The 144179-nt window shown below is 47.4% G+C and overlaps 1 protein-coding gene and 1 long non-coding RNA gene across 3 annotated transcripts; both read right to left on the bottom strand.

Moving 5' to 3' along the window:
* Positions 1–4192: 4192 nt before the first annotated feature.
* Positions 4193–36256, bottom strand: LOC114202895 (uncharacterized). Of its 2 annotated transcripts, XR_015768920.1 has the most exons (6): positions 35854–36256; positions 27647–27912; positions 11883–11931; positions 11245–11371; positions 6836–7063; positions 4193–4741 (listed from the first exon to the last, which is right to left on the bottom strand). It is a non-coding gene; the product is annotated as an uncharacterized LOC114202895 (long non-coding RNA). The 2 variants fall into 2 exon arrangements; XR_003607878.2 differs by lacking the exon at positions 27647–27912.
* Positions 36257–44116: 7860 nt separating this feature from the next.
* On the bottom strand, positions 44117–101703 carry XDH (xanthine dehydrogenase). Its single transcript, XM_028117149.2, has 36 exons — positions 101429–101703; positions 95227–95284; positions 92437–92533; positions 90937–91045; positions 87578–87704; positions 86576–86637; positions 82947–83015; positions 82544–82630; positions 81346–81487; positions 78896–78988; positions 78003–78154; positions 76878–76971; positions 75428–75537; positions 73309–73493; positions 72150–72324; positions 70548–70631; positions 68926–69095; positions 66646–66769; positions 64848–64967; positions 64313–64409; positions 63363–63487; positions 62923–63056; positions 62408–62495; positions 61140–61226; positions 57224–57415; positions 56871–57016; positions 56006–56087; positions 55348–55443; positions 54226–54354; positions 53486–53560; positions 52010–52062; positions 50190–50304; positions 49385–49450; positions 47788–47976; positions 46203–46379; positions 44117–44721 (listed from the first exon to the last, which is right to left on the bottom strand). Exons 1-36 carry the CDS (start codon positions 101468–101470, stop codon positions 44671–44673), a joined length of 4002 nt encoding a protein of 1333 aa, XP_027972950.1. The 5' UTR covers positions 101471–101703; the 3' UTR covers positions 44117–44670.
* Positions 101704–144179: the final 42476 nt, after the last annotated feature.

Below are 144179 nucleotides of genomic sequence, written 5' to 3' on the forward strand. Positions count from 1 at the left end.
CTGACAGAGGGGAAAGTTCACCAAGAACATAAACACTACACATGTGAATTCTGTTGGGGTAGCTAGAAGAGGCTCAGCTCTGGGAAGAGCTAAGAATCCCATCTACAGGAAAGAAAGCCCTGGAAAGGCACAGAAGAAAGAGTGTGGAAGATCCAGGAAGAGCAAGCGTGCCTGAATGCCCCAGCCCAGGGGGTATTCTCTGTGGGCACCTGCAGGCCCCGGCCCACTGTGGCCCCTACACAGCCCTGAGTCCCCGCCTGGCCTCCCAGCCACCATGAGCTGGTGCTGACAGCGGGCTTAGAACCCACAAGAAGCACCCACTGGGGTGGGTTTGGGGGGAGGGTGGCAACACGACAGCCTGGTCCAGTGCAGACCACCTCAGACTTTCATAGGTAATAGCAGATCCTCCAATGTCATGAACGCCTGACCCAAATGGCAAATGTTTATCTTCATCCACAAAGTCAGACTCATACTGTTGTGTAAAGTGAAGGCTCCTTTTCTCCCAGCCGGGGTCTTGTCTGTCACAGCATCTCTCAATCCCTGTGTGAGTAGCAAAAGCCAGCTCAGTGTAGAGAGATGACCCTCGCCGCACCCCAATCCCATCTTGGTGTAGGACTGAGATTTGGTTCACCTCTGAGCGAATCGCAGACATGCTGGCACAGTGATGACCCTGGGGAAATCAGGCCTCCTTTCTCCGAGGCCATTGTCTCTTTCATCCCTGTTCCTCCTGCTCTCCTTCCCACCCCTATCCCCAGAGGCCAGAGGCCAGAGGATCTCCCTTCCCCTGACTCCACTGGCCAGCGATGCACGCACGCACACATGCACACAAGCATACAAGAACACACACACACACACACACACACAAACACACACACCATTCCCGTCAGACGTCTCCCATCCCACGGAGCTGGGTCTCGCTATGCTGATCTGAGGAACCAAGAGTCTGCTTGTGTGACCATGGGATCCAATGCTGTTGCCACGACTCTGGTCACAGGTAAGTCACAGCAAGGAATGAAGCAGAAGCCCTGTGGGAGAGGGTCCTGGTAGCCCGGCAGAGAAGCAGGTGAGCGGTTCACGGTCAGGCAGGTGTCGGGTCAGGCCACCAGGCAGGCATCTGCTCCCATGTGGGCGGCCCGACCCTCTGGATCTTATCTGCTTCCTCAATGCCTGCACAGCTTTCTCGGCAGGACAAAGTAACTCCCCTCATTCCAGAAAATCCTACTCCTCAGGAACGTGGCAGGGAATGAAATGCTAGAATTCGCTGCGGGGAAGTCAGCGGGTGCCCCCTGCCCCGAGCAGAATAGCTGTCCAGGCCCCAGACCAGATGCAGCTTGTCCTCTTGCTACCCTGGCGTGGCCAGTGGCCACAGGAAGTGAGGCTGGAGATAACTGGAGCCCTGAACTCTTCGGCCACATTTCCTGGAACTTCTTGAGATAAAGCGAGAACAAGCAAACTGCCTCTGAGCTGTGGCACTTGACCAGATGGCCCTCGTCAGCCCCAGGGACTGACCGAGGCCCAGGGGGCTGTGTCAGGGAAGCCCCCCTTGGTGCACCACGCATTTCAACCGGGCTACCTGGACTGCATAGCAACAAAACTGCTCAAGGCAGTGTTCTCCAAGACTCAATTCAAATACTGTCCCCAAGCAAATGTGACACCTCTACCTCCCCCATCGACCCCTCCATCCACAGCTCCCTAGGGCCCTGGGATCTCCATCTGCCTACTGCCACCTTAGAGCTCCGGTCACTCGCATTCTTATTTAATTCCACCATCCAGACATTACGCTCCTTAAGGGCATAGAGCGGGCTTAGCATGGTCCTGTGGGCGCCTTGCTGAGCCACCAAAATTGTCCTTGAGTGGTTACTGGCCCACAGCTGCCAGCCCTCAGCCTCAAGCTGACTCTAGAAATTGCCCTTGGCTGCAGAAATCTGCTTCCGCCAGCGCCGCACCCTCTTCCTGAGGCAGCTGCAGCCTTGAGCGGTCCGTGAGGAAACAGAAGGCCGGCTCCCCTCGTCCCAAGCTGAAACAGTTCTGATGGGCCGCCCCACGGCGGGGGAGCTGAGCCCCCAGGACCACACGGCAGCCTGACCACTCCCTCCACCCACTTGCCTCCCTCCCTTCCCCTTCCCCAGTGCTGAGCCCAAGAGCACTAACACCCTTCCCACATGCCAACCTCCAGCTTAGAGCCAGCTTCCTGGGCAGCCCACCTCCAGCAAGGGTCCTGGCAAGTAGGAGCCGCTCAGGAAATCCCGGCTGGCATCCCATCAAGCAGCCAACGCCTCCGTGATAAAGCCAATCAGAGGACGGCCTCATGGGGACTGGACCGTTGACCACGCAAGCAGGAGTCGTGGCCTTACCAGGAAAAAGTGCCACGTGGCACCACACCCTAGGTGGCAGGCCACTGTGAATTACTGGGAGAAGCTGGAGCCGTGGAACACGGGGGAAAAGGCAGAAATGGTCCCAGAGGCACACCTCAGGCAGCTCCAGCCAGAAGGCTGTTTCATAGTGAAGGATAAGAAGGACCACAAAACCCTTATTCTGTGCAGAATGAGGCCATTGTACTAATCACTCTCAATCTGTCATTTCTGCTATTCTTACCAAAAGAAAGTCCCTGGCATTCTGGGACGTGCCACAGCTCGGAGAGAGACAGAGAGTGATAGCTGAGGGAGAGAGCATTCTTTCCTGGGCTGTGGCTCCAGCCTGGGCTTCTCAGGACGTAAGCATTGGAGGGGCGCCTGGGTGGCGCAGTCGGTTTAGCGTCTGACTCTTGATTTCTGCGCAGGTCATGATCTCAGGGTCGTGAGATCGAGCCCCGTGTCAGGCCCTGTGCTGGGCCTGTCGTCTGCGTGGGAGCCTCTCTCCCCCTTCTTTTCCCCTCCCCACTCCTCTCTAAAAAAAAAAAGAAGAAGAAGAAGAAGAAGTAAGCATTAGCGGGAAGGAGGCTTCCTGAGGAATGAAGCTGAGGAAGACGCTGTCCTTTAGCAGCAACCCAGACAACTGCATACAGAGACTGAAATGTTTCTACATTTGGTATAAAAGCCCTGGTGATGAGTTGGGTTTTTGTTTGTTTTTTTTTTTTTTAATTCCAGACTCGTAGGCTATGAAAGATCAGTGGATGACAAAGAACTGGTATAACAAAAGATCTGATGGGGATCAGAAGCCCCTCAGCTGCTTTCCACGTCCAGTGGCCACGGATTGGTAGCAGCTGTGAGGACACGGATGGGAGGACCTGAGTCCCAGTGTGGCTGCCCGGATCACTCAGCAATGCCTTCACTGCCCCTGACATGCAGAACTGGGGCACATTCGTCCTAGGCTAACATGCCCCCAGGTCCTCAGTGAAGAGGAGTCAAATTTAATCCCAGAGCCAGACTGTACATTATATCTGGCTTATTATATACATAATTATATTTTATATACGTAATTATATATGCATAGTTAAGTTTAATAAGCCATACAAGTCTTATTCCATGTCCTCAATCATTTCATCAATCTTTGAAAAGTGTGGAGACAAACAATCCTCTTGAGACATTATCAAACAAATAGAAGCCCGGACACCATGAATCCTGACTGATCCTTACGTTAAAGCCCCATCGGCAGGAGTGGGCAGAATGGGGAAGACGCACCCCCACGGGTTACGGCTTCACAGGTGTGTTCCTCAGAGTGGACGGCCAAGTTATAGAAGCGCGGGTCTTGGAGCTGAGTGGGCCCCTCGGAAACCATCATGTCCCCCCAGTCCCAGACACCCACCAAGTTCTATCTCCTTACAACTGTCCCTGGCCACCCACATGTCAGGACCCATTTCTTCAGGATCCAATATCTTCTCAGAATCACTCTCTAGTTACTATACTTTGCCTTATAAATATGCACACAGAACTGCATCAGGAAAGAAAGTAGGGTCAACACACATTTGTCAAAACCCATAGAGTATATCACACTGAGAGGGGCCCCTACTGTAAACTGTGGGCTTCACATGATAATGATGTGTTCTCTAGGCTCCTCCAGCATAACAATGGACCCCTGCTGTGTGGGCTGCCTGTGTGGGGACAGGGAATATGGGACTCTCTGCACTTTTTCTTTTTCAAGATTTTATTTATTTTTTTATTTGACACAGAGAGAGAGAGAGAACACAAGCAGGGGGAGTGGAAGAGGGAGAAGCAGGCTCCTGCCGAGCAGGGAGCCCGACGTGGGGCTCGATCCCAGGACCCTGAGATCATGACCTGAGCCGAAGGCAGATGCTTAATCGACTGAGCCACCCAGGGGGCCCCTCTCTTCACTTTCTGCTCAGTTTCTCTGTGAACCTAAAACTGCTCTGAAAATAAAGTTTATTAAGTTTAAAAAAGGAAGAAAGAAATCAGGCCTTCCCTGTGCATGTGGAGCTCAGCATCTGTACACAGCGATGATGGGGGTGCTGTGGGCATGAGCTTGGGGCTCAGCCGGCTGGGTTCCCTGGCTCTTTCGTCCCCTTCTCACTTAAGCAAAATAAAATCCATGGCTGGTAAGTATTGTGAGGGATTGAGTTTTGAGTTGGAGGAATTTGGGTCTAGAAAAGAAAGAAGATGTGAATAGATACTCGTTTAATTATGTGCAATGTCCTCATCTTTACAAGGGCAGCTAATCTGGGGCACACAGGGGTCTCCTTGTGCCCAGATCCCCTTCTTGGCACCCCACTTCAGTTCTTCCACTGTGGCTGAGCATTGAGATCAACTTGTCCCATCACTTCCCTTCGTCGTTGGTCTCATTTGATCTAGGCATGGAAAAAAAAAGAACCCAAGATGACTTATTGTTGAAAGAAAAGGAGATAAGTTTCAAGAAGGGAAGGAATTTTTTTTTCTTTACAGCTCAGGAAATGCAACTCTCTAGATAAGTTTTTAAAAAAAAAAAAAACCTCTACATTTCTTCCAATACAAAAATAAAATTTCCTTTGAAAACCAAATGTATCATTCATGTGTCTCAAACCACAGTCGGTTTTTTTTCAATAAAAAGAGCAGATTTGGGGTGGAAGGGGGGTGATGAATTTCAGTCTGTTCCCTTTCTCTGTGAGCATTAAACAAGCATGAAGGGTCAGATAATCCCTTCTCATGCCCTTCCCCTGCTCTTCCCACTGCCCCCAGGGGTTCCTTCCAAAGTTATTTCAGTTATTGTAGTTTCTGGCCCTAATCCAACATTTTTGGCAAAGTATGTATTGGGAGCACTGCAGCGTCTACAGGGCTTCAGCATCCGTGTGCGTGTGTGCGTGTGTGTGTGTGTGTGTGTGTATTTGTGGGTGTGTGAGGGTCTGTGTGTCTGTGTGTCTGCCTTGTGTGTGTATTTGTGTTGTGTGTGTATTTGTGTGTATTTGTGTGTGTGTGTGTTGTTAATTCCTCTCATCCTGCTTCTCTAGTGGTACAACAATTTTGGAGAGTCCTTGGGAACAACTTTGCAAAATGCCATACCAGAACCTTCCTGCCCTGTTTCTATTAAGTAATTCCAGCTTTGGAAAGACAACACTGAAAAGTGCCTCCAGCTGAGCAATCTGCAGATCCAGGACAATGTTTACATGTGATGAAACAGTCACCTCTCAAGGCCACCAAGCCCATCAGCAGTGCCTCTGTAGCATATCATCTGGACAGATAATTGAACCCGTCTTTGAACCACATCTGTAAACCACAGATAATTAAACCCACAGTCACAGGGTTGGCATGAGAATAAAACCGGACCCTGTCGGCAATGGACAATTGCCCTCTCCCTCTCCCCTCAATGTGGCGCTAGACCCTGTCCTCCTCACACTAGCTGCCAACGTGCCTCCACAGAAAGTGGCCAGGGGATGAGCCCACTCTGGCTGTCTCCACTTTTCCCACTTCCCAGCCCTGGTCACAAGTCCACGGTAACTCTCCTTTCCCTGAACTTGAGAGCACCCACAAAGTCAGCATCTCATCACAAAAGACTGAGCGGCTTCTTAAGGGTTTCAAGTGTCTTTGTTTTGCCTGCCAAGTGGACCACAAGGTACCGGAAGATAGGCTTGGGTTTCCTATTCCTGTTATTCTTCCCAAACCACCTGGACTAAGCGGGGCAATCCACTGGTGTTCGGTGCCGGACAAACTGGCCCAGGCCCAGTGAATGCAGTCCCCAGAGGGCTGCAGTCAGAGAAGAATCCAGCCCGCATGGCTGTGCGGGTCACACGACAGCCCTGGGAGCCTGAGGTTTGGGCCACTGGAGGAGAGATCTCCAGCTCTCCCACACTCAAAGCTCATGCCTCTTCTGTCCTCTGCAATTGAGGCAGGCAAATGGTGACAAGGACAAATCTTGGAAGGCAGGCATGTGCCTAATGTTGGCAGCTTCCTTTCTTCATGGAGACTCCCCTACGCCCACCAGACACCCCGAAACCTATGGAACCTCAACATCTATAACCATCACTCACTTTCAGACCAGTTGTGAAATTCACCTCCTTGAGCACTAAAGCCTTCTATTTTACTCTCTAGAAGCTCTTCGTGTTATGTGGGGGGCGGGGAGGGGGAGGCACTATTACTCTGCACCTTAATAGTGTGTAAATGCTGATTCTAGGAAGTCAGAAGCCCAAGCTGGAAGCCCAAATCCACCATGAGCAACTAGTTGCCGTGAGCAACTAAGTATCAGTGTTCTTCACCTGTAAAATAAAGGTAACAATGCTTCTATCACCAGAACTTCTGTAAGAATTCAAGTTATTAATGATCACTAACATTTGTTAATCCATACTGTATACGGGCTGGGCTGCTTACATGCATTTCATCTGGACCCCAGAACAACCCTGTAATGTGATCTCTGTTATGACAGGAGAGATACTTAAAGAGTAAGTCTCAGATGAGACATCAGAGTTACTTGCCCAAGGTTGACATCCATGACGTGGCAGGGCCAGGAGGAGCAGCAAGAAGTCTTTTCAAGAGCTGTTAATCTTGGGCACCTGGGAGGCTCAGTCATTAAGTGTCTGCCTTCGGCTCAGGTCATGATCCCAGGGTCCTGGGATCGAGCCCCACATCGGGCTCCCGGCTCAGCGGGAAGCCTGCTTCTCCCTCTCACGCTCCCCCTGCTTGTGTTCCTGCTCTCGCTGTGTCTGTCAAATAAATAAATAAAATTTTAAAAAAAAAGAGCTATTAATCTTATATATACCTTCTCTTCTCATCTGTAATTGGAGACTTCTCAAGGATAAAAAATATACCTTCCACCTCTTTTATATCCAACTGTATAGTTTTTTTAAAACACACAAAAAATTCCTAGTAGAGGAATGAAGGAGTTTTTGGGGGGGTTGTTTTTTAAAGAAGCAAAGGGCACAAACTCTTCATGGAAATAAGAATTAGAATATAGAAAATCGGAGATTATTTACATACAGCTCCACTAGAGACAAGAAGAATAGGCAAATTATTCCTCAAAGTCCTTCCTAGACTTGTAACACTGGTACTAAAAATAGCTTAACCATTGAAGCTGTTGACCTTGTTCTCGTCTGTGATTTCTTGTGATCTACCTGCTCATTAGTTTCTGACCAACGTCGCTCACTAGAGGGCCACGCTCTGCCCCTGAATTCCAGTGGAAAAGTGAATGAGCCCATGACGAGTGAAAAGGCCTTCATCAGCTAGGAGAATTGAACAGAGCTCCCAGGATTTGACTAGCTGGTTCTCTCCTGTCCCTATCAGGGTCCTGACTGCACTGTGAGAGCCTTGTGATTAGGGACTTGATTACTGGCCAGCGGGGTTGGGGGGAGGTGCAAAGGCAGGTGAAGAGAGAGACTTCTCACACCACTGTAAGGAGGAGAATTCTTCTCCCAAGTCAAGGACAGGGTATTTCCAAACACTCTCAGAATTCTTGCCAAAGATATATCCAGATCTCCTTCTATGCCTTTGGGTGGGAATATTCCAGTCCCAGATTGGATGATAAAGCCTCCTCCTTACTTCATGTAGCAGCTGAAATTCAAAAGTTGTGCACTTAAACCAAGGGTAGCCAACTGTCATGAAAACCTGCAAAATAAAAACCTCTCTAAATGGAGCCCATAGTTTCTGGTTCTTCCCATCCTTACTCAGTCTGTCTAATGGACTGCCTTTCCTGCCTGACTCTTGTAGGCATCTGTGCAAATCAGTAAGGACACAGTCCAAGACCTGAGCCTTGAGGGCTGTTGCAAATGGGCAGAGAGATAGAGCAGAGGTAGCACTCATGCCCTAGACCTGAGACAGAGAGGCAGCTAGCTGCTTCACAGCTAGAGGGAGAACATGGGATCCCAGAACCCAGTGGTTATCAAGAATGAGGGCTGGTAAAGTTTGATAGGGAAGGTTTAGGAGTTGTCTGGAAGGTGAGGAGACATAGCAAGATGGACCCCAAGTAGAAGAAGTCTAGCAATCCATAGATGAAAGAGAGTGGACTAGGAGCTTAAGGGGAAGCAGAATTGTTTAATGAAGAGGAGTCATGGGCCTGTCCACAGGTTAGGAAGGAGTCAGTGGAGGGAAAGATCTTTAGGGTGACCTACCATCCCGGTTTGTCCAGAACTGAGGGGTTTCCTGGGATTTGGGACTTTCAGTGCTAAAACCGGTAAGATCCCAGGCAAACCCGAACAGGTCGGCCATCCTACAACATGCAAATAGACAATGTGGGGATAGAGAGAGATCCTGAAAGAGGTAGAAAGGCTAACTGGAAAAGGAGAATGAATTCTCTCTATATACCAATTTTTATGCTACCGAGAAGTATCTTGGTACGCAAAGAATACCTGGGTTTGCAGATTATAGAAACACATTCTCAGCTGCTCAGTGAGTTTGGTGCAGAGTTAAAGTCTCGGTCTCCATGCTAGTCCTCATTTCATGCTCTTGCTTAGCTCCCTCTGCTATCTAGAGCTTTCTGGTCACTGACCTTCCAGCTCTCTGCTCTCCATCTCCAAGTCAAGCTTTCACTGTTAAGTCCTCAGCTCCTGACAGATCCAGCTCCCGGGAGCTGAGGCCCCTGGCCAGGCCTCTCCCAAATGCTGCATGGGTGAGAAGCACTCAGGCCTGCAGCAGGTGTGTGGGCTTGCTAGAATGTCCCCTTTCTTCCCCCTCCCACCTGGCCCACATCCTCAAATCCCCCTCTGACACTGTCTCATGCCCCAGCCTCCCCAATCCTGGGCCCACTTGTTTCAATAGTGGCTTCACAGGAGCAGGGTTTAGGCACACAATTCCTTTCTAGGGCATATTCTCTTAGGATTTAGGAACTTCTCCAAAGCTGAAAAAGCTCTCCCCTTTATATCTGGCAGGAGTTAGAAGCAAACAGGAGTCTTGAAAAGATGGACCAGAAGATCAGGGGATAGCTGTGGCTCTGGGTATTAGCCACATCAGACTTTGGTTAAGTAGTTCAAGATCTCTAAGCCTCCATTCCCACATCTGTAAAATGGGTATATAATGCCCACCTCCCAGGGTCAGCCTAATTGAATTAGAGGGATAAAATTCTTATACACACTATAAAGAACTGTAAATTCTTAGACGTGCCATAAATAAGCTAACAGCACAGAAGGTAATACTCAAGTTAAATAGACATACTGGAAAACCAGCAATAAACATTTACTGAATGGATGAATAAATGAATGGATCAATATGGAATTGCTGAGGTCAGTCAGACCTGCAGAGAACCTAAATACCAGTCAGTGCCAGCGTAGGTATAAAAACAACGGTGAGTAGTCCCAAATACATGAAGGTGGAAATTTAAATTAACTCAGAGGTGTGAAAACTGACAAGGTGGGAGGATGACCGGTGCCAAGCCCTGGCCACAGAGGAGGCCTCGTGGGACTGGGCCCCGCCCTGGCCGTGAGAAGCCTCCCGGGCATGAGGCCAAGCACAGGGTAAGCTGTGTGCTAAAGCATCCTAGAATCCCACAACAGAGGCTGTTAGAGCCAGAAGTGGTGCAGACTTGAATGTAGATGGGTAAAGCAGACAGGAATAAGACCATAGGTGTACCGGCTAGTGGAGAGCTGGAGAATGTGTGTCCTTTAAAAGGGAGACATTTAAAAAATCAGTTAAAAACAAAACCTTTGCCAGCCAAACAAACATGGATGAAGAAATCGGCTGAGAGAGTGGAACCTGCCAGTTCATGACAGCCCAGCTACTGGCAAGTAGATCTTCTGACCTTAAGCAATGCATTGTCTAGACAATGGGGGGGGGGGGCGGGGATGGGAGAGCTGAGGGTCTTTGAGAGACACCAGCTGGATTCATTTGCTGGGGCTGCCATAATGGACTGCTCACAGACTGGGTGGCCTAAACAACAGAAATTTCTATCCTCAGAGTCCTAGAGGCTACAAGCCCAAGATCAAGGGGGCACAGTTTCTTCTGAGATCTTTCTCCTTGGCTTATCTTCTCCATACATCTCTATATGATCTTTCCTCTGTGTGTCTCTGCGTCCTGATTGCTTCTTTTTATAAGGACACCAGTCACACTGAATTAGGACTCACACTAATGATCTCATCTAAGCTTAATTACCTCCTTGAAACCATATCTCCCAATACAGTCATATTCTGAGGTTACTTCAACATATGAATTTTGGAAGGGGCTCAGGTCAGGCCATAACACTAGCTAGCCCTTGGTAAACACCAACAAGCCTTCAAAATTTTAATGAGATGTGTTTTCTTTGGTGCCATAGACATAATCAAAAGATTTTATGGGAACAGAATGAGGGAGCCTAGACATAGGATGTCACAGCAAAACTAAGATAATCAGTCTCCCCATTCCCCTCACACCTTAATTCTTCCATTCAAGAACCATTTTGGGGACTGGAAGCTACTATATTCCAGGCACGGTGCCAGGTGCTGTGGACACAGTGTTCAGCACAGCCGACCTGGCCTGGGCCTTCAGGTAATTCAGAGTCTACTGAAAACATTATTCTTCTCATTCCAAGCTTTCCTACTTAAGTGACTTAGACCAGATTACTTCATCTCAGTGAACCTCAGTTTTCACATCTGTGAGATGGGGAAAATAATCCCCATAGTTAGAGAAGATAACCTGACAAAGGGTGTGTCACAAAATGTGGAACTCATATGTCCCCAATAAATGTAAACCTTCCCCCCTAAGTCATATTATCTCAGATTCCTCATAAAATAATACACACTAAGGAATTAAACTTTTCAAATTTGAAATGGAACATCTTTATTTTGCCTAAATTTGGTACTTCCCATTCCGGGGGCAAGATGAAAACAGGACCATAACTTATTAGTGGAGACAATGAACATGTTATCAACAGAAATGCACATTCCGAGATAATACAGGCCCTGCTTCCCAGGGTCCAGCTTACCCCTCCCTTGTCTACTGCGGTGGGCTGAGGAAGGACTGGCGCCATCTTGAACCATAAATCATTTCCAAACAGTTCCTGGAGGGCACAAACCCCCAGCACAGCACCTTCCACGCAGCTAAAGAATTTCCTGCCAAAACGGATAAGAATTTCCTGTTTTGCTTTTCATTATTACTTTAAATAATCATACTCAGAGTCTTGGATGATCATGAACAGCAGGGGTTTAGAGGGTGTGTCAATATCTTTTCTAGATTAACTCAGGACAATTGCTTTAAAAGCAGCAAGTTGAGATCTGGACAAAAGGCACAGAATGATGAGTCAGGAATGAGCCGGACCTCTGACACATGGACCTCCCCTGGGCTTGGCCCTGGACTTTGCCCATGCCTTTGACCAGGACTCCAGACCAGGCAGGAGTACCGTCCGTGCCCTTGGCCCGATTCTCACTTTAGAGTTCAGGAGGGACCCCTGAAAGCCCTCAGGTTACCCCTGTCCCCTCTCAGGAAAGCCCCGGGTGCCCTTTGGGGCATCTGCACATGATCAGACGACACAGGCTGGAGGGCTAGAGGATCCTCTCTGGGGGTCCTGGGAATACTGGCTTGAAATTTCACCCCCAGGAGGTTGGCTCCAGCCCACTGACACACCTGACAACCGTCGAGGGCTCTCCGCATGCTCCCTTGCCTTCTGCCTTCCCTGGAGAAGAGAAGAGAGACCTCCTGGTTTATCTCTAGAACTCAGCACAGCTCCCCACCTCCCTCACTCCAGACCAGCTCCCCATCCTGACTTCCTTCTTTCTGCAGATGCCACCTTCCTTCCAGTCGTATGAATTCAAAACCTCCTGCATATTTTTATTCCTCCCTTTACACCATCAACTGTCACCCCCTTATCACCTCCAGCCCCAAGAATATCAGTGGCCTCCTACCTGGTCTCCCCAACCCTGATGCCATCCTTACCCCCACTGCCTGGGGCTGCTACTGCCATCCCCACACTGCTTCATAAGTTCACAGACCTGCTCAGAACTTTCAGAGCCTTAGCAGATAAGGCACACACCCCTCCTCCTGGCACTCCAAGCCCTGAGTGATCTGGTCTCGAATTTCTCTCTGGTTATTCCCGCCTGGTGTACCCACCCTTCAGCCAAACCAGGCAGATCCCCATTAAGTTAGCATTCTTTGTGCCCTTTGCCACACACTCTAGATTTGAAGCTCTCCACACTCTGCCTCCCAGAGTACAGCCTCTTCCAGGAAGCCTTCCCATCAAGTCCACAGGGGGAGGTGCTCCCATTCCACCTGTCCCACACAGCTCTACTGTTTTGTCACAAAGTAAGGACCCTTAAGGGTGGCAGGACTGCTTTTCAATATTTCCAGTCTCCTCTCCTGGCATATGGTGGATGACCCTGAGACTGGCTCTGGAGGACAAAATATAAGTGAAAGTGATATGTGCCAATTTTGGCGAGCAGCTTTAAAAGCCAGTGTGTACTTGCCACATTTTTTTCCCCATGAAACATGTGTCAAGGTGGAGCCTCCATCAGTCTGTGTCCCTGCTGACCTGCCACGATCATATAATGTGAGCGAGAAATAAACCTTCTTCCTAAGCCACTGACATTTGGAGGTTGTTCGTTATCAATCTAGTTTGTCCTGATCGTTATAACATGAGACCTAACAGGCCATCTGGTTCCATCCTCTGCTTCACAGGTAAGGAAATGAAGGGTTGAAGGAAGTAAAATGACCTGCCCAAGGTCACATCATTAGTAGTGGCTCAGATCTAGCACCAAGTCCCCCTCACATCCGGTCCAATACTTCTCTCAGGACACCATCCTGTAGGCTCCTTGAGACAAGAACCTAAAACAGCGGTCTGGGATCCCAGCCCCTGCCTCCACCCCACCCCCCGACTTAGCTACGCGATCCTAGGTAAGTCACTCCTGGCCAAAGGCCTCCGTTTCTCCTCTTCTAGAATGATAGTATGGGACAAAAATCCCGCTAAGGCTGTCTTGCTCCGTGCCTGTCTGTATGCATGACCTGCCCCCACAGGGTTCGTTATGATGCCTCCTACAGAGGAGGCACTTATGATGTGCTGATGATCCCTAGTGGTCTCCGGCATATCCTAGCTTTCCCGAGGGAACGACCAACACTGCATTCTTCAGGTGGGGCAAAGGCCGGTCAGGTGCGCTGACCCACTCTCGCATCTCCCTTCGCATCTCCTGGGTCCTCATACGGTTGCCCACAGGGAGGAGGGTATGCTTGAGTCTCATCTACCAGACCCTGCCTTTAGTTGCCCCCTCATTGAATTAACACTCACAGACCCTAGCTGATGCCACAGAAGTACGGGCTCTTGGCAACAGGTGCAGTCTACAATGAGAGGCGTGGGCTTGCTTTGTCCTGGGTGCGCTGCTTTCGTTTTCTCCTCACACTCCTATTCTTGAGTATCCTAAGAGCTTTCAGCCTTTTCACCTGGTCATTGGGTTTCTGTCTAGGACTAGCTCTCAATTCCTTTTTCTTTGTCTTTTGATCTTTCTTTAGGCTGCCTCTGTGAAAAGAACCAATTATTTTTATTTTTTTAAGACTGTATTTATTTACTTGACAGAGAGAGAGGATGAGTTGCGGGGGCAGGGTCAGAGGCCAGTGGGGGAGGAGGAGGCTCCCCACTGAGCAGGGAGCCCGACGTGGGGCTCCATCCCAGGACCTCGGGATCATGACCTGAGCCGAAGGCAGACACATAACTGACTGAGCCAGGTGCCCCAAAAACCAATTCTTTAGAAGTTAAGACAGCTATCAAGGTTCTAAAATGTGGCAGACTATCTCTTACTCCCGGACATCGTAGCAAAAATTGAGGCTGCCCCTTAGCTATTAGCCACCTGCCTGGCTGAGGGGGTGGTTAACCCGGAGCAGGAAGGATCTCAGAGTACACGTGACCTCTTCTTCTTACTGGGGGGCAGAGAGCACAGGCCATGAGCTGGTGCAGGGCCTGTCGGGGCAAACATTTTGCCACAGACACCGGTTCGCAAGGACACCACCACGGGCCAGCACCATGGAGGACATCAGAGCAATGACAGAGGAGCAGCAAAGGAAGGGGTCCCTGCAGCCTCAACAGCCTCTGTTAAGCTCCCCAGTCACCTAGCCCTGGACAAGTTACCTGAGCAGACCGCAACTGGAAAGGAACCCAGAAGGTCTAGTTCAACCTGTCTGTGAGAAACATAGTCCCGATCACATGTATATTTCTAATGTTCTAATAGCCATATTAGTACAAAGAAACAGGCAGTGAAATTAATTTTAACAATCTATTTTATTTAACCCATTATACCTGAACTATTATCATTTCCACATGTAATCAATATAATTATGATTCATAAAAAGCTGACATTCTTTCCGGGGGTTATCTTCGAAATCCAGGGTGTATTTCGCATTTGCAGCACGTCGCAGTTTAGACGAGTCACGTTTAGGGTGCTCCCGTGTGACTCGTGGCCTCTGGATTGAGAACACGGGTCCTAGTCAAGCCTCTTATTACCACAGATGAGGAGACTCAGGCCCCAAGAAGAGAAGTGAATTCCATCAAGATCCCAGCTTCAGGGGCAGAGCTAAAGCCTAGGTGTTCCGCAGCATTCTTTCTGCCGCTAAAAAATAAACCAAACCAGAACAAACCAAAAATGCCACTCAGCAAGCAAATAAGATGTTGGTTTCTACAAATCCCAGACCAAAGGCTAAGGGTACATTAGCAGGGTTACAAGAAGGAGTCCCATGACTTTCAAGTTGGAGCAAGCCGCCGTTGACGGAGTTTCTCACCACCCCTGGCATGAGGTAGTTCCTTGGGCTACAGCAAAAGCCCAGCAAAGGCATCCACCCTGCAAAACAGACCGACGCTCCTTCCAGAAGAAAGGAGTCCTGCAAGGGCTGCAAGCCAGCCAGCAGGCAGCGCCCACACAAGTGGCCACTGGGTCCACGGACTTTGCTTCGGACCTGCAGCAAGGTGTTGAACAAAGTATTGGGGGTAAAGAGAAAAGGGCATCTTCTGGAATCACGTCGAGCCAGGTTCCAATCCCCGAGAACCTCTGTGAGTGTCTGCTCTTTCCTCTGTAAAGTGGGGAAGATGCTGACGCTACTTTCTCTGGATGGCTGCTGGACAGATTGAAAGGCCCAGCCCTGCCAGCACCCACCAGTACGTCCCTGGCATACAGTCAGGCCTCAAGAAATGTTGGCTTTCCTTCCCTGATCTTCTCGAGGCTGGTTTCTCACAGCCCATCAATGCCATTCTCCTAACTGCTGGGGGGAAACGGGTCCTCTGACTGAAGGGCCACTCTTGGCCAGGACCTCTGAGGCGGCTTTGGAGTGTAGCCAGCTGGAGCCTGAGTGTCTCTGTGGGAGCTCCTGGAGCCTGACCGTGACCTGCACGGTCATGGGTGACCTCACGGCCACAACACCGCTGCCTGGGATCGGAGAAAAAACCTGGTCAGGAGGTCACAGCTCCTTGTCTCACCAGGCTGTCAGGGCCAGTCTCAGAGGGCGCAAACCCAGGACTGAGTGCCAGGAGCAACAGTTTTGGAGGGGAGCGCCTTGGTTGTGGGGGGAGGGGGTATATCTAGTGCCCCACGTGGGTAGGAGAGTGTCCCTCTCTCCCTGTGGTATTTTTAATTCTAACATCAATAAGAATAGAATTTCCTGTTGATCTGATGAGAAATTCCTGTTTTCCCAGGAAGCAGGGCACCCTACCCTGGGGGGCATGGACCGCGGAGCTTACCAACCGCTTCCGACATGGATGATTAAAGGGCCTCAGTTCACATTTATTTATTTTTAAAGTGTAAAGACAACTCATACCAAGAAGAATCGCAGGGTGTGATTAATAGTTTCCTACATACATTGAGGACCTTGGCTGGCTTTGGAAGACCTCTTTCTGCTGATTCCCTGGAGCCAGGGTATTTTTAGTTGGTCCAGACCTCTCAGGCGGAGCTGTCAGACCTCATACAAGGAACATGGCACAGAAGGGCGGCACCTCCCTGGAGCTATGCAGGTGCCAGGCCCCAACCTTCTCCCCAAATCCCTGGTCACCCAGACTTCTGCTCTGCTTCTAGGACAGACCCGGAGCCTGTGACGCCAGAGCCCCTGCTGTGCTTGCTTCTGTACAGACCGTGCAAAGAGTTGGTCTCTGGTGGACATTTGAGGTTTGGGGGCCTCCCAGCACCCACTTCCTCCTCCTTAACAGCTCCCTTGTTGGCATTGGAGAACCACCTCCTCCTGCCCCCCAGGGTGTAGGCCTGATGGAGCTGCCCTCCTCTAATCTGGTGGCCCATCATCCGGCCCCTCTCCTGGGACCAGGAACCTTGAGTGGAGCCAGGCAAAGAAGAAAAATGACCGTTGTTTCTTTGCCCCAGCAGTCAGCCCCGATCCCTGGCCCCCCAGCCCTTTTGAGGCCAAATATTCATTTCTCGAATTTCTGTGAGCTCCCCAGGAGCCTTCTGAAGATTTTCACTTTCTAATACTTGCCAGTAACGCCCTGTGACTAACACACAAGTGTACGGAGGGTGGCTCAGGAGTGTCAGCTTGTGCGTCTTCTAACAGGGAAATAACAGTTATGGCACAAATGTGTGATCCGTCGCTGCTTGAGACACTCCCAGGGAATACAGGTCCTGCAGCCTTTCACGGCACTGTGGGACGGTCTGCAGGGGCCACAGCACATCCTGAGAAAGGAGGTGGTTGAGCTTCAGAGACCTACCCAGCTACTTACTACCCAGCCTGGGAATAGCAGGGCCATCACTTAAACACCTCCCTGCCTTCTGACCCCAGCCTGGAGTGCTCTCCACCGGACCACACAGTCTCTCCCAGGCCTCTTGAGCTGACTTGGAGCTGTGTCCCCAGGATGGGGGACTTCCACCGTTTAGCTTCCTCTGCCTACCAACGCCTGTGTCCTGGCTCATCAGTGACTGAAACTGCACGCCTAACCTCTGAAATACATGTCACAGGCTGACTTGTCCCCGCATCCAAGCAAAGTACACATAAAGACACAGCATCAAAGTCATCTTCAAAATGTCATCAGGATGGTACGCTATGTTCCTACTGACTATTTGGCAAATTGCAGAACAGCCCAAATGTCCATTAATGATGAATGTATAAACAAATTTGGTCTATGCACACAATGGAATATTATTCAGCCATTAAAAGGAATGAGGGACTGATGTCTGTTCCAGTGTAGAGGAAACTCGAAAACACGCTGATTGAAAGATGCCAGATATCAAAGATCACATATTGTAGGATTCCATTTCTCTGCAATATCCCAGAGAGATAAATCCATAAAGACAGAAGATAGCTGGTTAGCAGGGACTGGAGGGAGGAGGAAATGGGGAGAAATTGCTTAATGGATACAGGGTCTTACTTGGGAGTAATGGAAAAGTTTGGAACTTGATAAAAGTGGTGGTTCTACAACATTATGAATATTTAAAGGGCTCCTGAATTGTTCACTCTAAGATGGAACTCCAAGACATTCGTTTTATGTGAATTTCACGACAATAAATCATATAAAAAAACTTAAGTCGATAAAATAATAAAACTCATTTGAACAAAACAAAAAAATATCGTCAAGACCCATCCCTTCCTTTTTATTCCTATTCGTCTCCCTTTCCCTTCTTTCCCTTCCTTGTTGAAACATTCACACTCACCTGTCATCCCACGGCTCCCTTCACCCCGTTTTTAATCACCATGTTGGCTCTCTCAACAACGCCCAGTGGCACCCAGGGACTACAGATGAAGGCTCAGTCTGGTGTTCAAAATCCTCCGATCTCTGCATCTAAACCTTCCAGCATTCCCGTCTGCTTTAGCCAGGCTGTTCTCCCCACTGTCACTGGTCCCTGAGGCCCATGTGCTCTTCCTAACCAGCCCCCACAGGAGAAAAATCCTCATGGACTTTCATCCTACATAAAGATGGAGTGATGACAGCACCACCAAATTACTGCTGCTGTACCACTAAACGCCTCCAGTCGTCTACAGCCTTCTCTGCCCCAGCTCTCCTAGGTGTTGATAATGGGGTGCAGACGCATCCCCTCAGAACTGAGACAGTCTTCCCGAGCTCCCTGCTTGTGTGGCAGGCTCTGGTGTTAACTCCGCTCTGGCAACTATTTCTTCCCCTTTTCCTTCTGCATTAGATCTGGTGCAGCCTTCTCTCCCCCTGCATTTTGACCATGAACCTCTCCTCCTCTTTGTTTTACATTTCCCCCTTGACTTCTCCCCTAGTTGATATGTACGATATATATGGTATTTTTATGACCTACTGAAACCGGACAAGGACATTGGAGCCAAGATCTCAGGATAATCATCATCTATCGAGAACTTTCTCATGGGGTGGTGCTGTGTGTTCACAGGCCAAGAGGTCCTAAGAAGAAGATAAAATGAGATCTCCTGAGAACAAACATCTCTGCCTGGAGGGCAAAGTTCCACGGGCCGGCTGGCCTTCCCCGTCCACTGCCAGACTGAGGATGTGGCTTAACTACAGTGATGGGAGGGGCTGATTGGGAGAGAGTTGTCAAATGCCGCCAAGGGGGTAGGGGAATATTTGTTTGAGGTTTTGACTGAATGGCTGGTGGGTTGCTTGGTTCCTCCTGACTTACATGTCTTTGTCAAACATAGGCATCGTGGAGCCAAAGAGAGCTAAGATTCTGAGAGCCGAATTACAGGCGCAGGGCCACCAAAAGAAGAGGTGTTCTGGTAACACTTTACATATAGGATTTTACCTAATATTTATAATAATTGTAGCTTGAGAGAGATAGAAGTACCTCCACATTAGAGGTGAGGAAACCAACGCTCAGAAAGCTTTGGCCAAATTGCCTGAGCCACATACCGGTACCCACAGAGTGTAGACTGAGTTCCAAAGTCCCTGCTTTCTCTTCCAACATCAGTGCTGCTTCTCTTCTCCTTTCCTACCCCTTCCTTGGACTTTTCTCTCGGAGAATTAACTTGCCCTTGATCAGCTCTCCCACCTTGGGCGGGGGGGGGGGGATCCCTTTCCTGGACTCCTACGGTACATACTAGCTCTGTTATTCACTTGAACATTGATTTCTTAATCTTCTAATATATTGTGATCTACCCTAATCTTCTAACACACTACTCCCTGTTTCAAGAGTGTGTGTCTTTTATCCTCAGTAAAAGCATAGATTCTGGAATGCCTGGGTGGCTCAGTCGGTTAAGCTTCTGCCTTCGGCTCAGGTCATGATCCCAGGGTCCTGGGATCGAGTTCTGCATCGGGCTCCCTGCTCCGCGGGGAGCCTGCCTCTCCCTCTGCCTGCAGCTCCCCCTGCTTGAGCTCGCACACACTCTCTCTCTCTCTGACATATAAAGAAATAAACTCTTTTTTAAAAAAATCATAGATTCCTTGAGGAGATGACTGGTCTGCTCTCCTTTCCCCAGCCCTGCCTAGCAAGATGCTGAACAAGCAGGAAGTGAGCACCACACCCTGGGGATCTAGGAACTGAAATCATCTTAAAAGATAGTTCTCATCTAGGACCAGATCCCTACAGAAACTCTCCAATGATCACAAGAGCAAAGCAGCAAGAAATATATTGTTTCAGCTGAGTTCGTTACTTCTCATGCTTTCCACCCTTACATATCAATCTGCAATTTCTTTGAGGGAAAAGAGTTAATTCCATTCCTTCCAGGGTTTTGGCTCTCGAGAGTTCCAGAGCTGACAGTCACTGCTATTGAAAGTCAGTCAGAGGACACGCTGTGCTTAGAAGTAACCCAGGTTCACAATCCCTCATCCTAAACCCTGGGAACCAGGTGCATTGCAGAATTCAGAATGCTTCAGCCTTTAGACGGATAACGTGGCGTGTGTACAATGCATCATGTTAACAGCCCCAGCAGGCTCCAGAGCCCTGCCTCATTAGCGTTTCTAAATATAGCTCTGCACCACTTCACGATAGGCTTTGCTTCCAAATGAGTTTTGACACCAACCATACAATTTTCAGAGCTTTTCTGGCTTCAGAATTGTAGATGGCAGACCGTAGACCTGTATAGATAGTAACTATTGCATGCTTATTCTGTGTCAGCTCTGCTAAATGCAGCTCTGCAAGGTACCTCGGATAACCCATCAAGAGCACCATGAGGCAGATTCTCATTTTACTTCTCATTTCACAGATGAGGAAACTGAAGCTTTAAGAACTTGCCTAAAGATCATACAGAGAATGGGCATTGGAGCAGGACTTCATGCGTAGTTTTGGCATCATCCTCCTCCTATGGGTGGTCCCCTCTGGGGGCATTTACGATGGGGGACCTAGAAAAGGTAAGGTAAGGGATCTGTGGGCTATAGGCCTGGGCAGTTTTCACCCAAGAGCTCTGAGAGGTGGAGTCTCAGGTCTTGTACGCAAGAGACAAGAAAATATCAGCCACCTTCTTGAAGTACTTGAACGACAGGTTCATGGACAAACCTTAGCCTTGACTATGAATGAGACACACATGACACGGGCATCACCTGTCCTGGAGGGTCTGCATAGTGCAGTGATTAGGGCAGGAGATCTGAGGTCAGACCATGGGGGTCAAACCCTGTAAGAAGTTGGGGGATACTGGGCACACTTGCTTCCTCGGACAACTTCAATTACCTCTTCCGTAAACTAAGGTTTCGTGATGCTTCTTCATAAGACTGTTTTGAAGATTCCATGAAACAATGCATATAAATGCAGCTCCCAACATGGAGTGGGCCCTCAATAGTAGCTTCAAATAAAAGCATGTGAGAGAAGAAAATGGGAGAGTACACTGAGAAAACCACAGAGGGAGGGAATCACTGGTCTGATCCTGTTCAGGTGTCCAGTGTGAAAAAGAAAAAGAAAATAATCCCAACTTAGGAAAAAGAAAACCACAAGTGGAATAATTGAGGCTCTGACCTCTAGCTTGAACACAAGTGAAATCATCCATCCACACATGTGCACACATGCGCGCACACACGCACTAGCCGTCTGGGACAGCATGAGCTGTCGCCCTGTGACTGGCCCCGGAGGCCATCTGGGCAGCCACGATTTGCCTGAGGGGCTGCAAACAGGACGCTGCTCCTTCCCTGGGGTTTTCCAGGGCCAACACCGGAGCCACCTCAGACCTAGGCTACATTCTACATCATGCTCTAGGCGACGGAGGCTGTAGAGCCTTCCTTCGCTCCATCAACTCCTGGCCAGACACCAGCACCAGCTGAAGTGCCCTGGAGAACAAAAAGTTTCACAAAGACAGGGTGTTTGACCCTTCACCGTGGAGATTCACCGTTCACTCTCAGGCCCCCAGGAAAGGACAGCAATTGGCAAACGATATGTAATTGATCAATGTTTGTTGAGTGACTAGATGAAAAGGACGTGCACAGGTTGGACGTTGCAATGGAGGCTCAGCTTCCCTTGAGGGGCTGGCCCAGCTCACTCTGCCCCTCCTGGCAGGCCCGGGAGCTCAGCAAAGCACCACACCTGATGCCTGAGGCAAGGAAGGAAGGGAGCCGAGGCCTGAGGAGTCTGCCCGGACTGGCTGGTCGGACATGACGGTCAGCAGTGGCCCATCAACTGCTTCTTGAAAGCTCACCATGTCTGCTCTTGTTGCACAGACCTGCCATTAGGAGCCTTCCAGACCCAACCGCGGCTGCTCTGTAGAGTAGTAATTAAATCAGCTGACCGTGATGTCTGTTTTCTGTTCTTTTCACACCTGTCTGCCCACAGCTGGGTTTGCTGGGTAAAAGAAGATCTTGGCCCAGCCCAGACTGGTAAGCACCCTAGGAAAATAGCCAAGGCCTGAGGCTGGTGGGGAGGGAGGTGGTGGTGAGCCTGTGCAGGCCAGCCTCTAAGACCAACAGCAACGGGCTGACATTTCCCTGGGGGCTGCCACGTGGCCTGGGGTAGCTGTGGCTGGGGCTGGGATGAAAGAGGCTCACATACAGAGTCAGCAATAGACTACTGATGTCAGCCAGGAATAATCGCCCACTTCCTGAGTATTTACTGGGTGCTCCTAGGCACCAGAGATGATGCTGACATCTCCGTCCTCGGGTCCCTCCTTAAGCGGCCCAGAGTTGAGCAATTTCTCTGGGCAGAGGAAAGCCCAGCAGGCCCACAGGAGACATTCTGGAAATACCTTGCAGATGGGGCAAGGGCAGAGGTGGGTGACAGCCCAGAGCCCAAGGCAGGCCCATGAGAGACTCTGCTGCCAGATTCTCCTCCCTCCCTGGACAGGGTCCTGGATTTGGAGCACCAGGAGTGGAAAGAAGAAGCCTCTAGGCTCCCAGGGGCTCATCAGAATAGAGGTCAGCATGTCACTTTTCTCTCTGAGGATCCCTGTGGCCTTCTCTAAATACACACAGCCTGGAATTCCTGCTCTGCTGATTGTCCAAGAATAAGAGGAAAATTACCCACACAGCCCCACTGAGCCCTGCCCCACTCCAGGTCACATAAATACTCGATGACTGAAAATACCAAGAGCCCTTAAAGGGGCGCCTTCCTCACCAGAGCCCGGCGGTGGGCCCAGGACCCTGAGGCCAAGGGCAGCCCCTAGAAGAGGAAGTGAGGCTGCCTCTGGGCATCTCCGGGGCAGGGGGTGGGCTGCATGCCTCTGCTCTGAGGGGCCACAAACAGAAGTGTCTCTGGGGTCTGGAAGGCCCTAGAAGAAATGATACAGGAGGTCTGTTGATTCCTACTTAGAAAGAAACCCAACTAAGGTCTGTGTATTTTCCTCGGAGCTGAAAAGTTCAGTGAAGTAAGAAACAGAAAAGCCTGTGTTACCACTAAATGGGGAAGTCGATACATTTTCTTCCTCAAGACTCTACCTTCCAGGAGCTTCCTTGCCTTTTCATTGTGAGGACAGCCTGGGTCTGTGTGTGTAGGGAAGAGCCAGCCCTGGAGAGGGGCTGAGACCAAGGGAAGTTTCTACCCTGGGGAGCAGGCTGTGGTCCAAGGCTACACCCCACAGCTGGTGTATGTGTGTATGTATGTGTGTTTGTGTGTGTATGGGGGGTTGAAGTCTACACCCCACTGCTAGGATGTGTATTTGAGGGCGGGGTCCGAGTCTACACCCCACTGCCGATGTGTGTGTGTGAATGCCTAAGAATGTGTGAGAAAGTCTGTATGTGTATGAGGGGGGTTCAGAGAGGGAATATGAATGGGGACTAGACAGGGTCATGGGTACACAGACACCCAGGAAGGCAGCCACGGACTCCGCAGAAGGGTGTCCTGGGGAGGTGGGGGCACAGCGCGGAAACGCCCCACTCACGCCACACTCCTGGCCCTTGGGCAGAGCAAGCGGGGGCCAGCCAGCCTACTCTGCCTGGAAGACAGCCGCTGTGGGAACTGTGCCTCCTCCCTGAGTCCTGGAGATCAAGGGAGCTTCTGCAATATTATAGTTGGAAGTGCATTTGAAACTGCAAAGGGCTATGCAGAAATTCGAGAATATCATTCAGCAAATGGCTGAGGCACTGTGCTCCCTAACTGGACTCAGGGTGCCTGCTGGACACACAGGCCCCCATGTGGGAGCAAATGGACATCTGGGGGCACCAGGCAGCTCAGTCGGTTAAGCCTCGGACTCTGGATTCCGGCTCAGATCATGATCTCAGCATCGTGAGATCATGCCCTGCCTCAGGCTCCACACTCAGCGAGGAGTCTGCTTGAGATTCTCTCTCTCTCTCTCTCTCTCTCCCTCTGCTTCTCCCCCTGCTTGTGCACGTGCTCGCTCATGCTCGCTCTCGCTCTTGCTCTCAAAATCAGTAAATAAAATCTTTCAATGCAATAACCTTCCCCCCCAAAAAACAAGAGACATCTGTATGACTACCCTAAATGCACCCACCATCCTCCTCATTTAGTTCATCTTGAGACTCACAGATGATAATGAACATGTGGGTGCTTTGAACACTGGGCTGGAGGCCGCAAGTGTGAAGCACTGCGTGTGCGTGTGGGGGTAGGGTGAGCTGCACTAGAACCAGGAGAGAAGACCAGCTTCCATCTTTTCTCTACCACTTACCACTCAGTGCCCTTTGGGAAAATCACTTAACTTTTCCTCTGTTCAACAAAAATGGGGACCCATGCTTTGTGCTCCTTACAGAGCTTTTTTCCTTCGCTGTGTGTATGAGGGTCAATGAAAATATGAATTTGGAAGCATTTTGAGGTGGGTCCATTGAGGCCAAGAGACTTGCAAAGTTCTTACCTCTTATAGGTGGAGAAGTTAAGTTGGATTGAACCTGGGGGCCATTGACTCCCAAGCTCAGCCTCTTTCCATGCCATGCCAAGCAGTATTTAGGAATAAAAATAACAGTAACACAGGTTATAAACAGTGATCACCATTGCTTTTGAAAACACCTCAGGCCACCTGGCACTTCGGTGTTCATTAGAGATGCCCCTCTGGGCTGAGGGGACCCGGCTTGGTCAGGACAGCAAGGTCTCCAACTCAGACCCCACTCATCACTCATCGCCTCCACCAGCCACCCTTGGACAGTGCACAACCTGTCCAACTCCACATTGGCAGCCTTGATGGTTATCACCTTAAGTTCTGAGCTCCTTTTCTACAGCAGGGTGGCTGTGCACTCAACATTTTACTGTCATCCAGGTTGTCCCCCGACAGAGAGCAGTGAAATCAGTGGACTAAAGGGTAGATCTTGGCCATGAAAGAGTGTTGCCAGCCCGCCAGCCAGCCAGACACGGGCAGCACCCTCCCCCTTTCCTGAGAGAACAGGGAAGGAGGTGTGGCCTACAAGCAAAGGGAAGAAAGACCAGAAGGAGAGGAAGACCACTGTGGTCAGGATTTACATCAGGCACATTCTCAGCCCGCAGAGGAGGAGAAGGCATTGTCAAACTTCCCTCGAAAGAGGAGACAGAGAGAGAAAGGAGTCTTGAATTTTCCCAGTGTTTCCAAAGAGCCTCTCCATCCCTGTTGCCAGCTTCCCCCCACAACCAGGAGATCCGGCCAGCCCGGAATCCCGATACCCTCAAGGGAGGAATAGCTGAGCCTTCTCTGGTGAGAAGTGAGGGAAGCCCAGTGACCCTCCTTGCCTCTTCACTCCATCTATTACACACCCCTTTCTTCAGGGTGTGGACCAATGACAAAGTTGTTTTTTGTGCATCTTGCCTTGGTGAAGACATGACGCAAGTCCTGGGGTTCATGGGAGTCCCTCCACACTCAGCAGCTGCTGGAATAACTCAACACAGAGCGAAAGTCACATAGTACCTGGTAGGTGGAGGCAACGAGCCGAGACACCACTCTGTATGTTTCTAGACCAAAGGAGTTTCTAGATCAGAAGGTCAATGTATTACCTGATAAGAACACAGAGTTTTGAGTCAGCTGACCTAGATTCAAGTTCCCACTCAGCTACTCACCCACCCAGCTGGTGACTCAAGTGAGTTAACTAACCTCTCTGAGCCTGCTTCCTTATCTGGAAATCAGAATTAATGGCCACATGATGGAATCACTGTCAATTAAGGTATGAAAGACTACAGTGGGGTGGGTCAGCGTGAAAGTGAAGGACAGCGTATTTGGAATTAAAGAGCCCTAATTTGGGGTCCCAGTTCCATTGTGCACCACTACTGGGACCTTAGATAGGTACTGACTTTTTTTTTTCTTTTAATATGGACTCTATTTCTTAGAGCACTCTTAGGGTCACAGTAAAGTTGACTGGAAATTACAGCATTCCATATACCACAACCGCCCCCCCCTCCGCCGCCCCGGAACAGCCTACCCCATCAGAGTGGCACATTTGTTACCATCAGCGAACCTACACTGACACATCATCACCCAGAGCCCAGAGTTTACATCAGGGTACACTTCTGGTGTACATTCTCTGGGTTTTGACAAATGAATAACGATATGTATCCACCATTACAGTACCACACAGAATGGTTACACTGCCCTAAAAATCCTCTGTGCTCCACCTATTCATTCCTCCCTCCCCTGAATTCCTGGCAGCCACTGGTCTTCTATTCTCTCCGTTCTTTTGCCTTTTCGACAATGTTGTATGGTTGGAATCATACCCTACGTAGCCTAACCAGATTGGCTTTTTTCACTCAGTGATGTGTATTTAAGGTTCCACCATGTCTTTTCATGGCTCAATAACTCATTTTTTTGTTAGCACCGAATAATATTCCACTGTTTAGATAGACCACAGTTTATCCTTCCACCTACTGAAGGACATCTTGGTTGCTTCCAAGTTTGAGCAATTATGAATAGAGCTGCTATAAACATCCCTGTGCAAGTTTTTGTGTAGACCTAAGTTTTCCACTCATTTGAGTAAATACTGAAGAGCACCACTGCTGGATCATATGGTCGCTCTCACTTTCTTGAGCCTCATTTTCTTCCACTGGTAAAGTGGAAAGAACATAGTCCTTCAGGGTATCGTGAGGTTTCTTTGAGCTAATGCACGAGAAGCCTTTAGCACAGCGCCCAGCACGTAGGCAGCGCTCAACTACAGGTTGTCCTGCTCAAGCGCTGATGGGAACACGAACATGGGAGATGCGAATCCAAGTGCGGACTGGAGGAGAGGACATTAGGATGTCATAGTCATGGGTCATCTGTCCACGGTCCAGGAAGGCACAGGGCAACAGGGAACGGTGACAGGCCAGCAGAGCACTACTCCCTCCATCGAGGGGGAGTATGGTGGCCTCCTATGGGCTGTGACCCCGAGTGCTGCAGGCCTGAGCAGCCTGAGCTGGAGGGGAGGTAGAGGTAGATCCACATCACTGGCCACAGGGAAGCCGTCTTTCTCAGGTTCAGCAAGTCAGAGCCCCCGGGGATCACGGACCCTCAGACATCTGCAGTCCTCTACTGAGTCCTGCTCGCAACTGCCCAAGCCTGCTCTCCCCTTCTTCCACTTGACTCATCTGAAGGAGAGCCCTGCCCATAACCAGAAGCTCAGAGGTGACAAAAACAAGGGTTTTTTTGTTTTGTTTTGTTTTATCTTTTCACCTACTTCCTGTGTACTCACTTCATTGTTCCCAGAATTACCAAGTCACCAGGAAGCTTTGCTAGCTCAGGTTTTTTTCCTGTTGTTTTTCTTTTTGCTTCTCTGGAGACAAGGCCTACTTGGGGTCTAGACTCATACATAGAGTATGAGCCGGTGGTCGTTCTTTGGAACCCAGTTCTTTGGGATGTCTTTGGAGACACCGAGTGAGGCCATGGGGCTGAATAACAAAATGAGCCCCACTGGTGTGGTGTGTGGTTTCAGAAGGCCGTGCGTTCTACAGAAGGGACTGGAGCCCCGTTCCCTGGGCCTCGGGCGCTGGGCCGTGCTAGCTGGAACTGCTTGTGCTTTGCTGTTTATATCTCACTCTTCCTTCTCTAGGCTGCCACGGAATTATTAAATGGTTTGAGTCAGAATCAGGCCTGAGCCTTCCAGGAAGCTTTGCTTACTCAGCCCCTGCCCAAAGCTCCTTACTTCACCTTCTGTCCAACGGGGTCATCAGGCCATCCGCACACCCCCATCCCCCTCCTCACAGACAAACCTTGGGGAGCAGTGAGAAGCGCTTGTTCTTGAAGCGAAGCCTTTTGGAGAGCTGGTGCTTCTGCCAGCAATGCTTACAAAGCAGGCACGTGGAGGAGGCTGCCGGCTGAGAGCCTGGCGTGGGTGACGGCGAGCGACATCTGCGGAGCATCCTTGGGCACGTCGCCTCCAACAGGAGGGTGTTTGACTTGATGACCTCTTCGATCTCTTCTAGAACCTATTTTAAATGCTTTTCCAAGCGACCCCAGCACTGTCCAGTAGAAGTTTCTGCAATGGTGGAAAAGTTCACTAAAGCTTCGCTGTCCGATAAATGGCCACTGAGATGTGAAATGTGCCTAAGGCGGGCAAGCAGCATTATTTCATTTATTTTATTAAAATTTATTATTAAAAATTATTAACATTATTACTGGAAAAATTAATTATTTTAATTAATTTAAATTTAAGCAGCCATGGTGGCTACCGTATTAGACAACACGGATCTAGGAAGCTGGATTCTGTCTTTAAAACCGTGGATTCTGTCAATTATACCTGAAAATTATATCACAAATCCACCCACTTCTCTTCATTCCCATTTTCCACCTTCAGCTGAACCACCAGCATCTCGTCCTCCTTCGTTTCTCTTCTCCCACTTTCACCCCCTATGATGCTTTTGCCCCAGCCCAGAGCAATCTTCTTAAGACATAATATTGGCCAAGATATTCCTCTTCTCAAAACCCTTCAACGTCCCCATCGCAGTAAACCTGAAAACCCACATGAGGCCCGCAGGTGCCTGTACTCTGAACGCCGTTCGCTACAGACCTCATCTGGCTCCCGCCTCCCCATCGTACCCCACACCTTAGGCTCCTGGAAGCCACCAAACCCTTTCTGAGCTCAGAGGCTTTGCATAAACTTCCCCTTGGTCCTAAAGCTGTGCTGCCCAATACAATGGCCACTAGACACATGAGGCTCTTTACATATCTATATTTAAATGAAGTAAAATTAAATAAAATTAGAAATTCAGGTCCTTGGGCGCCTGGGTGGCTCAGTTGGTTAAGCGACTGCCTTCGGCTCAGGTCATGATCCTGGAGTCCCGGGATCGAGTCCCGCATCGGGCTCCCTGCTCAGCAGGGAGTCTGCTTCTCCCTCTGACCCTCCCCCCTCTCATGTGCTCTCTCTCTTTCATTCTCGCTCTCTCAAATAAATAAATAAAATCTTTAAAAAAAAAAAAAAGAAATTCAGGTCCTTGGTCACACTAGGCATATTTCAAGCGCCCCATAGTCACATGTGGCTTGTAGCTACCATGTTGGATTGCACAGACATGGAATATTTCCATCCTTATAGAAAGTTCCTTTGGACAGTACAGTTCTGGAACATTCTTCCCCACACTCGAGCTAGGCTAATTCCTACCCATTTTCCAAGTCTCAGCTCAATATCACATTCTCACAGAGGCCTTTGCTGGTCCCTCAGTCTAAATTAAGAGCCCCTGCTGTCTTCCTTATAAAGCCTGCAATTTTCCTTTTTCGTTCTTACAACTGTTTGCAAAGTGATAGTTACACACATGGTTGTCTAATGCATGTGTTTCCTATCAAAGTCTCAGAAAGTGTCTTGTTTACCAATCAATCCCCTACCCTTATCTCAGCTCCTCACACTTAGTAGAAGCTCATTTATGCTGAGTGAATGAATGAAATAATGAATAAATGTTGGACGGAGTGGTTGCATATCATTTACTTGCCTGACAGAGCACTAAAGAGCAAGAGCTCAGGAACTCTATGAACCTGGGATGAAGTCCTGACTTCCATACTTATTTTGGCCGATTGGTTAATCATTCCAAGCCACCGTCTCCCCACTGGTACGAAGGTATGCTAATGCCCAGCTCAGAGCAGAGTGGTGAGCAGTGAATGAGGTGGGTAATCAGGGCCGTGTGTATTTCTTTTCCTTTACTACTTCCCCTATGTCCTTCCAGTCTTCTCCATGGTCCTCTCCCTCTCATACAGCCTCTCTGGCCTTAACCTCTAAGTCTCTCATCCCTCAGTCCCACCCTCACTAGGAGGACTTGATTTCTCTCTAAACTGCCACCACTCATTGATCAACCACAACATTCCTCCCACAGAGAGAGCCCACCTTGTTTGGGCCCTTCTTCACTGCCTTCCCTGCCTTTGGCTATATGAACCAGCCTGACCCCCCACCCGCCCAGAACTCGTAAAAGCACACACCCATCCTGGAGATGCTCTCAGAATAGCAGGTGCACACAGCACCTGGCCTAGAGTGACACCAGTCAATTCCTATTTGTGGACCACCTACATCAGCTTCCCTTCCAGTGCTCGTTTAAAATGCAGATTCCTGGGTCCCAGTCCTGACTCATCTAATCTCTACAAGGGGAGCCCTGGAAGCTGCATTTTTCAATAGCCACCTCAGGCAACTCTATTGCTCAAGGCCAAGTCTTGGCAGTGCATAATATTTAATCCCATGGAGCGCTGGGAGGATTCTTCTGATAAGTCACTCACCGATCCTCCCTTTAACTTGTATAAAATATCATTTTACATCAAAAGATGACTTAGCAAATACCTACCTAGTAAGTTATTAAGTGAATTACTAGTATTTGGGACTTGTAAACTCATGTTAAAAATTTACTGAGATTTACAGTGAGCCCCAACTCACTGCTCTCCCAGGAGAAGGAGGCAGCCACACTGTACGAGGCCATCCTCTGGACTGCATGAGGCATGGGTCCAAAAAAGTCACTGCAAGTCCCCAGTGAGTTTAGAAGGATTTGCTGCAATAAGAGGCCGATCACTGTTGTCTTGAGGGTCATGACTTTAAATTGCTGCTCTTCTTGGCCTTTGAGGATAACTTCTGGTTGGTTCATCTTTGCTGATTAATTTATTATGGGCTGCATGGTGAGCCCTGTAGTTTGTAGGGGTGCAGGTTGATAATGACGCAAGCGTGGCCTAGACACACGTTCTCAGGAACTAGACTCTAAGGCGTGCAGCCTGCTGTTCAAATAGGAATAATCAGAATAATGTTAAAGCTAAAGCCAGTGTGTATTTATGTAATCTCTCCAAAGTTTACTTTAGATTAATATTTCATTATTGTAACCAGGTTCATGTTCCATGTGGCAGCATAAAGGGTGGGCTGGGCTGGCTGCAGGCAGAGTCACGTGACCAGCACTCTGCGGCACGCAGCTATGTGACTCCTCCTTTTTATCTGCCCTGCACCCCAGGCCGCCTCCTCCGGTCAGAACTGCCAGGTCCCCCAGGCCCCTGCCTCGCCCCCCTGCAGAGTCTGTCTCCACTGACCACTTTCCCTGGTACCTATCCCAGAAAGGCACTGAGCGGCAGTCTTAGGTGGGGGTTTCTCAGAAGTAACAGCGAGAAGCATGCCCGGGCCCTATCTTTGTTCTCCTCTTCCTGGGGGTCTCCTTGTGACTCTTCCCCACCCTGCCTAGGAAATTACAGAGCACAGCAGCTGCCTGATAGCCCTGGACAAGTTTCAGGATGAGTCCCACATGTTGACGCCCTGTCCTTCATCAGACACCACGCTGGGCTGTTATACACAGGATCTGAAACCCTTACCGCAGCACCAGCCTGCAAGGCGGGGCTGTGTCTCCTTCACCCACATGAGGGCTGAGGGTCAGAGCCCACTATGCTGAGCTTCTCCCCCGGGGGAGCCCGAGGAGGTCAGTACCAGGACAGCCCCTCCTGTGCCTTCCTTCCTATTTCTCCTCCACCTTATCCCATTTATATTAACTTGCACAAAAATAGCAAGATCCTGTTGGTTTGCCAATGTAGAACACTTAAATTTTTTTGTTAAATATTGAGGATCATTTATATCCAGTGAAATGCCTAGCTCTTAATTGCAACAGTCCCGGGGTTTTAATAGATGTGTAACCCACACCCCACTTAACACACAGAATGTTTCCTCACCCCAGAAGGATCCCTGTGCTCTTTCCCGGTCAATCCCCCCCAACCCCGCAGCCAGAGGAACACATTTAGTCCTCAGATCTTCCATTCTGCTCAGGCAGCTGGGAGCAAGGGAGGAGAAAACAGAGGAGCAGGAGATGGATACAGGCAAGGAAGCACAAGTATTGTCACTGTCCTAGCTACAGCCCACAGCAACTGTGTGTCCGTCCTCCTTCAGCCTATTAAAGCAACATGCCTTTGCTATGTTCTTCCCTTTCCTTCCAAAGGAAACAACTTCCAAGAGGCGTCCTGGGAAGCTCGGGTGCGTCTCCCTGGGGGTTCCGCTCACCAGGACTCAGGGCCTGCTCCGCGGCCCCCCCCCCGGGGGGCTCACACCCAGCTGAGCTCCCACGGTCCTCCACAGCCCTCAGCTGCTGCTCTGAGGCCCCTCTTCATGCCACAGCTCCAGCATCCCCAGCAGAGCCCTCGGGTGCAGCCGGATCAAGTTAACAACAAACAACACACCTGGGGACAGCCAAGAGGCCCGGATGAAGAAACTGGGCCGGGGGCCATGCACCCTAGCCACTGGGACTGCACCCAGGCACCGCCCCCCCCCTGCAGTCCCGCCGAGGGTCTCACGACATCCTGTTCAACATGCCCGTACAAACAACCCTCGGTGTGGTCATCTCAGAGCTGTTTATGATAGTAAAACAAGTCGGCACTGAGCCAAATGTCAACATCGGGGGACTCGTTAAATAAACCATGGTGCCACCCATACAATAGAAAACCACCTAGCCATTAAAAATAACATCGCGGGAGACTATTAATAGACCTGGAAAGCCGGGCGCACCTATTGCTAACTTTTAAAGGCATCTCACAAAACAACATAGCATGTACACTTCCATCTGAGTGCTCAGGTGACGGGTGCTTGTCATTCTTCTTCTGATTTGCCAGTACTCTGTACAACGGATATGTAATAATACATAAAAGTTACTTACTGCAGGTGCCCAGCTTTTACGCTCTTAAATCACGAAGAACGAAGCGTACACAGGAAGCATAGAAATGCTGCAAGAGCAATTTCACCCCCAGGGCTGAGGGGAAGGCACCGCACTCCCCACGCCCCCGGGCAGGAGTCTGCCACTGCCGGGCTCTCATTCAGAAGGTCTTACTCTGCCCACGAGCTTGCACACATGTCTCATCATTTGGAAGAAACTGGCCCGCTTACTCCCGAGCAAAGCTAGCTGTTCGCAGGGCTCCGTGCACGTGGCCTCCTGCCTCCTTAGCCTGAAAGCCCTCTGTCATGGCCCAACATAGGTACTTTCTACCCATCGGTGCTGGGCGGGTAATGGCTCTCCCAAGACGTCCACGCCCTAATCCCTGGATTCTGTAACTATGTCACCTTGCAGGGCAAAAGGGAGTCTGCAGATGCAGGGCAGGTTACAGACTCAGAAATTGGGACTCTAGCCTGGCTTCTCCAGGTGGGCCCAATATAATCACAGGAGCCCTTAAAAGCAGAGAATGTGCTCCAGCTGGGGTCCCGAAGAGGTGTAGCAAAGGAAGTCAGAAAAATCCACAGCATGAGAGGGACTCACCTCCCACTGCTAGAGGTGACCGCATGTAAAGCATAAAGGGGAGTGGGGTGGCCTCAGGGAGCAGACGGGCCCCCAGCTGACAGCCAGCAGGGGAACGGGACCTCAGTCCTGCCACTATAAGGAACTAAACTACTTGAACGAGCTTAGAGGCAGATTCATCCCCAGAGCTCTGGAAAGGAATGCAGCCCTGCCAGCGCCCTGATTTTGACCTTGTGAAACAAAAAAAGGACCTAGTAGAGCTACACTGTACTCACACTTCAGACCCACACGACTGTGGGTCACTAAGTCTCAGCAGCTTTCAAACAGGCAGTTAACAGTATTACTACCTATAGTCCCAGGCTGTACCTTAAAGGTGTTGTTTGAATGCACTAAACTTGCAGTAATTTGTTACGGCAACAATGGAGAATGAACACACCATCCTTCAGCACCAGTACAAATGCCACTTCCATGAAGCCTTCTCTGATTTCTCCATGTATGGGTGAGGTCCCCTCTGAATTCTCACAGCATTCTGCTCCTGAGTTTCTTCAGCCATTACCATGGTCCACCTGTATCAGGGGTATATTTCTCCCACCAGACTGTGTGCTACTCGGCGCAGTAGCTGAGGCTTCCTCATCTTCATTTTTCTTCCAGGGCAGAGCACCCACCTCATATGTAGTCAGTGTTAAATTTTCGTTGGAAGGATGTCTCATGACCTATATGGGCGGTTACTGTTTAATAAAATGAATTGCCGTGGCAATGGACCCTAGAAATATTTGCAAATATACAAAGGAGTAGCTGACTGATGACGGAACGGGACAGCATAAGAAAAACCAGAATGTGCAGAAGAAGGATATGCTAATTTTCGGATGCTTGGAATCTGAGCACACTGGCAGTTGGCTCTGAGATGTAAATTCATACACAAAATAAACAGGATTGAAAGTTGGGATCGAAAATGTTTTAGAATATAACCTCTTAAAACATTTCAACTTCTGGCACCATGAAGTTTTAATTAAATGAATGTTCTTCTTCTGCTTCAAATGGATATAAATATTGTCGAACATGTAAAATGATGTAACACCCAGCTGAGCTCAAAAGAAAGAAAGGGAAAACCCCCAAGTTCCAGAAAATAAGAGGGAAATCAAAGTCAGAATGTCCAGAGCACGAGCTCCAAAAAGAGCTCCTATCCCCGTTGGTGCGACTCCTCCTACACGAGGGAGCCTCTTATCCTTGGTCTCTGAGTGACTGTGTAGAGTGGACCCCCACCAGCATCCTCTGATGCCGACATAGGAATGAAGAAGCGAGTGAACCCCAAGCATAATAAATTAAAAGTTTCTCCATACCTAGGTAGCGGAATACCTTAAAACAAACTACCTTCACAGAAGAAAAGCAGCCAGTGAGCCCGAAGATATCTTGCCTGCAAAGGAATGGCTGTTGGACTGACATCAGAAAACTATGGTCCAAGGACTGGGAGAGAGAGCTGAGACCTACCATTTGGTGCCCAGAGAAGCCATCATTTGGGGAGGAGGGGAGAATAAAGACGTTTTGACAAAAGACGGAGCTGACCATTCACAAACTCTGACTGGAAAACTGCTAACAGGTGTGTTTCTGAAAGAAGGAAATTGAACCCAGAAGGAAGGAGTGGGTTACAAAAGCAGAGATGAGGAAACCAAAGGTAAACATATGAGTATAACTAAACACAGGACTGCGCAAGCTTCACACCACCGACGACTAATGGGAGTGTTCAAACCAGGTGAGACCATGGCGCCCAGGGATGGAAGCACGGTGGAAGGGAGAGCTCAGAGTGGATACGTTCAAAGGTTCTTCCACTGTGTGGTGACAGCATGTAAATCTTAAATAAACGCTGGCCTCGCTAAATACAGTGGGCAGGTGAAAAATGTACCAAAGACCTTTAAAAGAGTAGAAAGAAAATGCAGAACTGCCAAACTAGCAGAGAGAACAGGGAGGGAAGGGAAGAGAAAGCTTGACGCCAATGGAAGACCAGGAGAATAGGAGAACATGGTCAGTAGAGAAACACCAAAGGTGTCGTTTGTAATCATGAAAGATTGGAAATAGCCTGAACATCCCTTGGCAGAGGGATGAAAAAATACATTTTGACAAATACATTTAAGAAAACACAATGTAACCGATAAATGACTGAACCAGATCGAATGGGCCAAGATGGCTACATATCAAAAGGGTAATGTTGGGGCACCTAGGTGGCTCAGTGGATTAAGCCAGCTGACTCTTGATTTCAGCTCAGGTCATGATCTCAGGGTTGTGAGATCGAGCCCCGCATGGGGCTCCGTATTGGGCGTGGACTCTGCTTGGGATTCTCTCTCTCCCTCTCCTCTTACTCCTACCCACACACGCGCTCAAGCACACACGAACTCTTTATTTAAAAAAAAAAAAGGAGGGGTGACGTAATGTTGAATAGAAACTCCAGTTGGAGAAGGTTATCCCCATTTGATATCATGGACGTAGATTTTTTCAAAGGAATCTTTATATCGAAGAAAAATATACATATATGAAAGTGTACAAATCATAATGGACAGTTCGATGAGTTTTCACAAAGTAACTGGCCCTTGTACCCAGCACCCAGATTAAGAACTAGCACATTCCCAAGTATCCCAGAAAGACTCCCTCACTTTCCTCCTGGTACTATCCCCCTCCGAAGATAACTACTGTCATAACCCCGTAGGTTAGTTTTGCCTGGTTTTGAATTTATATACATGGGATCATACACACAAAAAGTTTGTACTCACCTTGTTCTCGCCTCTTTCATTCCATATTATGTGTGTGAGCTGCATCGTTGCTGAAGCATGAAGCTACACCTTATTCACTCTTGCCTGAGCTCGGGTTCCCCTGCGTGAATATGCCACAATTAATTTATGGACTCCATTAGTGATCTACCCTTGGGGGTTTTTCAGTTTGGGACTTTACAAGCAGAGCTGCTGTGATCGATCTTGGACTTCTCTTTTGGTGCACATGTGCACACATTTCCCTTGGGTATTGCTCAGCAATTGCTGGGTCAGCGGGTATGCGTGCTTTCCGCTTTCGCAGACTCCCAGTTCTCCAAAGTGGTTTTACCAATTTACTTCCCTAAAATTATATGAGAGTTCCAGTAACTCTGCATCTTATTTACACTTGAATTTTTAGTCTTTCAAATGTGAGCTATTCTGGTGGTTAATGGGTACGAATTTTAAAACGCACTCACGCACAAGTACTGTACCTTGCCCATGGATATATGTATATATACAGTAAAAATATAAAAACATGAACGGGGAGGATAGCCACCAGTCTTAGGGCACTGACCACCTCAAGGCAGGAGAGGAAAGCCTGAGGGTGGGAGATACTTCGGAAGGTTTCCACCGTTCTTATAACATTAATTTTTATTTTTTTACTTTTTTAAAAGATTTTATTTATTTATTTGAGAGCAAGAATGAGAGAGAGAGAGACCACATGAGAGGGGGGAGGGGCAGAGGGAGAAGCAGACTCCCCGCTGAGCAGGGAGCCCGACGCGGGACTCGATCCCGGGACTCCAGGATCATGCCCTGAGCCGAAGGCGGTCGCCCGACCAACTGAGCCACCCAGGCGCCCATAACATTAATTTTTAAACATAGGAAACAAATCTGGACAAACATTTTTGGAACTGGATGGGCAGTATATATTTGTCTGTGATTTTTCTCTGTGTTACTTATGTTTGATATATACTATAATTATTTAAGAAAAAACTGTTAAAGGAAAAAATAGAGCATAAGGAAGCAAACAAATTCACAGTATATCTGGTTACAAAATTCAACACTTGAAACTTGGCTAATAGACCAGACATTCCCCCATTCCCCTTCTGGGGAATATATATATATGGGAATAGATAGATATGAGATATACATGTATATGAGACAGAGATAGAGATACCTATAGATAGATAGATATGATATATAAATCTATGTATAGATCTATATTTTGCAGGGAGGGTAATTCCTCATGCTGAGCAGATACCACTTGAGTGTCCATTTAGAAATAAGAACTTCTGGGTATGCTCTTGCACTAGGAGGTTTCCATTCTACAAGTTTGGAATCCCTACAAGAGATTGTTGTCATGCGCTTGCTACACAGAACTGAAGCTATAACATATAGAGACAACAGGTCAGTAGAGAGAACAAGTCAGGTTTGAATTCTGCCACCGCCATCTCCGGAGCCCTCAGTCACCTCCCTGATATCAAGGTGGTCGGATGGACTAGGGTTTCTCAACTTCAGCAATGTTCACATTTGGGGCCAAATAATTCTCTGCTTCAGGGGGCTGCCCTGGGCATTGCAGGATGTTAGTGGCATCCTTGGGCTCTACCCACCAGATGCCAGGAGTCACCACCCCCTCCCTAGTGATGGCAACCAAAGAGGTCTCCAGACATTTCCAAATGTCCCCTGAGGGACAAATCATCCCCACATAAGGACCACCAAGCTGTTCCAGCTCTAAAATGTTTTGCTTTAGGCATACCACTGGAGCAATGCATATCATTTTCTCAGAGCCCAGGTACATGTGAACATAGAAGGAGCCAACAATGGCAAGGCAGACAGCCCTGGTTGCTTTTGTGTGGGCCTCATCTGCTATCTTAGGAAAAGATGAGGATTCAGTGGAACAGTAGAGGAAATTGATGATGCTTTGACGAGAGGACATTTTTGTGAGAATGGGGCAAGTGGCCCTGAGTAATGAAGGAGACTCGGGAGAGACTCAAGATACTTGTCAAGAGCAACCAAGCACACACACCTGATCTCATTAGACTGACTTTGAACTCCCAGCAAGTTGGGAATCCCCAGCCACACATTACCTTACAAGACAGTGAGGATTTCCAGCCATACAGTACCCAGAGGGCAGGGATACAAGAATGTAATGTGGTTTTAAATGATGCAGGTAGAAAACAGCCTACAACCTATCCTAGGCTGGGTTCCCAAGAAACCAGGATTTAGAAGAGATTGACTGCAGTGATTTGGGGAGGGGAGGGGGAGCTGCTCTCAGGACAGAGAGAATGAGCAGGGCAGGGGAAGGTGCAAAGCAAGGCCGGGGGCTCAGCGGGAGTCGAGTTTCAGCCTTGTCCCCTAGACAGTCAGCAGCAGGAATCGTACCACCAGGACAGGTGGACAAATCTTGAGGCAAGCACCCATTCTTCTGTGCCTGCTGACAGTCAGTCGTTGTCTGTGAGCTGCACTCAGGGGTGAGGGGTGCAGAGGGCTTCTAACCTCCCAGGTGAGGTAGCTTCTGTTCTAGCTGCGGGCAATTCTCCAGATAACAGGCAGCAGATACGAGACATCAGCAGCCAACACAGAGAAACCAGTAACTCGCAGCCCAGTAAGAGGATTTCCAACAGTGTCTCCTGCAAGTACACAGTATAAACATGTTTGCCACCAAACTTACAACATTTTGTCCAGAGGCTGGGCACATCTTGCAATAGCAACGGGTTGACTTTATGGAGCGGCCAAGCAGGGGCCAAGTGCGGAGCTGGGCGCTTTCACAGTTGACCTCACTGAGTGTCAAAATACTGACAGCAGGTCTTGCCACCTTGCTTTTCTCAGCGAGGAGACTGAGGCTCAGAGGGTGAGTCACTGACCCAAGGGAAGAGAGCTCAGATGCTGTCGGAGCAGAGAAGAGTCTTCATGGGCAGCTCATGCTCCTTCCACTCCAACCCTGGGCTCAGCCCGGTGCCTGGCCATTAAGCAGCACAGGGAGCATGCCCTGAACAAGGAGAAGACCATGTGGGATTTTGGCAAATGAGGGCTGAGCTCCTCTCAAGCCAGTGTCCTCATCAGCTGAAGTCCGCACATCACCACCGGCTGGACCACGGCCCCATCCCCAGAGAGGTGGCAATCCCGGGCCCCAGGGGCAGGGTGGGAGTGAGCACTGGCGAGGAAGGCTGTTGCCAGATTAGAGGGGAAAGCACAGTACAAAGATTTGAACAATTTGCTCAAGATCACACAGCAGCTAAGTGAGAGACCCAAGATGGGACTGTATCTGTGGAGGTCACAGCTAGTGCTCTTGACTGCACCACCACCTTCTTGCCCTGAGCCTCTGCTTCCTCATCCATAAAATGGGTATGATTGTAACACACACTGCATAGGTTTACTGCAAGAGTTCCATTAAACAATAAAAGGTAAAGTGCCTAGCAAATTGCTTTAAGAATGTCAGTTGTCATTATCAGACAAGATTAAATGGCCGAGGTGACAGAAGTGAAGGACTGTCTCCTTCCAGCCTTTTGGTAAAGGCCCGGGGAGTTGCCTGATGTCATGGGTATCTCTTAGTTAGCGGTGGGGAGCTGAGAGCCAGCCCTCCTCCCCAGGCCAGTTTGCTGGGAAAGTCACGTCAGTGTGAGAAGCTGAGACATGCTAATCAATCATCTTTGTCATTTGTGCCAAAACATAATGACACAAAACGGTCTTACTTGGTTTAAGACCACAGCCATCTGGGTGGTGGCAGTTCCCCTCAGCCCACACCTCGTTATGGTCAGGAGTTTGACTCATTCCTGCAACCTCCCTCGCACCCGTGTTTTGGAAAGCTCTCTCGTGATCCCCCAGCGGTCTGTCCCCTTTAAGCCCTGGTCAAGGCTTTGAAGAGACAACTCTGCACTCCTCAAAGTGCTTTCTAATCCGTTCCCTTTCACTCCTCACAACGGTGCAGCAGAGGAGGTATGACTATCCGTGCCCATTTCACAGATGGGAAGACTGAGGTTCTGAGCAGCTAAGCGAGTTGCCCAAGAGAGAAGAGGGAAGAGGAGAAGCAGAGGGTCTTGGCCCCCGTGTGTTATACTCAGCTCCTACATAACCCAGTGTGGGCCCAGGCAGGGAGCCTGCCACCGCCCCACGGTAGGCGCTCAGTCCAGCCTAGGCGGGAAGCAAGGAGTGGCAGTGCCCCACAAGGCTGTCATGCAGCAAGGAGGACCCCTGGACCACCTCATGGGAGGAAGAACACAGGGAAATGCGTGGGCCAGTTCGGTATTTGTCAGAAGCTCAAAGGTTGGGACAATTGGCTGCACAGGGGAAGGGCCCTGGTCTCCACCGCAGGTAGGATGTGTGGGAGATGGGAAAGCAGGGGCGGGAGATATATGCTGCTCAGACTCTCAAAAATGTGCTCTGTGCTCCCTGATCTGAGGCAGGAGCCCATCAGGACAATGGGAGTGGCCCGGGCCCAGCCTCCTTATGCTCCCTACTCCCAACATCCAGGGCTCAAGTTCAGGAAAGGGACCCTTGGTCTCAGTGTCAGGCTGCCATCGAGGCACAGGCTCTGCTACCTTCCTCCCCGCAAAAGGTCTGTGTGTGGTGGGGCTGGGTGGGGCGAGGGGCGCTAGAGAGCGGCTGGGTGGATGTCCGGCTGGGTCAGCGGAGGCAGGCCATGAGGTGTGAGTATTTCCCACGGGCCACACTGGAGAAAGCTCACCTGAGGCCCTTTTGAGCCCTGGGCATAAAACTGCCCCACCGTCTCCAGGCAGTCCTCCTGGGTGACACCCAGTGGGGCCACACTGGAGGATGTGCGGCTCGCTGAAGCTCCCTTCCCGTCTCTGTCCTGCTGCCTCCAGCTGATTCAACTGCAGCTTCTCAAGCAACTGTCATGGTTTGGGTCTTTGAGTGGTCCCTTTGAAGTCCCCCCTCCCACGGCCTGGTCGGGGAGACCTTCCCCCCTAGAAGACATTCTCATTTTCTCTCTCTCTCCTCTTTGGCAGAGAGGATGTACAGCCTTGCCATCTTCAGAGAAATCCTCTCTCCAATCTCTCAAACTCCACTTGAACCCTTTATTTCCTTGAGGTAGGAGATGAGCTACAGGGGGCACAATCAGTTTCTGTCCCCTACAAGTCTTGCACAGACATCTTTGCATCTCACTCTGGAACGAAGGGATGTTTTCCACTTACTGTTTTGTTCCCGTCGGTGGGGCTTAAGAAAGAAGCCCGTTTTAGGATCCTGCCCTAGGACTTGAAGAAACAGTAAGGCATAAGCCTCTTTGGCCACCGTGTTTGCCTTGGGCCCCAAGATCTCTGTATCTTCTTCCCAACCAGCATTAAGTAGATTTCCACCAGATCCCCCTGCAATCTGACCCAACTGCATAAGAGAAGGCTCACTGTGATTTAAAGAGTCTGGACCCGCAGTCAGGCATCCTTGTCTTAAGCCTGCCCCTCTCACTGAAGGGCTGTGGGACCCTAAACAAGTCAGTTACCCTCTCTGCTCTGACACAAAGAGCTTGAGCTTGATGGTCCCCATGCTCCAGAATGCTGCGTCGGTCTGGGGAAATGTGCAGGGCCAGGGCTGGGCCAGTTCAAGGGCAAAGCCTGACATCTCCACTCCCATCCGTGGGCTGCTTTGTTCCAGGTGACAAGATTGTCACAAGATCTGTCTCCCGCCTTAGGGGCAGGTACTCCTGCAGTTCGGGATAGAGACAGAACAAAGGGGCAGGCCCCCGGGCCTGGGGGCCCCAGGGCGATGTCAAGCCTCGGCCAAGGAAGCCGCATGTTCCAAATAGCCTTATCCCAGGATCTAAAATAGTCAGCCAGTGGTTTCCAGGCTCCCCCTCAACTAAAGATAAAAATATCATGGGCTCAGGGATGTTCCCAGTCATCAGTCAATAAGCCAGGACTATTTCTGCCCTCATCCTTTGCCTGGGGTTTCTCCTACGCCCCCCATCCATCCTGTGCTCCCCGTCACCCCAGCTCTGAGTAGGGTATCTTTCCTCAGCTGCCTTCAAGCAACAGCTCTGCAGCCTGGCCATGCCAGCGTTTGAACCCAACACTGCCTACAGGTGAAGAGATAGCATTCAGGTGCCTCCCATAGCCTCTGGGAGCCTGCCCAGCCCGAGTCCACTCTGTCAGGCTGATCAGCTCCAGGTCTACACCAGCTTCCTGGCTGGGTGGCCCGTGGGGGCTCTCTGGGAGTAAACACCACCGGCTGAGGAAGTCCTCTGTAGCTATGGGTCGGGCTTCTTCACGTAGCTGCAGAGATTAAATGAATACCTCTTAGGACCACAAGGAGGATCAAATGACACTCTGTAGGTAAAGCACTAACTGTGGCACCTGGCAAGTTACAGACACTCAGAAAAGAAGACTCGCCTTCCCCCTTCCCCCAAGTAGCCATTCATCAAGAGCTCAGGCTGCCATGGCTGACCCATACCGTCTGAGGGCTCTTTTGAGGAGATCTTGTCATCCTGAAACCCTAAGTCAGCTTTAACTCCAGGTCGTGGAGAGGCCCTTGAAGACACTCCGTCTACACGGAGATCCTCAGTCAGTTTCCGAGTAACTAACCCCAGATGCGGTGCTGCCGGGCCCGCCGAGGCTTTGGTTTCATGTCCAGTCTTCCACCGCCCTCTGCAGGTCGCAATGTGGTACTGCAGGCGGTGTTGGCCACATTCCTTGCGCAATACCAGGAAGACCAAGCACCCTCCCCTTACAGACTTAAGACAATTTGTTGTTGTTGTTTTTTTAAGATTGTATTTATTTTATTTTGACAGAGAGCGAGAGAAAGCACAAGCAGGGGGCAGAGGGAGAAGCAGGTTTCCCGCGGAGCAAGGAGCCTGATGTGGGACTCGATCCCAGGACTCTGGGATCAGGACCTGAGCCCAAGGCAGATGCTCAACTGACTGAGCCACCCAGACTCCAGACAGTTCACAGATTAAGATGGCAGGGCGAGGCCAGGTGTCTGAAAGAACAGCCCCTCAGCATAACACAGTGATGTACGGCTCACAAAGTACCGACTTGTTGGATTTTCACAACCATTCTGCCTTGCCTCTGTTCCTAAGCTCAGAAGAAAATTCACAGTCATTGTTCAGTCCTCGCAGGCTCACTAATGACAGCAGACACAGCTCAGTCTTAGGCTAGTGTCCTAATGTCCTAGAACATTCCAGAAAATCAATGAAATGGACATGCATGGATCTCCATGTAAATATCAGTTCAATCTCTAATGTTCTTTACTCTTACTGTGCTGTAAAAGAGCTGGCTTATCCAGAATACTCTGAGGAAGGGAATTTTGTAAGAAAGTGTGTGGCGTACCTGGGTGGCTTAGTCGGGTAAATGTCCAACTCTTGATTTTGGCTCAGGGTCATGAGATGGAGCCCCACATTGGACTCTGTGTTGGGCACGGAGACTGCTTAAGATTCTGTCTCTCCCTTTACCTCTGCCCCCCCCCAAAGAAAGTGCATGTGTGTGTGTATGTGCGTGTGCATGTGAGTATTGGGTATGCATGTTCTCTAGAAATGAAGTCTGGCTAAGACATGGCAGATATTAGCGTTTGGTGAGATGATGATGATTAATAAGTATTTCTCACATGCCAAGCACCTGACCATTTCATTTATTAATGGCATCAAGCACCAGGCTCAAGTGCATGGCCTCCACTATCCTCCCTCTGCAGCCAGAACCATGGCCCCATCTGGCACAAGGTTGGGTGTTTGAAGCGGTGAAGGAATATGACAATGTTACATCATCCACCCCACACCACACAGCGATGAAATCACCTATTGGAGCAACTAGAGGGATGTTTGCTCCTCTCCTGTTCTCTTTACCAACCTCAGGAACTTGGGAGAATCAAAGCAGGATTCATTAAGCCCAGAAAGCACATCACAGTAAGGAAGCCAAGTCTCTGATAGCTGCAGATCCCTTATATAACTGGAGCTTTCAGGTCATATATTTATAGACTTTTGGAGCTGGAGAAGGCCTTAGAGATTATTCCAGTCTAATCCTTTCATTCTGCAGTAAAATGAAGCACAGAAAAAGACACGACGGACCAAGGTCACACAGATACACAGCTGGGATGGGAACCCAGGCTCCTTGACTGTTACTCCTCTGGCTGATCTGGATTTTGGTAGCATGATTTCTAGATGGAAATTACTCTGGCCTCCACTGAAGATTTTTCAACCTGATTTTTTTTTTTTTAATGTACAAAGGGGAAGAGAAAGAAACCTAACATGATACAGGTGCTCAATAACTGGGTTGGTTGGCTTTTGATGGTATAGAATAATTTCCTTTCTGCCACTTAACAAGATCAGATTCAATTAAACTTGAAATTGTTTCATTGTTCATTTTCTTTAATGACCCAAAGGTGGTTAGAGATTTGAATCTCACCCCACTGTCCCACTGCAAATTGAGTATGGATCTGAGGTTATAATATGATGTTCACTGGTTTGAAGGGGAGGGTTTCTGAGGAAGGCACGTGGATTTAGAATTTAAGCTTCCGGAGGTTTGTGGGCATCCTCCTTGAAGGACAGACACTGTCAGCACCTGAGGTTATACAGTCTGTCCTGTGAGTTGGGATTATGGCACAAATACTTCTTAAACCTATTTTAAATGCATGATTAAAACAGACATAAAAAGATTCTAATTGCATATTAGTTACGTTAGTTACAGTTCTGAATTGGCTTATCATTAAGTTTGCAAAGCAGATTTTTGATCAACATCTTCTAATGCATGTTCTTCCAAGATGGTGTTCTTCCAAACACCATCCTGATGAATCAAGCATCATCATCCCACGACTTGTATAGACTCATGTTCTGCAGGGAATGTCCCACGCTCCATGGAAGCTCCGGTGTCGCATAAGAAGGCTCTGCTTGGGACTTTCTCTTCAGACCCTCACAGACCAGGGCTTACAGTTTTCTGGTACGCCAGTGACACACTAGGAAGGAATGGCAGAGAACTTATTGCCAGGGTCTTCCCATAGCACAGGACATGTGACCCCCTCTGGTGCACATGCCACCTCCCACCGCTGCCAACCACCACTCCAAGACCAAACACCCCTCTGTAGTCCCAGCTGTTGGGAGTGCCCCCAGGGCAGGACCCCTTAATTTCATAGTCATTCATTTATTTTTGCTAAGCACTTTCCATGTGGAATTCTTTGCTTTAGGTCTGGGGACCCAGAGGGGCTCATTAAATCAATGAGTTCTGCATCAGACTGTTTGCAAGGAACTAACTTGCAACCTGTGTAAGCTTCCGGGGAGCCACGTAGCACCTCACCTGCCAGGGAATGGACTTTGGTGAACTGTCAGCATTGTGGCCATGGTGGGAAGGTTCTGGGCTGTGGGAAGGTTGCTGCAGAGCTGTGGTCATTCCTCACTGCCTGGAAGCTCCACACATAATCTGGTGGTTCTTACCCCATAGCTAAAGCTACTGGCAGAGGAGGGTGGCCTGCCTGGGGTCCTGTCAGCCTCCCTCACCCTCAGTGCTGAGGCCTGGGATGGCAGGTCTGCCTGCTCTGGAGACTCTCCTGGACCCTCCCCATCCCTGGAACACTTTGGGTCCATGAGTACCCATTTCACATCTAAACCCAAACCCCAAAGGCCTATCAAATCTGCTATCAAACGCCCAGGAGGAAATCCAACTTGGGTTGGCAGGAAGAGCCGGGTCCTGCTAAGTCAGCAGAGACTGCCGCAGCAAAGGCAGCCAGACGGTCCTGTGTGTGCGGCGCCCACTTCAGCTCAGCTCAGGGGCAACGGCGAGGAAACTGTCCCGCACCGTCTTCTTTTGCCAGGCATTGCCCACTACAAGTACCTTCTAGGGGCTTCCCAAAATGATTCCAATGGCCACAGAACTCCTGCTACATTCTGCTACGTACACTGAGGTAGTAACCAATCGCCCTGTAACACGATCATCTGGTTTCCTGCAAGACCGCCAAGTCTTCACGGGCACCCACACATGCCCGCCTTAGCCCGGCCCACAACCAACCAGAGAACAAATGTGCCGTCTCTAGTTCATTCATTAACTCCCCTTTTTGTCTCCGGCTCCGTAGTACTCACACAGTGGCCTTCACAAAGAAGGGTCTCAAGCATGCCAGGGATGGACACGAGAGATTAGGCCGTTGGGGACCTTTATCCATCACCCTCATTTTCATGGAAAACAATGAAATCCATGGGTGATAGCTGTGTACCAAAGAGCCCTCTTCCCTCGAAGAAGGCCCAGCTGCAAGCAGCAGCTTTAAGGGGATTTCTTGCTGTTTTCCAGCAAGTTCGAGGGGGTGCCTTAATGACAGAAGGAAGGCAACACGGACCCAAGGCTGCCCAGTGGAGAGAGAGAGCCTGGCAACCCACTGTCCTGTCTGTAGTGCTCAGGCCTCTGCCCCGGCCTCCCCCAGACTGACTGGGCGCTCCAGGGACCTCATACCAGGGTGGTGAACTTGTCCACACAGGCGTTGCGGATCTTCTCTGGGGTGGCGGGGCTGTCGAGCCGGAAAAGCTTCTCCATCTTACAATCTGCGTTCTTAGTTCGAGCTGCACGGATGGCGTCTTTGATGGCAAAGAAGATAGAAGCTGCCAGGAAGAGGGGCGGCTCCCCGACGGCCTGGGCACACAGAGCACAGGACAGGGAATCAGGCAACGGGACCCCAGCCTCCACACCCGGAGGGCTGGTGACGCCGGGAACCCCAGCCGGCACCGGCAGGCTGCACCCAGTAAGGCAGGGAGGATGGCCAAAATTCCTCAGGGGCAGAGAACAAGCAACCCTAGTAAATGACTCAACCTCATTGGCATATTTCTTTTAACTCTCACTATGTGATTTTCTCTGATGCCATCATGCGAACAAAATGCCATGATGCAAATAAAATGTACCATTAAAAGTTGTATTAAATACTTCTATTTTATGGATAAAAATGTCTGACATGAATTTTGACCCTTTCCTCACAGTTATGAGGCTAGGGGACTCATCTACCTGCAACTCTGACCACCTTGGCAGGCACCATCATCATATTTACAGGCAACAGCATCGTCTGGAATACAGGCATCATGACCAACAGGAATTAAACATTTTCTAGCAGAGGTTGTTTTGTCCCTGGAAGCTCAGAAACTTCCCACAGAGACACGGTCACTCTGCTTCCCCCACCCTCGAAGGACAGATAACTGCTTCCCACATCAGGCACCAAGCCTCAGAAACTGCCTGTATCAAAATCACTAGGGACATTTGTTAAAAATGCACATTCCAGGGCCCTACTCCATCTACTACTGAACCAAAATTTCTAGGGATGGGCCCCACAGAGCTGCATTTTTATCATGCATCCACAGTGATCCTGATGCGTGCCACGGCGTGAAAGTCGATGGCAAGGATCAGAGTGTCCAGCCCCAAGCACAGTAAGTAAACCATGAGATGAGCAAATGGGTGTGTTTCACTGGTTACAAGTGAGCATCTGTCTTCCTTCTTAGATCCACGATTATCTCATCAGCTTACTTGATTTTCAACCACTTTTTCGTCCTTACTGCGGACAGCAGGGAAATAGAGAGTGGCTATAATCCTTCAGGCATGCAGGTCAAGTTTAAGGTCAGGTGCCAGCCACTGAAGGGGACAACGGGTCTGCGCGGAGGTGTTGCCTGATCTGCAGTGGATAGGCTATTCTTGTGGGGTAACTGGGAAGGGTGTGTATCTGTGGGATCATCTTTAGGACCAAGCATCAAGATGCACACCTGAGACACGGGTGGAGGGCAGGCTTTGACCTATAGGACTGGATTAAGGAATCCCTCTGAGTGCACCCAAAGGAGCTAGCTTTGACCACACAGAGGTGGTGTCATTCCAGTTCTGTTTTCTCAGGCAGGGACTGCCCACCCCTCTGCCATCCTCACCAAAACTAGCGTCAAGCCCTCTTGTCCTTCCACACAAGCCACCCGCAGACCCACAGGGTGGGTGGCTGAAGCCCCTCCTTCCCACCCGGAGCCTCCCACAGTGCAGACCAGAAGGCAGCACAGACCCAGGGCAACAGTACCTTGGACGCATAGATGGCCTTCTTGTTGGGGCTGTCACGGAGCAGGGACACCCTGAACTGAATGGGGATGCTGCCAAATGCAGGGATCTTATAGGTGCTGGGGCCACGGGTGTGCAGGCTCCCCTCTGGGGAGTAGTGCAGCTCTTCCAGGGTGAAGAGGCCAAGGCCCTGCACAAAGGCCCCTTCCACCTGCAAGGCAGACAGAGACCATGGTCACTCGGCTTCCCCCCAAGGACAGATACTGCTTCCCACATCAGGCACCAAGCCTCACCTGGAGTGGGCCTGGAAAGAAGCTGAAAACAGCCCTCCATAGCCTACCTGGCTCCTGCCCAGCCTGGGATCATCTAGCCGGGCCTTTGCCAGGCATTGAGGTAGGCCAGGCAAAGGCATTAACACTGAAGGTTAGTCTTAGAATTGGGCAGCAATTCCAGAAGGGTCACACTGTGTAAGGCATAATTTTTCACTGCTGCAGGGTGGGTGGAGCGGTTCCCTCCATGTCGCTACTGGGGAAACGGCAACTTGGAGCTGAGAAGCAGGCTCCCAGGCTGACAGTTGCCCCTCATCCCTCAGGGGCCCACGCGCCTCCTTGCCAAGCAGAACCATGCGCTTGCAGGCAGCCCCGCAAGACAGGAATTTCTGGGACCATAGATTTAGGCTTTGTGAACTCCCAGCCCTGCCTGCCCTCTGGGAGAAGCAGTGCCCCTGCTGTGCGCTTACGGATCTCTCCGAGGGCACCTGCCATGCTCTGCGAGCCCACACGTCTGTTCCCCCAGCCTCCCTGCTCACCACGAAACTCAGGGGGGGGCCACCGCCAAACAGGTGTGTTCTCCCGACCAGGTGCTCATCATCTCTGGGACCGAGGCACCGAGCTCAGTGCCTGCCTCCAGGAGGGGCTCCCCCAATGGTTGTGGAGTGAATTAATGAACACAGCGACTAATGACTAAGTTTCTGTAGACTCAGTAACTGTCTGTTTTTGAGAAGTACAACTTATATATTCTACCAGATGCTCAGTGCTCCAGTTCTCGGTGCCTCCCTCTGTCTCCTGTTCCACCTAACCTCCCCAACACTCTCATATTTTCCAAAAGTGATTTTCTTCGAGCCATCCCTTTGGGCCTCTTGATTGAACCTGTGTCTTTTGCCCCAGTGTTCCCTAGCATTCCACTGACATTTACTTCCTAGAGAACAAAATGAGTCCTGGGTGGAAGAGGTATGAGGAGGGAGAAGCTCCTCTGGCCTCAGACCCCACTGCCTGCAAACCAATCCCAAACTCAGTCTCCATTCCACAGTGTGCCCCTGCTCACACTGTGCGTGCGCGTGCATGCATGTGTGCGTGAGTGTGCACCCAGTGTTTGCACCCTTCCTCTTGTCCTCTGAGGTGTGAGTGCCCTTTCCAGAATCTACATTAATGCGTCTTCTACCTCAAGAGGTGGGCGTGCTCTCATCGATCTAACTCCTGCTGAGGGAGACTCACATGGTACCCTGGTCAGACCTGCTTCACAGTGACGTTGGGCAAAACGTGTTGGCTGGTGACCCTAGGAGAAGAAGGGACACACCTGCGGCTGAGTCCATCACCACCCCGGTCACCCATGTGCCTTACCTGTCCAATATCAATGGCAGGGTTCAGACTGGAGCCGACATCCATGACAATGTCAGTGCGGAGGTTCTGAAGTGGGGAGGAGAATAACAAGCAGGGTGAGAAGGAAGGAAGGTGTGGGATGATAACGGGGCTTGGTGACCCTTAAATTACTGCATCAACCAAACAGCACTTTCAGAAGCGAGTGCCCCGGGCATGCTCAGTTGGCATTGGCATTGTCGATGCTCAAGTTTGAGTTGGGGCCAGCTGAGCAGGGCATGGCAGCGGCCACGGTCTCCTGGTGAGCGTGAGTCACAGTGCACACACCTCCACATGAGTGGGAAGGCCAGGTCCCGGGTCCCTGGCTCAGAACCTGGGTCTGGACTGATCGCGTCAGGAAGGGGACATGGGCCGATTCCAGCTTGAGCCCCATTTCTGTAGGACCTGTGAGCTAATAATGGTGTTTGCCTTTTTAAATGACAAAAATAAAAGGAATATGGTGTGGCACGTGAAAATTATATGAAATTCACAGCCAGTGTGCACAAACCACATCGTAGGGGAACACAGCCGTGCCCGTTCGTTTGCATTCGTCTGTGGCTGTTCTCATGCTTCGGGGATGGGGCAGAGGATTGAGGCAGAGTCTTTGGGGCCTAGAAAGCCTCAAATATTTGCTCGCTGGTCCTTTCTAGGAAGTTTGCCAGGCTGTGATGTCAGACTTCTTATTTTCCAAGCCAGAAAGTGTGTCTCTATCGGTTCTTGGTGTTTGCAATTCACTTGCTTCTCCTCTCTTCCCCCTAACTTAGTGCAAAGGTTTTTGCAAACTCCTTACTTTGTGATCCCCTGTTAAGCAATCAATTTCCACTTCGGAGCAAGCCACCCCATAGGAGAAGTAGTGGAAGGGATTCCCTGAGTTTGTCTCAAAGCTGTAGCCGAGGTTGGGTGTCCTGGGGGAGAAAAGAGAAAACATTGCACATGTGTTAAGATGAGCATCCCCCCACACCATACACACACACACACACACACAGAAGCTTGACCCACAAAATTCTAAGACTCCAAAGGTTTTATTTTTTCATCCAGCTGTTCTTCATAAAAGTCCATGTGTTTTTAATACTTTGAACCTGTTATTGAAATCCAGGGTTGCAGAGCATTCTGCCTCCTGTCTGCTCAATTCCACCCAAGGCCCTTACATGAATCATTCTGTACAGCCGAGCGGCATATAGCATCAGCGTGCTGCCCTCTATGTGGTAGAAACGGGACACATTTGCCCAAGCTCACGAAGGACATGAAGGCCATGCTCCAAAGGATATGCTGAATTGGAATTCAAGGTCTCAGAACCAGAGATCCTGCCCGTACCACCTCCTGGGCTGCTCACCTTTCTCCAGGTGAGAGCGGAGATCAGCATCTCATGCCTCTTTAACCGCTTGCCTGCATTACTCCTTGGCTATGGGCCCCTTCTCAGTTGCAACAAATGATTTGAGGAAAGTGTTACTGATAAAAGCAAATGCTCTCCTATATTTTTTCTTCTTTAATCCCGAGTATCTTACACAATTCCAGTTTCACATGAGTCATACGTGTGTGTGTGCATCTTCTCACACCCGGAATTAATAGTCCCCTGTACCCAAGTTTTTCTATGCATGACACAGAAAACTGTGAGCTGATGGGATCAGAATCTCCATGAACACAAAACCAGCACAGAGCTGAGGGAAAAGACTTCTCCCAGGAGAACCTGCCCACCTTCTCTGACCTCTGATTTCACCATCTTCACTTGGGTGTTCCTTTATTTTACCCCGTTTTATCAACTCTGAAAATGAAGCAAGAACTTCTGAGAAAATCTGCACGTGTGCGTGTTTGCACAGGTCAAGTATCACATAACCCAGGGAGACTGGCAAAATGTAACTTTGCCTAAAATACATATTGAACTAGTTCTCCCAACCCATTGATGTGTGAAAGAAAAGGTCCTGGTTCAACTTCCCAGAGAAAGCTAGAACGTTACGGCTGGTAGGAAATATAATCACATCGTTTTACAACCTCGGAATCAGATTGGCACTTTACAACCTCAGAATCAGATTGGCACGGTCTCTAGCTCTCCATGCTGCTACTGAATTTCAAAGTAGCTGAAGGTATGTGCTCTTTTCCAAATCTCACTTTCAGCTCCACTGAATTCTGCATTTTGTAACGAGACCACATGCTCTAAATCCTCCTGTGGTTCTTTCCAAGGAAAGCCTCTGTGCAGAAATACAACGCATGGTAGAGAGGAACACACATGGGTAACTCCGCCCCTGGTTCTAGGAGAACACCCAGGGAGGGGTGGCTGGGGATGGTCCCACTATGTCATTAATGAGGAAACAGGCTCAGAGAGATCCCTGATTTCTCCAAGCGCAAGAATGAATACACTTCCAGACCAGAACTAGAATGCAGGTCTTCGGATATGGCGGCTCATGTTTTTGCCTCCTTGGCACATAGATCGGTGATGCCGGGTATCTTAGAGCATCTTCAGAGTGAAATTAGCAGCAGTCATTGAAGAGATAAGAGTTTCAGGGGAACTGCCCTCTCCTGACCAAAGGCTGAGAGCACTCGGGGCAAGAGGGGACTTCAGAGGTTAGGATGACACCACACGGTGAGGCGAGCTGACACCAGCTCCGTACTTACTTATAAAACCCAGTCGCAGACAAGCTCACTGCATCAAGGTAGGCAGCTGAGATCTGAGGAGAGGAGACAGACAACAGGAAGGGCTGAGCATGGTTTCCGGAATCCCTGCCCCAGCACTAAGATTTCATGGGTTCACCCCCCCATCTGGAAGCTGACCAACTCTGTGAACCACAGCTTGCCTCACACACTCACTGCATCGAGGAGACTGCACCGGAAGCCTGGGGGGCTACAGCACCCTCTCAGCTGGTCTTCACCCTTCGAGTAGCCTCCCCACCCCGCCGGGGAGCCCAGCCCAACCACAGTGAGCATCTTAACGTACCATACTGCCCACGTCACCCCCCTGCTCTAGAGCTGTGGATGACTCCCCATGGTCTCTAGAGCACATGCTCGACATTCAGGACCCCAGTGTTCTCTCTGGTTTCAGGTGGCACACACATCATGGCCGCACCAGCCAAACTCGAGTGTCAGCTCTCTCCCAGCCCCGCCGAAGCCCCACAGCTCTACACGTTCATTCACGCAGTTCCTCCACTGTATCTGCCCAAATGTCCAGCTCAAGCTTGCCTCCCCATGTCTCTGTGCTGAAACGCAAACGACCGAAATCAGCCTAGATTCATACGGTATTTACGTGTGTGGTATCTGTGAGCGTGGGAAGGGAAGTGGAGGTCAGTCACACGAGGCACAGTAAGGTGAGGGGGTCTGAGAGAAATAGTTTATTTTCTTTGGGTCTATGGAGGGAAACGTATACTATCGGACTGGGTCATGTGGAGGCTCCTGCTATATCTGTTACCACTGTGCCCACTTTCCCCACCCCGACTCTGGGAGATGATAAAGAGGGACTGTCACCGAGGGGTCTGCTTGTTGGAAGAGATGCAGTCTCCTGCCAGAGAGAGACATCCTTGTGGCTTCCCTCTGGGGGTTCCCGACACACAGCCTCCAAACCAGAAACCAGAAAACTGGGCTCCTTCTTATCAGCAGTGCTTGCCTGTCACTTCTAAAACCACAGGAGTGATATAAACTCCTGGGTAATGTCTTTTTCCCCCCACTCCTTCACAGATGGAGCCTCAGTGGACCCAGACTCCAGAGCTGCTAGGGACAGCCCTCTGACAGCAGGAGGTTTGAAGAAGACCAGGCTCTTCAAGACTGTGGATGAGCAGGGTATGGAACCAGGCCCAAGTGAGGCACATTCAGCAGTTACCCCACCTTCTGAGGCTCAGGACAGCCAATCCCCCAGTCCCCACAAGGTTGTCAAGATCCTGGATCAAAATTTTTCCTCAGGTGCCTTCCTTCAACTATGAAAAGCACAGACCAGGGTGCCCAGCAAGGTGGAGCATTTCCTTGTCCTGTGAAACCATACAAACCACTCCAGCTTCTCTGCCTGTGACTAGATCATGACCCTATTCCTGCTGCAGGAGGGACAGAGAGCCTTCCTTTAATGTCTCTCATTTTCAAAAGCAACTTGGATCAGCTCAGACTTACCCATTCTTCCCAGGTTCCAGTGGGATTCTTTTTCTTGAAGGGCTCCAGCCTTTTCAGGATGGTCTGACAAGCTTCCTAAGAACACATCCACCACATACCAGACATATTAATCTTCTGCATTTCCTGGCCCAGGCAAAACCCCAAGGGCCTCAGCAAGGCCACCTCCAAGTAATGCTGTGCCATTCAGATAGTTTCCCACCTTCTCAGGAACGACTGAGACCCAGGGTGGAAGCCACAAGGCCCCGCCACAGGAAACGGCATTGGCCCTTGCTGGAAGAAGACCCAGTTCTTAGGCTACAGAAGATGAAATATTTGAGGGATCTCAAAGGAGATGACTTCTCCCATCAAACCATTTTCTTAATTACATCCCTCACGTGGAAAGAGAAGCAAGTGAGTCTGACCTGGCCTACCCCAAAATCCAATTCCAACCTCAGTCCATAGTCTTACAGCCAGTTCTAACGCTGGGGAGTATCTTTCCAGAACGCTCCCTGTGACCCCCCAAATCTCCTCCCCATCCTACACTCATCCTTCTTGGCTTTAATGGAAGCGATTGTGGCTCCTAGGCGTCTCTTTCAGCTTGGTGTCAGGAGGAACAGCATTCTCCTGGATAAGAGAGCCAAGGCATGGCCACAGCCAAAGAGCCTACAAGGGCCATTCCAGCTCCCACCCCAGGGTTCTCTCTGGGCCCAAAGCCCTGGGCTGGCCCTCAGCTCTGGCGGCTGCCCAGGCTCCTTACTTACATAGATAGCCTGTCCATTCAGGTCAGCGCTGACGGAGGCGGCCGTGGGAGAGGTGTTCGGCACGGTGTTAGTGCTCGTCTCACTGATGTAAATTTTAGAGATGGGGATTTTCAGAGCTCTGCTGGCCACCTGGGAAAAGAGACAATATCACCCTCTCAGGGAGGGGTGAGCACGGGGCTTGGATGCCTTCTTCCCAAGCCAGACTCAGGTTCACTGTTGCAGGCAACAAAATAATTTTATAAACTATAATCCTATGGAGACTGGGATGTTTTCATACCTCAGTTTGAAGCAGAACTTTATGGATTGATTTGTTGGATTAAAAAAATCATAAACCCAATGGTGACTCACAGCACTTTTTAAAGCTAACCTTGGTTTTTTTTTTTAATTTTTTTTTTAATTTATTTATTTGACAGAGACACAGCGAGAGAGGGAACACAAGCAGGGGGAGTGGGAGAGGGAGAAGCAGGCTTCCTGAGGAGCGGGGAGCCCAACGCGGGGCTCTATCCCAGGACCCCGGGATCATGACCTGAGCCGAAGGCAGACGCTTAACAGCTGAGCCACCCAGGGGCCCCTAATCTTGGCTTTTTTTAAAAAAATACAATTTGGCCAGTCCGTGAGCCAAGCAGGTGTGCCAACTCTAATCCAGTTCCAATATCCGAGCTCCACTGTGTGGGGGAAACTGGCTACCTTTTTACCCACAACACACCCACTTATACACTGTTGGGGAAGGGCATCCAAAAGATGTGACCCCCAGTTGACCCTTGAGCTGGACCTGGGGGATCGGAGGCTCCTCACCCTTCCCCTGTCCTTGGAATATGGGTTCCGCTTGCCTTTCCTGTTCCCAAAGGCTGCTCCAAGGACATGGCCCCCAAGGACGATGATGTGGGGTTGAGCACACCTGCACAGGACCTTAACTAAACCCAGTTAAGGCCTCTCTCTCTATGAACTTTTAAGAGCCAGGAGGGGAGAAGACTTGCCCATGACCTCATGTCGGCAGAGCCTGGGCCAGAGCTGGGGCCTGCTTCTGCTTCTGCTGTGCGCCGCCACTCAGCGTCTCACCACACCCTCCCTCCCCTGGACGCCACGGGGCCAGAGAGGGCTCCCGGTCTCCAGGTTGCTCACCTGGATCATCTTGGTGTGCAGGCCTTGGCCCATCTCCATGCCCCCGTGAGCCAGCAGCACGGAGCCATCTGTATACACATGAATCAGGGCTCCTGCCTAAGGGAAGACAAGGACACCAAACACAAAATTCGGTAAATCCTAACTCAACTTGAGGCCTGGGACCAACGGTGCTGGAGCCCAGGAGGAAGAAAACCAGTGGCAGCATTTTGGAGAGAAACCTTAGATGAAAACTGAAGCGGTATAAATCTCGGGATTTAATGATGTAGCCATTCAAGAGTTTGCAAACATTTTCCTATTTCTCTACGTGTATCTCCCATCCCCAGAAGGAAGGAGGTCAAATAAATGTCTTTGTGTTCACTCTATGGATGAGGCCACAGGATCAGAAAGGCAGAGTAGCTGTCCGTGGCCCTACAACTAGGAAGAGTAAGAACTAGAAGTTGACCCCAGATCTCTCTGAGTCCCATGCTGCCCTCACTGATCTGTGACATTCTGGACAAACAGGAATATACAAGCTCAACTTCATTTGGGGAGTTGGCAGACAGCCCTTCCACTCAGCCCTGTTACCAGGGACAATGGCCCTTCCCTTGCCATACTGCAGACAGAGGGGAAATGGGGCCCCAGCCCAGTGGAGAGGGACAAAATTATATAAAGTAATTACCTGGTTCAGAAAAGGAACACTGAAGCTTATTCCAAACTTGGTAGGAATGATGCACAATCCTCTCTTCTTCCAACAATTCTCCCTGGAGTAAAAGGAAGATTCTCATAGAACCTTCTCTATCATGTTTGTGTCAGCTCATAGTTTCAGACAACATCTTTGCAAAATTGGAACAAGGCATCCTTGGAGCTGCCCACATAGTACTTATCATAACTGAGTTGTGCCCCAATTAGGTAAACCAAATGAGAAAAGTCGGATTTGGGTTCTGGGTCCTTCCGCGCAGCTGAAGCAGGGCCCACCCCTGAGAGTCTGGACTTCAAAGTATTGTCACTTCCTCGCAGAGAGGAGTTCAGATGGGGTCAGGGTGCCCTGGTGATCTCAGACTGTGACTGTCCCAGGGATGAACTGTGGCTCAGTGATGATACTGGTAACACCTTCTCGGTGCTTTCTATTTGGTTTTCTGGGTAAGTCAGTGAGGAAACAGAGCCAGTATAATTATCCCCATTTAGCAGATGTTGAAACTGAGGCCCAAGTTGATGGAGTGACGGCAAGGTCACATTTATAGATTCATGTCAGAGGCAGATGTATAACTGTGGTGTCCTGAGTTCTGGGCCGGTGTGCCCCTAAGGTGGACAAATGCGTAAAGACGAACCATACTGATAGGCTAGGATGCTGAGGGCAGGCTGGAAGCCTATCGGCTTCCATTTCAGGATCTTAAAGAGATGGCTACAAAAGGGGCAGCACTCAGCACTCCCGCGAGTTATCTGTTAAATTCTTAGCCTGGTATTCTGAGTTCAGCAAAGAGGCTGCAGAATAGGAGACCTGAGAGAGCACCAGAACACTGGACTCCTCCCCTCCCTGTGCTTACTCATTGAACTTGTCAATCTCACTCCTCCGGGCATGATACTGAGAGCTTTCGAGGCATTCATCCCAGCACCTGGACAAGGTGAACGCCTCAAGCTTCTGGTTGAAGTGTGTCAGGTCCCCTTCCTTATACAGGTTTTTCCTCCGCACCTTTGCAAGGAGAGAGAGAGACACTGAGGGCTCGCTGGTGGCAAGGGATGAAGGGATACAACCTCAAGTTAAGCTTCTGACCCCCTCCACAGCACCTGCCTCTCCTCTGCCCACCTGGGAGATGCCCAAGACACAAGGCCACTGTCCCCTCAAAGTAGGTTAACCCACCCACTCTGACCCACGCCACCAAACTCCCGGCTGACTCACTTCCTCTGCAGGCAGCCCACAGGTCAGAGCGACTTCACTCATCCAATACTCGGCAATGAGCATCCCCTGGGGCCCCCCAAAGCCCCGGAAGGCTGTGTTGGAGGGCAGGTTGGTCTTGCAGAGCCGCCCAGTGCCCAGGATGTTGGGGATTTTGTAACAGTTGTCCATGTGGAATAGGGCTCGTTCCATTATCTGGAGCAGAAGAAACCAAAATGGGAGAGAAGAGTGTGCCGATGTCATTGGCTCCTCAAAAAAGGGACTTCAAGGGCTGCACCCTCTTTGTCTTTCCCAGCCCCACTTGGCCCCTCAGGCCCAAGTTACTTCTTCCCTGGTATGCAACCCAGGACTCCTGACTGTGCTCCCAGGACTCCTGACTGTGCTCCCAGGACTCCTGACTGCGCTCCCAGCCTCTGTGTCTCTCCATCCTCTAACCTACTCCTCAAACGAAAATATAAGGTCATTTCAGCTCAACCACTTGCTTAAAAGTGCCCCTTATTCTCTTTGGAATGAAGTCTGTATGTCTTTCAGCATGGAATTCAAGACTCTTTATGTATTCCTTCCCCCAGTGTATTCTTTATCCTCTGACGATAGGTATGCTCCTCTTACCTGGTATGCCTCTCCTCACCGTACCCACCTACTACCTAACATCCTCATTCAGCTCCTCCCTGGGGAAGCTCTTCCCAGACTCTCCAGTTAGGATTGATCACTTGCCTCTTCCAAAAAAAAAATTAAAAAAAAAAAAACGGTGATCTTATGAATTAATTTTAAAGTAGTTCATGTTCCCATTAGAGTTGTAGGGCAAACAGTTTCAAGAGTCAAATACTTCTGTAAGTTTGTGTTATGCAAAACAGCAACCCCCACTTTCCTTCTTTCTACTCCACTTACAGTTCTCCTAGCTCATTCTTTAGCAGCTCTTTCCATTAACTTCCACATCTCTTAATAGTGCCTTACACTGAAACTTCTTGACGTTTTCAGTTGTAGATGCTTAGATTGTTTTCTTGTTACAGAAAAGGGGGATTTCATTCCCGCCTAATCCCCTTTCCCTGAAAACACACCACCTTCCTGTCCCCCGTCTTCCCCATATAGTTCTATTTGGATCTGATCAATAGTCAGTTTGATATCATCCGTAAACATTACTGACAGCTGAACCACATAGTTATACTATGATTACTTCTCTCTTTCTTGATAACATTTCTCCCCCCCTCCCCCGCCCGGAGTTAGCAATTATCTTTACTTTTTAATTTTCTTCGTTTCTATGCAGTTACTACTAAATCAACTTAAAGTTTTCCCCAGTGCTAGAAATCTGTTCTCAAGATGTTTGAACACTTTAGGCTTTCTAGCAGCCTTATCTTTTTAAATAAATTGTTCCTGGAGCCTTCTGGTCGACTCCAATGTCAACGGGCAGCCCATTAAACCCACTGTTCAGCTGTTACCTTGGGCTCTTCCTCTCACATTCATCCCAGACTGTATATAGGATCTCGGTTGGAAATAGGTTTTCCAGTTTCCCTCAGCATTCTGAAGGCATTTTACTGGCACATCCTACCTCTCCAGCATTGACAAATCCAATCAATGTCTTTCCAATTCTTGGAAACAGTTCTGCTTTTCTCCTTCCCGAAAATTGTAAAATCTTCTTTATCCCCAGGTTTCTCAAAGTTACCAATGATGTAACTTAGCATAGGTCTATTTTCCTTCATTGTGCTGGTTAGCGGACGGGCTCTTTTAATCTCAAAATGTATGCCCATCAGTTTGGGGGGATTTCCTGAGTCGCTTCCTGACAGTTTCCTCCTCTTAATAATGTTTCCATTCTTTCTCTCTGAAACTTTGATTATTTGGATCTCCTGGACGAGTCCTGGAATTTTGTTGTATCTTCTCTCCTATTTTTCTGTATTTTTTGTCTTTACTTGGGGAGATTTGCTCAAGTTTCTTCCAACCCTTCTGCTTTCAGAGTTTTAATTCACCAGAGTTCATTTTTATTCTCTGTTCCATTTTTATGGCACCCTATTCTTTCTTGAAGGTATAACAATTCATCTCTCTGATGAGACCAATGGCAGCTTTTATTTTTTTGTTTCATTTGGGGTTTGGTTTACTTCCCGGTGTATAGACTCTCTTTCCCACAGGCTGCTTTTTGTGTCTTTGGTTATTTCAGTCTTAGTCATCCTAGATGCTTTTAGTATGTCTCAATTAATTCCACTTTTGCTTTCCCTTAGCACTCTATCAACTTGTACTTCTATTTCATTTTGTCTTTTATTATCTGTCTCCCCCACCACACTGTGAACTTCCTGAGGGCAGAAACAACGCCGTATATTCTTCTTTATGTTGCCACTCTAGGCACTCAATAAATGTTTGCTGGATTGAATTTAAAAGCTTCTAAGATCTTTGGGGACAAGCACTCTATCTTTTTCAACCTGATTTTTCCTACAACACCAAGAGGCATGTGTTGCAAATGGTGAGAATGCAAAATGTGTTTCTTTTTTTTGAGATGTTTTCACACTAGATCCGAAGTGTGAAGTTTTCTAATTGAGCCAGTTAGCCCCTAGCAAAGAAGAGAGGCACAGGGGGTGCGGATTCATGGGAACTTCTGTTTTTCCTTAAATGTGACTTATTTTTACAAGAAGAATCTATGCATATATAACTAATATGGTTATAAAATTAAGATTTTTAAAAAATTATAAAAAGTAGTATCACAAAGGTAACTGTTAACTTTCAAAATTAATAAAAATACATGTCTACATAAGACTCATAGGAGGGGTGCCTGGGTGGCTCAGTTGGTTGAGCATCTGCCTTCTGCTCGGGTCATGGTCCCAGGGTCCCGGGATCGAGCCCGACGTCAGGCTCCCAGCTCAGCAGGGAGCCTGCTTCTCTCTCTCTCCCCCCGGCTTGTGCTTTCTCTCTCACACTCTCAAAAGAATAAATACAATCTTAAAAAAAAAAAAAAAAAAGACTCAAATAGCAGAATATTCAGAGTAGCATTATCCATAAAGGCTAAACACTGGGAACAACTCAAATGCTCAAGTGGTGAATGGAAAACAAAATATGGTCTATCCATATGATGAAATATTATCAACAGAAAAGAATGAAGGACTAATGCATACTATAACATGGATGAACCTAAAAACATTAATCTGAGATAAAAAGCCAGACATAAAAAATTACATAGTATATGAGTCTGTTTATACGAATCAACTACAAGAGGAAAATCTATAAAGACAGAAAGTAGACTGGTGGGTGTCTAGGCCTGGGTTTGGGTGGGGGCGGGAACAGGAGCAACTGCAAGAGATCACTTTGGAGTGATGACAATGTTTGAAAACTAGATCATGATAATGGTTGCATGACTCTTTAAATTTACTAAAAACCGTTAAATTATATACTTCAAATGGGTGAATTTTATGGTATGTAAACTATACTTCAATGAAACTGTTACTAAAAAAAAAGAAGAAATTCAATTCATTACTTAAAATTCAAACATCACAAAAACGTGTTATATAGGAAATGACAGTGAGTGCCCCCCTTTGTCCCACCCAATCACTGTTTAGTGTATGTTCTTTTGGAATCTTCCATGCATATCATTATATATATATATGTATATATATAATAGAGGCATATGTTAATTTTATACACACACACATGGAATATCACCAGACTATGCATCAAGTTTTGTAACTAACTTTGCTTGTTTGGCAAAGTATCTTGAAAAGCAGGATGGGTTTCCAATCAGGAAAGTAATATGATTATCTTTGTGCTTTAGAGATGAGCCAAGGGTGGAGAACCTGAGGGTGGGGACCAGTGGGGAGGCTACCACCACAGTAACAGGCAGGAACTGAGGAGGCCCGTGCCAGGATGGATGTGCGGCCCGCCCTTGACCTCCCAGTCACCACCCGCCCCCCCCCACTGGGATGCAAGGGTGCCTCGTACTTACACTCTGGGAGAGATCCATGGTGTTCCCCGCATTGCTGTAGTGCTCCACCTTCAAAGCCACCACCTTCCCATCCTTCATGAAGCCAACCTGATGAGGAGAGGGGTTTCTCACCAGTGCCCTTCCTCTGCTAACCCGAGCCATCCCCCCCCATCTATGCTACCTGGAGGAAGCAGATAGAATAAGACATCACACCATGAAAACGAGGTCACCAGAGCTTAACAGGTGAAGCAGAGAGGAACTAACATCTCTCCGGTGACATTCCATGGCTCCTCAACCCTGGACACACCTTTTCCCCACACTCCTCCTTCCTCCTACCTACTCCTGGCTTCTGGTTGTGTGAGAGGGAGTGAGGAGGCAGAGAGGGGAGGGCGGAGCAGAAAAGCTGAGAAAGATACTGGAGACATGCCTTACGGCATTTGGCCAACAGACACCAAGTTACCCCCAAACAAGCATGAATGTGCTTTCACATCCCTGATCTTATGTGGCCATCAGAACAAACTTTACAGGCCATTCCATAAGTGAGGAACTGGGACTCAGGAGACCAAGTTCCTTTCTTTGGGTCCACATGAATTTGGGAATAAGGGAAATATGATCCCTTTGGGGGAGTTCAATCGTGAAACAAAATCAGAAGAGGTCTAAGCGGAGATGTTCAACGCCAGCTCATGGAGAGAAGGACTCCCAGACTGGGATTTGGCAGGTTATACTGGTGTTTAGAGGGGCAGGATGCATGGTGATCCACAGGGACCCAGAAAAGGAACCATCCCACAGAGGAACTGGAAGTGACCAGCCATACACGGTCTGATGGGGCAGGTGCCCACCCTAACAACTTGGGCCTGTTCCAGGCCCTGGGGCAGTTTCATTTCTCATTGTAAATTACTAAGCCCTAAGCAGTCGTTCTGGTTTTTACATCAGGCAATGAACACATGAACATTAGGACATTCTGCAGGATGGATTTACCCCAGGGCTGCTGAAAAGTCATGCTTCTCAGCCTGAGTGGACAAAGACCAGATATGGACCAGAGCAAATTCACAAAAGGTACAGACACCACGCTGGGACACCACTTGGGAGGTGGCCGGCCAGCATCACCCCTCTAGGTTGCTGTTGGCCAATTTGAATTTTTCTCGTGGCTATTTCTTCTTTGAATTTCTACAGGTAGTCATGAAAAACGTTAAGAGTATGTCCCAGGATCCCTGGACCTTCATCCCCAGCTTTCCCAGGGAGATGGCACTGTCCCTCCCATCCCCGGCATAGCTGCCGACATCTGGAACCTTGTATTTGGCCAAGAAGGGATGTCTGCCGCCAGTTATCAGCATGTCCTCATCACGATCCAGCATGCAGCGCACAGGGTGGCCAGTCCTGAGGGAGGCGTCAGAGGGTTAGAGCCCCGGGAGCCTCTGCAATGGCCCATTCTTGTCAGTCCCAGGGATGAAAACAGCACGGGACAATTCTCTTTCCACCTGGCACACGCAGTCCTGTGTGCGGCTGCCTCGATGTCTAGCTGTCTAGGCACCGTGCTGGACAAGGCAGGGAATAGCAGAATGTGAGGTGTGTCCTGACCCCGCAGGGCCCTGACAGCCACATAGGGAAGACGAGGCACGGATCCATGCGTGGAACACAAAGAAACAGGGTATTACCCTCATCCCAATGCCCAAGAGTTCTAAAAACAGAAGGCTGGGAAAGTCCAAAGCAAGGGGAATCTACTTCTTAAAGGGGGAAATCCAGGAAGACTTCCTGGCAGAGGCAGCCTTATTCTCCTTCCCAGGAACTGGCAGGGAGGACTCACTTGTATGCAGCCAGGGCCACTGCTGTGGATACCACAGTGCTCCGGGTCTCTTTCCCTCCAAAGCCTCCTCCGATTCTCTTCACTCGGACCAAAATCCGGTTTTCTGGAACCCCCAACATTTTTGCAACAAAGCTCTGTGGACAAAAGGAAAATTACTTGCACTGAAGGTACCATCTGGACTTACTTCAGGCCTGAGCATCCATGAGCCTAATTACTGCTGTGAATATGGAGACTTTCCTTGATTCCAGAAGCTCCCCCTACCCCCACATCCCCAGGCAGCCGTTGAGCTGGTAGTGTTGGGATCCAGCACTCCAGACCCTCAAATCCCCTTCTGGCCCAGCCCAGATCTCCCTTTCCCCATGTCCCACACTGCCATGCCTAGTCTGCCACACTCCCCAGTGTCCTCCCCGGGCCCCGGAGCTGACCCACAGGACACGTACCTGGGTCTTCATGGTGTTCTGTGTAGACACAAAGAGCTCCATCTCCCCCTGCTCGCCTTTCGGGACAGCGATGGTGCAGTGAGTCTCCAGGTAGAAGTGCTCTTGGCCACCAATGTGCACCTCGCCTGGAGGAGCAAGACCCCCACAGTGATCCTGAGTTTCCTCAAGGAGAGTACGCCCGCCCTGGGCCCTGGGCAGGAACCAACCGCTCACAGGTCACCTCCAGGTTCCCAACATGGGTGGAAAGGATCTCAAAGCCTTAGCCATCTGGGAGCCGAATCCCCCACCCCAACAAAGAAACCAGAATGATACCAAAATGCATCAGGCATGACGCTTTCTTTCACGGCAGAAATTAAAGACTTTTAAACTATTATTGTAAAATTTTGGAAAAGATAAAGAAGGAATTAACAGATGTGACTGAAAAGCTGAAAATGAGAGCATCTTCTGAAACTGAAGGTATCCGGCCAACTGGAAAGCTGGCTCAGCAGAGACTTAGCAGTGCACGAGGGACTGTGTAGGTGAAAATTCCAGCAGGGGTCTGGTCGGCAGCCTTGCGCTGCCTGGGAGTTGGGGGCCTAACTCCACGGTGTGGGGGTAGGGGAGGAGGGGGGAGGGGAGAGCCCCAGCTGCGGATGGGTGAGGACTGCCTGCAGGCCCACAGTGGGGGCCAGGATCTGTGGCCGCTACCTTCCCTGGACAGTCTTCTGAATTCGACACACCACCAGCTCCCGAGAATCCCTTAGGTCTAATCTAGCCTAGAGACTGGAGGGCAGAGATGAAGATGACAGAGGGTCTTTCCCTGCCAACTGTCTACTATTTGGTTACAAATGTCAGAAGGACTCTTCTGGTAAAAATTCACTTCCCTGCTCCAGGACTCAAGGTCCAGCCCTTGAATTTAATTCGTAAACCAGGGCCAGCTCGTGCCTGGGACCCCATGGTACCCGCTGTACCTGAAACAATATTGTCTGCCTCCGAAAATCCCTTCATGAGGTCTCCTTTCCCCATCTTCAGCTCAGACCCATGAAAGGAGTTGTTTTTTATAGCATCCTGAGGACCAGAAAGAAGCTTCAGTGAGTGGATTTTCAGAGGAGAAGGAAGGTCGTTTTCGACCTGGAAAGAGAACCTGCTGGAACTCCCTCTCTCTTCTCACACAGACATCTCTACAAATGTCTTACACAGACTTAAAGTAAGCTTGTGTGTGGCCCAGGGGGTCGCATTCCTCCATTTCCTCAGAGATAGGTGGACAACCTTGAATCTTGAGGAAAAGTAGAGTCCCTTAGGGAACCAATGGGAGCTGGCATTGGGAAGGAGGAACCTAGTTTGGCCACTAGTAGACTGAGTCTGGGACCATGATGGGGAAGGTTTCAGAAGACCACACAATCCTGGGACTGGAAGAGATTTAAAAATCCTCCCTAAAGGATCCCAATAAAGGGGCCTCTGGGGACAGGGAGCTCACCCCTTTCCATATGGCCCTTTCCCAGTTACCTCAATTGTGATAATGGCTGGAAGTTCTTCGTAGGTGATTTTCACCCCTTGAGCAGCTCTCTGTGCATGTTCTGGGGTGTCGGTGACCACAGCACCAATGATGTGCCCAACACAGGTCACCTGGGAACAGAGCCAGACTGTTAAAGAGTACCACGTGTTCCTCACGAAGCAAATTATTTCGGATTTTTCAAAAGGCAAACGAAGTCTTTGCCCCCACGGTTTCCTTAAGGTACCCTTCAGGAATGCCCTGGAGTCTTTTCATGTCTTTGTCCTACTATTTGGGATTTTGTGCTTCTTCATAAGTGTTTAGAATCAGTGGAATTGGAATAGGACTTGGAGATCACTAGTATCAGGATGGCAAACTCACTTCATCTCAAAGACCAATTCTGATGATTTACTATTGGCAGCTTGTTGAGAAGTTGCCCAGGATAAAATGTGGCAATTGATTAGTCATGTCGTGAGCAGCAGAACGGGAGGTATGGCAGCACAAAGTCTCTCTGTTGACTCAGATCCACTCCAACACCCTTGTTCTTAGGGGGAAGAGATGCAGACCCAGAACCAAGCTCACAATCTTGCCTTGGCACATTGCTAGACCGAGACTAAATCTTAGCGCCAACTTCCAGTTTCATTTTCTTCCGCCATCCCACTCTCTTTTATCTTGTTTCCAGATTTACACCAAAAGCTTCTCAAAGGCAGTACTCGTGTCTTATATTTCATCTAGATGCCGAGAAGCAGTAGTTTCCAAATGCTGGTTCTTAGACTGGATGACCCATAAACCAGTTTTTTGTTAGATTTATAGAATAAGGATTGTCATTTTCTCATTACTTAATGATTCAGTTCCTTCACAGGTAATTTTCTTCCAACATCCCCCAAAACATAAACCAAAAAAAAAAAAAAATTGTCCAATTCATCATTTTGGAATATGAGGTTTCTGACACTAGGAACCCATACGGTCTCTGATTGTTATCTCTTGAGGACCCAGTTAAGTTGTTGACTTAATTGATTAGGGCTGTGATGGTTTACCTGGCTGATTCTCACTACCCATAATGCTAGCAGTGGTCTTACAGGCTCTTGAAGTTTGTAAAAGTAATTTGTTCTTCTGTCAGATGGAGTTCTTGTGTCTCATGGTTGTAGTTTTTGATTGCTCTCCTTCACTTGTACCTTAATAATAAAGTGAATTTGCCCTTCAGCAACACCTACTCATCTCCAATTTGCATTTGATCTGTATTGGAATCGTAAAGTGACTGTCTGAGAACTATCCTAGAAGTATATGGTTTTTCATAGCCGCCATCTTGAATGTTTGGAAAGCGTGTGTGTGTGTGTGTGTGTGTGTGTGTGTGTGTGGCAGAGCTCCGTATATAAATAGATGAACTTTCATATAAGTGAATTATCAACATACATAGTGATGGTATTGTGATTTCTATTCTGGTTAGTTTGTTTGCCATATTTTTATTTTCTTTAATAAAGGAACTTAACATCATACCCTTAAGAACATAACGGGTAGTTCAAAAACAATCACCAGTCTTGTTTTAATGTCACTTTGGCTGGGACTCATCCTACTATGTGCAATTAGCAACCATCAGTTAAAGAAACAAGTAAACACTAAGTGAAGTTTAAAGTGCCACCAGACAGACTCCGTCCCTTTACCGATTGTCCTGCACCCTGGCCAATTGGATGCCAGCCGCAGTATGTGAAAATATGGAATCTTTTCAAGATTAGGGATTTGGAGGCATGAGCATAAATTAAAACTCAAGCATTCATTCCACTAACTTCATATCTAAAAAAATCCAAGACCTACCTCATCCTTTGCAAAGACTGTTTCGTCATTAAAAATTCCCGTTTTATTACTTCCAGGAACATCCTCAGCAGAGATAAAGCGAACGAACCCTGGCACCTTCTGAGCTTCTGAAATATCTATGGACCTGCAAGAATGAGCACAGTGAGGGGCCCAGGCAGGAAACCAGAGCAAAAGACCTACCACCCCACTGGATACCTCTATCCTCACACTGATGGTTTTTCCTCCACTCGGACTCCTCCTTTCTCCACTTCTATTCTATTCTATTCTATTCTATTCTATTCTATTCTATTCTATTCTATTCTATTCTATCCTATTCTATCCTATATTCTATATCCTGTCTTACCCTAACCTATCCTATTCTGCAAATGCTGATTGAATGCTTCCCCTGTGAAGGCCATCATGCTGAGTGCTGTGGGGGATGGAAGGCGAACAAGACCCCCAGGGACCCTCTACGAGGGAACCAAACAGGACAGCCCACCCCCAGGGACCCTCTACGAGGGAACTGAATCACAGTGAGTAGCACTGACTCTTGAAAGCTCCAGCTCAAACCCACATCACAGCTAATTCCCACACCGAATCAGCACGTTGGGGCCCTTGCTGCACCACTGATCGAATGGCCCTGAACATCGTCACACAGCCAAATTTCTCTCCCCACCTTCGTGGAGCTATCCCAGAACGGCAGGGCACCCCAGCCCTCAGCAGGCTTGAGAAGGAGAATGCCTGGAGACTGCATCACTTATAACAGTCACAACTATATACTGCTCACTCTGGCCCGGGCCCCCATGGGGAAATAGCACAGAGGCACCTCAGAGAAAAGTACGGAAACTATTATGAGTACCAACCAACTTCCAAACGGGCAAGCCACATCACAGCCCCCAGAAAGTCATTGTCATTATTCCCAGGTTACATTTGGGGAACCTCAGCTCGGGGAAATTGAGTGGCTTGTCCAAAGTCACCCAGCCAGAGAGCAGCATTGCCGGGGTTAGGCATAAGGTTAGGTTACAAAAAAGCCCAAGCCAGGTCCACTTCCGCTACACCTCACTGCCCTCCACGTGCACACAGCCGGGAAAGCCCGGATATTTGCAGTTGCTACAGAGTCGCCTGTCCTCCTACTATATTCATTCACACATCGCTCCGGTGGGGCCAAGTTCTCTGAACATAGACAATGTGGATTGTGATCAGTGAGGTCAGTATGCGCTCAAGACAAGGACAAAGGCAAATGAATTTACCCTAGAGCAGGCAACCATATCTTCTTAAACTTTTTTTTTTTCCTCAGAGACATGGAGGGGTTTACTTATCTGTTCAGTTTTATCTGTGTCCATGTTACCAACCCCAGAGCCTGTCTCCAGGTGGCTGGGAGCAGCAGAGGAAAAACCAGTGACGAGGAGACTGGGTTGCTAATCCCTGCAGGGGTGGGACCCAAGGAGGGTTTCCTCGTTCCGCAGGCTATGTGTCTAACGCCCACACGCAAATCACAGTCAGCCTCTGGCCTGAACACCCACCGGCCAGTGCTGCACGCTTTCAAACTCTGGCTTTGCCGCTGACTCTGGGACGTGGGGCAAGTCACTGACCGTGTTTGTGCCTGTCTCCTCATCGGGAACACGGGGATAACAGGACCTGCCGATAGGGCTGCTGACGGGAGTAAATGTGCCAATATATGGAAAATGCTTTAAACCAAGCGGCAGCAAATATTAAGTGCCCTATGAGCATTGTATATTATTGTTATTATCATAGAGGTGGCCATTCTTGTCATTTGGGTTCTCCGAGTTCAACAAACAGGTACAAGTGACTATTCTCTGCTAGGTCCTTTGTGGACTCCATCACTGACCCTCATGAAAACATCCTATTATGAATGGGGAAACTGAGAGCTTAAGCATGCAGGCCAGCATCTTGGTGGCAAAGCACCGGAGCAGGGACACAATCTCTAAGGCCATGCTCTTCCCCTTAATACTGACTCAAGTCCTCCTGAAATTCTGCATTGAAGTTTAGCCCAACATCAAAGTGCAGATCTAACCTGTTCCTGGTAAAAGCTCCTCACCGCTTTTCAGGCCACGTGTAATCTCCCGGTTCAGCATCCAAGGCTTCCCTCATCGGGCCCCTACCTACACCTCCAATGTCATCCCCTCGCTCTCCCAGGCACCACTGAGCTCCTGAAGCCTCCGGCTCCTCCTCAGGCTGGCTTTAAGAAGAGTCCCCATGTTCCTCTCCAGACCGGAAGGCCCTGGATGAGCCTCCCAGGGCCCTCCCCACCCCCCCGACGAGAATATTTCCTATACTCACGTGATCTTGGCATGGGCCTTGGTGCTGGTGACCAGCCGGAGGGACAGCTCATTCTCGTAGCGAGGGATGTCGTCACAGTACACAGCCTCCCCAGAAGCCTGCATGGCAGCGGCCAGGTGGGGCAGGGGCCGGCCCACCATGTCCTCCTCTGACTGACCCTCGGGCACCTCCTGGAACAACATGGTCACCAGTCAAGCCGAGCTGCAGAGGACAATGTTTCCCTACAGGCCCAGGGAAAGTATGGAGAGCTTCAAGCCAAAGCAGACCTGAGGAGTGAGGACGAAGGAAGCAGGAGGGGCACAGGAACAGTAGAAAGGAACTCAAAGCATCACTCTACACAGGAACAAAAAATAAATAACTAAAGAGGAACCTCTGTGTCCATTCATTGAGGATGGAGCAAAAAGATTCCGTTATATGCACGCAACGGAATAGTATGCAACTGTTAAGACATACTTTTGAAGAATTTTAATGAGAAGGAAAGAATGCTCATGTGGGGTGTAGAAACAGGCTATAAAACATTGTGTGTGTGTGTGTGTGTGTGTATGATCATTTGAATTCTGTAGGAAAAAATATACATGTTATAAATGTAGTATGTATACATCTATGTATGCATAGGAAAAAATGGAAAGAAGTAAACAAAAATGGAATGATTCTCTCTTGGAGGTAAGATCTTGGGTGATTTTTGTTTTCTTGTTCATATCTTTTTGTACTTTGCAAAATGTTCTAAAATGTATTTGTAATAAAATTCTGGTTTGGTGTTTTTCAAAGTAATAATAATAATGGCTAATATTTTATTGAATGTTTAATATATGCCAGGGGCTATCTAAGCTATTCACTTGCACTGATACATTTAATCCTCAGATGCATCTTATGACAGAGATGCCATCATTATGCACACTTGCAGGTAGGCATCTTTAACTTGCCCAAAAGGTACAGAGAGGAAGTGACCTGTCCTAAGTTATAGTTATGACATGGCAGAGTTTGGATTTAAATCCTGGCAGTCAGGCCCCAGAGTTCACACTTTGGACCACCCTACTCTAGTGCAGGGGTCCACAAATTGTGGCCTGTGGGTCAAATCTGGCCCACGGGCTGCTTTTATAAATAAAGCTTTATTGGTACACACATGTTCTTTTATGTATTACCTCTGGCTGCTTTTAGGCTACAATGACAAAGTTGAGGAGTTGCAACAGAGACTGTATGGCCCACAAAATCCAAAATGTTTATAGGAAAAGTTAATCCTTTATCTAGTACTTCTCAAAAAGTTGCTGTTGATAGAAAGTTGTTGTTCTGTTTTGTTTACACGTTCAGGAGAACGCCTGGCTTTTGCACATTAGCCCCACGGAGGTACCAGAAAAGACAAAATGGAAAAAAAATTTTTTTTCTTTTTCTTTAAAGAGCAGGTGAAGATGAGAGTAATCCCAAGAGAGAAATTTAAGGAGGGAAGGGGGAAGCTTCATCGACATTAATATGATTCCCATTTTCTTCACTGGATATTTATGCAAAGCAGTAAGGAGCTTTGAGTACCTCGAGTCCAACCAGAGTCGGTCATTCACCAATGGTTAGCATCATCTGATATGCCCTGCAAGGGCCCGTGATATTAGCCATCCATCATGTATACTCACTTGGAAGAACTGGACATTGGCTGGAGGGTCTTTCTGAAAGAGTGAGGTGGCACTGGCATCGGTGGGGTCCAGCTTCGGACAATTCTGTGGAGGCAAGATAACCATGGTGATCATGACTCTGTCATTGATCCCACCCTTGGCGGTCCCCAGGGGGTAAAAGGTACAACTGTTCCCCTCATCTCCTCATTTCACGTTCCTTCTAGTTCTGGCTGGATCTAGCTCAACATCAGCTCGGGGGCTCGAGAGCTCAGTATTTAATATCAGCCTTAGCTCCTCTCCCACCCCTGCAGCCTGCATGGTGAATGGTTTGTACTTCCTCCAACACATCAAATGGTTTCTCTCCCTCCTGCATTTACGCACGCTGCTCTTTCTCCCCCAGCCTTGCTGGGAAAGGCTTCTTCCTCCTCATTTCTGTGGGAAATATTTAATGATATGGGAAACGTGCACAGTATCATCTCAACAGAATCAAGAGGAGCATAAAACTCTATATGCAGCATGCCTCCGAATCTGTTCAGAAAAATGATATGTTCCAGATCAAAAGCTAGGAAGATGGCAGGTCTACAGGTAGGTGGGTGGAAGGAGAGATAGAGAGAGAGAGGGAGAGGAAACATAATGACAGAGAGATGCACAGATAAATGTAGGGGGAAAAATCAGAGAAACAAGCAAAAATAATAGCACTGGTTTTCTATAGGATCTGAGAGAAGAGAAATTTTAATTTCAAAAAAAGTCAATTTAAAAATTTTTTTAATTTAATGTTTTTCATTCCAAAAATGTTTAATTTTTTTATTTTCAATTTTAACTTTTAACACATTTCTGTGTTTTTAAAGTTTTCCACAATAAGTGTATTGCTTTTATAATCAGAAGAAAATAAGTATTACAAATGTTTTTCAAAGGGGGATTTCAGTCAGCTGTCCTCACATCTGTGGAGCCCTCTCTCCTCTGTGCTCCGCATACCATCTTCTCAGTTGTTACTCTAGGCTGGCCTTTATTGACCAGGTTCTCTCCCACACGAGGCTGCCCCTTAGCGCCTAGTGCCATGTTATACATAAAAGGTACAAAATAAACACTTGGTGAACCAATGTGGGGAGAAGGGCTCCCGCACAGCTGCACCCCCTCCAGAACACACACCGCGGCAGTGACCACGGGCCCCTGGCTGTAGCAGCCCCACCTCATACCCCCATTCCACAGTCTACCTTCTCATCTCCCTCCACATTCCAACTACAAAACCACATCTGTAATCAGCTATCCTCTGGAAGGATCATCTGGTCTACCCACCCCCTTTTGCAGATTTTCCAGGGGAGAGTTCGAGAGGGTTGTGACCTATTCAGGTCCTCAGGTGAGGTAATGACTTCTCCAGGACCAGAACCCATGTGATTAATGCCCAGACCAGTGCTCTGCCTCTCAGCCACCCCGTTGGCTCCCATCTCCATGTGGCTCCCTGGGCTATGCATCCTTGGTCCTTTCTCCTCTGCCCTTAGACGTCAGAAGGGAGAAGCAAATTTACCACCTGGTCCACAGTACTCCCTCACTCAGACTGGCTTCTTAAAATCCCCAAACGCGGCCTGCAGAGCGTCTCTATCTTGCCCCCACCCCCACACTCACATTTTCCAAGTTTCCTTTGCCCAGTTTCTGAAGCACCGTCAGGTAGAACTTGAAGAAGAAGCTGAGGGTGAGGGTCCGCCGGAACTCCACCATGCCGCCGGGGGCATCAGGGGACAGGTACAGCTCCTCCACCAGGCCTGCACACACGTCCTGCAGCAGCTCCTCGTTCCAGAAACTGCCAGAGAGCAGATGGTGGGAGAGCGCTCCTATCCGGCCCTCAGAATCATTTGTGTGGCATGGGATGCCCAGGGTGACAGGCATATGAACCCTGGTTCCAAATTTGGCTCAGATACTTATAATTTTGTAACTTTAGGCAAGTTCCCTGCCTGAGCCTCAGTGTCCTCATCTTTAGAAAGAGACACAATAAGACCACAAAAATAATAAAATCTACTGAGTCCTCATCATAGGCACTAGGCAACGTCCTACGTGCCTTATATGAAACATCACTTTTCATTTCAATTTAAAAGTGCACCAGGGAGGGGCGCCTGGGTGGCTCAGTCGTTAAAAGTGCACCAGGGAACATGTGTGTACTCATTTCAGCAGCGAGAAAACTGAGGAATGGGAAGGTTACGTAACTGGACTTATATATCCCAGCTGGTAAGTGTCGGAGCCGGGAACTGGAACCAAGGAGCCAAACTCCAAAGGGGGGCTTTATTTACCCATGCGGTCATGGTGCGGACTATAGCGGACGGTGCCCGTGAAGGGCGTGGTCACCTGCTGCCCTAGCCTAGCCGCAGCAATAGCAGTAGAAGTCATACTGGCTGTGGTACCAACAGGAAGAGCAGCGGTTAGCCCCGGGGGTGCTCCTGGTCAGGGTAGGGATGGCGGCAGGAAGAGCAGAAGTAACCGCGGCGGGAGCGGTGGGAGGAGTAGGAGCGGTAACCAGAGGAGTAGCCCTGGCCGTAGTAATTGTAGTAGAAGCGGCGGCGGGAATAGCAATACGGACAGCGGCTGTGGCTGCAGCCGCGGTGGTACCAGCCATAGCAACGCGGGCAGCAGCCGTAACGCTAGCGCCGCTAGGGGGCAGCAGGCGCCGGAGCAGCGCGGTAACCATGGTGGTAGCGGTAGGCAACAGTACGCTACGCTACGCTTCGCTAGCACTACTAGCAGTCGGAGCGGCCGCGGTGGCTTCTGGCCGCGTTTTGCTGGGAGTTCTCACCTCGCCGTCTGCTTCCGCGTGGTCTTGAGGGCTGAGATGGTTCTGTCGGCCATTCCGCCGTAGCAAAGGGCCAGCTCCTTTACCTGCGCCGTTTCCGGCTGGAACAGGACTCTCATGCCACAGGTCACCTTGGCTATGTCATCTTCCCTCCGGGAGGCCTGCTTAAATGCTGAGAAATACTCACCCTAAAAAAGAACAGAAGGGCTCTTGCTTCCCACCTCGTCTGGCGAGGACCACAGAGGGCGAAGCTGGAGCATGGGGACACGGGACAGGCTGAAGGGACAACGCCATCGCAAACCCGCAAGGGGCCGGTGGGAGGATTCAAAGATCCAGGCGCAACCGCCTAGCACATTCTCAGAAGTTCCAGGTAACATGCCCGGAAGCTGAAAAGGATTGGGATTTCTCCCTGGTAGGCAGGAAAATTGAAAGTCAAGGACAAAGGAGAACGGGGTGCTCTCGGCCAACAGCTGGGAAGAGGAAAGAGGTTTCACAGAGGCTCCTCAGAGAGCCCCAGTCCCTCACCTTCCCATCCTGCTGCCCGGCATCTGAGCCCACCCAGCCTCTCAGGGGCTGTGCCAAAACCTCTGCTGGCCTGACCGCCTCTCAAGCAGGTGCAACGAGAGCCAGGGGGTGTTGGAAGCACACCTTCGGCTGGGGCGCCCGTGCACCTGCTCTCTCTAGCTTGTGCCCCCCACGGGTCTACTGGCTACGGTTAGAAACCTCGCTTCCCGAAAGACTGAGTCACACTAGGAAACAATAGCCACCTTTGTGCTTTGAACATCCCTTTCCCCCTGGATTCAAGCCAGGCCCTCTCCTTCAGGATAGGAGGGGAGTGTGAGTTACTTTCCAGGTAAGAACCATCTGATACTAAGCCCTTCCTGGGCCAAGTTCTGCTCGAGGTCTGAACTCACCCCAAATTCTGATTAACATCAAAGGTAGAAGTTTAAGGGAAGGCTTATTGGAGAAAGCACAAGGAGGCCCATTGTGGAGGCCCAAAATGGCCACAGGCTTCTGTTCCAAGAAGCCACAGGGACTCCCCCCCAATCATAAAGCTAGTCCAGATTCCTGATATCGAACATGGCCCTGGGACAGTGAGCCCAGAGCTCGAGCTTGGTTGTGGAACAGAGGTTCTAGCGGCTCACTTCCAGGACCATGCCGGTCCTAGGGGACGTTTCTGCTGGCCTGCCACGAAATGCCAGTAGCAGATTGGCAGCCGTTCTTTCTTGAGAAATCCTTCCTAATTCTGGGGATGGAAATCTCCTTTCTTTTATGAAATGGTTTTTTGTCAGTGTCCCTAGCTGGCAAAATAAAAACTGGGCAGTGCTACGCCTGTTTCCTCCTCCTTCCCCAACTCACAATTAAACAAAAGAAAAATGTACTGATCCGTGAAATACAAAAATTTTGGGAATCACTGCTCAAAAGAGTCCATAAGGACAAGCTAGGAAATCATGAAGAAGCCACCTCAGGGATGAAATGGCTCTAATTTCATTAGCATTCTCATTAAGGAGGCCAAAATTAGCCAGGGCAAACATGCCTTGTAACACTCGCTCGAGCACTAGCTGGGGTGAGACCCATAATACTCTCCATTACGGCTGGGTTCCCGGCCTTGTACAGATCACTTTTCTACGAGGCCCATTATGGAATGTGTGGCTGCTGAGGGAGGAGAGAACCAAACCAGGTGAAGACACCATAGCCCCCAAGGAACAATAGCAAGACAGCCAGAAATGCCCAGACCTGCCTGAACAGGGCAGAGAAACAAACACCTCATCAGCATGTGAGGGCCTGACTCACAGGCAGCTTCTCCACTCGGCATGCAAACCCATCTCCTCTGACCTCCACAGCTGGATGTGTTTTTGAAAACGTGTTGCTAGCTATCAGCTGCAGATCCCCACTGGCTCCCAGACATCTGCCTGGAACCTTATGAATTCTTGATTTCAATTTGCACAGTAACCTGCACAGTGGGTAACACTGTGCCCACTTTACAGAAGAGGAAAAGCAACGTTCAGAGACAATGTTAAAGTTGAGAGATGCTAAGGTTGGTGCCCAAGGCTGACTCTGGTCTCCTCGCCTGGAGCCTAGCCCGGGTAAGAGTGATTCGGGATGCACCTGAGCACCTCACCTCCCTGCTGTAGGGGATCTCGATGGAAAGCAGGATCTCCTCCGGAGCCAGCAGGGTCTTTCTGTAGCCAGGAAAGAAGGTGTGGTCCATCCGAACCGTTCTCTTGGTGCCTGTACGGAGGCCAGAACAGAGCGGCCAATGTGAGAAAGCAGAGAACAATCCACCGGTGAATTCCCCATCCTGGTCTCTGGTGCCCACAAGTCAGAGGGAGTTTCTGGCACAGCTGGGGACAAGGTCTTCCACCTGAAATCCTAACTCAAGGATGTGCTGGTGCATGTTTAACGATTGTGTGTGGGCAGGGGCAGCCCTGACTTGTAGGATTTGCTAGTTTCTACAGTATCAATACTCCCGCTACTAATTTCAAGCTATCAGGGTGACATCAGTGAACATGACATTGGAAAGAGGATAGCAAAGAGTTGACACAGCAGGCCTGCTATCCTCTGAAAAGCCTGCTTACAAGGTTGGCTGGGGTTTGTCCTCTGCGACTTGGATTTCAGCAGAGTTCCCACGTTCCCTGGGGAGAATGACTCACTCTGTCTAAACTGTTCATACAAACAGCATGGTTTATGCTAAACAGCTGCTTTCCTTCTGGGTGTCTGGGCTTTTGGTTCGTGCCAGGCAGAGCTCCGTGACCACCCCCAACAGGAGCCCTACATGCTCAGTCTCCAAAGAGCTTCCCAGGCAGGGGGTACTTCCCATGCATTATCATGATGCAATTTGTTGCTGAGGGAATGAAGTGTGTCCCGTGTGACTCCACCGGAAGTAGGCTCTGCAAGTCTGTGCCTGGTTTCCTCCAGATGGTGTCCCATGTCCTTCTCCACTTAGCTGACTTTGCTTTGTATTCTCCCACGTATAAGTCATAGTCATGAGTACGATATACTGAGTCCAGGGAGTCCTCCCTGACCTCCTGTGAGTCATCAAACCTGGGCGTGGTCTTGGGGACCCTCAGACAAGGAAGATGCACCGTTATATAGCATTTCCACTCCACAGGTAGAACAGATGGGAAGAACCATAAGAGCATGGGCAATAGTAAAATAGATTCAAATAATTAGAAAGTGATGAATTTTGAGTATTTACTACCTTGCTTTTTAATGTAATTTATTCTATTGTGAGTTTATATAATTCAATTTTTTAATAGTGGCCATTTTAACAAAACACACAGACTCCGTAAAAATCCAGCAGTGGACAGCGGCGAGCCTGTGCATCCCAGCTCTAGCACACCACAGGTAAGGATCTGCATGATAGACCTGTTGTGAATTCTTCATAAAGAAATGGTCTGGCTCTCCTGACCCCCAACCTGGGTCCATCTCCCTTGCAGTTTCCAGTTATCTGAAACTTAGGACAGCCGGGTCATTTAACTTTGGGCTCTATCTCTCCAGAAAGTGACCTATCTTGTGAGACTTCTCCCACACCTGGCCCTCTGTCCCGACTTCTGCATGACGTAGCTCACCTGTGGACATGATGGTCAGCTTGGCCCCACTGGCCATGAACACAGGGTTGAGGTCAGAGATGGGGCTGGCGGTGATGATGTTCCCTCCAATGGACTGGAACAAGCGGAGAGTGTGTGAGAGCCCAGCCCACCCAGGAAAAGCTTGCTCTCACAACTGTCTCCCAACCACAGGGCACGTGGGTGACACCTGCTGAAGGCACAAGGCCAGGCACACTCAGGCATCCAGAACAATGTGCAAAACTTGGGATCCGAACACTTGGGATTGGATCCCCGCTCTGAAATTTACCAGTCAGTAATCTGGGTCAGCTCCTTTAAATTTGTTTGATTTCACCCAAACTTTTTCTGAAAGAGCTGAGGTGGCTTATTACACAATGAAAGCAAATGTTTCCTGGAGGTAGAGTCCAGCCGAGCTGGGGAATTCAGTGGAGCTTTCCGTGTTTCTGCCTCCTGATCCACAATCAGAGGTGGCAGATGCTTGGGGTAGGGTGAGGGAATGGGAGTGGGCTGTTAGCTTTTGGGTTTTGTTCTAATTGAAAACAACAACCAAACCGAATGGAAGGGGGTGGCTTCCCACCCAGCACTATCAGCTGTCGTGAGCCTCCAATGGTCCAGGTGTGTGAACACCATTAGCAAACAGGGAACTTGGGACTAGTCCGAAGTTCGGTTGTGAACAGGCAATGGCTGGGCCTCTCCTTCCTCTGGGGCTTGGGGGGGTCCGCCTCTGGTTCTCCCCCAACTCTGAAAGGTAGTCCCCCTCCTGATTTGGCTTCTCCCTAACTTATCTCTCATCCACTTGCTGAAAGCCTTGCCGAGTCTGGGAACAGGGTGGGCGTGCCAACCTCAGGGGTAAAGACTGAGTCACACCGTGCATGCTTCCCAGAGCGACCCACAGGCCACCTTCATCAGAAGCACTTTCGGGCTCCATCCCAGCCCTACTGAGTCCAAATCTCTGAGAGCGGGCCCAGGAATCTGCATTTTTAACAAGCACCCCAGGCATTTCTAAGCACTAAAGTTTTAGGCCTGCTGGGTCTTCAGCAGAGGCCAGACTAGTCCCCTCCGCCCCCCCAACCTTGTGACAAAAGGCCTCATGCCCTGAGCCATGAGGGCCCCCGAACAAGGACTCACCGCCACAGACTTGACCTGCATCCCAGCAAACCAACGCAGCTGCTCCAGGACACCTTTGAACACCTCTGTTTTGTAGGCAGGACAGTTGTCAATTGCTTCATGCAGTGTCTTTTCCACAGAGCTCAAGGGGCAAGCGGCTCCAAAGGAGATACCTGGAAACACAAGCTTAGAATAACAGCAAATCCCTTCACAGCTCAGAAAACACTTTCATACACAGCTCCTAGGACACTTTACTGGTCCCTGAGTGAGGCTGAACCAGACCTCACGTCCTTATATGGATGAGGAAATTAAGGCCCAGAGAGGTTAAGTGACTTGCCCAATGCCACACAGCTAATGTAAGAGCCAGGACTCAACCACATGTCTCTTTTTTTTTCTTTTTTTTTTTTTTTAATGAGAGATAGCACGAGAGGGAAGAGGGTCAGAGGGAGAAGCAGACTCCCCGCTGAGCGGAGAGCCCGATGTGGGACCCGACCCCGGGACTCCAGGACCATGACCTGAGCCGAAGGCAGTCGCTTAACCAACTGAGCCACCCAGGTGCCCAACCACATGTCTCTACAACCAGAATGCATAACCAGTGGTTCTTAATAAAATCAGATCCCTGAGGGTGAAGTCCTGGCTTTTAAAAAAAAAAAAAAGCCCCCAAGACCTCCCCGCACTGACCCCGTGCCCCAGGAGTGATTCTAATGTGTAGGTAGGATTGAGAATGCCTACTGAAAATCTCACAGCCCCTTTTTGCCCCCGGCACCCTACCATGGATGCTCAGTGGATGAAGACAAGGAAGGGGGCCCCTTCTCCCCATGCAGGGAGGCTTCCCTGGCACCCACCACCCCATGTGACCCATTCCCAGTACCCCAGCCCCTTCCTCCAGGGGCTCCAGGCACACCTCTCCTTACCCTCCGGCCCATGCTTCACTGCATTCAGCTCAGGGATCCAGGCTGGGCAGACGATCACAGGAAACAGTTTATTCTTGAACTTCATCTCAATGCCTCGAGAGAAACAAGAAACCTGAAGTTAGAGGCTCCTACCAGCGCAGGCCTCGGCAATTTTCCTGCCACTCATGCAGGGTCTATGACATGTTCACAACTGCATCATGCTCTGTGGGGGTCTCAGGATTAGCAGGCACGGGGGACAAGATACGGGGGCTCAGTGTGGTTTCCACACTATCAGCCTGAACACTGTGTCTTTCTCTCCCTCCCAAGAAAAACCCTATCGGAATTCAAATGAGATGAACTTTTGGTTTTTTTGGTCTTTTGATGTTTTTATTACTCAAAAAAGCTTCATTTTTTTTTTCATTTAGCTTTCGGACTCTGTGCCTTCAACACCTTCCTAACGATTTCTGCTCTTCAATAAGGAAAGCACACTTGATCCTGTCACGAACACACTCAGCACACGTGGAACCACCATAGGCCCCGCTGACGTGATTTTCCATTTCAAATGAGATGAACTTGAATTTGTGTGTGTGTGTGTGTGTGTGTGTGTGTGTGTGTGTGTGTGTGTGTGTGTGTGTGGCAGGGGCGGAGGGGATAATATATGAAGGCACAGCATGCTAAAATATGTCAGGAACCCATCGAAACACTTTACATATCTTAACTCATTACATCCTCACAGTAGCCCTTGTGAGATACTGATTTTCTGTTTACGGATGAAGAAGCTGAGGCACAGGAAGATTAGGTTCTTGCCCAAATTACACAGCTAAGAACAGGCATGTTTCAGTCCGTGAGCAATTCTTAAGGGTTGGGGTATCATAGTAATAATAACATGAAAGTCTAGCATTCAGACAAAAAGGAAAACTGTCTGAGAGAGAAAACATCAAATCTGCCTCCCCGGTCCCCAGCGTCTGCCTCAACTCTTCCAGGCTCGTGGCTCTGTGGGACCACACATCTGTATCCGGGTTCTGTTCTCGGCTAGTCAAGGTAGAGAGCTCTGTGAACAGACTCACCTCTGGTCCTCAGACCCCGTTAGCTCTGCACCTCTCCCAACCCCTCCCACAGAGCTACAGATGGGAAGGTTCACAAAGAGAAGTCTGTGTCCTCCCCACCATTTCGTGGGCTGTGTAGAGGCTCCGATGGGTGGTCCAGGCTTTGAGGAGTCTGGCCTGTTTGAATATGGGCTCCCAGGACAAAGAATGCAGGTGGAAAGCATAGGTGGCCCAGCCTGACAAGGCTCTCTCTAGGCCGGCTTCCCCCAACCCCCTGCCTGGTTGTCAGTGGTTAGTTACACTCCTGGGTGTACATATAAGGGAGAAGGGGTGAGACAGATGGAGTGGTCTTCAGAAGCTATTGCTAACTTGAAGCTTACAAAATGCTTATGGATTCATTCCCTTCCATTAGAATCTAATTGAGTCCAGGATGTTATGTGACCCATGGCAAAGAACATGTCATGGGTCAAAGGAGCTCGAAGATTCTTCCAGCCAGGCATTCTCTACTTTAACTCATGCCCCCCTGGACCCCAGGGCCGCAGCCACACAGGCTATCAGGGTCACATCACTGGAGGCACACCTCCATCCTGCCACCCAGCCACCCGACTGTGTCACGTTTCTGCAGCTGGGGTCTTGGTCCTGCACCTGTGCTCACAAGGGCGGGGCCCACTCTGTCCTCCACCAGCTTGGAACCAAGCCGGGCCCTCCGCTCTGTGTCTACAGATCCAACAAGAATCCACAGCCCAGGGGGCTCCCTCCAGAACCAGAGCCAAGAGTCTCCCAAAGGACTGCCTGTGGTTGCTTAAAAGCCTGTCAAGCCCCCCCACACCAGAGGTCCTCTAAGGCAGAGCTTGGCTACACCACAGTCCTTCCCTGAGTCTCACTGGACTCGGGACCCAGCAAAGTGGAAATGGGCCAAGCCAGCTCCAGAAATGGATGGATTTCTGTCCCTTTGAGCACCGGGGAGGACAGCAACGCAACCTGAGTCTCCCTGGCCCATTTGCATATGGTGAGCCTCATGTCCCAGGTGGTGGCACCAAGAGACAGGTGGCCACATCACCCCCAGACAAAGGGAGGGGCAGGAGAATGACAGTGGTGGAACCCCTGATGTCTGTCAGGCACTGGCCTAGGCATGTGACCCGCATCACTCCTTCCTCCCTTAGACTGGGAGATACTTGGGGAAGGAACGATGACAAGTGATCTCGGTGCCCCCGCTCCTCCCAGAGTACCTGGCACAGAGCAGGCACTCTATGTGCTTATGGAGAGTCAGCAAGGGTCTCCTCGGGGCTGAGAACAGCCCCGACGTGTGAAATGGGAAATGAGGGCAGGGGCGGAGAAGCAAGATTTTTGAGGACACACGGCCAGCGAGGGGTTGCCCCCCACCCACTGGCCCCGGGCAGGCTGCAGGGCTGCCGCGGCTCTCACCGATCTCCGTGTTCCCCACCACCAGCTTGGCCTCGGGGTACTGGGCTTTGAGGTCCAGCAGCTCCTTCAGGGTGGAGGCCTGGATCCAGGTCACGCGCTCGCCTTCAAAACGCAGCTGCTTCCGAGGAACATCTTTCAGCCTCTGGAAAATGTAGCTTCTTACCACACTGTCTCCTTCCCACCGCCATTCCCTGATACACTGAAGTCGGCAATGGCATCAGCTCTCCTTCCAATTCATTGAATACCAAATTCAGAATGAAGAGACAGGTCCGGGGGAACGGAGGGCAACGTCCTCGTGTTGAGGAAGGGGGGTGGTCGTGGCTCTTACATTATCTCACTTAATCTTTAGGAGGTGATGGGACCTTCACCTGCCACAAGGCAACATGAACTGTCCTGACCAAAAGCCTGGGTTCCGGAGCAGTGCACCCTCACCCCAGTGTCCCCCAGAAGTGCAATGGACAAGGTGTGGGATGGGGCAGAGGTGGCAAAGGAAGGTGTCAGGAGAGAATGCAACAGAGGCTGTTCTAGTGTGTGAGGGGTGATGTGGGGCTGGGAGAGAAAACCCCCTGATCAAACTGACAGTTTTTCCAAGGTTGCACCATCCAGAGAAAGATATGCTGGTGGCCTGCTGCCAAGCCCTTCTTTCTGGCCCATTGGACTCACTAGGCTGTCTTTATGTGCTCAAGACCCCCCCCCCCCCGGAATCTGCACTTGAGAACTCGGAGAGAGGCTTGATTCTTTCCTTGCCATAATAAATGTTGGCGCAAAGGAGCAGCATCGTCCCAGTGAGAGGGTGCGTGTGAGGGTGTCCTTAAAACAAAGCAGCAAGCCATGGATTGTGCCCTTTGAGCACAGCTTTGTTTCTTTGATTGTCTTAAATAAATGGACTGCTTACAGAGAGGAGAATGGGTTGCTTGGGGGCTTCTATGTTCAATTTAGCCAGGAGATCGGCAGATGCTTCTGGAGCACCTGTTACTCTACACGGAGTAGAGTCCAGAGAGACCCACTCTCTGTGCTCAGAGCAACATGAGTGAGAGAAGTGGGGGTCCCTTTGGGAGTATGTGATAGAGGGACTTGACCTCTGGCTGTCAGAGGAAGGGCAAAGACACAAAGGTCCCAGTTGGTATGAAATAAAGCTTGTCTCCAGAGGCTCATGGCACAAAGACTGAGTTGGGCCTCTCCTTGGGGCATCACCTACCAGCAACTCTGGGGGGAAGATGGGCTCCTGGGTGGGATCCAGGGGCATGAACTCCTCCGGGTTGAATAAAGATGGCAGGAGAGTGACCTGTTGGAAAAGGGAACAGTTGGGTGATACCGTATCTCCTCCTTTAAAATGTCCTGTAGGACCTCCCCAGCCCCTTGTCCAAGTTAGCTTGTTTGCAGCCCGCATCCGGCTTGGTGGAGGGCCAGGAAGCTCCTGGGAGGCAGGATAAGGAGGTCTTGCCAGAGGACCCAGGGCTAACTTGCACATTCATCACCCTCATGGTCTGGGCATAACCTTTCCCTCTTCCGGCAGCACTGTCCGGAGGGTGAAGAGAATCCATTGCCTCGTTGATCTGAGACTGGCCCCCAGGTTTCCAAGGAGTGGAGGACCCGCTTACTTTGGAGTCTTTCTTCTGGTTCATGCAACAGTTTGGGTTGTCCCCACTTCCTCCACAGCACCCACCATCCTAGAGAGATGACAAATATTCACACAAAAAATATTTGCAAAGAGTTTTCACAGAAGCTAAAGAACCTGGGTCACTACTATCCAATGAAATCTAGCTCTGCTCCTACCCCAGCATCAGTGGGAACAGCAGATGGCCACTCCCCATCCCACTCACGTCTGCATGGACATAAGACCTCTGCTTTAACCACTTTCCCTTTCTTGGCTGATGGAAACTAAGCAACTCATGAATAAAAAAATAGGATCTCCCCTGGAAGCAGCAGGAAAATTTAATTTTAAGAAAATTTCTCTATAGGGGCGCCTGGGTGGCTCAGTCAGTTAAGCATCGGACTCTTGATTTCAGCTGAGGTCATGATCTCAGGGTGTGAGATGAAGTCCCAAGTCGGGCTCTGTGCCTGGTGTGAAGCCTCTTCAGGATTCTTTCTCTCTCTCTCTCTCTCTCTCTCTCTCTCTCTCTCTCTCTCTGCCCCTCCCAGACCCATTCATGCTCTCGCTCTCTCTCTAAGAAAAGACAATTTCTCTATAAAAGCTAAGTCCTACTTTATCAAAACATATCTTTATGCCATTTTCCCCCCTCAGGGCTTCCTCCTTAGGAAACTTCTCTGAAAGGAATCCCCACGGGTGCTCTCAGCATTTGAGAGCCTCTACTTGTGCATCAGTCAAGTTCTAGGGGCCTGGCTGGGCTCCTTCCAGGCTCCAGTCTTTGTGGGGCTCCTTCCAAGCAGGTCCAAGACCAGTGCTGACTTCAGAGAGGCTTCCAGCCAGTGTGCCAGATGACCTCATCACTACATGTTAGATCCTTCTTGCCAGAAGACTAAACACTCCTCCCTCCTCACTGTGACCCTGTGCTAAAGGAAGCATACAGGTCCAGTGACCACCACTCCTGGGAAAGAACTGGCTCAGGACCTCTCAGGGTGCCAGAGGCAGAACATGGCGTAAGTTCAGATCGCTGTCTCCCAGAACCAAGGTGCTGACGGTGGGGAAGTTGTGTGTTCACCTGACTGATCTGTGCCAAGAAGGCAGGAGTCTCAGCTCAGGATCTGAGAGACACTCTAGAATCCTGAAGTTTTGCCAAGAGGCAAAGGTGGGAGAAACTCCCCAGCACGGCTCCAAGGCCATGTCCAAGGCGGCCAGTTCCTGCAGAAGCAGGTCTGGGGCAGCCCTTTTGCCAGTGAATCACAGGAGACACATTTCCCAAGGGATGAGTCACACCCCGACTAGTGTGCCCAGGAAAGCCCTCAAAGAGCCATGGAGGCTGAAAGGGTGGTCTTTGAGAATCTGAAAGCACTGTCAGACCTGTCATGGGGAGAGGAGCCTCCCGTGCCTCGGCCCCCTGCGCACGCCACCCTGCGTGCAGACCCTAGGCCCCTCCTGCACTCACAGACTTGCTGCTGGGTCTCAGAGCGCTCTGTCCGTTTTGGACCTTCCCACCACTGCCTTGCCCTTACCCTCTGTGTTTAAACAAAAAAGAAGAGAGAAATCAAGTTCCTCTAGTGTCTCTTCTCACTTTTCTTCTTGGAGACGGGTGATGCAGGGGACTCACCAGATCCCACCTGACTCGAGGGAACCCGCGTACAGCAAGCCATCAGCCTCACTCACCCAGTCCTTGTGGGGAAGGACATATTCCCAGAAGTACATTTTCCAGATAAAGTGTAGGCACATTCTTCCTTAGATCTTTTTTCTTGATAATTCATGGACACATCCATGACATAAATTACTGTGATGTACAATAATGGGTCACTGCCCTCAGTATCCACTGAGGTTGGATAAGGCTGATTTTTTTTCCCCTGGAGAGATTTCTCCTTTCCTCAGCAGCCTGGACTACTAGGCTTGTGCCAATTTTTACAGTTCCTCCATGCCCTTCTTTGCTGCTAGACAGACATCATCATTTCTTGCTGTGAACGGTGTACCTCCTTCTAGCAAACCCTCCTCACCTTCCTAATGTGTGCTATGGGCTGGAGAATGAGCTAAGCAGGTTCATTAGAACTGCGTGTAAAGTCAGAGTGCAGAGGCTCCGAATAAGGCTTTGGGGGGTCTCCAGTGAGGGATGTGCATGAGCTTCTGAGCACACTCTGTGTACCAGTCACTTTGGGAGCTCTGCTCTGTCCTCACCGCGCTGCAGCTGGATCCAGGGAGGCACTGCCAACACAATGGAGTCAGGAACCATTTCAATGATGATAAAACTCCAACCCTGGGAAGGAACATACTGTGGACTACACTTACGAGCCCTTCTCTTTTCAGAAAGTAGGAGGGCTGGTAAAATTGTATCTCTTTGAGAAGCCTCTTCAGAAATAAATACATGGACAAGATTAACAATCCTCCCTTCTCAGGGAAGCCTGAACAATTTACGAAGATCAAATAGTGAGTAATGGGAGAAATGTACCAGTATCATAATTTATAGTTGCCATGTATGTAAAACTTAAGACGTGCCAGTGTTCTAAGGGCTTTACAAGAAGTACTTTCCACAAACACCATAAGAATTATTATAGATATTATTATAATTTTGTTGTATTATTGTAATTACATATGTCTTATTATAATTTTAGATGTATTATAACACTATAATATTGTAGGTATTGTTATAATCCCATTTTAGAAATATGCCTGTGGTCATGCATCGGTTCAGTGAAAAGGATGGGATTTGAACACAGGTCTGCAGACTCCAAGTCTGTGCTTTCAATCATTTTCCCTTAAATCCACACTTCCTCATTCTTGGTCATCAACTGCATTCAGCAGGATGTGCTGCCTTCCCTCCCTGTAGACCCCGTCCCTATCACCACCCTCTGTGGTCATCTGGATACAACACTCCTTTTCAGAAGGTAGCAGCCCTAAAGGTCCGTGAAATTTCAGGCACAGGTGTCTGTGACTCTCCCCTCAACCCAGAGTCAAACTGAGAAGAGACAGTTTGATTGGAGTCAGGGTCAACTTGCCCCAGTTGGAAAATCAGGTGAAATCTGGGGAGATAAGCCAGGAAGGGAGAGGCCGGCCCTCTGTCCTCCCTGCCAGATGGCAGGGGTGTGTGTGTGTGTGTGTGTGTGTGTGTGTGTGTGTGTGTGTGTGTGTGTGTGTGTCGCACCTACAGAGCTGTGGCTTCTCCCTTGGAGGTATAGAAACACTGCAGGGATGCACAAACTGTCAGGAGATCTAATTAGCAGTTTCACAAGCCCCACAGAGTGCCAAGTGCAGACAGCAGCTCAGGGAGGAACAGAGAAGCTCAGGTGCTGAGGGCTGGGTTGTTATTTAACACCAGGCTCAACATCTGGCCCACAGGAGTGCTTCGGACCCAAATGCCTGGAGGACGTTAGCTCTTGGACCGCACACCTCTTCTGGGAGCCAGCCTTCCTGGGAAGGAGAGTCCTCGCGCTATTGCCGAGAACCCTCCGACTAAGAACGGCAGAGTCCGATGCCTGGCGCCGGGTGTCCACAGCGGGACAACCCGCAGGCTGGCCATCCTGTCTTTCTCCTCTTTCTTCCAGAGGCCCTGGGCATCCCTCCCAACTGGGATTCCCGAGCGCTACTGCTTTAGGAGCAGGGCCGCAGCCCCCCGGGGAGGCCCCCACTTACCCTGGCGAAGGTCCGGAAGCCCTGGAGGATGGCTCTGTAGCCTGTGCAGCGACACAGGTTTCCTGGGGGGGGGGCGGGGGGCAAGGACAAAAAGCTGTTGTGAGCGCAGGCCCCAGGGCAGGGAACGGGTTTGTGACTTTGCTTCTGACTCAGGGAGATGCTCAGTTTCCTTATTCTATTTTCTCTGCCTGGAGCACCCTGTCCTCCCCCTTGTGTTCCTGTATCACTTCTTCCAGGAAGCCTCCCTAGACAGCCCAGACTGAATCAGGTGCCTCTTCTGAGCGCCCCCATGATGCCTGGTCATAGCCTTAGCAGTGAGCTCATCAAACTACATTATAAACTCTCTTCCCCTTCAGAGCGCAAATTCCTTGAGGGTAGAGACTGTCTTTCATCCCCCGGGGCCTCCCTGTGTCCCTTGTACCTTGCATAGTGCCTGACATGATAGGACTCAATACAACTAACTGAATAAATGATGACTTGAAATGCTGAATGGATGCGGAGTCTGTTCAATCCAGAGGAACAGACACCTTGTCCAGGCTCCTGGGCCCATTCACAGAAGGCAAAGTGGGAAGCCTGTTCCTACCCAAGGCTCAGAATCATGGCCACCTTCCTCATTATGTGGCCTGTGCAGAATCCTGCTCTAGTACAAGCTGAGGAGAAAGGGAGCCATGTGACTAGCCTCTGTGGAATTTCCCAAATGATCCCCTCCTGCACCAACCCCCCAGTGCCACCCCGTCCCAGCACAGGAGGACACCTCAGGAAGATGAACACCAAGGCAGGAGACCCCCGGAGGTCTCCAAACCACCCAAGTGTTCTTCAGACGAAGAGAGGGCTCAACTCCAGCAGACCCGAGCTGCCACATTGGGGTAGCCTGAGCCTTTCCTCCAGAGGGCAGTGCCTCGGCCTCCTAGCCCATTCCTGGCTTCCACTCTGGCCCTGCCTTAACCTCCACAAAGCCCCGTTTGCTATTTCCCCTCCTAGGCGGTGCCTCGAGGCCCCTACCTTGGAAGGCATTCTCGATCTCCTCAATGGTGGGCTCGGGCTGGTTCCGAAGCAGCGTGTACATGCTCATGACAATGCCAGGGGTGCAGAACCCACACTGGGAGCCATGGCTTTTGGAGATTCTCTCCTAAAAGGGACAGACGACATAGACCCACGTGTTGGCAGAAGCTCTGTCAGGTTCTCTAGGTGACCCAGCAGAAGCCCGTCCATGTCGACAGGCAGGGTGGAGGGGCGGCCCCCGCATGAAGTCAGTCCTGGTGCCCACGGTGGCCTTGGCCAGTCACCAAGCCTCTTTGGAGTCCTAGGTTCCTCACCTGTATGATGACGACCACCCTAGGACTTATCTCTGGAGCTGTGGTGAGGATTTAATGAGATAATTCATGTTAAACTCTTAACGTTATTATACTTGGCACATAGCAGATGGTCAACCAATGTTGGTTATTCATAAGAAAGTCTCTTCAAAGAATAGTGACCATTCGAACGAGAAGGGCTTCTCACCCTTCATTCTCTGCATTGGACAGAGGAGGAAGCGAGCCCAGAGATTTGAGAGATTTAGCCAAGAACACACACGGTGAATGGAAGAGCGGTCTTATGTTCTTTTAATACACTAGCCTGCAATCCAGCACAACCAACATTTATTAAGAACCAAACGAATGCATTTTTTTCCAAACTAGAATATCACTACATTCTTAAATGAAGGCAATACTTGGAGTCCATGGGGACATAAGAATTTGGAAATATGCCATATGCATTGAATGTCACAGAATTGTCATTCAAACTCTGCAAGATTTTTAGTACAAGAGATTCTCCAGGTCCTTATTATTATTATTATTATTATTATTATTATTATTATTATTTTGTCTCTTGGGAGTCTCTCTTGGTACTTAAGTAAAATTGCTAAAGTACTGTATTTCCAGTGCCTCACATATATGTTCATCCATTTTATAAATATTTACTGAGAACTTATTCCGTGCCAGGCATGGTAAAGGCACTGGAGACAGAACAATGAAGAAGAGAGACGAGATCACCAGTCTCGTAAAGCTAGTAGGGGAACTACTGACAAAAGAAAAAGGAAAATTCCAGGTGGAGGTCAATGCTATGTAGAGATTTAGTAGAGGCTGACGGGACCCAGAATGACCAGTGGTCACTTGGGAGTGCTCAGAAACAGCCACTCTGAAGAGGTGAATTTTATGTTGAGTTTAATAACATGACTTGGATCAGGGAAGAGTGTATATGATCTAATTATGTTTGTTAAGAATCACCCTAGGGGGACCTGGGTGGCTGAGTGGGTTAAGTGTCCAACTCTTGATTTTGACTCAGGTCATGATCTCAGGGTCATAAGATCGAGCCCCATGTCAGGCCCTGCGCTGAGCAAGGGGCTTACCTAAGATTCTCTCTCTCTCCCTCTGTTCCTGCCCTGCTCTCTCTCCCTCTGCTCCTGCCCTGCTCTCTCTCCCTCTCTCCCTCTGCCCCTGATTCTCCCTCTCCCTCTCCCTCTGCCCCTGCCCTGCTCTCTCTTTCTCTCTTAAAAAAAAAAAAAGAATTGCTCTAGCTGTGGGTAGGGAATGAGCAGGTTACAGGGGACAAGAGTAGAAATGGGGACCAGGACACAGTGGTCCAGGCAAAAGGGGATGGTGGCTCAGACCAAGCAGTAACAGAGGAAACAAAAGGAAGGCTTCATCATAGGGTTTGGAAGTAAAGTAGACACCACGTCTGAATGGATTGGTGTGGTGCAGGAGAGAGAGAATCAAAGGTGACTCCTAGGTTTTTATCTTGAGCAACTGGGCAGATGCTTTCGCCATTAACTCAGATGGAGGAAGACTGGGGAAGAAAGGGAAAAAATAGGGTTTGGGAAGTTTGAGATAGACATCCATATAGGATGTCAAGTAGGCAGTTGGAAATATGAATCTAACCTCTGAAGAGAGGTCAAAGCTGAAGATATAAACGGGAGTGCCATTCGCCCGTAGATGGTACTGAACTTGCCAGGTGGCGGGGGCAGGGGCGGGCGGTGTGCAGAAGGAGAGCGGAAGGGACCCGGCCCCAGCCCTGAGAGCACTGCAGCAATTAGGAACTCAGCAGGCCCAGAGCCAGCACCGGGCACCAGCCTGGAGGTGCGAGGAACATGAGCAAAGTGTCATGTCCTAGGAACCACAAGGAGAAAAACCAATGGACGAGGGGAAGCGGAATCCGGCTCTACAAGTTACTTGAGGCCAAAACAAGTGCGTGCGGAATAAGAATCTGTACCATTGGAAAGAGAGGGGTTTAGTGGATTATTCAGTTACGGTCCCTGTGTTTAAACTGTTCTGTCTTCATCTGCTTGTTTCAAATTACAAGCCCGAATTAACCCTTTCACATCTCCTGCAGGTTGGACAAGTTTAGTAATTTCCCCTTCTGCTGCCTAAGGAATGAAGCTGTAGAGATGATGCATTACGTGCTGTGACCTCACAGGACTCGTTCAAGCTGCCCCTCCCCTCCCCTGGCTCAGCCCGAGGGCCTGGCCTGGCACCCACATAAGGTGCCCAAGGAAGGCACGATCTGAGCAACAGGTCTCCTCAAGTGGCCAACGGGCCTGCCTCGGGCACCTTCTGTGACTGTCATGTCTGGAAGACCCCCTGCCTCAGTTTCTCCGTACGAAAAGCACTGGAAACAATGGCCTTTCCTTCCCACAGTATTCTGTTTCCATGTGTTGCCAAGTTGCCTAGGAGTATCCTGCTTCTCGCCACAAAACCTCCCAGATTACTGTCCACTCTTGGTTCCTAATTTCAATCCATTGACGGGCAGCCTGATACCATCAGAAAAAAAGCCTTGGTCAGACACTCCGATGCCTCTATCCTCTTATTAAGCCCTTACTAACCTCCATGTTAATGGGGTGGAGGCCTAGCAGCCCACATCCATATTACCTGCAGGTGACACTCCGGAGGAGCAAGGGGATCACCATTCGAGGGAGCAGGGAGTAGGGGGGCTTTTTAATCAAGGGCACAGAGCATTTGGAATCTTGAACCTGAGACGGCGGGGGGGGTTTCCTAAGCACACCTGGGGGCCGGGGCAGGGAGGGGCTGCGTGAGGCAGTCCCTTGCCCCTCCTTCCTCCAGGTCTGGCATAGCCGGCCAGCCCTGGCCACCAGATCTGGCTGACCTCGTGGTTCCCTCAGGGTCATGCAATGTCACGCTTACGGCGGCCACAGGAGGGAGCTTCAGGCTCAGGGCCTCATCTTTCTGCCTCAGCCCCCACCCCCCCACCCCAGGTGGAGATGAGGGAGGTGGCTGGACCACAGTGCCTCCTGCCCAGGCAGTGACACTCAGCCTCACAGCCCAAAAAGGCCTGCAGCCCTGGCATGACCCTCCCTTGCCTCCAGTTACCTGCACAGGATGCAGCCTCAACTTGGTGCTTCCTATGCCTTCCACGGTTGTCACGGCAACATGATGCAAAGAGCAGATGGGGGCCAGGCAGGCATTGGCAGAAAAGTGGCTGGAGCCCCAGATTAAGGTCATTCCGTTGTTGACTCGGGCCATCAGAGACTTTGAGATGCTTTGTCACGACCCCTCACTCTACATTACATTCTGGGCTCTTCCAGGGGTGTCCTCGCCTCTCTACCCAGGCCTCTGGGCTAGCAACAAAGGAAGCTCCGCCCACCCCAGTGAGGCACAAGCCCCTGCAGAGTTCTGTGGGGCATTGGGCCTCTGAGCTGGAACATGGGGCCGGGGTCACCCTCAGCCACCGCAATACTCAGCCCGACCCTGGAGGCTGAGTCAAGAGGAAATTTCTGGCAGGTTCCAGGCCCAGTGCTTGCTCCTCTCTCTGCAGGGCCCTTCCTTAGCCTCTTCAATTTCAGAACCTCCAGTCACTTTTGCTCCCCTGCTCTTACCCTTTGTCTCCCATCCTCTGTGGGGGAAAAAGGAGGGGGTGATCCCCAGGAAACATGAGACAGCAACCCCTTAAACAGAGCTTCTTGATGTCCATTTTTCTATTCACAATTTATCCACTTATAAAAGCAATATCAGTTCCTGAGGGTCAATCACATGCCAGGCACTCTGCTGAGGGCTGAGGAAATAAAGGTGAGTAAGATGTTCTTCAATAGCCTGTGGTCATCCTGGGAAAACGTGTGAAGACAGAGTGAAGATGCAATTTAAACAGCTATGGTGAGTGTTTCAGGAGGGCTGAGCACAGAGTACTGTGGGACCAGCACAGACATGGGGTACCTAACCCAATCTTGGGGGGTCAAGGAAGACTTCCCGGAGGAGGTGACATTTTGCCCAGTCCTAAAGAGCTAGCAAGAGTTAGCCAGGTGGAGAAGTCCAAGAAGAAAGGACATTCAAGACCTGGGCAACAGCTTATGCAAAGACCAGGAGGGTGCCTGGGTGGCTCAGTTGGTTAAACGACTGCCTTCGGCTCAGGTCATGATCCCGGAGTCCAGGGATCAAGTCCCGCATCGGGCTCCCTGCTCGGCAGGGAGTCTGCTTCTCCCTCTGACCCTACCCCCTCTTGTGCTCTCTCTTGCTCTCAAAATAAATAAATAAAATAAAATCTTAAAAAAAAAAAAAAGACCAGGAAATGAGTAGGCAGAGAGTGTCAGTAGTTCACAATTGTCCCTGCAAGGTTGGAGCACTGGGCCCACTGAGAGAGATAGCTGGAAAGGAAAGATGGGGCATGCCATGAGGGGCATCGAGCACTAAGCACAGAAATTGGACTTTCTCCCGAAGGCAGTGGAGACTGACTGAAGGATTTCACGGGATTGGAAATGAGTCTGGATCTTAGAAAAGTCACACGTGGCGTGCACACACACATGCACACACTCACTCACATCCTGACCCCTGCCTCACAGTCCTGGCATGGACAATCAGCCAGTGGGCAAAGGATACACAATCTTGTTCTGGAAACGATCATACTTGGAAAGCATCACAGTGCAAGCCCCACAGCCCCCTTCTCCACAGCCCAGCTTGGTCCCGCTCAGCCGCACTGGATGATCAAGGGTTAAGGAACATGAATTCACAGAAGAGTCTTTGCTGGGCTGCTGGGAAGTGCGTGGGCAGAGCTGGAAGTACAGAGCCATCCACTGCCACACACAGGATCGGGCCCCTCAACCCAGGGAGACAGCAGACCCACACGGCTCCCTCATCCAGAAAGTCTGCACTGTGCCCCAGAAGGCAGAGAATGGGACCATCTCCACTGCACAGATGACGAAAGGCATCAGGGTCCCATTGGGCAGCATCCAAGTATCCTCCAGGACTGGAGTCCTACTGCTCTCCAATCCAGGAGATGTTTCCTGGCATCGGGGTCTTCCTGCCACGGTCTTAGAGGCTCCCAACCCCATGGTCTCCCTGGGCAGGTGAATCAGGCACCTCTAAGGCTGAGCACATGGGGTAGCCCTCATGTCACTGCAGCTGGGTGCACAATGAAGCCACTTGGGCCAGACAGAGACACTGATCTGTTCTGGGACCTACTGAGTCCCGACTTGTCACCTTGGACCTTTTGGGTTGATGAAGTCCAGGAACCAAAATTAGGGTTGGACCAGGGGCTTTTGAATACCCACCCACAGGATATGTGACCAGAAATGAAAATGAAGATAATCTTTGAGGTCGGGGGGGCCAGGATTGGAGCCATCTCTTACAAATACTTGCAGAAATAGTCTGATAACTTTGAGTCTGTTAACGTGCCTCAGTACTAGACTATTCTAGAAGGCAGCACTGCAATTTCCCTGAGACACACAGGCTCCGTTGCTGCTCTTCCCACAGGCTGCAGGCCTCTGAGCCATCCGGCTCTCTACTGAAGATGGAGGTCAGTATTGCTGGTCGCTTCCCACATTTGCAAAATGAAATGAAAATTCATCACAAATTCTAGATAGCCATGAATGGTTTGATTATTCAGTCATTTCAGAAATATTTACTTATTACCTTTAATATGCTGGACATTAGTCTTTAAACAATGACATAGCATCTTATACTTGAAAAATACTTATACCCATGGACCTATTTGATCTTCACAATAATTTTGGGAGCGGGTAGGGTAGGAGCTCCTATTTCCCCACAGATTAAAACAAAACAAAGCAAACTGAGGCCCAGGAGGTAAGGTGAGCCCAGCAAGGCAACATGGTCACTCAGCTCACCTGGTGGGAGGGCCCAGACACAATTCTAAAAACCTCTTCTAAAACACATCTGGGAGGAGCTCTCTATCCTAAGGAATTCTTCTGACTCATCAGAATATCTGCAGTTAGCAGTAGTTCAGACAACTTAATAGCTCAAAGTCTAGCAACATCTTCTAGCCGGGGGATTTTTTTGGAAGCCGGTGTAGAAGTCAAGCCTGGGGTTTTTCCTTTTTCCCAGAACTCTCAGAAATAAGCTTTCACCACAGTCAACAAAAAGCCATCTGACCTTCATTTCTGTGAAAACTTTCAGTTTTGGATTTCATCTCAGATTTGACCTTTAAACTAGCAACTGCTATGATTGGGATTATCTGAGGCTTTCGGGCCTTCAAAACTGCACCAGAAAACGAACATTGGTGTCCACAATCTCTGAGAATGTGCCTCTCTTCTCAGACCCCCCAGCAGTGGGGTTCTGTGCAGTTTCCCAATCCTACCGACTGATTCCTCCCCTGCAAAAGAGCCACTGGGTTCATGGGCCGTGAAACTCTGGACTTGCCCTCTTGATGGAAAATCCAGGACAAAGTATGCTGGAGCCAGACACCATTTGTTAAGAGGTGAGTGAACCAGAGGAAAGGCCGTGGGCTTGTTTCTGTGGGTACTGAAACAATACTCTGCTGTCCTCAAATAGGGCACCTGCATGAGCCACAGACCATCCCTGACTCTGGGAGTGAGAGGGATTTGTTAATAGAAGTCAGGATGAGCATTATCCCAATGACCAAACCTGAAGAGTTTCCAGTATGACTGGAAGATTAAGAGCATGGCTCTAGGCTTTAGTCCGGGTTCTGCCAGGATTGGCCCAGAATACGAGCAAGAAGCAGGTCCCTTCTCATGAGTCAACCTCACTTCCTCCTCTGTCAAAGGAATTGCTGTGGGGATCAGTGAGATCACCCATGAAAATCACCTTGAACTCCACCTATGTACAGTAAGTGCTCAGGAGCCCCCTGTCCCTTGCCTCCCAGTGTCTGCCATCTCCACAATGGAAGGTACCTCTACACATTTCCCTACTCAGGCGTCCTCTCCCAACAAACATGCCTTCTTCTGACATCCCTTCCACCTTCACAGAACCGGAAAGATTCTCGAGGAAGCCCTTTATGGATCAGCAAAGATCTCCTGAGGAAGGCCCACTCCTCCTGAGGGCCATGGCCACAGAGTTTACCAGGGCTAATGAGGGCCTTTCACAGCTATTCATTTTACAGGCCCGGGATTAACCCTTGGCATCAATGGAGTCTTACCTGGGAGAGATCTTAAGAAACATCAAAAATAATACTCTCAATCAACAGTCGATAATTTTATACCTGGAGAGCTCAAAAGACTTCCCAGGGTCACAGAGCTGCTGAGTGACAGAGCTACAACTAAGACGCGGGGGTCTTAGCAGGGGTCTAGAGCCCTACTCCAGGGCTCTGTCCTCCACATTTCATGGCCTCCCACAGTCACTAGAAAATGATATAAGGCCTAGAGAATGAGTTCCCACTGCCCCCCCACACACACCCCCACTCCAAAGTCAGGATACATTTTCTTCTCAGGTAGGCCAAAAGAGTTGTTTCTGGATCTGCATTTTTCTCCACCACCTATAAGAACAAAAACAAAAGAAACATGTATCCTAGGTATACTTAGCCATTGTCTCGCCCAAGAATTTGTGGAGTTAATAGGAATGTGCTCAATGTATCATGAAAATGAAGGTCTTTTTCTGGACAATTCCATAGGAATGAACATATTAACTATGAGCCGAACTGTGTGCATGCTGATATTCCCCAATTCTGACCTTCCACATCAGTGCTCAGCTCTGGACCCACCCCAGAGGGCTCAGGTGTTGCACCCGGCACGCTGGGCTGACCCAGGCAGAGCCCCCTTCAAATCAAACATGTCACCTCATTTCCAGCTGCTGGATCACACCAGGGACAGCTAAAAATGGCAGCATGCAGATATCTAGCTGTGCCCCCTGGCATGTACATTCTCAGAGAACAGGGGGCTGGTCTGTTGGCCTGTGCTCACAGCGGAGTATTCCAAGTGTTGGGTTACCAGAGCCAACAACAAGACACATGTCAGACATGGAGGAGAAATGGAGAAATCTCAACCCATTTGGTTGAGAGTCCACAAATGGTTTATTTAATAAGATGGAAAGCTTGTCTACAAAGTCAGGTGCCAGTTTCCGATGCAAAGAGTCAAAGGAAATCCACAAAAACCTGTGTCACTACTCATACTCATCATATGTTATGAAGGGTAATAGGGGTTGGGTGACTGGGATGGTTAAGGAGAGAGAATATGTGACAAGAGATTCTTTAGAGAGAGCGGCACTATGAGTCTTCCATCTTCCTAGGGTTGAGGAAAGGAGGTATCTGCCTCACACCTCAACCTTCGTAAGGGGGCTTTCATAGCCCTACAGGTGAAGCTAACACACAGCCTTAGTAGGACAGGGGATATGGCGGTCTGGCATATCTAAAAGCTAGAGACAGGCTTACCAGAGGTGCCGAAGAAGAAATGGCAGTGTTAGGATTGGTGTGCACTCCCAGAGTCTGGGAGGGCAGAGGATGTGAAGTGTTGGCTATGGACCTGGTGTAGGCCATGCAAGAGAGAGCGAGAGCTGACATGGAGGTGTTTCAATCATCCCCCAAACACTGACTACAGAAGACTTGGGACCTCCAACAGAGTCTGTGTGGAGTGGACCTCCCAGAACTGGAGGCTGAGGAAGGGCCATTGGCCAGAGAAAAGCACATCCCGTGTGTCATGAGACTTGCAACTGAATGTTCCCGGTGATGGGAAGGTATCTTCCACCAGCACTGATTAAATGAGAACTTTTTTTGCTAACCCCACCTCTCTATCCTGACCTGAGGCTGTGTATGGAAACTCAGAAGTGGCCATAGGATTTTTTTATTGAATCCAGAAAGCCATAAAACTGCCAGAATTTGCCCCCTGAAAAAAGCTTAAAGGAAAGTAGAAAATCAAATTAGTTTCCCTTCAAGATTATACCCCACAAGTCTGGTTTGTTCAAAGTCCTGGGGACAAAGTTCACACAGGAAGCTATTTCTTTTCGCTTGGAGAAGTCATAAATGCACAAATAAAGATCCCTATCACTTTGCTTGGAAATGGCAGGAAGAGCCTCTTGGCTTACTGCCTTCCCCCTGAGCTGTTGCTTGCTCGTCTTCCAGCTCAGCTTTCATCACATCAGTCCCCTGCTCTGTGCCTTCCGTGACTTCCCACATATGCCAGGTAACATCCAAGTTCCCTAGGCTGTCTTCCAAGGCCCTTTTCCATACGGTCTCTAATCTTCATTTTCAGCCTTTTCCCCTCCTACCTCCCTGTGAACCTGGTCCTCACACTCTGGAGAAAATACAATGTATACCCCTGACTCTGTGCCTTTGACCATTCCATTCCTCTTCCACCTGCGTCTTGACTTAGAAGACCCCAAACGCTTCCCTGGCAAAGGCTTTTTATATCACCCCAGCCATGAGTGGTCCAACCTTCCTTGCATTCATACAGAGAATGGCTGTGCCACTCTCATGGCTGCAGGGTTGGGCCAGCAAATGCCATGGAACCTTCTCTGAACAGGATGCCAATGGGTATTCCAAAGGACAACACTTTGTTGGGGATATGAGCTTAGGAGATGCTGGGTTCAGCAGATTGTTCTGATAAGATTTAAGTATCAAAACAAATAATAGCTCTAATGGGTTATAACCCATTCAGTAAGATTAAAATTGTAAGTCCAAAGTGATATCTAATAAAGAAACAAATTGGAGAGAAGAGTAAAGTCTGCCTGACAGAGGAATGCCAACTAATGAATATTTTGCAATCAGCCCAATAACTGAGCCAGTCTAGAATCATCAATGGATGCTAAAATTAGTGGGTGAAAGTTTAATGATCAAGATACTCACATAGATTCAAAGTATCTTCTCACAGATTATTTACTAACTATAAAGAGTAAAAAAATTATCTTACAGTAGAGAAAACTGATGGATACCACCTTAACCAAGCAGTCAAACTTCACATTCCAAATAGTAGGGGAAACTGACATCCTGTGCCTCCCGATGTAATGCACGGAGAAACACTTACCACTTCTCTAGCATTTCTGCCCAAAATGCAGACTCTGAATCTAATTATAAGAAAGCATAACACACACTCAAAATGAGAGATGTTCTACAAAATAGTGGCCTGTTCTCTTCATAAACATCAATGTCACAAAAGACAAGGAAAGGTAAAGAGCTGTTCCAGCTTAAAGGAAACTTAAGAGACATGGCAACTGACTGCATAGTATGACCCTGTGTTCCGGGCTTGGGGGAAAAGTTATAAATGACATTATTGGGAAAATTGGAATATATTGCAGAAGGGCTATAGATTAGATAATGGTATTATGTCAACACTAGATTTCCTGATTTTTATAGAGACTGGGTCTATAAGAATATTCTTATTCTTGGTTTAAGGGGTAAAAGGGCATGATATTGGAAATTTACCCACAAATGGTTCAGAAAGAAAATTTTATATTTTATGTACTTATTTCTATTGATTATATACATAAATAAATGTATAAAATTATTTTGGTACTTACATACAACTACATATCTACATATATATCTATAAATATATCTGTACATATCTAATACATGTGTGTATCACATAAACACCTATTCATGTGTGTGTATATGTACGGGGGGAGAGAACATGAAGGAGATAATGATAAAGCAAATGTGGCAAAATGTGAACAGTTAGTGAATGTGAGTAGTCTATATTTCTTTGTATTCTTCGTGCAACTTTTTTGTACATTTAAAATAATTTCAAAACGCAAAAAAAAGTTTAAAAAATCAATCTCCTCAGTAGAGGATTTCTAAGGGCTTTTAATACTCATGCATTCATTCTGTCCTCATTAACTGGGCACCTGCTAGGTGTCAGCGCTGTGCTAAGTGGTTTAAGAATATCTGAAAAGAGGGGCTGCCCGGGTGGCTCCGCCGGTTAAGACTCGTGATTTCAGCTCAGGTCATGATCTCATGGGTTGTGGCATGGAGCCCCATGTCAGGCTCTGCACAGGAGTCTGCTGGAAATTCTCTCCCTCTGCCCCTCTCCCCACTCTCATGTGTGCACATTCTCTCTCTCTCCCTCTCCCTCTAAAATAAATAAATTTTTAAAAAGGATATCTGAAAAGAGCATTTCATGGGAATCGTTTTCTATAAAATACATTTTGTAATATATTACTTCACCTAATTATAATCCATCTCTTTAACTGGTCCGGAAGGTCCCGAGGGGCAGGTGCCTGGCCCCTTCTTAGAGATCATATTCACCCAGTGCCTACATACCCCGCAGGCGCAGGCTTGGGGGGAGCTCGTAAATGTGAGTGAGTGAGTCAAAGCCACCATGAGGCTCTCTGTAGCTGCCACCTGCTTTTTGGGGATCCTTCCTGGACACCTTCAGCTGCGCCCCGCACGCCAAGTCTGCCAGACTCCTCCGTGCGCCGCAATCTCCCCTAAACAGAGAGCAACTGCTCAGAAATTCTAGAATCCCGCCCACCAGAATGTCCCTACAATAACACCAAAATCCTGGGCAGCTCCTTCCTTCCCTACAACTCTGACTCTAGAACAGAAGACACGGAATGATGGTTATCAAGACCCATCACCCGCACAGAAGGCCCCTGAGATATTTGATTGTTGGCATCAGGACCCTCTCCAGGACCCTCTCCAGGACCCCAGTCGGTAGAGACAGAGTCCTGGACAGCCTGAAACGGGGAGAATAAGAGGCTTACATTTAAGAGTGAGTCACCCATCCCAACAGCTTCTTTGGTAACTTCTCTGCACAATATCCAGTACCAGAAGATCTAGATCCAGCAAGATCTTGGAAATAGAAACGGAAACACACTCACAGCCACCCTTGATCTGACTGGGAATTCCTGCTTGGTCTTGTTTGCAAAGCTCTGCTTTCACCTCATCACTCCTTCGCACCTTTCTAGCAGTTTCTCAAGAGGCCACAGGCTAATAAATTACAAACATGAGTATGCATCACAGAGACTGACATTGTAAAAGCTTCCAGAGATAGTAGGGTCTGATATGACGATACCACCTAAAAATGTTAAATTGCTTTCCTAAAGTGGATCTAAGACACAGGGGGAAACAACTTCGCCAAGGCAGATTTACCTTGAAATGCTCCTTTTCATGTCCAGGGCATCACAGCACACCCTCCCTAAGGAAGAGCAGAACCTTGTCCTGTCTAACACGAATTGATAGCATGATAAATAAGATAATCTTAGAGTAAGATGTGGCCTTGGAAGTCACTGAATCCAGCTGCTCACTTAACGTAAAAACTGCTTAGAAAAATTCCACCGAAGATGCTTTGTGTAAATAACACCTCTAGAAAGTCAACTCAGCTGTTGAGTCTCTCCAAGGCAATCGCTGAATGCAACAAAGTTGCTGGAAATGCTGGGTGCAAAAGTTTCACGACCGACAGCAGGGAAGCTATACCCTACCTCTTGGTTTGCTGCCAGATGCCAATCCTGAAAAGAGATTGGCATGGAGAGACACAAGGAACCTGGAAGAACATGGCTGACCGCACCCTCAGCGCCTCCTTGGTGGCACCCCTCACACTGAACCCAAGGGTCTTCGGAGCACTAATGTTGCCGTGGCTCATGGAATTCCCCGGCTAGTCACCAGACACATCCTGACAATTTAAGCACGAGATGCCCCACGAAGCGCATTTTAGCTCTTGAAAATTACCTCAAACATCACCCAATTTCTCAATGCAAAAGTGCCAATAGAACAAAACAAATAAAACTACCCTTCTTTGGGGGCCCCTTGGGCACAATCATCACTCACGCTGTCCATATGGCCATTTACAAGGGACAACTATGGCTACCCTTCTCCTGTCCCTTCCATTCCTGACCGGGGAGCTAGAGCAGACTGGAGCACCTCAGCAGTGGTGGAGGGAGGGGTATGGGGACAATGCAATGAGCTTGCATCCTCCCTCCCGGCACCTGCGGTGAAATTTGCAAAGATTCACAGCCTTGCAGGGCCTGGAGTACTGGTACCCATGTCTGAAGTCACCCTCTGTCCCCCCACCCCCCATGTCCCTGCACACCAATAAAGTTCATCCAAGTGGACAATTTTTATCAAAGTAAGAGACTTGAAATATTTACATGCAGTACTAAATGAGAGGAAGGGGAGAAACATGCCCCTTATGAAAAAAAAAATTGTCACTTGCCACAAGATGTTAGTAAATGTCCTCACACAAGTTAGCTGTCCCATTAAGCATGAAATACCAGCGTCAAACGCTACGTCTATCTTATACCCTGGGATTAGCAAGAAAACAAGTTCCTGTTCCTTCTCTCAGCAAAGAAAACAACAAAAGCCGGAGGACATATTGGATTAAACACAGAGTTGAAGGCGTGGTGGGTGACCTCCAGTCTCACCGAGGACCCTGTGCCCCTTTCTAGCTTCGGGCCAGTGTCTCAGCTGCTGCACACTGGGTGGGGGCTCAAGACTCTCTTCTCGCTCGCCTCCCCCTGCACTTCTTTGCCCCGGGAGTGTCTTGCCTGTCTTCCAGCTCTGAGAAGGTTTTCTTGCCCTAATGTTACCCAAAATGCAGCAATACTTTGGCGGGAGAGAAAGAGAGGGGGAATGAGTGAGAGAGGAGATGAAAGAGAAAGAATAGAACCAGCCTCTTCCAAAGCACAGACATCTGCCCCTGGGCGGGAAGCGGGGGGAGCAGAGAAGTCAGATGGAAGGCTGGCTCCTTCTTACCTTTTTGCCGTTCACAAAGAAAACCAACTCATCTGCTGTCATTGTTACCAGTTGGGTCCCTGAACTCCAGGTACCTCACTCCCAAAAGACACTAACATGTATCAGTGCTCAGCAGCTTGAAAAAATACACCTCCCAAAAAAAAAACCGAAACTTGGCCAGCCAATAGGAAAAAAGCCGCCCAGAGCTCCAGGGCACAGGGAGTTCTTGGCAAAAGCCACCAGTTTACATAACCGAGGAAAACGCAAACAATCTTAGGCAGGAAACCACACTGCCAACAGCTGTGTCAAAGAGCACAGAGGAAGGCACATGCAGATATCAGCCAGGGGAGGGCCCTGTGGCCAGGTGACCTGTGGTCTTAAGCACCACCTCCCAGAACCTGCTTCAGGCCCCCCTGTGGCCGGCAGAGAAGGAGTAAGGGCCGCGGTCAGAGCCATGGCGACAGAAATGAGTCACACCTTCCCCCTCTACACTGATCATTTTACCATTCAGGTTTACTGCAGCCTGGACTCAGCACTTACACAGAGGACTCATTCTTGCACAGCCCGGAGGAACAGAGTGGTCACGAACCATGGAGCCCAGTGACCCGGAACCAAAACCTGGCATCTGACCTCGGCTGTGCCGTCTGCAGAGCTCAGTCGTTTTCTTCCTGTGGATGGGCCTACGACTGGCACCAAGAGCAGAAGGCAGAGAGACAAATGATGTGTTTTAGGAGTGTGTTGTAAGTTTGCCAAGAACGAAAATCTTCATTACTGTTTCAAGTGTATTCTCAGCAGCACAACAAAAATTATCCTGTTAACAAACCATTTCTGAGGTTCTTCTTTTGCTTGTTTCTCCCAGGAAAAGGCCCTGATAAGTGATCAGAGTAAGTCATTAAGGATATTTCAAAATATCAAATAAATTAAAAACCCCACACCTTACAGGACCTGGGCCAAGTTGACACAGAGCTGCAAACCTTCCCCCTCCGGTATCCATTACCTTCTGGTGGGCACAAGCACATGGCCCACCTGGGCGGTGCCAATGAGCTCTCTGTGGTCAGCACCCAACTGTGCCTCCCGGCTCACACACACATGCACACCCACACCAGCATTCCCTCTGGTCCTCTGTAGTCCTGGAACAGCCAGCCTCTCTGTAGTGAGTCACTCCCCTGTGCCCCATGCAGGCTACGTGGGGGACGAGAGGAGTCTTCGGTGGATGTACTGAGGGGGTAGCACCAGCTTAAGGAAACTGCAGACTGCCAGGACATTATCAACACAATGCCCTCTCCTTCCACACACTTTATTTAAGCAGGAGATGAGATCTCACTTAGGGTGACCAAGCATCCCTGTTTGGTCCCCAACTATCCTGCTTGTAGAACTGAAACTGTGACCAATCTCTCAGTCCAGGGCAAACTGGGATGGCTGGTCCCCATAAAACAATGGTTCTTAACTGGGGGATTGAGTAGAGGAGACATCCCCATGTCGATACGTTTCATGGTCATGACTGAGAGATGCTACTGGCATCCAGTAGATAAGAGGCCAGGGATGCTACTAAACACCCCACAATACACAGGACAGCCCCCCACCACAAAGAATTATTTGGTGTTAAGTTGTCAACAGAGCCAAGATTGAGAAACCCTGCTCTAAAAAGAAGAAGAAAGAAAGAGGTGGGGTGAAGCAGAGGGGCTGATTCCGGGCAGTGTTTCATAAGAGCTCAGTCCTCGCTGACCACACTAACTTCTCCGTGGTAGGGAGGTTTTCCTCTATCCACTGACCCACCCAGCTTTGCAAACCCTCTGCTTTCTCTTGGCTCGACTCTGGCCAAAGATCCAGGAAACGCTCAAGGTCAAGAGGGAGGACTGAAGAAAGAGCTTGGGGTTGGGGGTTAGATAGTTTGGCTTAAATAATAGCTCTAGCACTTCTGTGAGACCTTTGGCAAAAATCACGCTCTTGGCTTCAATCTCATGTACGAAATGGGGCTGCCTGCCCACTTTGTGAGAATCCTGCCTGGTAAGGATGAAAGAGACATCCGAACTGCAGCCTCTTTCTCTTATCTGGAGGTGAAATTCCTCTCTGTTATTGTGGAGCACTGAAAAAAAAAAAAAAACAGAAGTGACATAAATATTTAATAAGTGCTTTTGTTGTTCAGATATTATTTCTGTGGCAACTGTGGTAACTAGTTTATTTCTGCAATACTGAGATTTGGCAAAATGCTGACTTCGTAAGATTATTCATTATTTGGCAAAATATTGGTGATCATTTCCTTCTCTGTAATTTTTCAAAATGTTACAAATTAGAAGAACAGTCTAAAATAAGCATTTTTCGGGCGCCTGGGTGGCTCAGATGGTTAAGCGTCTGCCTTCGGCTCAGGTCATGATCCCAGGGTCCTGGGATCGAGTCCCGCATTGGGCTCCTTGTTAAGCAGGGAGTCTGCTTCTCCCTCTCCCTCTGCCTTTCCCCCTGCTTCTTCTCTCTCTGTCTCTCCCGCAAATGAATAAATAAAAATCTTTAAAAAAATAAATAAATAAAATAAAATAAAATAAAATAAGCATTTTTCCCCCAAGCTGAAGACCTCCTGCTTATGCTTTCAATATTGAGATGAATTCTCAAATTTGGGCTGAATTAATGGGATTTCAGCATTTGGGGCTAGAGCAACTCTAACTTACATTACATTAACTTACCCCATTTTTCCTAAGGAATGCCTTGGTTTGTAATAGGCACTGTATTGGCGTGAGGTCTCAAATCTGCAGAAAAGCCGGAGAAGCCCTGAGACCTCCCCGACAGAAGCTTCTTCCCTCCTGGAACAATTGCAGGAAATCAAGAGTTAAGAATGAAAAGGACAGAGTCCTAATTTCTTGAACAGTGAGCTCCCTTGGGGCCAAGCATTCCCAGCAGGAAGTAATGAGGGAGCAGAAGGCTAGCTGAGGACAAAGCACAAGCTGACACCGTGCAATCTCCCCCCCCCCCCCCCACACTCCTGGGTGGGATATGTGTGACATTCTTCCTGGAAGCTCCCAACTGTCTTAAAGTTAAAGTCTTGCTAGAAAGAAAAACAACCTGAACTTGGCAATGGCAAGGCCTCCAGTATCCCAATCAGTCACCCCTTAACCCCGGGGCAGCAGCTCTTTCTGCCCAAGGGTCCTATCCCTGTGGTTTAATAATACCACCATTTTGCACTGAAGATGTCTCAAGAATTCTTTCTTGGTCATTGGCTCTGGACCTCACCCCACCGAACCTCACCTGTATTCCAAAACTACATCAGACCAACAATTTAGGAGAACTTTTGGAATGTTCTCCGGAAGCCTGGTCAGGGCCAGGCGACAGCTGTCCAGGATTCCCTGCTTTGGAGCAGGTGCTCTGGCTCACAGTGCATGTCCTGGCAGGTTCCAGCAGGCCCTGGCAGGTCTGGGGAGATCCTGGCAGGTCTGGGGAGGTCCGGCTGCCTACAGAAGTCTCCTGCCAGCTCCGAACCAACCTGGTGCTGCTCTCTGCCGGGCTCATTCCCTTGCTTTACATCTGAATATGCATTTTTACCTGTACCCTACAGCATTTTTTGTTCATTTTCCTCACTTAAAATAACCTTCACTCGAAAAGAAAAAAAATCACTTTTCTTTAAAAATATTGCATTACTCATTTTTTGTTGGGGTTTGTTTTTTTCTACTAAGTTTGTTTTCGTTTTTTGTTTTTTCACTAAGCCTGGTTTTCCTCCTACAAAGGCCCATGCTGGATAAAAGATTTTGCTATGTTCTCAGAGCATCACTGCGCAGTGGCACCTGTCTTCCCTCATTCTCCCAGACATCTAGATTATTACCCAGCCCTAATCATAGTTCTTGGCACCTGAAGAGCATAATATGATTTCATTTGATCCTTATAACAGCCCTGCAAGATGGCCAGGGAAGTCATTATTGTCTTCCCTTTCTAGACAAAGAAAATGAGGGTCAAAGAGGTTGACTTGCCAACAGTCTCAGCACACCAGCCTCCTACCCACTCCCCAGCAGAGAAATCATCTCTTTGATGGTTCTTCACTAACTGTGGAGCATAGACCCAGGATTGTCAGCGTGGCATTCATGGCCCTTCTCAGTCCAGCTAAAATCCAGCCTCTAGTTGGTGAAGTGTCTTTCTTCCATGGCTGGATGCTGAGCCCTGGAATCCAGAGCAGAAGGCTGCTTACTGCTAAATCGCTGCTGCCTAGCGTAGCGCCAGGTCTGCAAGAAAGATCAGTAAACAATTACTGGACTGAGCCCACAACGCAAGGAAAGAGTTGAATTTTCAGAAATGTCTAAGCGCATGACTTTTTTTCTTGATTCATTAGATTTTTTTTTAGTATAGCTGACACAGAATATTACATTGTTTTCAGGGGTACAGCATAGTGATTCAACAGCTCTAAATATTATGCTGTGTTCATCACAAGTGCTGCTCCCATCTGTCACCATACAACACTATTACAAAATCATTAACTCTATTCCCTGTACTGTCCCTTTCATCTCCATGACTTATTCAGTCCATAACTAGAAACCTGTGTCTCCCACTCCCCTTCACCCATTTTGCCCATCCCCCCACTGCCCTCCCCTCCGGCAACCGTCAGTTCTCTGTATTTTTAGGTCTCATTCTGATTTTTGTTTTTTATTCATTTCTTTTGTTTTTTAGGTTCCCCATACAAGTGAAATCATATGGTATTTGTCTTTTTCAATCTGACTTATTTCACTTAGCATAATACCCCCTGACTCTCATCAAATACAAAGCTTTCTCCCATTATTCCGTATATTATTAGCAACATTTAATTCCTCCACCAGCTCCTTTCCAACTAACTTTCTATCATTGATATTAGGTAACCAACTAGTATTCCTCAGCAACAAGTAATCCTTTATTACTATAGAGGAAATCAAGCCTTGATATTCTATACACATCTGGGAAGTAGATCCTTCTAGAACCAAGAAGCTGGTATTATTGAAAAAGAGACACAGAGTCAAAACTTTTAAAAACATCTGAATTTCAGCCTGGTTCAGTTACTGCAGGTACACAAGAGTTCGAGGAATAGAGAAAGCCCAGAAGCAATTTAAACTCACTTTATCTGTCTGCATCTAGTATGTTTTTTGAGAATGTCTTTTTGTACTCAGTAAACTCTATAACCCCGAAGACATTTGTGGTGATGACAACGTGTGCCTGTCTGGACACAAAATCAGGTCTCTCTTTGTAATCCGAGGTGCTCCAGCACAATTCAGGAAGGAGAGTCCTTACTTCTGGTTCATGCAAAGGATCAACTCACATTTGCTCTGTAGACAGTATGGCCCAACGAGTAGCCACTGAGGAAAATTATTTTCATAATTTGTTTGCACCCCCTCTGCCTCTCACCTGACTTTTTTTCATATTATCATCTGAAATATATACAATGTACTCCCTTACCATGTTTATTGCAGCACCCATTCTCTCTCCAGTAGAATGTAAGTATGGCAGACATGTCTACCCTTTAACCAAATATTCATGCCCTCCTTCTCCAATGAAGAGTTGGAGAAGAGAGGTCACTGCCCAGCCAAGAGCGTCATTTCCCACCTTCTTATAGGTGAGGAAGCCCTCTGACCGAGTTCTAATGAATATAATGTGGGTGAATGTGAGGTTCATAATATCCAGGCTTCTGTTCGCTCTCTCCCACTGTCTGGTTACTAATGTCAATGCCCAGGGTGACCTTGGAAGCCACACATTGAAGATGCCAGAGCTTCCAGGCAGCCCAAGTGCTTAAAAAAAACACAGTGATCTGAGCACTCCCTTCCCCCACCCTTGTAGCTACTAGGGCAAGAAGATTTTTTCCCCTACTCTTCGAAGTGCTTCTAGATGGTCTAAGAATTAAATTGACAAGAGACAGATAAACAGGAGAAAAAGAAAAACAAAATTTAATTACGTGCACACAGAGGCCCAATAACAAAACTGAGACCCAAAGAAATGACCAAGTCAGGCAGTTTTTACATTTTTTAGACGAAGAAACATAAATCTGTGAGGAATCGACAAGACAAAGAAAACTTATGTTCAAGAGCTTCCGTTGGTCAGGAATTCTAAACAGAATTTGGCCGGGGTAGTTAATTGGTAAAAGTAGCAAGGCTCGTTTATACAGCCTTCTTTGCCTGGAATTCTCTGTCTCTGGTGACAAAGATGTCTCTTTACCTCTGGGTTGGTACAGGGAGGGTACCTGTCACAGGGATGATTTATTTCCTTCCTGAAGTCAAAGACCAAGGTCAGGGGTGCAGTCAGGATATTCTTCTGGTACTAGTTGTTTCTTAAATAATTTTAATTCAAAATAATCAAAATGCCAAAGTAGTACATTTTGGGGGCAGCCTGCCCTAGGTCCCCACATTGTCTATGTGACTTGATAGAGACAAGAAATAAATTTGTATTGTGCTTACCCACTGAGATTTCTGGGGTTGTCTATTACAGCACCTAGTCTTACATTCACTAACACAGTAAGTTCCCCAAGGGCAGAGATGTTTACCTGGTTTGTTTTTTTTTTTTTTCAGTGCAAAACACAATATTTATTCAAAAAATATTTGTTGAATGATGAATGAAGAACAAATGAGTGAATGACAGCAAGACCAGAACCTGGTTTTAATTAAAGACAAGAAAGCATGGCTTGAATGTCTGAGTTGGTCCACTTGCAAAGCTCCACGTGCAAATGATGTCACCAAGGATCATGGGCTCCTTAGCCTTAAGTGTCCCCATCCCCACACTCTGTTTTCAAAGGATGGGCTTCAGAGCAACTTCTACACTGGGCAGTTGTCACGTATCCATTCATTTATCAGTTTTAATGGGACTCTGCCATAACCCAGGCAGCGTACCGGGCATTGATTAACTATAGGGTCAGAGGGGCTTAAAGGGCACTTTATGGTACCTTATAGATAACCCAGGACCCCCTGAGCCAGCATTGCAGGCCCACAACTTACCTTCCCTCCTAAATAACACCACTTCCCATGGCAGAGATGCAGAATTCAGACTTATATATTGATATCTTCAAAGTAGTTATCACATGAAAACGTGAGAGCTTCTTTCAGCCTTCCCCGGGCTGCCCCCACCCCAGTTTTATTACAGTAGTCTCTGGAAAGTCAACTTAGGGTGCAGGCATCTACGGGGGGTGGTCACCTGCTGTTCCCATTCTAAATTTGTCCTTGAATCAGCATGCTCCCCAGGAACATAGTGTTGCTAATGCTTTTATTTGCTTTCTCTTTTAAAAAGGAAGGAACTCCTCTTCTGAAGAAAAAAAAAAAAGCACTGATTAAACTGCTGTTAATATCCTGAAGCATGCAACCCAAAAAGGGAACATAGTCCCCAAAGTAATCAGGGGCAGAAGGCAAGCTAGCCACCTTAGGCTTGTTCTCTAAAGGTTCATCTTCCCGATGCTAAGGGAGAGGATGTGGAAACTGGACTGACCTTCTGCATGGAGGCATCCCTCACTGCGGTCAGGTCCCTGCCTGGATGAGGCTGTCCTCTGCTGATGGCAGCTTCCTTTCCTGCATCACACTTCTGGAAGCCGCCTACTCTTCTCTCTGGGGCCACAAAGGCTAGCTGATCATTGCCCTGGAGGATTACCATTTGCGATTTTAGCCACCCACGGGTAATCCCCAAGTTTTGGGACCTAACATTTGTCGTTTTCCTGAAGCCCTGGGTTTGAATCTCATGAGCTAGAGGGCTGCATCCGTATCACAGCACACTGACCACTTCTCCCTGAGGGGCTTCAGGGGCTGCTTATACTGGTAGCTTTGTTTTCGTGCATTTTGTGACAATTGGGGGAAATTAAGACATCACCTCTCCTTACTGATTTAACAACTTAAAGCTCATTTAGGAGAATATAGGGCTCCTGCTATAAATGCTGCAATGGGAGGCCCCCAGTCCTGAGGCTGGTCTACAGGCCGAGGCTAAATCACTTCCACGGGGAGAGACATTTTGAAGAGGACAAAGATTTACAAGGACGCAAATACGTGTCATGTCCTAGGCTAGTCGTTCTATATGGATCTCACGTACTTTCCACAACACCCCTCTGACATAGATACAATTTCTTGTTTTCTACGTGAGGAAGCTGTCTGGGCCCAGAGGGGGTCAGTAAGCCACATGTCTGGTAAGGGGGAATCAGGATTTGAACCAAGTTCCTCTAAGTCTAGAATCTTCTGACAGCCATAGAGAGCAGAGACGAGGCTTTCCACGGGACACCTTCCCCAGAATGGTTCTTCTACCCTTTCCAGGGCTCAGAGGCAAGGGAGAAACGGCTTCCTTGACAAAGTACTCCTTTCATTGCTGGAAGAACCGGCGGTGAGAGAATCAGCGTGGGGGCAGCCGAGGATGAAGCAGTGGGAGTCCGGCGTCCCTGGGGCTGAGGCAGGCACCAGCCCTTCAAGCCTGTCTTCTGAACAAACATGCAGAGAGGCTTCACAACTGTTGTCCCTCTCGTGGGCCGTATGAAGTGCTCTGAGGACCGAGATCAGCCAGCACACAGAAATCAGGTATCTGAGTACAACCATCCTGGGAAATCCTGTGATCCCAAATAAAATGTAGACTGTAATGAAGTTATAGGGAGAGAGAAGACCCAGACTGTGGGAAGTGAATCCGATCTCAGCTGTCACCCATCTGACACATGGAACTCCCTGGGGACCTAGAAAAGGGCCCAAGTCCCAGCCTCACTCGGCCAGGAGGAGTGGATGAAATGGAATTTGTGCACTTCTGCCACCGGTCCCTGCAGGACCGCAGGCCTGGGACGTGCAGAGAAGGGTGAAGGCAGGAGCGCTCTTGCAGGGCCTACCCAGCAGGTGGACTTGGCCCCTTTTCTCTCTGGAGAGCCAGAGGTATTGATAGACTTAAGAACCTGTGGGCCTGGGTCGCCTGGGTGGCTCAGTCAGCTCAGGTCCTGGGATTGAGCCCCACGTCGGGCTCCCTGCTCAGCGGTGAGTCTGCTTCTCCCTCTGCTACTCTCTCTCTCAAATAAATAAATAAAATCTTAAAAAAAAAAAAAAGAATCTGTGGACCTGAGGTGTCCCGTATGGGGGCCAAAACCTTTCCCTTCGTGTTCCAGGAAGCTACCAAGTCTATAAGTAATAGACTTAGACATAAGCAGATGAGAAGGAAGACAGAAGACCCGAAGGGAGGGAGGCTGGGAGAGAATTCCAAAGATGGAGAACAGACAAAGGCAAGCACTCTTACCTCATGGATGCTCCCTGGTCTCTTAGCAGGTATCTTATCCCTGCGATTCTTGGCTGCCTCCTCTCTCCAGCTGAGTAGCCAGACCAGAACAGTTCATAGTCCTTAGTGACCTGGAATGTGCAGTTATGCAGTCTTGATCACTATCAGTGTTTTCTCTATACTAAATGTCCCCTATTCTTCACTTCTATCTTCTCATCACCATTATTCTGAGAAGCTCACATGGAAGGAGGAACTGGGGAGACAAGAATCTTGTGAATGAATCATACAGCCCCAATAGCCCCATCTATGGTGCCAGCAAAGCAGCAACACCAGGAAATGCATGAAACACCTGGCCCAGAGCTAAATAAGGAGTGCTTCCCTGGTGGGTCTGTGAGCGGAGCTTGGCAACTTGTCCCCTCCCCCAGCACGCACACACACACACACACACACACACACACGCACACACACACACTATATATATATATATACACACATACACAAATATATATACATAAATACATAAAATATATAAATATAAAAGTCTATGTATATATAAATATAAATTATATATACACATATATGTAAAATCTTTTCTTAGACAAAATTTCGCAAGCCTCCCAATGTCTTTGTTATGATGAACAGACAGAGGTCCCCCTCCGCTGGTCTAGAGAATTTTGGCAACCAAGCATTGAGTTGAGATGACACCACAGAAAGAGTTCCAGTGTGGGAGACGAGAAGCTTAGGTGACAGCCTCAGGATCTGTTCCTCTCCCTGACATTTTTCGCAAGATCCCTTCCCATCTGTAAAATTCCACGACCCTCCCAGCTCTGATGGCTCTTGGGATAATGCTAGGACTTTTTTTTTTTTTTTTTGAACCTTCCTTCCAAAGACAAAGCCTGTCCAAGTGTGCAATGGCTCTTTTTATTTATGTCCTCTGAAACTTGCCCATCTCTTAGCAAGGTTTCCCTTGCTTATAGGACACTCCCATTTCTTGCCTAGCATCAGCGCAGCCAAGGAAAAGAAAATATTATCAGGTGATGGAAGTGCTCTAATTTATGTTATTTCATTTTCACATGTAACTGTTTGGGCTAGTATTTCCCATGGGGAACGATCCTTGTATCATCCTCTCTTTAGCAAGCCTCTGAAATGTTCACAATGTTTTTGTAGCATTACAAAATATGTTGTCAGCCTGAGACTCCCTTAAAAGATCCATCAGTGGATGGAGGTACCAAGAAGTTTCTGGCTGACAAGGTCTGGTGCTCCTACAAACTCCGCCTGGTAACTCTGATGGCAGAACTCACCAAAGAGAAAAGATGGCTCATCTTGGCCCCACCTTGAGGCCAGGTGAGAGGTGGTCCATCCCTGGACCTGCCCCTCCGAGGGCCCTGCTCTGACCTCCTTGTGCTTCTGGCCCCCCACACTAGCTGAGAAGTCCTTTGCGCCTAAGGAAAGTAAGCACTCATAGCCTATGTCACTCCCCTTTACAGGATGCCGCCACACACCCAGGTTCCTGCCAAATTGGTTCCCAATTCATATTCAAGACTCAGCCTCACCATTTCCCCTGGCCTGTCCCTCCAAAGGAGAGCTGTGCTCCTGGTATGGCCACCCCTCTGCTCCTGGGACGTGCTGTCAAGTCCCACGTAGGCCCAGCTCACCTCACAGCCTCATTTCCAGCCACCTCATCCACACCATCCATTTTTGGCCATAACAGGCCACACTCAAGTCCCGTTCTGCTCCCTGAATTCACCACCAAATGCCCCCACACTCAAGTCCCGTTCTGCTCCCTGAATTCACCACCAAACCCCAGTGCCTTTGCCCAGGTCAACGCTCAGTCTAGAACTTCCTTTCCCCATTCCTTCCCCGACTGAATCCTTTAAAGCTCAGCTGAGAGGCAACCAGTTCCTCCAGGCCGGTAGCCTCAGACTCACAGCCACACCCAGGACAATTCATTGTTTCCTCCTCTGTTTCCATTGTATTGGATGCCTACCTCTGTCATGGCCTATAACACAGAGATATGATCTCATTTATTTTCATGTCCCCTGTGACACATGGTAGTGGTCCATAAATATTTGCTCAGTGACCTCCACTCAGCTGGGGAGGGTGAAAGGAAAGGCACCCATTCTTCTCATATAGTTTGCCTGAGTCTGCTTCCCTACCATCCAGGACAGAAAGTCGTTTTGATCTCACGCCTGTTTGTATCATTACTCTTCTCTTTTCTTCCTTTTCACCACGATTGTCATTGTGCACTATGGTTTGTACAGTGTTTTGATTCTTTTTTATACATCACTTTGTGGTATCCTCAGAAGTACATGATATCATAAGCCCCATTTTCAACTGAAGAAGTTTCATTTTCAAATGAAGCCCCACTTTTGTTTTCGCCTGAGATTGAGCGAGCAGCAGTTCGAACTTGAACCTCGGCCTCTGATTCCAGAGTCAGTGTCAGTGCTCCTTCTACTCTCCTGGATCCCTGAGATTACGACTTGAGCACCCATGTGTCCTCATGACTGAGAAGATCGTATAGACCCTGGGAACTGACCAGGGCAGAGATCTGGTCAACAACAGATTTGGACAAACAAGGAAGAGTTAGGACGGAAACATTCCACATCCGTAAAACAAAACAGCAACCACCAACAATGAAAATTACACAGTGGGAATAAGTAAACCACAATCACCAAAAAGGCTGGTTTAAGTGAAGCAAGATTTTCCAGAAAACTGCAGGTCATATGGGAATCACTCACGGTTTGGTGCTCTGCCACCAGCAGTGAGTGCTGAGTGCTCTCTCATGAGGAACATTTCAAAAGGGATTTGGAAGGAATGTTTGCTAAAGGGATGGAAGTGGTCCAGAAATGGGTGAATAAAGACTGTAAGCTTAAGAAAGAGACAGATGGGAAAACTGGTCTGGCAGAGGATGAGAAAAAATCCAGGAAGTTGCTCAAAAGAAAGCCAACCCTGGGCAGAGGGAGGGTGAGCTGGGCACATCCACCCAGCCCTGTGGCCTTGTGGTTTCCAGTGGCATGATGCCAGCCTATCTGCACCAAGCCAGGTGGGTCAGCTCCGGCAGGAAGGGGTCAGACCATGGGCTTATCTGCTCCCACTCCAGAAAAAGCCCTGGAAAGCTGACCATCTCCTCTCCCCTCTCTTCTGGAAAGGAGCAGCTACTCAGCTACTCTGCTGGGTGCAGGAGCACAACCCCCTCTTCCCTCCAGAAAATTTCCCCCGTTCCCACCATGCCCCCTCAGGAAGCAAATGCCCCCACACTCAAGTCCCGTTCTGCATGGACATGGACGGGGAAGCTCTTCCTCCCTTTTACTCTGCATAGGAAGTGACATGATGCTGTACTGGCCTTTGTAGAATGGGATAAGGAAGAAGATAATGTCTCCCTCTGACCCTCCCCCCTCTCATGTGCTCAATCTCTCTCATTCTTTCTCTCAAATAAATAAATAAAATCTTAAAAAAAAAAAAAAGGCACCTGGGTAGCTCAGTTGGTTAAGCAACTGCCTTTGGCTCAGGTCATGATCCTGGAGTCCAGGGATTGAGTCCCACATTGGGCTCCCTGCTCCTCAGGGAGTGTGCTTCTCCCTCTGACCCTCCCCCCTCTCATGTGCTCTCTCTCTCTCATTCTTTCTCTCAAATAAATAAATAAAATCTTTAAAAAAAAAAAAGGAAGAAGATAATGCCCAGCTCCTGTTGGCAAGGCCAGTTTTCCAAGGTATAAGCAGCAGATATCAACTCCAAGAAGCAGTAATTGGCATGGCCTGAATTAAAGAGCCCAACTTTGCACCTGTTTTCACATGCCCAGTACCTGCCTTCTCCCTCGGCAAGGACCTAGAGATCCAGCCCTGTCCTACCAAACATCCACGGAGAGGAAAGGAAGCATGGCAGAGAAGGACAGGAAGCTTTGCTGCTGAAGCTTTATTGTTCGGCAACAAAGCTTCACATAACACAGACAGGCCATTCAAATTCCCACCAGGAACTTTCTGGAGGCCCGAGTGACTGCAGGCCCTGAAACACCTGGCAGAGCCACCATCTGACGATTGGTCACCTCTAAGAGCTGCAGACCAACTTCAGGATAGACCTGGCGACAGCAAGTGGGGAGCAGTGGGTGCCTCTGTCCGAGCTGTAAGTGCAGCTGCCCCAGCATATCCCCCTAATTATGGTGTGTTCTCCAACTTGAGAAGACCACAGTTAGTTCTGGGAAGCATTCTGGGGAGAAAGGTCCCACAGCTGGCCTTCTCTGGAGCAGCTTACTGTGCTCACATGGACACTAGGTGATACCTCAGGCATCTGAAGCATCCCTGAGAAGACTGTCCTGGGCTGGGAGCTCTGTGAATCCCATCACAGCTCGTGCTAGAATAACCAACAGGAGTAGGGAGAGAAGGTTTTTGCTATTTTGAGTCCCAAAGCTTGCCCCCTGGTCTTTTCCATTACATTTCTAAGAACTAGTTTTTATCACATAGGAACTCTTCCCAGGAGATTGAAAAATGTCCTTTAACACCAGACCAGTAAGGAGAGCTTCCAAGGAAAGAGATTCTAGGATGAAATTTGGGGAAGGAACTATTAAGAGGATAGTAGTGGTACGTGCAGCATCACTCACATTCAGTGACGGAGAGACAAAGACAGAGACAGATGGAGAGAGATAATAGAATTCAAATATTTGTGTTCAAATCCCAGGCTCTCCACACACACTCTCCACTCATGGGCAAAATCCCTACACTCTCTGAACCAAAGTCACCATCTGCCTAATGGAGATAATATTTTCCTTACCTGGTGGTTATAAGGAAATAATGTCAATTGCCAGGAAGAGATCAGGTATTCAGGAAATGTTTCTTGAAGCAGAAACTGGAGCTTGGCAGTATTTTATAAGGTATCTTAGCCACTTTCCCAAGAACCTTCTGGCCACAGGCATCTATCAATAAACCAGTGACATCAATTAGGTATTTCCTAGGAGAAAGGTCCTGAGTCCCACACTGAGACACACCAGTTACCACCAGCAGACAGGGAGAGAGCAGTGACTCCTCCTGGGAGCATGCCTTGGGCCAGACTGCCTCAGTAAGTACACAAAGTTCCTTCACCTCACTGGTGGGGAACCAGAGATGGTACTATGTGGTCTCTGACATCCAGGACTTCCTTGTAAGTTGGGTCCTATCCCAGAAAATGCAAAGGCAGCAGTAAGGATTTGGATGAGAGTCAAGGCGCCTTTGAATCAGGTGCAGAAGATCTTCTCCCAGGCAACCTCAATTTCTCTCTTTAGCCAGTCATAAATATCTAATCTTCTTTACATTTTGTTCCTGATATGTGATTGCTCCACTGCATTTGGACCCGAAGGCATGACTTCGGAAGCCTGGAGAGACAGGAGCAAGCTGGAAGTGATACATGTCACTCCTGCTCACATTTTGTTGGCTGAAGCTGTCACATTGGCCACATCTAACTTTAAGGAAGTGAGTCTCTGAGGCAGCTTAGGTTGGGTAAATCTGTAGCCACAATCAACCCCCAAAATCTCAACAGTTGACAGGCAATTTATTTCTTGCTCATGTGACATGCTCCCTGTGGGTTACCTAAGGCCCTGGTACCCAAGCTAAAGGAGCAGCCCCTACAGGAGAATTGCCATTCTCATGATAAGATGGAAAAGAGAGTTTGTGGATTGATGCAGTGGCTCTAATGTTTCTGCTCCAAAGTGGCACCCCTCCCTTCCACTCAGGCCAAAGGGAGTCCCGCGTCCTATCTCCGATATCAGAGAAATAGAATCCTTCAAATAGAGAGGCACCACGGGTCCGATGAGGAAGCTGATGAGGAAGTTAAAGGGTCGGGATGTGTAATAATCTTATCACACGGAGGAGCACAAGACACTGGAAATCTAATCTTACCTGTAAATCAACATGGAGGAGAATGGAATATTAGTGCATATTAGTAATACCCATCGTTAGTAGCAGGGTAAATGTAAATACAGAGGGCTATAAACTAGCACTTTGTCGGAGGGAATGATACACCCCCTGTATTAGTGATTAGGGGATTCAGAATAGTTACAGAAAAACAGACAATTGATCCCAGCCCAGGGATGGAAAAATTATCATCATTTATATTACATTAAACAATAAATTCATTCAAAAAATACTTATTGAGTATCTACTATGGGTCAGGAACTGTAATTACTGAGATACAGTGGTGAACAAAACAGGTCTGGTCTCTACCTTCATGGATATTAAACATTTTTAGAGAAAACTGGCATTAAGCAAATACACAAATAAAAACGTATTTACAAATTGGGCTGTTACAATAGAAAATACTGGGCTGTCAAGAGACAGAAAGACAGACAGAAGGCCATACCGAGGAAGTGATGTTGGAACTGAATGTACTGACTCGGAGGTAGCCAGGCAAAGTGTGGCGGAAAGCATGGTCCGTGCAGAGTGAACGGCGTGTACAAACTCCCTGACGTGGAAGAAGCTGGTTATTCTCGGTACTAATGCGAAGAGGGAAATCAGTAGAGTAAATAAGTGGAAAAGTATTTCAAGGGGAGGTTGGCTAGGAAAGCTACATCGTGTGGGATCCTGAGACCATGTGAAGGGTTTTAGGTTGTGTTTTGGGGGGGTGGTTTTTTAAGATTTTTATTTATTTGAGAGAAAGGAGGAGACAGGGCACACAAGCAGGGGGAGAGGCAAAGGGATAAGCAGATTCCCCGCTGAGCAAGGAGCCAGATACAGGACTTGATCCCAGGACCCCTGAGATCATGACCTGAGCCAAAGGCAGACACTTAACTGACTGAGCCACCCAGGTGCTCCCTAGGTTGTGTTTTAAGTGAAATACACCACTGATAGTTTTCAATGGAGGGGGGCAGTCTATGGGTAAGTGGGAGACATTACCCTATACTCATTTATCTAGTCATTCTGGCTGCTACATGGGGAGCAGATTGATGGGGGGCAAGAGGTGAAACAGGAAGACCAATCGAAGTTTAGGCAGGAGTCAGACAAGAGGTGGTGGTGGCTTGGGTTAGAGGTATGAACAGGGTTATGCACATGTCGGTAATAATTTCAAGATGTTTTAGAGATAAAATCCATATCAATTTGTGATGAATTAGAATATGTGTTGGGGGGAGGAGGCAAAAGAAGAAGGTAGCAGGAAAGATGGAGCTGGTTCTACCCCAATGCAGTTTACCCAAATGTGGAAGAATGATGGAGAGGTGGAAACGGGGAGATCAATTGTTTGCTTTGGGACATATTCATGTTGAGACTTCTGTGAGCCATCCAAGTTAGAAACACCAAATAAGTCATTGAATACAAGAGTCTGGGGACCAGAAGAAAGATCTTGGCTATAGATGATCATTTAAGGGTCATTCCATGTAAAATATGAATGCATGGGATGAGGATTTAAGGGGAGAAGAAGAGGGCCGTGGACTGCTGCTCCCTGAGGAACTCAAGTGTTAGAATTCCGGCAGGGGAGGAAGTATGGGGGTGTTGGCAAAGGTGTCTGAGAAGAGCAGGGAGTTAGGGGAAAATCAAAGGAGTATGGTGTCATGTCAGCCACGAGAAGAAGCATAGCATTTCAAGAAAGAAGGTGGTGGTTAATATCCTAGAGTGCCGCAGAAAGTCTGGGTAAAAGTAGGAAGGAGAAATCACCGCTGGCTTTGGCAACATGAAGTGACCTAGCAAGATCAATTTCTAAGGAGTGGAGGGGGCAGAAGCAAAATTGAATACACTGAAGAAAAAAATAAAAGGTGAGGATGTGACGCAGGCAGCTCTTAGAAGTGCAGCTAAATAGGGAAGTGAGAGTTGTACCAATAGCTGGAGGAGATTAGAAAAACAAGGGTGGTATACAAATGATGGAGTATTTACTGGATGGATCCAATAGAGAGCGAAGGATTAAAGAGAGTGAAGGCAGAAACCCTAGCAAAAGAGCAAATAGTCTGATAAGGCAAAAATAGGGTGGGATCCAGAGTGCCAGTGGGGAGCCTGGCTCTGCAGAGAAGTAGACACTTCCTTCCAGACCCAGGAGAGAAGGAAAGTGGGGTGGTAATGCCACCAGGTGTTTGGATTTGGTAGTGGGGAGACATGGATTATACGCTGTTTGGGGTTTTAAAAAAAAAATAATACAAGGCAGTGTCTAGTGAAGAGGAACACAGTATAGAATGAGTGCAGCTAGAAACTAGAGAATATTCTGCGAGGAGAGCAAAATAAGCTTATCTCAGCAGTGAGGTTGGAAATCACGAGCTTAGAATAAGATTGGTCATCACATCTTAATCATAGGAAACAAACTGAGGGTTGCTGGAGGCAGAGGGGGTGGAGGGATGGGGGTAACTGGGTGATGGACACTGGGGAGGGCACGTGATGAAATGAGCATTGGGTGTTATGTAAGACTGATGAATCACAGGCCCATACCTCTGAAACCAATAGTACATTATATGTTAAGTAATTGAATTTTAAATATAAATTTTTTTAAAAAATAATAAAATCTTTTTAAAAATGGAGTCACTTATGTTAAGGGCTCCATGTGAATTTAAAAAAAAAAAAAAAGATTGGCATCACAGAACTAGAGGCACATCAGTCTACTCAATGATGGGACTTCTGCCCAGAAACACCCAGCTGCATGCAGGCAGGCACGGAACAAATAAAGCAGCTTGCTTTATGCAGGGTTGAGCTCCAACAGGTAAATGGCAAAGAAGGAAAAGAGGCAAAAGAGTTGAGGTTATCTACAAGGGAGCCATAATATTAATGGGCCGTGGACTTTATCCTGGATAGAGGGAAGTAAAGAAACAATAGCTGATGGAATCAGAAAAAGTGGTGGGGCATCAAGGTGGAGAACTTGATGAGGTTAGGGAGAACGTAGTCCCAGTATAGGATGTTTGAATTTGTGATTTAGGAATTGGTGGAATTTCTGGTGGTCACCATGCAATAGAGTCCTTTCTTTCTTTTTCTTTTTTTTTTTTCAAGAGAGAGCGCAGGTGCATGAGCTGGGGGCGGTGGGTGGAGGAGGCCCAGAGGGAGAGACAGAATCTTAAGCAGTCTCCACACCCAGGCAACAGGGCTCGATCTCACAACTCTAAGATCATGACCTGAGCTGAAATCAAGAGTTGGATGCTTAACCGACTACATCACCCAGGTGCCCCCTTTCTTTCTTTTTAATTCACATGCCATGGGATGCGCACATCTTAGTTTGCAGGTCAATGAGTTTCGACAAATGAATACACTCGCCTTCCCCCCATCACTTCTATCATCCTAGAAAATTCTTTAATGCCCCTTTCCAGTCAAGTCCCACCCTCTACCCTCCCAAGTGGCAACCACAGTTCTGATTTCTATTGTAATAGATTACTTTTGTCTGTTTTAGAAATGGAGTCGTACAATATATATACTTTTGTATACATTTGTACATGGTTTCTTTCACTCAGCATAATGCTCTTGAGATTCATCCATGCTGTTGCGGGCTCTAGGTGTCTATTTATTTTTATTGTTGAATGGTATTGCATTGTAAGACTACACTACAATTTACTTATCCATTCTTCTATTGATAATATTAGTTTTTTACAGTTTTGGGCTATCATGAATAAAACACCTCTGAACATTCATGTGCAAATCTTTATTGTGGATTCTGTTTTATTTCTCTTGGGTAAATAACAAGCGGCAGAAATTCTGGAGAGAATTCCAAAATAGGCATATGTTTAACTTCATAAGAAACTGCTGGATGGTTTTTCAAGGTGGATGTAATATTTTACACCCCAATGGCAACGTACAGGAGTCATAGCTTGCCATGGAGTTTTTAACTTTGGTAAATTCACTGGTTCTAGTATTTTTTATTTGTCTGAGGATAAAGCATTTTATTCATCTCCAATATTTATGCCTTTCATTTCTCTTCTTTAAATTTTACCTTATTACATGGATTCTTATCTCCAGAACAATGTTAAATAGAAGTAGCAAGAGTAGACACCCTGGCCTTGCTCCTGTTCTTAGGGAAGTAAGAGTTAGTTTTCATATCTTATCCAATATTTGATGTGTCAGTCTCTTTAATTTTAACCATTTAAGTAGGTGTAAAGTGGTGCTTTATTGTGATTTTAATTTTCACTCCCTTGATAACTAATGATATTGAGCATCTTTTCATATGCTTACTGGGCATTTATAGTTCTTCTCTCGTGGAGTGCCTTTAAGTGGGGGTTTTTGTCTTTGTATTACTGAGATGAGGAAATTCTGTATCTATTCTGAGTTTAAGTATCTGCTTGAAGTATACATACATCTCAAATACATCTTCCCAGTCTGCAGCTTGCCTATCATTTTCTTAATGGTATCTTCTGATACAGAGTTTTTTTTTGTTTTATTTTGTTTTTTAAGAGAGAGTGTGCGTGTGTGTGTGCAAGCCGAGAGGGGGGCTGTGGGCAGAGGGAGAGAGAATCTGAAGTGAGAGAGAATCTGACATGGGGCTCGATCTCATGACCCTGAGATCATGACCTGAGCTGAAATCAAGAGCCAGATGCTTAACCAACTGAATCACCTAGGCGTCCCTGATAAGTTTTTAAATTTTTTTCAGTATAATTTATTGATTATTTTATGGTTAATGAATTTTGTTCTATTTAAGGAAACTTTGCCCACTCCAAGGTAACAAAACTATTCTGTTTTCTTATAGAAGATTTCTAGTTTTAGCTTTTGTGTTTCTGTATATGATCTGTATCAAATTAATTTTTGTGCATGCTATGAGGTAGGGCTGGGGTTCATTTTTTTCCAGACAGTAATCTGATTGTTTTAGCACCTTTTGTAAAAACTGTCATATCCCATTGAATTCCTTTGGCAACTTGTTAAAAATCCATTGATCATACCTGTGTGGGCCTATTTCTGGACATTCTATACTATTCTATTTGTCTATTTGTCTGTTATTATGCCCATGCCACTTTATCTTAATTATTGTAGTTTTTTAAGTTCATAAAGTTAAGAAGCAAAAACTGTTCTTTTTCAAGATTGCTTTGGCTATTCTAAATACCTTTTCTATTTTTATGTAAGTGTTAAAATCAGCTTATCAATTTCTACCAAAAAATCTACTGGGATTTTGTTTGGGATTATATTTCTATAGAACAGTTTGGAGAGAATTCACATCTTAACAATGTTGAGGCTTCTCATCATGTACATGGCATATCTCCCCCATTTACTTAGATCTTTAATTTCTCCCCACAATGCTATATAATTGTCGTGGTAGAGGACTCGAATGTCTTTAGTTAAATTTATTCCTAAGTAGTTCATATTTTTGACGTTATTATAAGTGGTAATGCTCTTAAAATTTCATTTTCCAATGTTTCATTGCTGATATATAGGGACACAATTGATTTTTGTATCCTATAACTTTGGTAAATTCACTGGTTCTAGTATTTTTTCTTTGTCTGAGGATAAAGCATTTTATTCATCTCCAATATTTATGCCTTTCATTTCTCTTCTTTAATTTTTACCTTGTTACATGGATTCTTATCTCCAGAACAATGTTAAATGGAAGTAGCAAGAGTAGACATCCTGGCCTTGCTCCTGCTCTTAGGGAAGTAAGAGTTAGCTTTCATATCTGTCTTATTTCTCCCACTAAACGGTAAGATCCTCCAAAGTAGGAATCATGACTTATTCATAGTTGCATTTTCCACCATGCCTGACATAGAAGAGTTTGTGGCGTCTAAGAAGAATTTAGTAAACATTTATTGATGTATTACATGAATGACAGATGGTAAAAATGCCTCAGGACCTCTGTTTTGAATCCTGGCCACATTTGGTCCTCATCTCCTAAAATGAAGTGCCAGCTCATAAACAGACAGTCACTGATAAAATATTTAAAAAAAAAGAGTGAATAGTTTCATAGTGTGACTTTTATGCAAATATCTTGTTAGAATATCTAGACATGTCCTGGGTAATGTGACCATTTTGACCAGGAGGCAAAGTAAGACACATTACATTGATAGAGGATGGTCAAACCCAATGGCCCAGAAAGAATTCTTGAGACATTTTATGGCACAAAAAGGTATTTTTATTATAGCATGGGGACAGGATCTGTGGGCATAAAGAGCTGCACCTGTGACTGATTAGATGGGGTTTTCTATCCTATGGAGGTGAAGGTAACCTTAGGGCTCCAGGAAATTCAGTCTATAGGCTCCTGGAGGTCTATTATTGAGATTATGTTGGGGCACCTGGGTGGCTCAGATGGTTAAGCATCTGCCTTCAGCTCAGGTCATGATCTCGGGGTCCTGGGATCGAGCCCCCGCATCGGACTCCCTGCTTGGCGGGGAGCCTGCTTCTCCCTCACCCTCTGCTGTTCCCCCTGCTTGTGCTCTTCCTCTCTTTGTCAAATAAATAAATAAAATCTTAAAAAAAAGATTGCTTTTCTTATAAATCATTAAGACAATTACAAACTGTAGTAGAGTTTCATGTCCTACATGACTGCAATCTTTATCAGCTGACCATTTGTTTTTCCCCTGCCTTTGTTCTTAGGCAGTTACTAGTGCCTGAGGAATATTACATATATCCCACCTTAAGTGGGGGTGGGAGGTTTGCAGGGTGTCAAATGAGTTTTGCCCCCAGGTTGTCTTTTCTCTCTCATTAGCATTACCCTGACTCTAAAATCCTAAGCACACAAAGAACTGTTGAAAGCAACCAGAATGTTCAGGTTCACCAACTATGAGCCCCAAATATGCAAAAGAGAATAAAAACAGAAAAACAAGAATTTGTGGGAAAACAGATTCATCCATCTTACTGTTATTAGAGTATTATTAAACGTTTTTCAGCAGGTCCAGCAGCAACTGTTGACTCAAAGCTTTTTGTAAAATACCAAGTAATAATACATGTCACCAATTATTGAGAACTTATGCTGAGCACTTTGCTAAGAGCCAAAATACTTTATGTCGTGTCATCCACCTACACCTGGTAGTGGGCATTGCACCCATTTTATAGATGAGTAGATTGAGATTAAATGACTGCCCCCAAACACACAGCTCCTAAGTGCTAGAGGCAGGACCCAAACAGGATCTAAGTCCATAATGTGTGAACTCTACCTCCAAATCCCATGCTGTGGTGAGGGGGCATCCTGGGACCTGGGCTCTTCTCCAGACAGCCCTGGGACCTGGGCTCTGAGTCATGAGATTGGGGAGCATACCTGTGTGTCACCACTGTCACCCAAAATCTAGACTAGTGCCTAACACTACATTTTATAAGTGAAATGACTTGCTTTCCCAGTGAATTCCAACCATGATGCTGATATTTGTCTGTTTCACTTCTCAGTAACTGAAAAAAATTTTTTAATCAAAATAGTCTACTCTGATGTTGAAGTCACCCATTTCTCCTGGGAATTCCAGGGAGCTTGCTTTATGTTTTTGAAACTGTGTTGAAGCATCTTTCTAGTAATTTAAGTTTTTTAAATACTATGCAGAGACTACTTTACTTTTGAAGATGCTTTTTGTCTTACAGTCTGTTTTATTTGAAATTAATATCTTGTCTTCAGCCTCCTCTTGTGTAAGATTTTTGTGGGCTTTATCTTTTTCTATCCTTTTTACTTTTAACCTTCCCGTGACTTTAAGTTTGGGGCCTATCTTTTGTAAAAGCACGTGGCTGAATTTTGTGTGACTGTTTCAAAACCATTCTAAGTGTGGGCGCCTGGGTGGCTCAGTCTGTTAAGCGTCTGCCTTTGGCTCAGGTCATGATCCTAGGGTCCTGGGATCGAGTCCCAGCAGGGAGCCTGCTTCTCCCTCTCCTTCTGCCCCTCCCTCCTGCTTGGGTGTGCGAGCATGCTCTCTCTCAAATACATAAATAAAATCTTAAAAAAAAAAAAAAAGAAAATCATTCTATTTTAGCTAGTATATTTAAATCACTTACATTTTATTAATTATGTAAATATTTGGGCTTGTTCTCACCATTTTACTTTGTGCTTTCTTTTGTATGATTTTTTTTCTCTTTTTTTTTTAAATATTCAGTTTCTGGCCTATTTGTTTTCTTATTCCATTTCTTTCTCTTTTCTCTTTTCTGGTTTGGAAGTTTTGTACTCCATTTCAATTCTTTTAATGGTTGTCTTTAAATGTTGCCATTGATAGGTGTTTTTAAAACTCTGGTTTGTTTCACTTTTAACTGTTCTATTCTCTTTCAAAATAGCTGAAGTTTTGAAACTTCCACCTTTTCTAAGAACAATCTGTCAAAAGCCTGGCAATAAAAAGCAACAGAAGAACAACAGAACTGTTAAGAAAACTGTTCTATAAGTGTGAAAAACACTGTGTGCAAATTGCAGATACTTATAAAACAGGAACTATCTAGACTTCAAAACCTTCATAAAGTAAAGACAGAAATGTTGATTTACCAAGAAAAAAGAGAAAATTACTCCTTTTATCGGAAAAAAAATGTGCTTTTTAAACCAGAAAGAACTTTTGCAACCTAACCCAAGCTCTTCAATTTAGAGATGGGAAATACAAATTCCAGAAGGTGGACTTAATTTGTCCAAAATGTCAATTTGTGGACCTAAGATAATTTCTTTTTCTGCAACTTTCCTGGGTGGAGATGCAGGAGAAAGTCCAAGGATGAAATAAAAACTAAGAAAGCAAGACCCGTTCTTACATTAGCTCTCCACCCAAGTTGGACTAATAGACCGCTTATATCAGTCAGGGTAAAGGGAAGCCCCTGACAAATAAAAGAGCCAATCTGGGGACAGTTACTGCCACCTGACTGATTTTTATTTGCAAGTCATAGGCCTGCAATCTAGGCGGCTGGGGCCAGGATGGCATTGGGGGCCTCCGTTATCAGCAAAATCCAAGTGACAAGTTCTCGAGAAGGGAGATCAGAAGACCTATCTACACACCGAGAGCTTTAAATTTATGGCCTCTTTATTGAACTAACAAAGCATAACATGTTAATCTCTAACCGCTAATCACAAAGGTCATTAGCTATATCTACAAAAATTTGAGCTTCCAAAGTCCATGAAGAAAACCAGCCATTGCTTTCTAGATACAGCTCCTATACAGATCAGAGGAAGATTTAAATACCACTTTCCAAACTGATATTTTGCAGAATATGAGTTCTACAGGTGTTTAAGGAGTCTCTGGGAAAAGGTGTTTTAGGATCAAATACACATGTGAAATGCTGGATTAAACAAAGCTTAATAATTTTCAATGCAGGCCTTGTCAGAAACTCGTCTGTGCTTAATGTGCTTTACGTACAGAGGGTTCTCTAGCTGATTTGAACAACAGAATCTTTTTCTCACAAGTGTGCTCATGGAGCACATGTTGAAAACCATGCTTTAAAGAACTACAAACTTTTGCAAACAGCACAATATCTTTCTCACTACACTTTTCTTGTTATTGTGGAAAAATACACAAAGCCTAAAACTTACCATCTTCACTATTTTTAGGTGCACAGTTGAGTGGCATTAAGTACATTTACATTGTTGTACAACCATTTCGACCACCATTTCTATCTCTGTGAATTTGACTACTCTAGGTACCTCATATAAGTAGGATCGTGTAGTATATTTGTGAAAGGCTTACTTCACTTAGCATAATGTCTTCAAGGTTCATCTGTGTTGGGGTGAAGCAAGAGAGTGAGGTTCTTGTCTCATAGAGTTAAAGAATGAATGTCACGGACAAAGGAGAGTGAGTAAAGCGATAGAAGTTTATTAAGCAAGGATACAGAACAAGCTCTCAGGAGTGAGAGGGGTCTTGACTGGGCTGCCACTGAGGGCGTTTAGGGTTGGTCTTTTACAGAAAGCTAACCAGGGAACTTACGTCTTTTTTATTTCTCTACTGGTGGCACCACTGATTTAGGACTAGTGATAACATCTTTAATGGCTTACTTCTTTTTAGGGTCTGGTTATTTTCTGTTGACCACAGGAGACTGTTGTAAATAAGACTTCCCCCTCGGACACCCAGGGCAGGGTGGTCTGGAGTGTTTCTGTGAGCCTGAACACGAAGCCCCCTATCTCTCTCTCCCTACCAGCCCCACCTGTCCCTACTCAGTGGCATGAGTCAGACTTTCTTTCCTTTGTAAGGCCAAACAGTATGCCATTGTATGCATATACCACATTCTCTGTCGATGGACAGCTTTTGGCTGCCTTGAATAATGCTGCCATGACTCATGAAACTTTATTTACTATACACTTTACTTTGATTCTATTCATGAAGTTGAAGAAACTTAGTCCAAAATTTTCCTTTCACCCACAAAATTCTTCCTGATGAATAAGGATTTAGGGCTCTGACTAAGGTTCTTAAAAGCTTTAGATAGCCCGCTGACAAAATTTCTCTCAGGAACTCTGTCCCACTGTTTCAGGGGAAGCCTTTGGCAGCCACACAGAACCTTCCAGAGAGCACACATGGCTGTCTCCCTATCCCTACTCCCCTGGCTCTACTTTGTCCTTTCCCACAACAAGAAATGTCTCCTGATGCATGGCTTCAACCACAGGTGGAAAGTCCTCAGAAGCCTCATGTAGGCGCCAGGCAGCAAGCTTGAGGATTTGGGGGGGGGTGGTTTTCTAGTTGGAAGAAGATATTCTCCTCTTCAGGGAAAGGGCCTTTCATTAAGTATTTTAAACACTGCAATTAGCTTCTTTAGTGGGATGGAATTTTATTGCTCTCCATCAAAGTTCTTTTAAGACCTTAAAGAAAAAAGAGGAGGTGTCATGTGCTTTTTAAAGTCAGAGAAGCATGAATTGGCATGACCTCCTGTCATGGGGGAAGAAATAGCAGGAAACCATGTTGGTCAGTCAGACAACACAGCAAGAGAACAAAGGAGTCTAAGAAATATGGGGGGCGGCGGGGAGAGCTTCCCTCTCTAGCTTCTGGAAAGCTAAATTAGCACTTTCCAAGAGCACAGAGGGAATATTCAAAAGTTGAAGTGTCGGTTCCAAGTGCAGGACACAAGGTCTAATCAGCTGTCTTGTGCCTGTCACCCTCCTTTTCTTTAAGTCCAACTTTGCATCTCCAGACTGCTCTGATCCCGGATGCCCCATGCTCTCCAGCCCACCCAGCTTGCGGTCCTTTGAGATTGAAGTAAAAGTGGGTTGAGCCTGGTCCTCCACAGAAGAGCACTCAGCACGCTCCTTCCATTGCTATTGCTGGCAATCCTCAGAGGCTTGATTTCTCCTGATCTTCACTTGATCCAGCTCCTCCTCTCCCAGAAGTCTTGCCCTCTGTGACATCTTCCTTCCTACAGCTTTTTTCTTCTCCACCTTGCAGCCGCCCAACCCTGGAGCTCAGTCCCTTTCCCTGTTTTTCCCAAGCACCACCATGCAGGCAATTGTGAACAAGAGGGTTTTGTTGAAGATCTTGGAACACTGGCAAGAAGCTCAGAGCCCCCACAAATTCCCCAAGATTGGATACAAAACTTCTCACTTGTCTCCACTTCTCAACCATGTGGGTCTTGCTAGGTCCTCTCCCCAATACACCTTCTCTCTTTCCTGAGATTTTTCCTTGTGTCTTTGGTAGAAGGCAGAGGATGGAGGAGATGGAGGTTGTCCTCACCTTGTCCCTTCTGAGGCTGCTTTGGACACTCAAAATTCTGCTTTCATCATTTGTGCAGAATGGATTAGCCTTCTTTGATTGATGCCAACCAATCCAGGAAATTCTCCAAGAGCTTCTCTTTCATGTCAAAAAATTGTACATTAAGATGTTTTGCTAAATGTAGTCCATTCCATAAGAGGCAGAGTTTACTCTTCATTATCAATATTAAGCCTACTTTTCCTGATAAGAACTGACCTTTGCTCAAATATTTCATACTCTTCTAAAGATAGAAAGTGTTGGATAGAAATTAGCACAAAGTCCTGGGTGAGTCTCTTGCTGGTAGATTGCCTAGACAGATGTAATCTATGTTCACATTGCAATTTCCCCCTTGCCTGCCTGCACCTCTGTGTGTGATCTCTGTGCCAACAGTTCCCAAACTGCTCTGAGAAGCCCAGTTACATTTTCCCAACAAGCATGGACTCTAAGGGCCACTGATTAAGGACCTTCCCCTCTGTCCCTAAGGCAAGGTAAAGATGCCAGAGACAGTGCTAATATTTACATCTTGATAACACACAGGATTGGCTTCAAAAAGATGTGCCGTGCCAACAACCAAGTAGGGGAATTACAAAGAGAAATTCTACTCTTTTGGCGTAGGCTGCAGAATTAAAATTCCATGGGATAATTTCCAAGAGTTTTCTTATTGATTCATTTGAACTCCCCTCCCTGTTCCCTGCAGTTCTTCACATTTTCATGGTAAACCTTCCACCTGATTGGCAAGCAGCATGTATAGAGCCAGAGAGAAAAGAGTTTTGGCTCCAGAAGGATCTCAGCTCTACTTGTCAGCACTGACCTCTTGGTTTTAGGTGTGGCCAGACCAGACAAACTCTTAGAGCCTCGGGTGTTAAAAAGATGGCAGAGCTGTATTTCCTTGGTGTTGGCCATGGTCTCTCCTCTTTCATTCACGATTTTATTAATTTGGGTCCTTTCTCTTTTCTTTTTGATAAGTCTGGCTAGGGGTTTATCGATCTTATTAATTCTTTCAAAGAACCAGCTTCTAGTTTCATTGATCTGTTCTATTGTTCTTCTGGTTTCTATTTCATTGATTTCTGCTCTAATCTTTATTATTTCTCTTCTCCTGCTTGGTTTAGGCTTTATTTGCTGTTCTTTCTCCAGCTCCTTTAGGTGTAAAGTTAGCTAATGTATTTGAGATTTTCCTAATTTTTTGAGAAGGCTTGTATTGCAATGTACTTACCTCCTAGGACCGCCTTTGCTGTATCTCAAAGGTTTTGAATGGTTGTGTTTTCATTCTCATTTGTTTCCATGAATTTTTAAAATTCTTCTTTAATTGCCTGGTTGACCATTCACTCTTTAGTAGGATGCTCTTTAACCTCCAAGTGTTTGCATTCCTTCAGAATTTCCTCTGTGATTGAGTTCAAGTTTCAAAGCACTGTGGTCAGAAAATATGCAGGGGAAAATCCCAATCTTTTGGTATTGGTTGAGACCTGACTTGTGACCCAGTATGTGATCTATTCTGGAGAATGTTCCATGTGCACTTGAGAAGAATGTGTATTCTGTTGTTTTAGGATGGAATGCTCTGCATATATCTGTGAAGTCCATCTGGTCCAGTGTGTCATTCAGAGCCCTTGTTTCCTTGTTGATCTTCTGCTTAGATGATCTGTCCACTGCTGTGAGTGGGGTGTTGAAGTCCCCTACTATTAATGTATTATTATCAATGTGTTTCTTTACTTTGGTTATTAATTGGTTTATATAATTGGCTGTTCCCAAGTTAGGAGCATGAATATTTATAATTGTTAGATCTTCCTGTTGGATAGACCCTTTAAGTATGATATAGTGTCCCACTTCAAGTATCCAAGATCTATAAAGAACTTATCAAACTCAACACCCAAAAAACAAATAAACCAGTCAAGAAGTGGACAGAAGACATGAGCAGACATTCCCCCCAAGAAGACATACAAATGGCCAACAGACACATGAAAAAATGCTCCATCCATATCACTTGACATGAAGGAAATACAAATCAGAACCACAATGAGATACCACCTTACACCAGTCAGAATGGCTAAAAGTAACAAGATAGGAAACAACAAATGTTGGCAAAGATGTGGAGAAAGAGGAACCCTCCTATACTGTTGGTGGGAATGCAAGCTAGTACAGCCATTCTGGAAAACGGTATGGAGATTTCTCAAGATGTTAAAAATAGAGCTATCCTACGACCCAGCAATTACCCCAAAGATACAGGTGCAGTGAAATGAAGGGTCACCTGCACCCCACTCTTTATAGCAGCAATGTCCACAATAGCCAAATTGTGGAAGGAGCCGAGATGTCCATCAACAGATGAATGGATGAAGAAGATGTGGTTCATATATACAATGGAATATTATTCAGCCATCAGAAAAGATGAATACCTACCATTTGCATTGACATGGATGGAACTGGAGGGGATTATGCTAAGTGAAATGAGTCAAGCAGAGGAAGACAATTATCATATAGTTTCACTTATAAGGAATAGCATGGAGGACATCAGAAGAAGGAAGGGAAAAATGAAGAGGGGGAAATGCAGGGGGAGACAAACCATGAGAGACTATGGACTCCAGGAAACAAACTGAGGGTTTCAGAGGAGAGGGGAGTCGGGGCATGTGTTAGCCCAGTGATGGGGATTAAGGAGGGCGTGTATTGCAATGAGCACTGGGTGCTATATGCAAACAATGAATCATGGAACACTACATCAAAAACTAATGAAGTACTGTATGACTACCATAACAAAATATAAATAAATAAATATAAATAAATAAATAAAATAAAAGAAGCCATGGCTGTGCTTCTTCACACAGCCCTGAGTAGAACCAGAGGAGAGGAAGACAGAGTAAAAACTACAGAGTAACTGAATGGATAAGTAAGACACTTGCAGAGATGGACTAGGTGCTTCCCAGGAGGCCGATGGTCTGTGAAGGGAAGTGAGAACAAGAGCTGCAAGGTTAGGATTCACACTGATGGGACGATCAATTTACCGTGGTAGGACAGCAAGTAGAACAGGCCCACGCCACCTAGTCTGGGTCTGGTTTCCTGCCAGATGTAGGTGGTGTATTACCTTCCAGACAAATCATTTTCCTCCTGAATGCCTGACTCTGCAGGTGGAAAAGGAGCAGGACGGTTTAGTCTCAGCAGTTCTGTCTCCCTACCCTTTCTCCGTCACTTTCCCTTCTTACAAATTCCCACTACACCCAGCTTCCTTCTCTTCTTTCATTGCAACCCTGCTCCGGCCTCTATATCTACGTCCTTCATTCTATCTGTGGGGAAAATGAGAATAGAGTGGGGAGCATGTATCCTCCCATTGTGCAGTCTCAGTAAAAATGCCAGTAAGTCAGATCCTTACGTTTAATTCTTTACTCAAGACTTTTCATGCTCAAAGTTCAGAAAAGCATCTGCATGGAAATGGCAGGTGGAGACTAATGTGGAAATACAAAACCCCAGACTTGCAATTAAAAAAAAAAGGCTCTTATTTGCAAAACCTTCTCTGCAGAAAGGCAGATGGTGAGTGTTTACCAGCTTAAGACACTGACTACCACACCCTTAACACATCAACGTTCCCTTCCTTTATAAATATAACCCAAAAATCCCCTGAGAATTTCCTTCAAGTCATCAAGGGAAGAGGCCCTGGAAGAGGATATCAGACCTCATGATACTCATCAGGATGGTGGGATTAGATTTTGCCGTCATAAATTAGATACTTTCCAAATAGACTGTTTTAAATGGGTGCTGATAGCATACATGCAAAAGAGGACATATTTCCCCAGTAAATATTAAAGATCTATAAGGGTTTACAGCATTTGTCCAAGGGAGTAACATATTGTAACTCTGTAAAAGAATCAAGGTCAAAAGTCAAGTCATTCATGATAAAAACTCTTAAAAAATTAGGCATAGATGGAACATATCTCAACATAACAAAGGCCATTGATGACAAGTCCATAGCTATCAAAATGGTGAAATGTTGAAAACTTTTCCTCTAAGATCAGTAACAAAAGGTGCCCACTCTCATCGCCCCTGCTCAACATAGTATTAAACATCCAGCTGAAGTAATCAGGCATGAAAAAGAAATTAAAACTATCAGAATTAGAAAGGAAGAAGCAAAATTACCTCTATTTGCAGATGACATGATTTATTTTATATACAGAAAACCCTAGAGACTAAACCAAAAAACTATTAGATCTGGGCACCTGGGTGGATCAGTTGGTTAAGCATCTGACTCTTGATTTTGGCTCAGGTCATGATCTCAGGGTCATGAGATTGAGCCCCATAACAGGCTCCATGCTGGTCATGGAGCCTGCTTAGGATTCTCTCTCTCTCCCTCTCCTTCTGCCCCTCCCCTTGCCTCATGTGCAAGCACACATGCTCTCTCTCTCTCTCTCTCTCTCAAAAAACAAAAACAAAAACAAAAAACTGTTAGATCTAATCAATGAATTCAGTAAAGTTGGAGGATATAAAATTAACATAAAAATCAGTAGCATTTCTGTACATTAACAACAAATTTTCTGAAACAGAAATAAAGAAATCAATCCCATTTACAATAGCATCAAAAACAATAAAATACTTAGGAATTAATTTAACTAAGGAGATGAAAGATTTCTACTCTGAAAATTACAAGACATTAATGAAAGAAATTAAAGAAGATACAAATAAATGGAGAAGTTTTCCATGCTTATGGATTAAAATAATTAATATTGTTAAAATGTCAATACTACCAAAATCATCTATAGAGTCAATGTAATCCCTGTCAAGATTCCAATGGCATTTCTACAGAAGTGGAAAAAAACACTCCCAAAATTTATATGAAACCATGAAAGACCCTGGATAGCCAAAGAAATCCTAAGGGGAAAAAACAAACAAACAAAAAAACAAAAACAAAGCAGGAGGCATCACATTTCCTGATTTCAAGCTATACTATAAAACTATAGTCATCCAAACAGTGCAGTACTAGCATAAAAATAGACAAATAGACAAAGAGAAGAGAGTTGAGAGCCCAGAGAGAAACCTAAGCCTATGCAGTCAGGTAATATTTGACAAGGGAGCTGAGAATACTCAAAGGAAGAAAAAGTTTCTTCAATAAATGGTCTGGGATAATTGAATATTCGCATGTAAAAGAATGAAACTGGGCCCATATCTTAAACCATTCACAAAAGTTAAGATAAAATGGATTAAAGACTTAAATATAAGACCTGAAACCATGAAGAACTTCTAGAAGAAAACATAGGAACAAAGCTCCTTTACATGGATCTTGGTAAGAATTTTTTGGATATGACACTTAAAGCACAAGCAACAAAATAAAAAATAAACAAATGAGACTTCATCAAACTAAAAAGCTTCCATGCAGCAAGAGAAACCATTAGCAAAGTGAAAAGACAACCTATGGAATGGGAAAGTATATTTGTAAATCATGCATCTGATAAGGGGTTTATATCCAAAATATATAAAGAACTCATACAACTCAATAACAAGTAATAATAATAACACAATTTAAAAATGAGCAAAGGAACTGATAGATCATTTCTCCAAAGTAGAGATATGAAAGGACAACAGATACATGAAAAGATGCCCAACAGCACTAATCATCAGGGAAATACAAATTAAAACCACAATGAAATATCACCTCACACCTCCTAGAATGGCCATCATCAAAAAGACAAGAGATAACAGATGCTGGTGAGGATGTGGAGAAAAGGGAACCCTTGTGCACGTTTGCTGGGATTGTAAATTGGTGCAGCGACCACGGAAACAGTATGGAGGATGTTCAAAAAATTAAAAATAGAGCTACCATATGACCCAGCAATTCTACTTCTGGGAATATAACTAAAGGAAATGAAAACACTAACTTGGAAAGATGTCTGAACCCCCCACCCCATGCTCATAGCAACATTATTTACAAGAGCCAACATATAGAAAAAACCTAAGTGCCCATCAATGGTTGAACAGAACAAGGAGAAGGAGAAAGAGAGAAAGAGAGAGAGAGAGATACAATGGAATATTATTCAGACATAAAAAATGAGAAAATCCTATCATTTGTGACAATATGAATGGAACTTGAAGGCATTATGCTAAGTGAAACAAATCAGATAGAGAAAGACAAATACTGTATGCTCTCACTTACGTGTGGAATAAAAATGAAACAAAAAAACAAAACTTATAAGAAAAGAGATCAGACTTCTGTAGACTTGTGGTTACCAGAGGTGGAGGGTAGGGGGAGGAGGAATTGGAGGAAGGTGGTTAAAAGGTACACACTTCTGGCCATAAGATAAATAAGCACTAGGGATGTAATGTGACGCATGGTGACTACAGCTAACCCCACTGTGTGATACACAGGAAAAGTTGCTAAGAGAATAAATCCTGTGAGTTCCCATCACAGGGAGAAAATTGTTTTCTGTTTTTTCTTTCTATATGAGAAGACAGATGTTAGCTGAGCATACTGTGGTAATCATTTCATGATATGGCATTCCCCCCTTATCTACAGTTTTCATTCTCAACTTCTGGAGAGCTCCTCAGCACTCAGCTCCATCGGTGAACCTCTTCCTGTCCCTCACCCCTGCCTCCGTGTCCCTGAGCTTCGTACACACTCCATCACTATACGGGTTCTTCTCCACTGCAGGCATCTGTGTGTCTGTTTCTTCCACTAAACCCTCCACTGGGGTGAGAGAGACCATGACTTATTCATGTCCTCAGCACTCAGCAGAGTAAATACTCGGTCCAGGGGTCCCTCTTCCCCCAGTTTCAGTTGTTCGGGGTCAACTGTGTGGTCTGGAGGCAGATGATCCTCCTCCTGACTTACCATGAAAAGGTCAACAGTAGCCTAAATTTATGTCATGGTGTCTACGTCATTCCTCTCATTTCATCTCCACACGTAGGCATTTTATCATTTCACATCATCACAAGAAGAAGGGTAAGTACAGTACAATAAGATATTTTGAGAGAGAGAGGGACCATATTCACCTAACTTTTATTATGGTATATTGTTATAATTGTTCTATTTTATTATTATATTACTATTATTATGACTATACAATAATAATATTATTATAATCTCTTACTTGCCTAATTTATAAATTAAGCTTTATCACAGGCATGTATGTATATGAAACAATATAGCACACATAGGGGTCAGTACTATCCCCAGTTTCAGGCATCCACTGGGGGTCTTGGAACATATCCTCCATGGATAAGGGGGATCACTATTTATGTAACTCAAATCATCATGCTGTACACCTCAAACTTATACAATGATGTATGTCAATTATTTCTCAATAAAACTAGAAAAAAAAAGAGCCAAAGTATTTTTCCAGGAGAATAAGAATATATGTAAGAGTGAAAGTGGTTGTCCAGGGGAATAAAACATGAAGGACTCAGTGTTGATTGAGATTTTATCTTTAGAACCGACTGGGACTGGCCGGGGCAAACTGAAATGTAAGATCATGCTACATACATAATACATTCAAGTGCATCAGTTACTCTGAGTCATTTACCAACAAACCCATGGCATTGCCAGATTTGAATCAGGCTGAGAGTAAGAAAAGCCTCTGCAATTAGTCCATTTAGTAAAATACTCAACCACTTGGGCCTTATAACCCAGAAGATCCTATGATACTCACAGTGTCTGCAGCAGATAAGGACATTACACAGACTCTCTGGCAAGCCTCAGTAGGAATACAGACCCTAAAGTTTTGGAGCAAAGCCATGTCCTCCTCTTTAAATGTCTATTCTCCTTCAAGAAACAGCTCCTGCCTTACTACCAAGCCCTGGCTGAGACTGAAGGCCCAACCACGGAGCCCAAGGTACAATTCAATCAGAGTTGCTCATTACAAGTCAGGTATTCTCTGAATTCCAGTTTACAGCACTGGACACGCCAAATTGAGTAGAAATGATTCTGAAGCATAAATAAGTTGGATGAATAGGTGGACTCAGTCTCTCATGACACCTACTCCAGCTATTTTGTTGCTACAGTTGGAATCGCCTCTGATTAAGTTTGCAAAAATGCACAGTCATTGTCCAAGCCCCTGATGCCTTCCAGCCTGGCCAACAGACAAGTTAAGTGAGGATGTAGAAGGAATCACTGTCCGTGCATCTTTCAAGTCTTTGGTGGTAGCTCTAGCTATTGCAGTTCACTCAGGCATTGGTAGGAGAGGAAGTCCCAGCAGCTTCTGCTTGGATCTTCCTGCCTTAACAGCCCTCAGGCCACAAGTCAGAGAGCCAACACGGTGATTTTGCCAGTTCCCAGTGGGTCTATTGCAATCATGCTCTCAGGAACTTGGGAAAGAACCCAATGGAAATTCAGACTTACTAGGCCCACTATAAGATGGATTTAGACCCACACTCCATTTGTCACGCCACTTCCATAAACCCCAACTCTCAAAGACTATGGATGCATTTCAGGTTCCCAGGGATTAGCACTAAATTCTGATTTACTGACTACAATTCCTAAAGATACTGTTATTTCTCTTTCCTCAATTCACCATTATCCTGATACATGGATGCAGGTTGTTTGGGGGAAATAATGGAAGAATGTTTATACTATATAATTGTGACAGTGTCCCAGCATCTTCTTCAAGGAGACTCAGTCTCTCCTTCATTCAAGAGGCTCCAGGTCAATGAATTGGCTTGAGTGGGTTCAGGGTGAGAGGACACTATGCTATGGGGGTGCCACAAGTTCAATGGCTATTGTCTACATTTCAAATGTTTCTGACTATATTTGCTGCTTTAGTTGGCTGCCCATCTACCAGTCCCAAGGACACTGATCAAATAGCCACAAAGAGTCATAACATTCAGACTGCTCTTCCACCCATACTGACCATTTCAGGAGCTAGGCCCATGTTTTCCAGGCACTCAAGCGCTGCCACTTGGTCTCAGCCATTCTGAGGGGGTGCACTGGAATGGTGGCATCTATCACCTTCATCTCCAGCTAGAAAGAGACAGATAGTACAGAGTATTACAAAATTATGGTGTCTCACTCATCAGTGCATTTTTTTTTCACTGCTTTAGGTCCTCTTGGGGACATAGTGGAAGGGGAGAGAGTCACACCTGAAAAATTTATTCCAACCTTCATCTCCCTAAGTCCTTGGACTCCTTCTTCCCCATTACACCAAGGAAGTTATGGCACCTCAGCTTCATTGAATTAGGCCACTGCTGAATCAAGACTTCAGTCAACTAAACAAGCAAATGGATAGTAACCACAACAGCTGCTCAAGATACCACAGAGATTTCAAAATCTCTGGCAATTACACCTACATCAATAAATGGAGTTCAACCCAACGTGATGTGCCATTATCATCATTGATAATAAATACTGTATCAGTGAGGATTTAGTCAGAAAAAGAGAAATCACCTTAGCTATTTTCAGCACAAAGGGATTTAATACAGGAGATATTATTTCAAAGTGTTAAAAGGACTAGAGGACCGAAGTGGAGAGAGGAGGAGAGAGGTACTGTTACCCAGAGATGAGTCACTGCAAGAAGTCGCTATCATCTGTATTAGTCTGCCTGGACCACCATAACAAAATTGGAGAGTGACTGCCCCCATCAAGGGGAGTGCTCATAGCAGCTGGGTTTGGGGTGACAGCTATGAAAGTGGCTAGATGAGGGATTCACTTGATGAATTGGATGTGAGGTGTAAGAGAGAGTTGTAGATGGCTCCAACATGGCCCTGTGGCAATTCTTAACACCAAGGCCAGAGTCGCCCTTGATCCACGGACCTCTCTTCTCTCTTCACACTCACTCCCATAGTGATCTCACCTAATCTCATGGATTTAAATACTATACATTTCTGGATAGACCTCCAGCCCTTATATCTACCTCATATATAGTATCTTCAGACTTTTCATCCAACTGTCTTCCCAAAATTTTCATTTAAATGACTAACAGATTTATCAAAGTTATTATATATCAAGCTGGACTTAATTCTTTTTTTACCTTTTTAAAAATGATTCTGATATTTTTATTGATATCCTCCCATCACAGTTTTAATCCATTTCTCAGGCTAAATAAACACCTTGGTATTATCCTTGGCTTTACATCTTTGTCTCACACCTGACATCCAATCCATCAGCCAGATATTAGCTCTACTTTCAAAAGACAGTATAAATCCAACCACTCCTCACTCTCTCCAACCTACCACTCTGGTTCTTGCTACCACCCTACCTCACCGAGGTCACCACCCTAACCCCTGGCTGGTTGGCTTTGAGCCCTTATTGTCTGTTGCCCACAAAGTAAGCAGAACCATTCTTTTCTTTTCCTTTTTTTTTTTTTTTTAAGAATTATTTATTTATTTGAGAGAGAGAGAGAAAGAGAACACAAGTGGGAGGGGCAGGGAGAGGGAGAGAGAATCTCAAGCAGACTCCATGCTGAGCACAGAGCCCGATAGGGAGCGTGATCTCACCATCCGGAGATCACGACCTGAGCTGAAACCAAGAGTCAGATGCTTAACCTTAACCGCCTGCACCACCCAGGCACCCTGCAGAGCCACTCTTTTAACACGTAAGTCAGATCATGTCTGGCACCTGTCCACTTCCTGTTCCTCAGTAGATAAAACATACCGCCTTCTCCATCACCCACTAAATCACCAGGCTAAATCCATCACCAGGCTAAATCAAGAAACCACAAAATCCTTCCAAACACGCCCAAACCATCAGGATATAAGCCTAGGCCTTTAGGAGGTTTGCCAGATCTCTTGGAGCTCGCATTTGATTCTCAGCCTTTTAAAAGGATATGTCTCAGCCTGTTGTCCTCACCCCAACCCCTCAAGCCCCACACCCCCCTGGCACCAATTTCCCAACAAATCCCTGAAAGTGAACAGGTCATAATCTATCAAACCTGTTTTTTCTCACTTTTACTTCTTCCCCAGGTAGTGATGGAAAGAATATGGGTTTGGGAAGTAGCCCACCAGTATTTCAGGGTCTCATAGCTTTCATCCACAGTGTGGATACAATACCTACTTATCAAGGTTCTATGACATATAAATGGGATAAAATATACAAAATGCCTGGGTATAGTCAGTTCTCAGTAAATGTTTCCTTTCCCTCTCCCTGACCCCAATACATGCTTACTTTCCCTTTCGTCTTCTTTTATTCCATTTTCTTCTTGAATCAAGAGTCAACTTTGTACTCATTCAGTCAAAGGAGATCCTGCCAAAATAAAATGGAAATTGAAGCAAATGGCCAAGTTTTGACATTCTCAAACCCTCCTTTTAATGCTGTGAAGTAAGACTTTGAGGTTAAAGCAGCAAACAGTGCCATTTGGGACTAACTTAATTATTTGGCTTCGCTTGACTTGAAGAGACCAGGTTTTACTCCCCTACCTGTCCAGTGTGAATTACCGTAAGAGTGACCAGTTTCTACTGTTGCCAGAAGTAATAAGTTCTCATAAACATAGTGGCTCAGAGAGGGGAATTCAATGTGGAACTGAATTCATTCGAAAGGATACTTAAATTTCATTGCTTTAGAGAAACTCTATTGTGTTGAAATATGAATGTATTTGGCCCATGCCATATTTTTATTTATAAAATATAGCTAAGTATAGTGAAAAAGAAAAAATATCATATACAGACCTTTTAAAAGTAACCCGGTTTTAAAATATGCTCCCCCTTTTTATTAAAGAAATGTGGGAAGCAGTACATAAACTTTTGTAAGGAGATGAAGACCCCTGAAAAAATTAGGTTTTAGAGATCTTTATATGTGGAAAAATATGGCATAAATCCAACCAACAAACTCCTGGCAGACAAGGTAATATGTGGCCTAGCTTTAGCAGAGCAGAACCTTGATTACACCTGCAAAATGTTATCAGGGAACTGAAACGGATTGAATGAACCATCTACCTAGCTTTCTTTGTTTATAATCGTTCCTACGTGTTTTTCATCTCTGATTTAATAATATAGTAAATTTTTGTTTGGAGTTTTTAAAAACCTCATTTTCTGTTTCATTTATAAAGAAGCAGTTGCTCAGGCTCATGTGTATGCCCTTGGTATCCTAGTTACACGGAGCTGAGGCTACCAAACCCAATGTTTGCAAAGTCTGGTACCATCCCTTACCTGTAGGCACAGCTCAGGAAGGAGCTGAATCTGCAAGAAAGGTGGGCAACTGCCCAGCTTCCAAGGGACTTGACTCCACCCGACTGGAACAATTCTGTGGTTTAGAAAAGTGACACCTGCCTCCTATCAACCCTGATGACCTGGAAAGCTTTCAGAAGAAATACCCCATCCAACTGAAATAAATGTGTCTAACCAAGAGAGAAAAAAATCACTGAGCAAACTTGGGTGACTTGATCGTTGAGCTCTTTCCATAGTCCTTGGACCAAATATGCTCTAAGTTCTCTTTCTAACTGCTGTGTAAAGACAAGCAAATCAGGCAGCTTATTTGCCATGTGTTTACAATTAACACCAGCAGTGGCAAAAAGGAGCTACCACAGTTACTAAAAGGAACCAGTCTTCACTCACAGGGAACTTGACTTCATTTTCCTTTATTTAGAGGTTGAGGTGGAGCTATGTAAAGCCCACATTTCCTATTACAGTAGTATCTGTATTTTTGCACCTGGAACGAATAATTCTGCAGCATTAAAAAAAAAGCACCAGCATGTCTCCAGACAATTCTATAACACACTCTACTACAAGGTCCGTGCAGCTAGGAAAGGAAGGAAGAAAGGAAGGAAGGAAGGAAGGAAGGAAGGAAGGAAGGAAGGAAGGAAGGAAGGAAGGAAGGAAGGAAGGAAGGAAGGAAGGAAGGAAGAAAAGAAAGAAAGAAAGAAAGAGAAGAAAGAAAGAAAGAAAGAAAGAAAGAGAAAGAAAGAGAAAGAAAGAAAAAAGGAAAGAAAGAAAGGAAGGAAGGAAGGAAGGAAGGAAGGAAGGAAGGAAGGAAGGAAGGAAGGAAGGAAGGAAGGAAGGAAGGAAGAAAGAAAGAAAAGCATTCCAGGGACCTTCTTGGAGATCAATAGGCAGTAATGGGGACCATGGCAAACCATACAGCAGATCGGGTGATACTTGCCTAGAATAAGTGGGGAGCTGCCACTCAGCTCCCACTTAGTGTTGTCATGTAAAAAGTCAGGTTACAAGAATATATGAAAATCTGGGTGGGGCGCCTGGGTGGCTCAGTCAGTTAAGCATCTACCTTCGGCTCAGGTCACAATCCCAGAGTCTCAGGCTCGAGCCCCGCATTGGGCTCCTTACTCAGTGGGGTGTCTGCTTCTCCCTCTGCCCCTCACCCCACTTGTTCTCTCTTTCTCTCAAATAAATAAATAAGTAAAATAGTTTTTTTAAATCTGGGTTTATAAAAAATTTTCTCACTTATCGTAGACACAATTTAGTTTAAACAAGAAAATATTCTGAGTCTCCATAGTTTGCAAACTCCAATTAAGTCCATCATTCTGACATTGCTGAGACCCCTGATGCTGAGGAGCAGGTGAAATCCCAGACCACTCACTGACGTGGTGATCACAGGAAGACAAGGTATGAAAAGGGGATAATGAGTTCAGCTTAGAACCATGAGGTTTGGGAAAGGCAATCAGGGACCTGAGGGCATATTCCTGGAGAGTATACCCATACCTAGGAGGCAAACTAGAGACTGAGAATTAGCAGCCCAAGAAGCAGGAGGAAAACCAAGAGGGGGAAATCACAAACATCAAAAGAGGAGAGGAGGTTAAGGAGGGAGGGGTCAAGTGGAGTGAAATACTACACTGAGGCAAAATCTTTTACTTGGTATTCAGTGTGGGCTACTGTAAAACTGCCATAGTCTGGTGGCTTAAACAACAGAAATGTATTTCTCTCACAGTTCTGGAGACTGGAAAGTCCTAAGAACAAGGGCAGCCCATTCAGTTCCTGGTGAGGACCCCCTTCCTGTTTATGTCTTCACATGATGGAGGGAGGGAAAGAGAGGTTTTCTCATGTCTCTTCTTAGCCCACCATAAGGGTTCCGCCTTCATAACCTAACCACCTCACAAAGGACCCACCTCCTAATACCATCATAGTGGGCATTAGGGCTTCAACATATGAATTTGGCACCTGGAATGGGGGGGCACAAACATGCAGTCCATAACACTGGTAAAGACAGGAAAGTGTCTGCAGGATTTGGCCCTTAGGAAGTCCTCAGTGGTGCCTGTAGTGAGCATGGTGGACAGACTGAAAGATCAACCCCACTGACCCAACCTGCTGCTGTTCATACCCTCTGTGGTCCCCCTCACATCATGCCAGGATCAGTCTGCGTGGCAGCTAACATGTGATGGAGGTGATGGTGTGCCACCTCTAAGTTTGGGTTATGGAGAACTGGGGCACCTTCTTAGGTGCATTCTCTCTCTCTGTCTCACTCTCTGGTTTCTTGCTCTAGCAGAAGCAAGCTTCCGTGTTGTGAGAAGCCCCATGGAGAAGGCTCACATGGTGAGAACTGAAGCCTCTGAACAACAGCTAGCAAGAACCACGGCCTGCCAACAACCATGTGAGGGAATGTGGAAGTCTCCTCCAGTCTTGGTTGACCATTGAGATGACTATAGCTCTCCTGGCAGCTTGCAAGCTTGTGAGAAATCCCGAGTCAGAACCATCCAGCCACTTTCAAAGTCCTGATTCCTATAAGATAGCAATTATCTGTTGTTGTAAACTATGTATTGAAGTAATTTGTTACACCTCAATAGGGAACTAACACTGTGAGAGCCATTTTGGTGGAGGGATGGGGTAGAATCCAAGACATAGTAGGCTAAATAGTGGTTTAGAGAAGAGGAAATGGAAAAGGGAAATGCAGATAAACTCTTTCAAGAACTTGACTATAAGGGATGGAAGGGTGATTGACAAAAGTAGCAAGGATTTAGCATTAGGAAAGAGTTGGATGGTTTTTATACTCTCATGGAAGAGGCTTGATCATGTTTTTATTTTGAGAAGGAAAAAACAGGAGAGAAAAAGAGTTTGATGATAGGGATCATGAGGGGATGCCAATGCATCAGTGTCCTCGTGGAGTCAGAGGAAAGGGGACACAGTCTCCTGACGACAGGAGGACAGTGAGGGCACAGAGAACCAAAGCTGCAAGAGGGAAGAAGCAGGACATCGTGATGGCTCCGCCATGTGTGACTCTATCTCTTGCTGGTTCTAGACCATTGCTATAAATATGCCATCTCTAAGTTGCCTAGTCTTTCCAGGTTCTGAGAACTTTTATGTGCTCCCAAGTCTCCACCCAAGGAGAAAAGTAGGGGCCCTAATATCAAACTGTAAGAAAGGAATAAATCCTCAACATGAACAGTTTCTGCTCTCTTCTAGGCATGTTATTTCATATGATCAGAGCTAGAAGTGTCTAAGGTGTAGGAGACCCACTGATTTGGAGTGATGGGGATACTGATGATAGAAGATCTTCTCCAGACCACAGTGAAGTCATAAAAAGAATGAGCGCATTATTCTAATCTCATCAGTTCAGATTTTATGAAAATTCTCTTCCAGCCTGAACTTTCCTTCTTTCATGTTTTTATTCACTGTTTTCCTCCACCTGCTTGTTCTTCACCCTGTCCTGGGTGCTGGCTTTGCATGATCACTCCTAACCAGTTCAAAGGCTTCCCTCTTTGTTTCCTAATGCCATCCCCTGTTTGACATCTCTTCCTCTGATTCCTGTAGCATTTTCTATGAATGTTGTATTTTTGTGCATTGTGCCTTGTATTAGCTATTTGTATACTTACAATATTGCCCCAGTTACGCTATCATACTTCTGATTCAGAGACTACGCCACATTCACCTTCATACTGTTAAGTACAGCACCTCAGACATAATAATCCGATTACATGGAATACTGTATGTAAAGTATTTCTAACATAATCCTTGACACGTAGTAGGTTCTCCTCTATGGTTTGCCTTCCCTTTTCACTGGATGGAAGGTTAATGTTCTGGTGGATAAATGGATGTGTGGACTGACCGACTAAGGAAGAAACTCTGGCAATCTTATCTGTCCTTGGAGCACCCCAATAAGCAGAATGCGGTATACGTTAGGAATATCTTACCTCATTTTTCCATATCTGTGGGGAGCACTTGAGACAATCACACTGAAGATCATTTTCAATTCTAACAGCTAGCTTTTATTCATTGGGAACTGGTTTAAGGTCATCCTGATAATAAGTGTCTAGTATCTCTGCCGTTCCAGCTCTTGGCTTCAGAGGACCCTGGGGCTATGAGTTTTCCACTTCCAGCCTGCCAAAATGA

Source organism: Eumetopias jubatus, unplaced genomic scaffold (assembly GCF_037043125.1).
Source record: "Eumetopias jubatus isolate StellerSeaLion01/CBP00866 unplaced genomic scaffold, mEumJub1_p1.0 scaffold_9, whole genome shotgun sequence".
Classification (NCBI taxonomy): domain Eukaryota; kingdom Metazoa; phylum Chordata; class Mammalia; order Carnivora; family Otariidae; genus Eumetopias; species Eumetopias jubatus.

Coding starts and splice junctions, on each gene's coding strand:
- XDH (XM_028117149.2), bottom strand. CDS start 101,470: ATGACAGCAGATGAGTTGGTTTTCTTTGTGAACGGCAAAAAG. Junction 75,538..76,877: donor GCTGACCATCATGTCCACAG/GTGAGCTACGTC, acceptor GCCTCCGTACAG/GCACCAAGAGAACGGTTCGG. Junction 49,451..50,189: donor GCTTAACAGGGGATCACAAA/GTAAGGAGTTTG, acceptor TCCCCACTTCAG/AACCTCCGCACTGACATTGT.